The sequence below is a fragment of the Lepus europaeus genome, chromosome 18 (assembly GCF_033115175.1).
Source record: "Lepus europaeus isolate LE1 chromosome 18, mLepTim1.pri, whole genome shotgun sequence".
Lineage (NCBI taxonomy): Eukaryota > Metazoa > Chordata > Mammalia > Lagomorpha > Leporidae > Lepus > Lepus europaeus.
In genome coordinates this window covers 66,649,042-66,793,220 of record NC_084844.1, presented here as the reverse complement: position 1 = coordinate 66,793,220, position 144,179 = coordinate 66,649,042, and the positions used below count along the sequence as shown (strand labels likewise).

The 144,179-nt window shown below is 41.3% G+C and overlaps 1 protein-coding gene and 2 pseudogenes across 5 annotated transcripts; 2 read left to right on the top strand and 1 right to left on the bottom strand.

Annotated features, from left to right (window-relative positions):
• Positions 1–29,821: 29,821 nt before the first annotated feature.
• On the bottom strand, positions 29,822–30,690 carry LOC133746936 (forkhead box protein R1-like; annotated as a pseudogene).
• A 26,283-nt stretch (positions 30,691–56,973) lies between these two features.
• Positions 56,974–113,954, top strand: LOC133777050 (zinc finger protein 883-like). Of its 5 annotated transcripts, XM_062216471.1 has the most exons (7): positions 56,974–57,067; positions 58,306–58,385; positions 66,461–66,590; positions 73,607–73,739; positions 106,421–106,547; positions 106,793–106,885; positions 108,959–113,954. In XM_062216471.1, exons 5-7 carry the CDS (start codon positions 106,424–106,426, stop codon positions 110,941–110,943), a joined length of 2,202 nt encoding a protein of 733 aa, XP_062072455.1. In that variant the 5' UTR covers positions 56,974–57,067; positions 58,306–58,385; positions 66,461–66,590; positions 73,607–73,739; positions 106,421–106,423; the 3' UTR covers positions 110,944–113,954. The 5 variants fall into 5 exon arrangements, 4 of the variants coding, with proteins under 4 accessions (XP_062072455.1, XP_062072453.1, XP_062072454.1 ...); XM_062216469.1 differs by lacking the exon at positions 73,607–73,739; XM_062216470.1 differs by lacking the exon at positions 73,607–73,739 and having other exon boundaries at positions 66,409–66,590.
• Positions 113,955–131,258: 17,304 nt separating this feature from the next.
• LOC133746934 (dystrophia myotonica WD repeat-containing protein-like) overlaps positions 131,259–144,179 on the top strand; it is a 14,775-nt pseudogene continuing 1,854 nt past the window's right edge.

The window sequence follows — 144,179 nt, the reverse complement described above, 5'->3', positions numbered from 1 at the left end:
AACTGTATGTACATGAATTGTGTACTTCATTCTGCTGTCCGTAGGCATAGGACTATATGGCCCACTTTGCACAGTGTGTTCATCTATTTCTTAGTGAATTTCATATCATTCTTAAAGACCAGTCAAGATATCACTTTCTTCTAAGAAGCCTTTCCTGATCTGAGACTAGTTGGAGTACTTATCACAATATACCATAATTTTTGAAGCCTCCAAGAGGATTATTTTCTTGCTCAGTGACCTCAGCAGATGGCAGTAATTAGGCATGTTAAATAAATCATATAAAGAATTGAGATATCAAGGATTAGAACTGCAAATACATGATAAAACACTTTCAACTAAACCTTACATGGTAGACTATGAAAAATATCTGAAAGGAAATAACCTACAGAACTGTCTGAATGCTTCTATGAATTCTCTTCAAGTTTTTGTTTTCTTATGCTTGAGCATAGGTTCCTCAGGTAAAAACAAACATAAGGTGATGTTTTGAAAATGAATTAATTTAGAGATAAAACAAGAAAATATAACTATAAATTTTAATAAATAGAATACAGCATTTTGATAAAACAGAAACCATATAAATTAATGTACAATGCAATCATATTTATGCACATGACATGAAGCAAATTTCTTAAATTCCCTGCTTCTCAGATACTATTCTTCTAATCCTAACTTTTCTATGAAAGTAGCAAACAAGTAGGAAACTAGTTAGAATAGTAAAATATTACAAATATCTACACACATATACTCTGGTTTCTCTTCAGATCATATAAATCTTTCACCTTTTACAAATATCTACACACATACTATTATGAACTATGATCTTGAGCAAGAAATATTTGGTGCCAATTTTGAAAGCATTTCAGAGAATGCTTAATTTCCAGAATTAAGTACTATTAATCAGAAAGAGAAAATAAAACATCTATAAGGAATGCAACTATGTGAGTCTACCTGAAAATGGTCTCATTATAGTTGGCTATTTATACATTTCAAATGGTGAAAATACTAGGAAGGGGATTATAAAAAAGAACACCTCTGGATCTCAAGAGTACTTTTCAATAAAGTGCAGGGTTGACTAGATAAAGTAAATAAGATTAATGCCCCAATTTTCACTTTAACAGGTTATTTTCCAAGCAGAAAGAGATTCTGTAAACAGTTAAAAGTGAACACACACACACACACAAAACTGTTTATAAATTCTATGCAGGATTGTCATATGGCTAGCCTACTGTAGGGGACTACATAGAACCTGAGATCCTTTGTTGATGGATGTCCAAATGTCAGTCAGTATAGGTCACATCATCTATTGAAACCGATTCTCTGGAGAGAAATTGTTGAAAATAATATCTCATCTTTGATAGTGCAGTCCTCTATGAAGACTTTCTTTGTCTATCTCTCTTGAGAGCAAATCTCTAAATCTTCTGTTGGAATGGAGAAACAGCAATCATGTTGTTGAATAAGGTTGTTGAAAGGAATAAGAGTGTATGGCCCTTAAATCTAAGTACTCACCATAGCCTTCACAAATTTGGATTGCAAATTCTAAATTAGTTACAGAATTCTGTTTTAGGCTTGCTGCTCCTCCCAATACCCCAAACTATTAACATCTCCTGACTTCTGTTTATTCTTTTCCTCTTCTCTCTGCTCCAGCACAATATGTCTTCTTAAATGTCCTAACACCAATCTCTATAGGCATAGGGGGGTAGCTAGAGGAAATGCACTTATTTATCCCAATTCATTTAACCTAAGGTAAGTTATTTTTAGTTTTATATTTTACAATTGTTATAATTTAAAATATTAATGATATATTTAGTGTCATACCAAAGCTAATGAAATTAAGTACAGACTTCTGTTAGAAATTTCCCATTTCTTCTTCCAACATCAATAAAATGTTGTCAAGCATCAAAGATGGAGGCTGGGTGAAGAAGAGGAAAGAAAGCAGAAAAAAGAAAGAAAACAGTTTCTGAATAATTTGTTCCATATTTATTTCTTCTTTCAAAACGATACCTACATCTTCTGCTTCCAAATGGCTAATATTTGGCACAACTTGATATGGTATAATGATTTTTCTAGCTATTGCTGAAATCTTTATAATTAAATATGCCAGTTAAGAAAACTTGCAAAAATTATTTTTGTTTTCTTAGGTTTAAAGATTTATCTATTTGAAAGGTAGAGTTGCAGAGGTAGAAGGAGAAGAAGGAGAGAGAAAGAGAGAGTGAGAGAGAGAAAGAAAGAGAGAGAATTTTCTATCTGCTGATTTACTTCCTAAATGACTGTAACACCCAAGGCTGGGCCAGGCTTAAGCTAAGAGCCAGGAATTTCTCCTGGGTGCCACATGGGTGTCAGGGTCCCAAGAACTCGGGTCATCTTCTGCTACTTCCTAGATGCATTGTCAGGGATCTGGATCAGAAGTGAAGCAGCTGGGACACAAACCAGCATCCATATGGGATGCTGGCACTGCAGGTGGTAGCTTAAGTAGCTATACCAAATGCCAGTTCCTCAATTTTACTTTAAAAATAGTTAAATATCCCATTAGTTCCAATGTATGGTAATATTAAGTAGAAAGAGTATAGAATACCTAATGATTTCCAGAATTTACAAGGCTGAGAAAATTTGGATCAATGTAATTAACATTTTTTCTGTGAGACTTCCAAAAGCTCCATTTTATTACACACTAATTTTTCCATATTTTAAGTATGATAGAAGTTCATTTTTACACTTTCCTGAATTTGATAAATAATGAAATACTTTCTCTGAGGTTTTGAGTAAGGCAATTAAAATATATTATTCCATCATTAAATGCATTCAATTTAAAAAGCTGTAATAGTATACAATTATTATCATTTAGCTTGTCAAATAGTTAAATCAAAGTGATAAAACAGTGTAAATATCTTGAATATTGATTATAACTTATCTATGAGCTCTGGAAGAAATACTATTTTTTCAATTTAAAAATATCCTAATATAGTATAATTCATTGGGAAATTATTCTGTTGAGATGTCTTGCCTAATATACTGCCTAAATGGTAATACTGTGGTCACTAAAAAATCAAACCGTTATCATTATTGATAGAACACAGAAAAAGCCTTTAAAATATCAGCACTTAAAAAATTATAAGACCTAAAATATGATATAACATCTTATCTTAAAAACCAAATGAATTAGGCAGGCGCCATGGCTCACTAGGCTAATCCTCCGCCTTGCAGCGCTGGCACACTGGGTTCTAGTCCCAGTCGGGGCACCGGATTCTGTCCCGGCTGCCCCTCTTCCAGGCCAGCTCTCTGCTGTGGCCAGGGAGTGCAGTGGAGGATGGCCCAAGTGCTTGGGCCCTGCACCCCATGGGAGACCAGGAGAAGCACCTGGCTCTTGCCATTGGATCAGCGCGGTGCGTCGGTCGCAGCGCGCCAGCCGTGCCGGCCATTGGAGGGTGAACCAACGGCAAAGGAAGACCTTTCTCTCTGTCTCTCTCTCTCACTGTCCACTCTGCCTGTCAAAAAAACAAAAACAAAAACAAAAACAAAAAAAACCAAATGAATTAATACCATTCAAAAATTTCCAAATATGCAAATATTTCATACTGCCAAGTAAATAACCAAATTAATTGGCATGTATATGTGGTGCTGGCATCACAAGCAGTGGCTGAACATGTTGAATCACAGTGTCCGCTCCAAACTGCAAGTAATTTTCTTTACATTGAACCCTGGAAATGGTTAAGAATTGGTTAGTTCTCACTCTGTCTCTCCCTCTCTGCCAGCCTCCTTTCAACTAAATAAATCTCTAAGGAAAATAAGATCAGTGCTGTGGTACAATGTGGTGAGCCACTACCTCCAAGTCCCAGCTGCTCCACTTCTATTCCAGCTCCTTGTTAATGTGACTGGGAAAGCAGTGGAAAATGACTTAATACTTTGGCTCCTGTCACCCCATGGGTGACCCAGATCATTGAGTTTCTGGCTCCTGGTTTCAGCCTGGCCCAGCCTGTTGCAGCCATTTGAGGATGGATGGATGATGGATGATCAATTTATCTCTCTTCCTTCCTCCCTCCCTGTCATTCTGCTATTCAAATAGATAGAATACAACTTTTTAATTTTTTTATTATTATTATTATGAGAGAGAGAGAGACAGACAGACAAACTGACTCTATCTACTGGTTCATTCACCAAATAGCTTCAATGGACAGAGCTGGGCCTGTCTGAAGCTAGGAGCCAACAGCTTCTTCTGGGCACAGGAGACCAAGTACATTATTTAGCACATAGAATAAGTACTAGGTATTATTGTTAGTATTGAAAGAAACTACAGAAATAAACTAGGCAATAAGCTTTAAATTGCAAATTGACATTAAGAAGTCTAATATGAATTTTCTATGTTTATGAAAATAGTCTAAATTTTCTCACCACTAGCTTTATACTCAATAAAATATTTTGACCTTATATCAAAAATAAATACATAAATGTTCTCATAAAAATTAATTGCTGTATTCTAAGATCCCTCTAATTCTAAATGTCTGTGACTGTTAAATCATTAGCATTTATTGACTTCTTTTCACCTAAGAAAGCATCATAATTCACAATTACTTGACTTTTACATGTCAATACATGCTTTTGCAAGAGTCATATAATGTATGTAGGGTATATACCTTGCTTCCAGTAAAGTTGCCATGCTTAGTCCTGTAAGCCATGAACAAGACAGTTTCAATTCTTCAGCATTCCACACAGCTGTAAATTCCAGTAGCATAGCAGAGGTATTATCAGTATATACAAAAGAAGATAGAGGTTTACAAAATTTTTGAAAAGGCATTAGTATAGTAAATAAATATATTTCTAAAGTTATTTATAACATTTGAATATTTAGAACAGGAAAACTAAGCACGTCCTGGCCAATATAGAACTCATTTTCCATCCTATGATATCAAAAGAATTGGGGTTATAAGGAAAAAATAAAGTCACACATGCAGAAATTTTAAGCAAAACAGAATATAGACATTGTATTTGTGTCTTCTATAATCAAACACATAACAACATACAATATTCCAGTAAATGATTTCTGAATATTTTCACGTTTCATTGATGAATGAATTTCCTTTTCGCTGTACAGCAGTTATTCCCCTTTCCATACAAGTGAAAATGATGTTTCTTTTTTTTAAGATTTATTCTGTTTATTTGAAAGACAGAGCCACAGACAGAGGTAGAGACAGAGAGAAAGAGGTCTTCCATCTGCTGGCTCACTCCCTAGATGACTGCAATGGCCGGAGCTATGCCAATCCGAAGCCAGGAGCCAGGAGCCTCCTCCAGGTCTCCCACATGGGTACAGGGGCCCAAGGACCTGAGCCATCCTCCACTGCCATCCCAGACCACAGCAGAGAGCCAGACCAGAAGAAGAGCAGCTGGGATTAGAACCAGTGCACACATGGGATGCTGGTGCTCCAGGGCAAGGTGTCAACCCACTGAGCCACAGCGCTGGCCCCAAAAATGATGTTTCTTTAAAATAAATTGATGAAGTAATTCTGTAAAATATATGAATGTTAATTAATCTATCAGAATTTATTTACATACAGACACACAGAAAATAAGTGCTTTTACATCTTATACTGATCATGACAGTACAGAACCTGATATACTGTGCAAAGTATTCTACAGTTATTTACAATCCCTATTGGCTTACATATGGGATAATCTGCTTGGTTAGAGAACTTCCCAGCATCTTTTACCTACACAGCATTTAACATTAGCTTCTTGAACCCCTCCACTTCTCTTCTTCCTTACCCTGAGCCCCAATCAATACAGGAACATGGCTATGGAATCACTCTTTTGCTGAGTTCTGGGAAGATGAAGAAATTAATGAGGAAAGAGAATTGTAAACAAAGACCAAGACAAACCACAGGAGGTCAGGGAAGTCATCTGACCAAGTGAACTACATGCTCTGTCTTTTAATGCTTTTCTTTTCTTGCTTAAAAAGAGATCAAGGCTATTGCTATCTTTGATAACTAAGGAGAAGATATCCAAAATGCTCAAGAAAAGTGAGTCAATAAGACACCGGAGCTAAGACAAAATCCCAGAAAATGGAATACTCACAGAGGCCAGATTTCAACTACCCTCAACTCCACTCCCAACTGAGTCAAAAAAAAAAAAAAAAAGAGAGAGAGAGAGAGAGCGAGCCAGCAAGGAGCAAGTGAGTGAGCAATCTGGGAGAGTCGCTCTTTACACAGCCTTAAACCTGAAGAAGCAAGCATAGCTCTCTGGCCACACCCATCACAGCCCCTAAGGATTCAACAAAGCAGACAGCTCACTTACAGGCATAGTATAACGAGAAAAAAACACCACAGCCAAAAAAAAAAAAAAAAAAACATAAATTATCTCCAACATGCCAAACAACAAACATAGAAGCCGAGGTAACAAGAGCAAGGAAGACACTATGACGCCCCCAAGTGAACAAGACACGCCAATGCAAGATTATGAAGATGAAGAGATAGAGGAAATGCAAGAAGCAGATCTCAAAAAATTGATAAGAACATTAAGAAGTTCTCAAAAACAAATTCTTGAACTACAGAAATCCTTAATGGACAAGATAGAAAATCTCTCCCGGGAAAATGAAATATTAAGGAGGAATCAAAATGAAATGAAACAACTAGTAGAACAGGAAACTGAGATAGTGACCAAAAACCACAATGAAATGAAGAACTCAATAGATCAAATGGCAAACACAGTAGAGAGCCTTAAAAACAGAATGGGTGGAGCAGAAGAGAGAATATCGGAATTAGAAGGCAGAGAACAGGAAAGGAAACAGTCAAATCAAAGAAAAGAAGAAGAAATCAGAAATCTAAAAAATACTGTCAGGAATCTACAGGATACTCTTAAAAAAACCAACATTCGGGTTCTAGGAGTTCCTGAAGGCATGGAAAGGGAGAAAGGATTAGAAGGCCTTTTTAGTGAGATACTAGCAGAAAATTTCCCAGGTTTGGAGAAGGACAGAGACATCCTAGTACAGGAAGCTAGTAGAACCCCTAATAAACATGATCAAAAGAGATCCTCACCAAGACACATCGTAATCAAACTCACCACAGTGAAACACAAAGAAAAGATCCTAAAATGTGCAAGAGAGAAACGCCAGATTACTCTCAGAGGATCTCCAATTAGACTTACAGCTGACTTCTCATCAGAAACCCTGCAAGCCAGGAGAGAATGGCGAGATATAGCCCAGGTACTAAGAAAAACTGCCAGCCCAGAATATTATATCCTGCAAAGCTCTCATTTGTGAATGAAGGTGAAAGAAAGACCTTTCACAGCAAACAGAAACTGAAAGAATTTGTCGCCACTCGTCCAGCCCTGCAAAAGATGCTTAAAGATGTGTTACATACAGAAACACAGAAACACGGTCACCAATATGAAAGAAGGTAAAGGAAGGAAACCGCACAGCAAAAGACCACAAGAATCTCAAACCAGATATTAGAAAATATCTTTGGCAAATGGCAGGGCAAAGTTACTCCTTCTCAATAGTCACATTGAATGTTAATGGCTTTAACTGTCCAGTTAAAAGACATCGATTGGCTGATTGGGTTAAGGAACAAAACCCATCTTTTTGCTGCTTACAAGAAACTCATCTTTCCAACAATGATCCATACAGACTGAAAGTGAAAGGCTGGAAAAAGATATACCATGCCAACAGAAATGAAAAAAGAGCGGGCGTAGCCATCTTAATATCAGACAACATAAACTTTAGCACAAAAACTGTCAGGAGAGACAAAGAGGGGCACTATTTAATGATTAAGGGATCCATTCAACAGGAAGATATAACAATTATCAATGTATATGCACCTAATCACAGGGCACCAGCTTATTTAAAAGACTTGTTAAGGGACTTAAAGGGAGACTTAGACGCCAATACAATAGTACTGGGGGACTTCAATACTCCACTCTCAGAGATAGACAGATCAACAGGACAGAAGATCAACAAGGAGACAGCAAGTTTAAATGACAGTATAGCCCAAATGGATCTAACAGATATCTACAGAACATTTCATCCTACATCTAAGGACTTTACATTCTTCTCAGCAGTATATGGAACCTTCTCTAGGATTGACCACATACTAGGCCATAAAGCAAGTCTCAGCAAATTCAAAAGAATTAGAATCATACCATGCAGCTTCTCAGACCATAAAGGAATGAAATTGGAAATTAGCAACTCGGGAATCCCCAGAGCACGTGCAAACACATGGAGATTGAACAACATGCTCCTGAATGAACAATGGGTCATAGAAGAAATTAAAAGAGAAATCAAAAATTTTCTGGAAGTAAATGAGGATAACAGCACAACATACCAAAACCTATGGGATACAACAAAAGCAGTGTTAAGAGGAAAATTTATATCAAAAGGTGCCTACATCAAGAAATTGGAGAGGCACCAAATAGATGAGCTTTCAAGTCATCTCAAGGATCTAGAAAATCTGCAGCAAACCAAACCCAAACCCAAACCCAGTAGAAGAAGGGAAATAATTAAAATCAAAGAAGAAATCAACAGGATTGAATCCAAAAAAACATTACAAAAAATCAGCCAAATGAGGAGCTGGTTTTTTGAAAAAATAAACAAAATTGACACCCCATTGGCCCAATTAACTAAAAAAAGAAGAGAAAAGACCCAAATCAATAGGATCAGAGATGAAAAAGGAAACATAACAACAGACACCACAGAAATAAAAAGAATCATCAGAAATTACTACAAGGACTTGTATGCCTGCAAACAGCGAAATCTATCAGAAATGGACAGATTCTTGGACACATACAACCTACCTAAATTGAGCCAGGAAGACATAGAAAACCTAAACAGACCCATAACTGACACAGAAATTGAAACAGTAATAAAGGCCCTCCCAACAAAGAAAAGCCCAGGACCAGATAGATTCACTGCTGAGTTCTACCAGACATTTAGAGAAGAACTAACTCCAATTCTTCTCAAACTATTCAGAACAATCGAAAAAGAGGGAATCCTCCCAAATTCTTTCTATGAAGCCAGCATCACCTTAATTCCTAAGCCGGAAAAAGATGCAGCATTGAGAGAGAATTACAGACCAATATCCCTGATGAACATAGATGCAAAAATACTCAATAAAATTCTGGCCAATAGAATGCAACAACACATCAGAAAGATCATCCACCCAGACCAAGTGGGATTTATCCCTGGTATGCAGGGATGGATCAACATTCACAAAACAATCAATGTAATACACTACATTAACAGGCTGCAGAAGAAAAACCATAGGATTCTCTCAATAGACACAGAGAAAGCATTTGATAAAATACAACACCCTTTCATGATGAAAACTCTAAGCAAACTGGGTATGGAAGGAACACTCCTCAATACAATCAAAGCAATATATGAAAAACCCACGGCCAACATCCTATTGAATGGGGAAAAGTTGGAAGCATTTCTCCTGAGATCTGGTACCAGACAGGGATGCCCACTTCTCACCACTGCTCTTCAATATAGTTCTGGAAGTTCTAGCCAGAGCTATTAGGCAAGAAAAAGAAATTAAAGGGATACAAATTGGGAAGGAAGAACTCAAACTATCCCTCTTTGCAGATGATATGATTCTTTATTTAGAGGACCCAAAAAACTCTACTAAGAGACTACTGGAACTCATCGAAGAGTTTGGCAAAGTAGCAGGATATAAAATCAATCCACAAAATCAACAGCCTTTGTATACACAGGCAATGCCATGGCTGAGGAAGAACTTCTAAGATCAACCCCATTCACAATAGCTACAAAAACAATCAAATACCTTGGAATAAACTTAACCAAGGACATTAAAGATCTCTACGATGAAAACTACAAAACCTTAAAGAAAGAAATAGAAGAGGATACCAAAAAATGGAGAAATCTTCCATGCTCATGGATTGGAAGAATCAATATTATCAAAATGTCTATTCTCCCAAAAGCAATTTATACATTCAATGCAATACCAATCAAGATACCGAAGACACTCTTCTCAGATCTGGAAAAAATAATGCTGAAATTCATATGGAGACACAGAAGACCTTGAATAGCCAAAGCAATCTTGTACAACAAAAACAAAGCCGGAGGCATCACAATCCCAGATTTCAGGGCATACTACAGGGCAGTTGTTATCAAAACAGCATGGTACTGGTACAGAAACAGATGGATAGACCAATGGAACAGAATAGAAACACCAGAAATCAATCCAAACATCTACAGCCAACTTATATTTGATCAAAGATCCAAAACTAATCCCTGGAATAAGGACAGTCTATTCAATAAATGGTGCTGGGAAAATTGAATTTCCATGTGCAGAAGCTTGAAGCAAGACCCATACCTTTCACCTTACACAAAAATTCACTCAACGTGGATTAAAGACTTAAATCTATGACCCGAAACCATCAAATTATTAGAGAGCATTGGAGAAACCCTGCAAGATATAGGTACAGGCAAAGACTTCTTGGAAAAGACCCCAGGATCACAGGCAGTCAAAACCAAAATTAACATTTGGGATTGCATCAAATTGAGAAGTTTCTGTACTTCAAAAGAAACAGTCAGGAAAGTGAAGAGGCAACCGACAGAATGGGAAAAAATATTTGCAAACTATACTACAGATAAAGGGTTGATAACCAGAATCTACAAAGAAATCAAGAAAATCCACAACAAAGAACAAACAACCCACTGAAGAGATGGGCCAAGGACCTCAATAGACATTTTTCAAGAGGAAATCCAAATGGCCAACAGATACATGAAAAAATGTTCAAGATCACTAGCAATCAGAGAAATGCAAATCAAAACCACAATGAGGTTTCACCTCACCCCGGTGAGAATGGCTCACATTCAGAAATCTACCAACAATAGATGCTGGAGAGGATGTGGGGAAAAAGGGACACTAACCCACTGTTGGTGGGAATGCAAACTGGTTAAGCCACTATGGAAGTCAGTCTGGAGATTCCTCAGAAACCTGAACATAACCCTACCATACAACCCAGCCATCCCACTCCTTGGAATTTACCCAAAGGAAATTAATTTGGCTAATAAAAAAGCCATCTGCACATTAATGTTTATTGCAGCTCAATTCACAATAGCTAAGACCTGGAACCAACCCAAATGCCCATCAACAGTAGACTGGCTAAAGAAATTATGGGACATGTACTCCATAGAATACTATACAGCAGTAAGGAACAATGAAACCCAGTCATTTGCAACAAGATGGAAGGATCTGGAAAGCATCATGCTGAGTGAATTAAGCCAGTTCCAAAGAGACAAATACCATTTGTTTTCCCTGGTCGGTGACAACTGAACACCAAAGGGGAAACCTGTTGAAGTGAAATGGACACTATAAGAAACAATGACCTGATCAGCTCTTGCCCTGATTCTAGATGTACAATGTAATACTTTATCCTTTTTAGTATTTGTTGTTGTTGTTGTTGTTCTAGTACTATTGGTTGAACTCTGTAATTAACACACAATTATTCTTAGGTGTTTAAATTTTAACTGAAAAGTGATCCCTGTTAAATTTCAGAGTGGAAAAAAAGAGGGAGGAGATGCACAATTTGGGACATGCACAGTCTTGCCCCAAATGATGGAGTTAGAAATGTGCCAGGGGATTCCAATACAATCCCATCAAGGTGGCATGTACCAATGCCATCTCACTAGTCCAAGTGATCAATTTCAGTTCACATTCGATGGCTTGGATAGGTCTAAGAAACAAAGGGATCACACAAACAAGACAAGTGTCTGCTAATACTAACTGATAGAATCAAAAAGGGAGAGAAAGATCCAGCATGGGAAGTGGGATACACAGCAGACTCATAGAATGGCAGATGTCCTAAACAACACTCTGGCCTCAGAATCAGCCCTTAAGGCATTCGGACCTGGCTCAAGAGCCCATGAGAGTATTGTAGGCATGGAAAGCCAAGATACCATGGAAAAGAAAAAAAGAAGAAGACCTATATGAAAGATCTTTGTTAGTGAGATCCCAGTGGAAAGAACAGGGCCATCAAAGAAGGAGGTACCTTTCTCTGAAGGGAGGAGAGAACTTCCACTTTGACTGTGACCCTATCGGAATAAGATCAAAGTCAGTGAACCCTAAAGGCTTCCATAGCCCTGGCAACTCATGACTAGAGCCTAGGGAGATTACTGACGCCATGAACAGGAGTGTCAAATTGTTAAGCCAGCAGCAGGAGTCACTGTGTACTTACATCCCATGTGGGATCTGTCCTTAATGTGATGTCTTATGTGCAGTGATGCTATAACTAGTACTGAAACAGTATTTTTACACTTTGTTTTTCTGCGTGGGTACAAACTGATGAGATCTTTACTAATTATATACTGAATCGATCTTCTGTATATAAAGATAATTGGAAATGAAAAAAAAAACCTGGTGTTAAATTGGAAATGGCATAGAAAATTAATTAATTTTTAAAAAATATTATGTAAGATCTCTGCCTTTAATGTGCTGTACACTCTTATTTAATGCTATAACTAGTATTCCAACAGTATTTTTTTTCACTTTGTGTTGCTATATGGGGGCAAACTGTTGAAATCGTTACCTCATATATACTAAACTGATCTTTTGTATATAAAGAGAATTGAAAATGAATCATGATGTGATTGGAAGGGGAGAGGGAGCGGGAAAGGGGAGGGTTGTGGGTGGGAGGGAAGTTTTGGGAGGGGGAAGCCATTGTAACCCATAAGCTGTACTTTGGAAATTTATATTCATTAAATAAAAGTTTAATAAAAAAAAGTATGAACTGTGAGCTAAATAAACTTTTTCCTATAAAGTACAAAAGTGTGCTATATCAAAGAAATCACAGGAAAACACTTTAATCAGAAGGAAGGTGTGATGGATTGAAAGTTTGTGTCTCCACTCTAAATTCATGTGCTGAGGCCCTGATCCCAGTATGAGAGTATGAGGGAGCAGAACCTTTGGGAAGCATTTGTGTGTAGATGAGGTTATTAGAATAGTGCCCCCAATAAAAAAAAAATTCCAGAAAATAATAATTTGAAAAAAATCACCATGCACTCTTTTCACAGTTCCTGAAATAACAATGAAATAGGGCAAATATAAAATTAGAAAATAAAAAGCCTCATGGAATTTTAAGGAATTTTAACCTTTGTATAACATAAATGATTAAAATATTTAAACAGAGAAGACAATTAATTTTTTTAGACATCAGAAGAGAGAAATACTATTTAAGAATTACTGTGACAACACACAAAAGGGATGGAAAATTGTTACTACAACTAGCATAGTGACACTGAGAGTATAAAAGTGGGGGAAATATGACCTACAGAGTAAAGCTGGATCAGTGAAAAAAAATTGATCATAAAGAATAGGCATGAAACTAATGGAAACAATGAGTAGAGAAAGGTTTGGGGGAAAAAAGCATGGTTTGTTGACATATATTAATGAAAGAATTACATATGAACTCCAGCAAACAATAGAACATGGATAATTAAAACCAGAGTTATAGCCAAACTCAGAACAAGCAAAAACATTCCACTTTCAAACACTCAAGCTTAAAATCCCCATAAATGTTACATCATTCTTATTATTCAAAGTTTCATGACATTTCAATACATATTAACATTTTCCATCTAAGATGTGTACTTTTCATATATTTCTGAGATTATGATGTGCTAGCAAATGATGGCATGACATCATTGAAAGGCTCTTGATTTTTTTTGTGTTTAAAACAAGGTATATTTTGTAAATGTTTTATTAAGTTCTTATCTAAGGGTTGAAACGGTTTGCTAAGTATTCATGTAATATTGCTATTGTCAGCAAGTGATCTAGGACTTGCTCCCTCATTTCTCTATTCTAAGCCCAACTTGTTCTTTCACTTCTCTATTCTCTTCAAGGTAGGGAACTAATTCTATTATGAAGGAATCTGTAGGATGCACAATTTAATCTTTAGACCTTATAAGAGATGGCTAATATTTTTCTGCAATAGCATAGCCAAAATAAGAACTTAACTAATAATCTCATAGCTAGATTCACATCGCCATCAGCGAAGTATACAGTAAGTAGAAAAAAAAACCTCCCTTTCAGACCAAAGGGAAAGAAAGTTTTAAAGTGAGAATATAATTTTCCTCATGGGCATTGTCTACCTTAGAAAAACTACTACAGAACATGCCTGTGACTATAGACTTGTAGTTCAGGCCACCAAAGATTAGAGATGGGACACGGGCACTCCCTTGACTTGCATCCTCTGGTCTGTTTTAACACAAACCAGGAGGAAAAGAAAGCTAGGCATCAGAAGCAATGGGTGGCAGGCCTATTAATGGCTGATCTGTACGGTGATCTGCCCTCAAGGAGACCCAACAGGCCAGTCCACTGCAGTGGCTTTCAATGTGGTAAGCCTGGGCTTCAGCAGAAGTCAGCTTGTGAAGAGCCCTGGCAGCTCTGCCAAGAGTTGGATCACTGGAAATGGACCTGCCCTGGAGTCGAAGGATGCCCAGGTCAGAGCCACAGATCTTATTGGCTCCAAGCTGAAAAGCCCTTCACTCAGCCCAACTTCCAAAGTGACCACTGCAGTTGAGGGGACAGCCAAGTAGGGTCAGCAACATTGCAGGCAGAACTGTAAATTTCTTGTTAGAGATGCCCCCTGCCTTTACCTGACCAGCTCTCCTCCCAGGCCAGCCAAGTAATGAAAGTCAACGGAGTGCCTTCCCCTAGGAGGTTCACACCTCCCTTAGGATATACCCCATGTGAAGAGATAGATAGGTCTGGGCCTCTTAACTTACAAGGCCTAAAGCCCAACAGATTATTATCAAGCCCCTTCTATCAGGTTCTATTTGCCTCTCAATCAGAAAACTTAATTGTAGCTTAGACAGCACCTTTCTTAGCTCCTCCGATAATGACTCTGTCCTTTGTTCTAGACCCTGTCTAGTGCACTTGGGCCTCATTCCTTTGTAATCATAACCTCTACTCTACCACCAATGGCTCTACTCCCAACCTGTGTGTACTGATGGTCCTCTTCCCCACTTAATGCTATATAATTGTTCAGACCTGGTTAAGGCCACTCTTAGGATCATTGGTTACTATCCTCAACCTGTCTTTTATGACCTTGTCTAAATATGATCAGAGTCGGGGAACTTGGAAGGCTTCCATAGCCTTGGCAACTCATGACGACAGCCTAGGGTGGTTACTGGCGCCATAAACTAGAGTGTCAATTTGTTGGGTCAACAACAGGAGCCACTGTGCGCTTGCTCCTGATGTGGGATCTCTGTCCTTAATGTGCTGTACATTTTGATTTAATGCTATAACTAGTACTCAAACAGTATGTTTCACTTTGTGTTTCTATGTGGGTGCAAACTGTTGAAGTATTTATACTAAATTGATCTTCTGTATATAAATAGAATTGAAAATGAATCTTGATGTGAATGGAAAGGGAGAGGGAGCGGGAGAGGGGAGGGTTGCGGGTGGGAGGGAAATTATGGGAAGGGGAAGCCATTGTAATCCATAAGCTGTATACTGGAAATTTATATTCATTAAATAAAAGTGAAAAAAAAAACAAGGTATATTTTACTATGGTGACATCATGAAATCAATAAAACAGCTATCCCTGAAGCATACTAATCTTTTAGTTTAAAAATATTTGAATTTTTCAGTTAATGCCAACTCTGATATTTCTTTCAACCAAGATATAGGAAGATGATCAGCTACCGCAAGAACATGACAAGCCAAATCTACCTTTTGAAATCCTAAAAAGAATGAAAACAAGCATCATATTACTTTATAACATTATACCCAGTAAAGAAAGGTCACAGTAATGACAATATAACAGAGATTTATGATTATATTCTAAAGGCTGGAATGGCAACTTTGATAAGCAGTAATTACATGAAAATATTTCTACCTCTTAGGTAAAAAGCTGAAAAAAACTCTGAAATGCTGTGGCTCACACTGAAACTATGCAATGCCAACACTATTGGTAATCACATTAATCTGGAAGGCTACTACAGTGACTGATTTGTTTACAATTTCCCATTATTAGAGGAACACATTTCAAACTAGAATGAAAAGTCAAATGTCAGCATACATACACACACACACGCGCACAATATGTATATTTGGTGGAAGGCTTTAGCTTTCTTAAAATTCATTATCTAATAGTACTTTAAAAATTCTTAGATGATTTTTAATTTAAAATCAATATTCCTGGTTCTAAGTGTCATTAATAACCTAAAAATATGTTCCGATCCAAGCTCAAAATAATAACATAAATAGATAGGAAAATAATAAAAACAATAAAAGGCAGAAAAAAAGGGTAATAGCTTAAGATGAAACAAAAAATGAAGTGGAAAATTATTTTTTAAATGAAGGAGTGAGGAATAATTAGAAATTATGCACCATGATTATCTGAAAAATCCTTTCCTCTACAAAAGCAATATGAAGTGTCAAAAACTGTCAATATATATGTCTATAGAAATATGGAAATTACTTAAAAACTTGCAATAATCTGAAGAGTACTTAAAAATGGCATCTGAGGGGCTGGCGCCATGGCTCACTTGGTTAACCCTCCATCTGCTGCACTGGCATCCCATATGGGCACCAGGTTCTAGTCCTGGTTGTTCCTCTTCCAGTCCAGCTCTGCTGTGGCCCGGGAAGGCAGTGGAGGATGGCCCAAGTGCTTGGGCTCTGCACCCATGTAGGAGCCCAGGAGGAGGCTCCAGGCTTCTGGCTTCAGATTGGCACAGCGCTGGCCATAGTGGACATTTGGGGGGTGAACCAATGGAAGGAAGACCTTTCTCTCTGTCTCTCTTTCTTAATGTCTAACTCTGCCTGTAAAAAAAAATAAGTAATCCTCAGATATATTTAAATCTAAATAGAGTTATACCAATTCCATAAGAGATACAAAATAATCCCATTTTGAAAGATTAAATGTACCCATTTTAATTTTTAAAATTCATTTATTGAAAATATATGAACAAAATTTCTGCCATCATTCTGTTACCAAAAAGTGGTTTCAAAAAAAATCTATATCCAATTCTTGTGTAATCAATCAAAAATTTTAAGTATCTAAAATTAAATATTCTAGCAATTAAATTGCATTGATTTAATCAGATCTGAATCCATACTAGGAAGAAAGGACACATACTTTACTTCTATTAGCAGCCATACTGGATTGGTATTAGGTCAAAGTTCCCAAAGAAGGGTGGGACAACTGCCTGGACAGAGGATGTCACAGATTGTGTGCATTCTGGGAACCATAGGCCCCTCCCTTTGTGGCCTGCTCCAGACATAGCAGGTGATGGGATCAGAGTCAGACCCCATGACACTTTCCATGGCTCATGGAGGAGCCTGGATGCTGAGTGGTCTTGGAGGCCTGCAGGATGTGAGGGCTTCTCTGGGGCCCAGGACTCAGGAAAGGGACTCTGCAACTAGGCCAAGTGTGGTGATCCCTGTTTACTCTCCCAAGGGCCGCTGCCCCTGCACCCCATTCCTTACTCCCCACTCCAGGTGCTCCTCCACCTTCCTCCCTGGGATGCCTTGGCAGGGTTTCCTCCAGACAACAGCAGCCTATCTGCTTCTCCTTGGGCTCCTGCAGCTTTTCCATCAGAAAACCATTCAGTGATTCATTGATGATCATGAGCCACATTGCACGCTGGGTGATTCCCAGCTTGGGAAGTGAAGAGAGCAGCCCGCACCTCTGCTTGGGGCAGGGAAAAAGAAAATAGGACAACATGCATGAGTGTGAATGCTTTCTCCTTGAGTCTTTGGCTGACGGAGGGAAGGACACTCAGAAGCCCCACTGCTGGCGGCACCACACTCAGACTGGCAGCCCTCAGCCTCCAGAGCCTGGTGCACTCACCACCATTATCAGCCTGGAAGAGGGGTCAGGAGCTCTGGTTCTGGAACTCTCACCAGGTATTGCAGAGCTCTCTGACCAGTGGCTCCTTCAGCTGCCCCGTGGCCATGTCCAGCTCATGACCAGCAGGGTGTAGCACCACTGCTTCTTCCCTGCCTCTCATGTAGTCACGGCACCCAGGGGCTGCCTGCCCAGTTCCACTGTAGCATGGGCAGCTTGGGGGACAGCATGGCCAGCAGCGCTCAGAGGTTCCTCTCCTTGCCCTCTACCCAGCTCCAGGGCTTGAGTCAGAGTGCATTTGTGTCTCTGGTCAGGTTTGTGGTTTCTGGCCACCGCCTGTGGATCTTGGCAGCAAAGCCATGATTAGAGGTGGATCTGCAAAGTGGCTCTGAGATTTTCACCTTCTGGGTGGTGCTGGGTGCACAGAGGCCCTCTCCTCTTGGCCACATCAAAGTGAAGCCCAATGCAGGGTTGGGCTTCATTGGTGCATTGGCTTTGGGAGGTGGGTTGGCCTGGGGAACACAGGACACACCCTGGACTGTCAGCCACCTTGTGGGCCAGCCACCTCGAGGCTGGAGCTGAGGCACCAAGGTCAGCAGTGTGGTTCAGGCTCTGAGATTAGATCTGAAGACTCTTGGAGTTGGCTGAGGTATCTGGGCCTCCCAGCAGGTCCCTGCAGCTGGGGGATGCCTCATCTTGCCAGACCCTGCCTACAGATTTTCCTATGTGCTGAAGTCTGTGTTGCAAGACAGAATCCTGATGCCTCCCTGCTCCTTGCCTGGCCATTTTCTTGAATGGATTTACTGATGTGTACATGGCTGTTTAATTTTCTGGTTTTGCATTGATCTGAAACCATGTGCTATGGAATTACAGGGATTTATTATACTTGCCCAGAGTAACTGAAATGCAGTTTGTAAAAATTCACCCAAATATTTATTTTAAACACACAATTCAAGATTTTAGATGGTTTCATTTTTATATGTTTAAGAATAATTTTGGTAGCAATATTGTTTTGACAAAAATACACTTTGAAGTTTCCATCCCACATAAATCGATATAATATAAAATGGGTGTTGTGGCTGATGTTCTCATTTGTTTGCTGCTGACATTGTAAGTTCATGAAAACTGAGCATTTCAAGTGGTAAAACCACCATATTCTGTAAGAGATGGAACTCACTTGTGCTTTTCATTCCTTTCCAGCAGATGTCTCCCAGACTTGTTTCCATTACAGGAAAGATTCCTTTCATGCTTCATTTTATGTTTTCAGGTGAGAATGCAGCTTTTGCTTTACAAATACATTGCTCCTTGTAAGGGCCAATAAAGAGAGGAATGGATAAATACTGAGATCCCTTTCAGAAGGGAAATAAACAGGAAATCAATGCCAGTAAGAAATTTTTTTTCCCAATGCAATGAGGTTTTATATATATTACATAAATATACTTATATGCATATATAGCATATTTATACACATATATTTACACACATAATTTATATACATGAATTATATTTTATATATGTATATATATTATATATAATAAAAGAACAAGTAGTTGGCAGAAGCAAGTACAGTGCTGATCTCAAGTGATGGGTTCAGAGTGCTAACTTGTGCTTTATATCTCAATATATCAATTGTACCCTTTTGTATGCATCAAATGTTACATAAGTATGTAAAATTAAAGCAACAAGAGAACAGTTAGTTTATGTGTTTGGTGTTTACAAAACAGGGGTAACTATAAGAGAAGTAAGCATTACTAATATGGAGCAGTACAAATTTATTATTTATGAATGGTTCAAAGAATTATAAAGCCCACTACTAGTAGGATAACCACACATGTGAATTATCACTTAGCAACATGGAGTGAAATGGAAGTTACATACTTATATTAAAATACACATTCAAACACTTAATAGTCTCTCTCAAGTGTTCACCATACACTGCTTCAAAAGCAGGAGGCTTGAAGCTGTACTATTTTGAATACACATAACACACATAAATATCTCAAGCATAAAAACTGTATCTAATTTGCCATAATAAATTTTCTTTCTCCAAATATTTAGTTTTGAACTCAAGCAAAGCAAATATTGAACACCAATGATTTCATACTATGAAAATATAAACAGGTTAACAACAGTTGTAAAAATCCTGAAAAATGTGCAGTTTATGGAATGAAAAATTCATTTCATAGAAAAGGTCATAGCAGATCTATTTCATTATGGCTCTCAAGTTTTAAGAATTAAAATTTGCTACATACAAGCTGCAAGTTAAGCCAGAACAAACATGTGAAAACATCTAAAGACGTTTGTAGTTTGTACTATGAAGTTCACAAGTTAAAGAGGTTTAAATTGTTAAAAAAAAAAAAAAACACCATAAAGGAGAGGTCAACTTAGTGGCATAGCAAAGCCACCATCTATGATATCTGCAATGCATATGGGTGCCAGTTTGTATCCTAGCTGCCCCAGTTCTTTTTTTTTTTTTAATTTTTTGACAGGCAGAGTGGACAGTGAGAGAGAGAGACAGAGAGAAAGGTCTTCCTTTGCCGTTGGTTCACCCTCCAATGGCCGCCGCGGTAGCGCGCTGCTGCCAGCGCACCGCGCTGTTCCGATGGCAGGAGCCAGGTGCTTATCCTGGTCTCCCAGGGGGTGCAGAGCCCAAGCACTTGGGCCATCCTCCACTGCACTCCCTGGCCACAGCAGAGAGCTGGCCTGGAAGAGGGGCAACCGGGACAGGATCGGTGCCCCGACTGGGACTAGAACCCGGTGTGCCGGCGCCGCAAGGCGGAGGATTAGCCTGTTGAGCCACGGCGCCGGCCTGCCCCAGTTCTTTTTTCTACGTATTTTTAAAGATTATTTATTTAAGACGCAGAGTTACAGAGAAAGAGGTCTTTTGTTCACTGGTTCATTCCCCAAATGGCCACAATGGTCAGAATTGGAATGATCCCAAGCTAGGATCTAAGATCTTCCTCTGTGTCTCCCAAGTGTGTGCAGGGGCCCAAGCACATGGGCCATCTTTCATTGCTTTTTCTGGTCATCAGCAGAGAACTGGATAGGAAGTGAAGCAGCCAGGAATTGAACTGGTGCCCATATGAAATGCCAGTCATGCAGGCGGAGACATAACCTCTTATGCCATATCCCCTACCCCCTGACTACTCCACTTCTGATTCAGCTCCTTGATAATGGCTAAGGAAAACAGTAAAAGATGATTCCAGTGATTGGGCCCCTGCCACCCATGTGGCAGCCACTCATTCTAAAGATCTTGGCTCCTAGCTTCAGCCAGGCCCAGCTCTAACCAGTGCAGCCATCAGAGGAGTGAAAAAGTGGGTGGAAGCTCTCTCTCTCTGTCTCTCCCTCTCTCTCTCTCTGTATCTTTCAAATAAACAAATAAACTTTAATAAAAACATACAGGTGACCAAAAATTAGTTATTAATCAGTTATTTTTTTCATATTGATAATGATATTGGTCATAATGATCATGCTTTATTGCAAAACAATAACTGGGTTGACAAACATGAAGAAGTTTATTCTCATACACTGTTGGTAAATTAAATGGGTGCATTAGTAAGATATGCTCAAATTTGAAATATATCATCCTTTTTACCTTGTAACTATTTCCCTCGAATTTGATCCTAAAGAAAATAAGAAATATTATGCATTAACATTCACATCTATGTTAAAGCCATTTGTAATGTATTATATATAACATAATGGGACAATATATGTAATATAAAAAGCCTACATTGCTTAAAATATTTCTTACATATATTTCATGTGTAACTAAGAACATTAAGGACACTGCAAAATCATAAAGTTGGAGGTAGTCTAATAGCCAATCAATAAAATAATGTAGTATGCATTCATTTTCAAAATGAGGATAGATCTATAGTATACTGATTATTACACCATTACCGTATATTTAAAGCCTTTGGTTTGATGACACATCCTAATAAATTTAGTTAATATTTGAGATATCTGTTGATGTGCAAAGAAAAGCCCCATGCTATTCTGGCTTTCTGATCTGTTTGTAAAAAGTGACTAATCATGAGATTTTTGGGTTTGGCTCCCAGTACCTTAATGCTCAAATGATAGACACTCAAATTATTGTGACTGTTGTTGAGGGATTGCATACAATGTTACATAGTCTGTAACATTTCTGAATGGTGGATAAAACCTGCTAAAACATATCAAAGGATCTTTGATCTTCTAAGCCTAGTTCTGGAAAACCTTTTTGTAAAGAGCCAAAAAGTAAAACCTTATGCTTTATGAACCATAATATCTCTGTTGTTGCTTAAAATGTGTATAGGCTGTAAGTAAATAGATGTCGTTGTATTCCAACAAAACTTTATTTACAAAAGCATCGAGGAGCTGGATTTGGCCCACAGGGATTATTAATGCAGTTAATCTTCCTGTTCAGAATATTGTGCATGCCTGCCATTACCCATTTTAAAGACAACAATGTGTGAAACACAGCATTTTTCAAGAGGGAGTTGAAATAAAATTTCAAAGCTTTAATTACAAAATAAGGTTACTTTCTACATTTTCCTCTTATTTTATAACCAATTCAAAATTTGTTATGATTAAGAACTTTTATCTTTGACTAACATAGAATTATATGATGTGTACCAAGCCTTAGAGATTTTTCAGTCTTTCTGTGGTATTAGAAGTCTAAACAAAATGATAACTAGTACACATAATACATATATGGGAATTGTCAAGAGGTCCTTTTATTCTCTAACTTTAGAAATGCATCATTTAGTGCCTTGGTCTGCCTTTTAGTGCTACATATTCATTTCACAGTTTAAAAACTGTGAACTGTTGCCAGCGCCGCAGCTCACTAGGCTAATCCTCCGCCTTGCGGCACCGGCACACCAGGTTCTAGTCCCGGTCGGGGCACCGATCCTGTCCCGGTTGCCCCTCTTCCAGGCCAGCTCTCTGCTGTGGCCAGGGAGTGCAGTGGAGGATGGCCCAAGTCCTTGGGCCCTGCACCCCATGGGAGACCAGGATAAGCACCTGGCTCCTGCCATCAGATCAGCACGGTGCGCCGGCTTCAGTGCGCCTACCGCGGCGGCCATTGGAGGGTGAACCAAGGGCTAGAGGGAAGACCTTTCTCTCTGTCTCTCTCTTACTGTCCACTCTGCCTGTAAAAAAAAAACAAAAACAAAAACAAAAACAAAAAACCAAAAAAAAACTGTGAACTGTTGCAAATATAATTCATAAATATTATTTAAGGATTAGAAAACACAGATGAAGAAAAATTTGATCATGTATGACTATGTCACTCAGCAATAATACCTTTACTCACTGCGTTAAATAGCACTTCCCTTTACTCCTTAATGCATTCCAGTAATTTCCAATCCCAGGATCCTGTCAAAGCTTGTTCTCTCCAGGTTAACACTTATTTCTATAAAATTAGAGGTCATTTCTTCAATGTCATTTTATGTAACCTGTCAGTAGTATTGTTCTGAACACAACATTCTTCTCCAAAATAGATTCCTCTTTTGTTTTTCAAAATATCTTTCTGTCTAGGGAGTGATTTTATTTCCCTTGTCAAATATTAGTTGGTTGCCAATATGTGAGTTCATGTCTGGGGTTTCTATTCTGTCTCAATGGTCAACATGTCTATTTTTGTTCCAGACCAGGCTGTTTTAATAATAACAACCCTCTATTATGCCTTGAAATCTGGTATTGTGATGCCGCAAGCTTCATTTTTATTTAAGATTGCTTTAAGCATTTGGAGTCTTCTATTTTTCCATATGAATTTTAGGATCATGTTTTCTATAATTGTGAAGAATGTCCTTGGTGTCTTGATTGGGATTGTTTTGAATCTATCAATTATTTGGGGTAGTATGATATTTTGATGATATTAATTTTTCCAATCTATGAACATGTGAGATTTTCCCGATTTTTGTGTCTTTTATTTCTTTTTATTTTTTTAAGACTATATTTATTTGGGATGTAGATTTACAAATAATGAGAGGGAGAGACAGAGAGAGGTCTTTCATCTGCTGGTTCAGTCTCTAAATGGCCACAACAGCCAGAGCTGTGCTGATCTGAAGCCAGGAGCCAGAGCTTCTTCCAGGTCTACCACGTCAGTGCAGGGGCCCAAACATTTGGGCCACCTTCTACTGCTTTCCTAGGTCATAGCAAAAAGTTGGATTGGAAGTAGAGCAGCCGAGACTAGAATGGGAACCCATAAGGGATGCCGGCACTACAGGCAGAGGATTAACCTACCACATGACAGCACTGGCTCTGTCTTTCATTTCTTTAATTAAGGTTTTGTAATTTTCATTGTAAAATCTTTCACATTCTTGGTTAAATTTATCTGAATGTATTTTATTTTTTTAGTTATTGTGAATGGGCCTGAACTCACAAGTTCTTTCTCATCCAGAGCATTGTTGGTGTATAACAACAATGTCAATTTTTGTTGATTTTATATCCTGCAAATTTTCTTAACTTTATTATGAGTTCTGATGGTCTTTTTAAAAATATGTATCTCTTTATTTGAAAAGCAGAGTTAGAGAGAGGCAAAGGCGGGGAGGGGGTGTTTTCCATCCACTGGTTCCTTCCCCCAGATTGCTGCAACAGCCAGAACTGCACTGATCCTGTAGCCAGAGATTCTTCCGGACCTCCCATATGGGTACAGGGGCCCAAAGACTTGGGCTGTCTTTTACTGCTTTTCCAGGCGATAGTAGAGAGCTGGATTGGAAGTGGAACAGCCAAGACTCGAACCGGAGCCCATCTGGGATGCCAGCACTGTGGGTAGTGGCTTTACCTGCTACGCCACACTGCCAGCCCTTCTAATAGTCTTTTGGTTTCTCTATATAAAGAATTATATCAACTGCAAACAGGAATTATTGTACTTCCTCCTTATCACTTTGATTTTTTTTCTTGCCTAATGTCTCTGACTAAAACTTCCAGAAGTATATTGAAAATAATGGTGAAAATTGCTCCAGATTTAGTGGAATTTATCCCAGCTTTTCCCCATTCAATATGATGCTGCCTGTGGTTTAGTCATGTATTGCTTTGATTGTGTCAAGGTGTGTTTCTTCTATACCCAATTTTTAAAGATTTTTATCATGAAAGGATGTCATATTTTGTCAAATGTTTATCTGCATCTATTGAGATAATCATATGGCTTTATCTTTCATTTTGTTGATTTTAAATAACACATTTATTGATTTACATATGTAAATCTGCATCCCTGGAATAAATTCTATCTTGGGTAGATAATCTTGTTGATGTATTGCTGGATTCTATTTGATACTATTTTTTTTTTTCTGAGAGTCAGAGTGGATAGTGAGAGAGAGAGACAGAGAGAAAGGTCTTCCTTTTTGCCATTGGTTCACCCTCCAATGGCCTCTGCAGCCGGCACATCACACTGATCTGAAGCCAGGAGCCAGGTGCTTCTCCTGGCCTCCAATGTGGGTGCAGGGCCCAAGGACTTGGGCCATCCTCCGCTGCCTAGCTGAGAGCTGGCCTTGAAGAGGGGCAACCGGGATAGAATCCGGCACCCCAACCGGGACTAGAACCCCGTGTGCTGGCACTGCAAGGCCGAGGATTAGCCTGTTGAGCCACGGTGCTGGCCTATTTGATACTATTTTATTGAGAATTTTTGCATCAGGATCCACTAGGGATATTGGTGTATAGTTCTTTTTTATTGCATCTATCTGATTTTGTAATTAGGGTAATGCTGGTCTCAAAGAATGGATTTGGATTGATTCTATCCCTTTCAATTGTTTTGAATAAGGGTGGGGATTGTTCCTTCCTTTAAAGTTTGGTAGAATTCAGTCTCTTCAGGGCTGGCACTGCGTGTGTGGCATAGAAGGTTACGCCTTCACTTGCAGTTTATGCATCCCATATGGATGCCGATTCAAGCCCCAGCTGTTTAACTTCCAATCACCTTTGTGCTAATGCACGTTAGGCCCTTGCACCCATGTGGAAGACCGGGAAGAGCCTCCAGGCTCCTGGCTTTGATCTGTCCCAGCCCTGGCAGTTGCAGCCAAGCAATTTGGGGAGAGAATCAGTAGATATCTCTCTGTCTCTCTGTCTCTCTCTGTGTGTGTGTGTGTGTCTCTCGCTTTTTCTCTCTGTATCTCTGCCTTTTAAATAAATAAATAAATAAGAAAGTAAGTAAATAATATTTTAAAAATGAATTCAGCCTTTTCTACAAGGGTATTTGGAAAGTTGGATTTTCACATGCTGAAGTTTGAAACCAGTTTGATCCAACTCAGAATGGATCAAGCATCTAACCTGATACCCAAAACATCACATTACTAGAGAAAAACATAGAAGAAAGTCTATAACACATTGGCCTAGGCAAAGAATTCTAGGGTAAGAGCCCAGAAGCAAATGAAATTATATCACGCGAGAAGTTGTTGTACAAAAAATGAAACAACAAAATGAAGAGGTAATCAACAGAATGGGAGAAAATATTTGCAAAATATGCATCCAATAATGGATTAATATCCAGAATACATAAGGAGCTCAAGAAATTTAACAACAAAACACACTCTAGTTAAAAAATGGACAAATTGCATGAACAAGCATTTTTCAAAGGAAGAAATAAAAATGGCCAACAGACATAAAATTCAGGATCACTAGTCATTAGGAAAATAAAAATAAAAATCACAAAGACCCTGTGTGCTGGGGTAATTTATCCTTTTTGTTCAATTATAGATTATATTTTTTGTCATATCTAGGAAATCTTTGCTTAACCTAAACTCACAAAAATCTTCTATGATTTTTTTTCCTGTAAGTATTATAGTTTTCATACTGCAGTTAGATATGTCATGAATTTTTTATATGTTTGTTAGTGGAAATTTCTTTTGGAAATTAATATCATATTGTGCCAGCACCATAATTGAAAAGACTATACTTTCTCCCCTGCATTGCAATTGCGATTCTGTAGAAAACCTGTTTACTGTGTTTTGATCTTTTATGGATCTTCTTTTGTGTTCCATTTTTCTGTCACACTTTAGATTAGTATAAATTTATAATTCTTGTAGTCATCTCTCCAATTTTATTATTTTTTTCAGGGTTACTTTCCCATGAGTGTATATCAGCATGTTATTTTAAAAAATAATCAGATTGCTTGCTGGGAAGGGGATTGAGATTTTGTTGAGTCTATAAAGTAATGTTAAGATAAATCCTGAGATTTTTTTTATTAAAATGTCTCTTCCCACTTAGAAATATTTAATTTCATATGAATATTAAGTTGTTTTTGTAGGTCTGTCAATATTTCATCAGATGTATATTTTATATTTTAAATGAAATAGTGGTGATTCTAAAATTTTGATTTCTATTGCTGGTATATAGAAATGTATTTAATTTTTCTGTATTGATTTTGTATCTTCTAGTTTTACTAAACTCACTTGTTGCTCATTACAATTTTGGCTTATGCATCAGAATTTTTGTATAGACCAAAGGTTGTCAGTTGTTTCCTCTCTTAAACTACTGTCTTACTAATGATAGTAAATGTTTCTCATTTGTAACAATACAATTTTTGTGACAACTTTTTATCACTTTAGTATTAAAGCATCCATAAAAAATAAATTAATGAGCATATCTGTGTTCCAATAAAACTTTATTACTGAAGCCTAAAGCTGGCCTACAAGTGAGAGTATGAAGATGGAGAATTTGCCCCCCTATTTTGTGGTCATTGTTGTGAATAGAGATCCTCACTTCTTCCTTTCAACTTGACTGCTTTTATTTATTTTTATTGCCTCAGCATACCGACTAGAATCTTAACTACAATGTTGAATAACAGTAGTGAAAACAAATTATTATCTTGTTTCTGATATTAAAGGTAAAGTATTTTAATTTCTGTCATTAATTATGTTTTCTGGAGTTTGTTATCCATGCTCTTTCTTATGCTGATGAAGTCATTGTATTTTATGTTTCCTGAGATTTGTGAAGTCAGGAAAGATTGTTAAGTTTGTCAAAGGCCTCTATCCACTGAGGAGTTATAGGGACTGGACACCCCTACCCAGCCATGGATAGACTAGGAAAGCTGCCTCAGGCCTTGGGAAGGGCAGAAAACAGTGACAGGAACTCAGATTCCATCTTGAGACTTACCTTTACTCTGACTGAAGTTATCCCATCTCACAGACACTCACCTGCATGTTCAGGCCATGAAACAGGATGAGGTATTTAATGCTGATGGCCCACATGAGCCAAGTCCCACCTACCTTAGCCACAGAAAATTTTTTCACCAAAAAGCTCATGTGTTCAGAACCTTAAACAAAGACCCCCTGCCTAGCAACCATATGTCACAATGTGGGTCAAAGATGTTCTGCCCTTTGGAATACAGCCAAGGGTCCAGTCAAAAGTAGACTCAAGTAGGAGGTGCAGTCCTAAAACAGGAACCTCTGCCTGTCCCCCACAAAAAAACAAAACAAAACAAAACAAAAACACCCCATGAATAATGGTAAAGGCTAAAACTGAAAACTCAAAAACAGGCTCACTCCTCTGATAATGGACTCCCAGCTTTGAGCCCCTCCTCTCTCTCGGGAGTCTGTACTCCTTTCCACACAGTAAATTCACTTTTGCTTTGCACACTCCTGGACTCAGCCCTTTATTTCTATACTGAGAGAGAGTCCTGGACCAGGGTGTCCGGCATCCCCAATAGGAGTGAGATAACAGTAACCCTGCAGTTTTTCTCTTTCATATAATTAATACCATAATAAAATTAATCATGGTGTTAGTGTTAAACAAGCCCTGCATTCCTGGAATGTATCCCATTTGCTTAGTCATTTATTTAGCTTATTTATTGAATTTGATGTCCTAAATTCTTTTTCTTCATATTACCCTTTACTGATCAAAAATTCCAAACAAAGGTAGCCTCTCCCTAAAACTGCCCCCCTCTGCTGCCTTGGCACCTGCCTTTACCCCTGTCACAGCTACCAGGGCGCAGAGCAGAAACTGTCCCAGGGCCCTGAAGTCCTATGTGTTCGTTAAGTAGCAGCTTAACAATGTTAGCTGAACAAGTAGGTGGTGCTCCCAGGGCTGCCTGCCACAAGCCAGCATCTCCCAAGGTTATCTTCAAAATCCAGAAAATGGGCACTCGCTCAGGTCTGGCGAAGGGCGAGGACTCTCCTCCTCCGAGACAAGCGTGGCATCTGCATGCCAGCAGCTGCCCCACTGCCTTGGGAGCACGCGTGGGCTGCTTCCCACCCCGAGCTGGAACTGCACCTCTGCCCTTCACCCCATCTTCAGAGACTACACACACATATCCACACAAGGCTGCTGGGGGCAACTTTAATAAGGCAGGGGACTTGCTTTGCGGCATCAAAGGTCAAAGAGGAAGTAACCTCAGTTAACCATACTTTCTCTCAGTTGGTACTGTTAATACATTATTGGCTTCATCTGTTTACAGAGCCATCCCAAAGTACTGAATACAATAGAAGTGGCTGGAAAAAGTCCATAGGAACCTATAGGAGGACAGCTAAACACAGAACCAACAACGCTAAAACTAAAGTTTTATGAGCAGCACATCATATATAACTGTGGATGACAAAAGACTTTAAGTTGCCATGTTTAAAATTATAAACTCATCAACCAACAAGAGGCACTTGCTTACTTCACAGTATTTTTGAAAGCACCTGTAGGATTTTACAAGTATTTAACCCTTTAGGCCTCTGGGGCTTTCTCATTAAGATAACTATCATGTCTACAAAAAGAGTTAAAGATTTTAAAAGCTATTATTAAGATTGCTATATTGGTCTATTATGCTATGTTATATGTGTGTACATATTGTATGTCCACATGGGGAAATTTTATTAAGAGTTTTATTTTAAATGGCTTATAGAGAAGATTGTCCATAAATTTAAGCTGCTAAAATCAATCAAAGATACATTTTAATTTGTGTGACCTGAATCTGTGTATCATATGTTTTAAACGTGTTGGTAGAAAGAAACTAAAAACATTTTAGATGGTTGTGCTTAAGTTTACTGGCTAAACAAACTACACCATGTTAGATATTTAAGAGGTGTTTCCAAATACATGATTCTTAAAATTTAAAAAAAAAAAAAAGGTCAAAGAGGAAGGGCATCATATCTGATTGGCTCATGCACTGGCTGGATACTTTCCAGCTGGTTGGCAGCCAGGGCGCGGGCCTCCTCGGCAAAGCGGTGGCGTCCCTCCTCAGTCAACTTCCAGAGGCAGGAGCAGGGCCAGGCGCTGACCTCAGCCTGCTTACTGACCGGCATTTTCTCAAAGCTGTCTCGGAAACACAGATTGTGGCGGATGGTGTTCTTCCAGCCTTCCGGAGCCGTTCGGAAAAACGGAAAGTGTTGTCAAGTCAAACTGTAGATCTGCTGCACGTTGAGGCCACGAGGGGAACTGTTTCTTAACGCCAGGGCAATTAGGTGGAAGTAATTGAGAGGGGGCCGGGGCCAGAGCCTCCCCTCCTGGTTGCTGGCTTGCTGAAGCCTCGGGCTCTGGAGGGGGGCCCTTTTGTAAGGGGACAGGAGAGCCACACAGGAGCTGTCATCCTTGTCCTCGGCCTCCTCCTTTTCCGTGAGCTCCCAGCTGCTGGGGGAAGACGAAAAGTGCTTTGGCGACGGAGACTGCTCGGGGGAGGAAGGCGACAGTGCCCGGCCCCGCAGCCTCTTGGCAGCAGGCATCTTCCTGATGGCAGGGCAGCCGAGGGCGAGGGACCGCGCCCGCCGGTTCCTTCTCGCTAGCCCCTTGGGCTTCCAGCTTTCCCGGTGGGTACACGATGTTGGGGTTCCCCCACATCCACAGGTTGGGCTCAAACTCTGGACCATCTCTGTCAGCACGGGGCTTCTTCTCCAAGGGTAACCTTGGTGGTTCCACTATTTGAAGCCTGTACCTGGCAAGGTTCTGCTCAGCCATAGGCAGGTGCGATGTGAAGGCCAGAAAGGCCTTGTTCCCCATGTCCCAGTCCAGCAGTCCCAGGACCTGGCCACGGAAGCTGGCCCAGACGTCGAGCTGCTGGAGTTTGAGGTCCACCTTTAGGAGAGCGCGGCGTGCCCAGCCGCGGACAGAGGGAGCCAAGAGAGACTGATGTCCTAAATTTTTAATACATTTTATCTTTAGCGATATCTCAGGTTCATATTAAAATTAAGATGAAGGTAAAGAGATTTTCCAAAAATATCTGCTGCCACAGTGGCATAGTCACTCCTCTTATTAATATGAACCTGGCCAGTGTAGTTTAGTTGTTATGATTACATTTGTTACATCATTATCACCTCAAATCCATAATTGACACTAGGATTTTGTATTGAAAACTTTATGAATTCATGCAAAGTTATAATAATGTGTGTCCACCATTTTATTATACAGCATTTCATTACTCTAAAATTTTATCTGCCCAGTCACCCATTTCTTCCCTCTACAATCCTGTCAACAACTAATCTTTTTACTAGATTCATAATTGTGCCATTCTGAAATGTCACATAGTGATGAGCACGTATAATTGTTCACGTCAACTTCTTTTACTTGGTAATACACCAAAGATTCCTCTGTGTGTTTTCATGATTTGTTAGCTCATTTCCTTTTAGCAATAAACTATTTTCTGAATGATACAACACAGTTCACTCATACATTCACCTATATGAGAATATCTTAATTATTTCAAAATTTGGTTGGATTTTTACATTATTGCTCATGAGGAAATTTGATTTTTTTCAATCACTGTGTTTTTCAGGATAATATTCATTATAGGAGTAGTTCAGATGTATTCCTCCTCATCTTTTGAAAAGCATGCAGAATTACATAATTTCTTTCTAAAATATTGGAAGAATGTATCAGTGAGGATATCTGGGCCAGGTGATGCTTTCTAGGAAGATTTGTAACTCTGTATTTTACTTTAGAGATATTTGTTAATACAGGTGGTGAATTTCTTCTTGACTGAGTTTATCTTTCAAGGAACTTTTCTACTTTATTTATGTTAGCATGGTTCTTCATGAAAATCTGTATTAATATCTCAAGAATTTGTACTAATATCACATGCTTTTCTTCATTCATAATTTGTGCATTTTCACTTTTTCTTGATCAACCTGAGTGGATAGATGTTTATCACCTTCACTATTTCCACACATGGTTTTGTTACAGTGGCTTTTCCCATTTTTTTCCCAGTTTTACTGACATTTTTCTTCTGTCATAATGAAGTTGGTCATGAAAGCAGGCTGGTGTGCAGGCGTTGAGAGAGACAAGCACATTTAGGTTGCTTGGCTCAGGGTCAGTGGTGCGGCTTTTTGACCTTCATGACCTTGAGGCCATGCTCACTGCCATGTCCTGCACTGTGCAGTGCTGTGGGTCATACTTGGTGCTGAGATTAATTCTAGGCAGCCAAGGGGTGAGCTGAGTTATGTGTGGGCTGAGGCCTCAAGCCAGCAAGGTTCAGGAGATCACACGTGGGTAATCTTCTGATAGCAACAAGAAGTACACCAGAGGTGCACTCACTGGCCTTGGTGGACATGGTCCTTCAGGGAGCCACTTGGCCCTCACAGCCACGGGTCCCTGTATCCAGCAGTGACTACAGCCCTAGGCTCCACCTCTTTCCCTGTGGGGCTGGCCTTATTCCCCTCAGTGGTACTGGTGACCCTGCTCCTGGAACAGAGATTGGGGAGCTGTGCCAGGGTTGAGGTGGCTAAGGCCAGAGGTGCCTTGGGGTCCCTGAGGGAGGCGCTGCAGCTCCTGGGGCTAAATTTTACTGATTGTATCTTGGTTGCTGTAGTTGATTGGGATGGCTACAGGAAGTTATCATAGCCTTTGAAGCTTATAAACCAAAGAAATCACCACGGATCTTAAAGTAAGAGTCTCAGGACGCAGCCCTGACAGGGTTGAGGGTCTCTTGAGTGTCTGCTTCCTGGTTCCTAGATGGCTTTTCCCAGAATTCTCAGGTGGATAAAGGGTAAAGATACTCACTGTGTCTGTTTTATAAGCCTCTGATCCTGCCTGAGCACCTTACAGCTTTATCAGGCAATAACACCATCCATGATTATGTTTCAGCATTTAAATGGTATGTTCAGATCACAGCAGATACTTATTTTCACTCTCTATGTGGTGCTGTGACTTTAAGTTGCTCCTCTTTTTCTAGTGTCTTTAGTTGTTGGAAATCAAGTTCATTGATTTCAGACTAATATCAGGGGCTTCAAAATTTTTCATTGTGTTTTTTCTTTAAAAAAGCTTCTGAACCCCTTTCTACAGACATTTATCACTAAAATTTTTCATTAATGTGCCCTGATAGCTACATTAAACAAGTTCTCTTATGTTGTATTCAATTCAGTTAAATACTTTCTCTCTGCTTGCTCTTGGACTCAGTTTATTGCCATGTGTGCTACTTACTTTCCAAATATTTGAATATTTTCCTGATTCCTGTTTGTGTTATTTCTTTCTGATTTGATTGGTTTGTATTCATAGAGCATATCATTTGATTTTATCCTTTTATTAGTGTATGTTTTATACTCTATGACATCTACTTTGGTAAGTGTTCTATGGTTACTTGAGAGTAGTGTTTTGAATTGGATATTCTTACTGAATTTCTTGTTTCTTGTTCTGTCATTTGCTGAATGACAAGTACTGGAATCTCAAATGATGTTTCTAAATTTTTAAACTATCTTATTGTATAGCATGCATTTGACTTTATTAGATGCATAAATATTTAGAATCATATCTTCTTGGGTAATTGAACTCATAATTTTGAGATGAATTTTTAATTGCTTATGGGAGTATGGCTATGAAATTAACCTTGGTAAGGCTTGTGTTCCTCACTTTTCAGTTTTTAAGTGTTATTGTACTTACATATTATTGTAGTTCACCTTATCTGTCATCAAACTGGTTTAATTTCACAGTTTATTATTCGATTCTGCTTTATTTTAGATTAATAAATTATTTTATGATTTAGTTGTATATATATTTCAGGAGGAATTATTAACTGCAACTCTTTGTTTTGCTATGATACAGCTGCTTTACCAATGATAGTATATGATTTTAATTCATTAGAGTCCATCTGGAAGTAACTATACTACATTATATGTGATACAATAAAAATACAATATACTTTAAGTCTAGGAAAAATTGCCATTTTTCCTTCATAACTTTCCTATGTCTCCATTTGGCGGGCTATCTGTTATTCACTTGAAGTGTTATCAAAGATCGACACAGTCACAAACTTATGCATTTTTTGTGATATATAATTTACATTAATGCCTATCCAGTACAGTGACAATTTCTGACACTTTAATTTATGTATTTATGAGTGTTAAGATAGTTTTAAAAAATATCTTCCACACTTCTACTTATCATTTTTGAGATTTACTTTTTGATCAGTTAAGCACCTTAAATACAGCTTGATCTTTTATAGCCTTGCTTTCATGATTTGTTGTGTGGATCAGAACCATGCTCAGCCTATGTCTAAATTCCTAGTCCTAAGGCAAAAACTTTTCTCATTACTCTAATCATTGTCCCATGACTTGGGAGTTTTTCAGTCTGGCTGCTGAGAATGGATGTTTAATCTCAGCTCTCTATGGGCACAAGGAAGAATTTCCTCTAATCTTTGTAGATGTCACGCACACAGTCTTAATTTTTTTTTTGGTGGGCATGCACTGTTTATTACTTCACCAAACATCCAAACAAGGCCCTCCAAATGTCTCCAGTGTTCTTTCTCATTACTCTGTTCCTCTCCAGATTTCCCTATGACAGCTCACTGACATGATGTTCCAGAATACTCAGCTTCATCACATCAATGCAGGGAGTCTGTACACTCTACCTCAGTTCCCTCTCCCTGTGACAGGCCATGGGATCTCTCTGCTAGGAGCTGCAGAATTTGAGAGTTTACTTTATTTTTCTTTTATCTTTCATATATTGTGTTCTTTGCCACAGGCCTTTTAGTATGAAAATCGGTGATAAATGCTGGTTTTCTCTTTAGTGTCTGATTGTCTCATGTAAGGAGTTAAAGAACAATTTTTACTTCATCTTGGCTACAAGTAAATTTAAGCTGAGCTTCAGCATGTGGTATACACTGGTTGGAATACTCTTCATTCTTTTCTTAACTGCTATGTTTTAATCCTTTATGTCTCAGTGTACTCATGTTATTGTCAAGAAAATGTTCCTTAGACCCAGTGTGGATTGAATTTTATTATGTGATCATTAAATTGTTATCTTACTAAATCCATCTAAATTCAGAGTTTAATTTTATTTTAATTTCCTCTCCACTAGACTCTAATCCAAATAAGAACAGAAAATTTGTTTTATTTGCAGAGCCTAGTACAATAATGTCTTACACAGTGTGGGTTTTCAATATGTATTTGTACACTGCATGAATTAGTGGGAAAAAGAACATGTTTATATAAAATATTCATATATATTTCTCTCACTTTATTCTTCATATTATTTCAGAATATTGAAAATCCAGGCTGCATTTTTTCATATGCAATATTATTATAACTTTCTTAAAAATTGCTATAGAGTGCTGACTGAGAAACTTAAATTTATGAAAAATTAGAGAAATACAAAAATCTCTACAATAAGATAAATGAAATTACTTAGGCCATCAATAGTTAGGTGGGATCAAGAATGCTATATTTTGAGGTATTATCTCTTTACATTTCCTAAAATATCCTGGAACAGAGTGACAGAAATGTAGACACACACACACACACACACAGAGACAGAGAGAAAGAGAGAGAGAGAGGGAGAGAGAGAGCACTTATCCACTGATAAACTCCCCTAAATACCTGATGCCTACAAAATGTTGGGGAAAAGCAGTAGGAGATGGCCTAAGGGTATGGACCCCTGCCACCAATGTGGGAGATCCAGGTGAAACTCCTGGCTTCATCCCAGCCCAGTCCTGGCCACTGCTGCCATTTGCAAAGTAAATCAGCAGATAGAAGATCTCTCTCTCTCTCTTTTTCTGTATCTCCCTCTCTCTCTCTGTAACTGCCTTTCAAATTCATAAGAAAATCTTTTAAAAAATACAGTGTAACTAGATTTTCCTCCTTCAGTGTAATTCTGAAACAAAATGGACTTATAAATTACATTTAAGCAAAGTGAGAAATATGGCCCTTTTGATGGCACCAAAACAAAGAAGCTCCTGCCTCTCCCTAAGTGGATGTTAAGACAAGTGTTTAGAAGAACAAGAAAACAGCACTGAAAGGTATCCACAGCCACCCGTGATGGAGAGACAAGGAGAGAGGGAGAGAGAAGGGGAGAGAGAGGGGGAGAGAGAGAGAGGGAGGGAGGAAGGGAGAAGGAGAAATAGTAGTAGTGGTGGTGGTGGTGGTAGAAGTAGAAGAGGACAAAGAGGAAGTGGAGGAAAAGGGAGAGGAGGAAAAGAAAAAAAGTAGGGAGAGAAGAAGGAAGGAAGGGATGAAGAAAAACAAACAAAACAGTGTAACTCCAGAGGAAGCTCAGAGATCCCTGAAAGTGCACCTCCAGGAGAAACAAGTTTGATCAGCATGCCTACATTCCCCCTGACAACAGAGCCTGCCATGAGGAAGACAGAAGGCCACACACAGTTATGTTTGTCGAGATGTCAAGGCCAGCTATCACCAGATCAGACAAGCTGTGAAGCAACTCTGACTTAGAGGTGGCCAAGGTGAATATCCTGATCAGGCTGATGGAGAGAAGAAAGCCTGTAATTAAACGGCTCTGGATTATGATTCTCGGATGTTGACAGCAAAATTGGGATCATCTAAACTTGGGCCAGAGGACTAATTGGAAATACCCAATTTCATCATTAACCAAAAGCAATAAAAATACAGCAAAGAGTAAGTTTGAGAATGTCTTCTAGATCATGGTAAAGGATTTAAATTTAGTTCTGAGATAATGACAATCAGAAGATTCTTTTTTTTTTTTTTTTTTTTTTTTTTGGACAGGCAGAGTAGATAGTGAGAGAGAGAGACAGAGAGAAAGGTCTTCCTTTTTTCTGTTGGTTCACGCTCCAATGGCCACTGCAGCTGGTGCATCTCGCTGATCCGAAGCTGGGAGCCAGGTGCTTCTCCTGGTCTCCCATGTGGGTGCAGGGCCCAAGCACTTGGGCCATCCTCCACTGCCTTCCCGGGCCATAGCAGAGAGCTGGCCTGGAAGAGGGGCAACTGGGATAGAATCTGGCACCCCGACCGGGACTAGAACCTGGTGTGCTGGCACCGCAAGGCGGAGGATTAGCCTGTTAAGCCACGGAGCCGGCCCAATCAGAAGATTCTGTAAGTAGAATGATGGGTTTTAATTTCATCTGAAAGTAAACTATTCTATTTTCTATAATGATAATAAAACCAGATAGAGATAATTGAAAGAACAGAAAACTATGCAATTGAAGTAAAGACAATAACCAATAATAAAAAAGGTGATTACACAGACCAGAGTGTTAGGAAAGGAGAGGGTCAAAAATTGTCATATATGGGAAGTATTTCAAAGACAGCAACAAGGAGGCATTATGTATTAATTAGTTTATGTGAAAGGAAGAGAGAGAGAAGGTGGTTGATGAGTTGATGAGGATCGCTATGATTGTTTTGAAATGAACAATTGAAAATTGAAATTCTCAGCTATTGAGATGAATGTCAGATTAGAGAATGTTCTTATTAAACATTGAAATGGGTTATTGTACAGCAGATTAATAGAGGTGAGTAAAAAGAAGAGGTCCAGATAAATATATAAATTTAGGATTTATTGGTACATAGCTAATTTTTGTTTAATTTTATTATTTTAAGTATTTATTTATATATTTACTTATTTGAAATGTAGAGTGACAGAGAAAGAGACAGAAAATGAGTGAGTGAGAGAGAGCTATTTTTTTAAAAAAAAAAAGATTTATTTATTTATTTGAAAGTCAGAGTTACCCAGAGAGAGAGGAGATAGATACAGAGAGATAAAGAGGTTTTCCATCTGCTGGTTCACTCCCCAATTGGCTGCAATGGCCAGAGCAGTGCTGATCTGAAGCCAGGAGCCAGGAGATTCTTCCGGTCTCCCAAATGGGTGCAGGGGTCCAAGGACTTGGGCCATCTTCTACTGCTTTCCCTGGTCATAGCAGAGAGCTGGATCAGAAGTGGAGCAGCTGGGACTTGAACCAGTGCCCATATGGCAAGCCAGCACTGCAGGCAGCAGCTTTACCTGCTACACCATAGTGCTGGCCCTGAGAAAGGTCTTTAATCTGCTGATTTACTCCCCAAATAGCCATAAGAGTTAGGTCTGGGCTAGGCTGAAGCCAGGAGCCAGGAATTCCATTGTCCCACATGCTTAGTGGGGGCCCAAGCATTTGGGCCATTTTCCATTGTCTACACAGGTGCATTAGAAGGGAGATGTATTCGAAGCAGAGCAGCAGGGATTCAGATCAGCACTCCAACATAGGCTGATGGCATTGCCAGTAGCAGCTTACCATATTGTGTCACAACACAACACTGGCCCCTATTTTCATTATTGAAAAAAAAATAAGCTTAAATAAAAATTGTAAGTATGTATCAGATATCACATTTATTTCAACATATGCATATATTATTTACTGTCCAATCAGGGTAAATGTATCTGTCTTTTTAAGCATTGTCATTTACTTATGATAGAAACATTTAAAATAATTTCTTATAGTGTTTTTATAGAAAAACGTACAGTATATAATCATTACCTATGGTGACCTTGCTGTGCAATAGAATACCAGAACTTATTCATCCTATCTCTGTCATTGCATCCATTAAATAACCTTTCCTCACCCATAGATATTATTTTAAAAATGTGTTTATTTGAAAGAGACATAAAGAGAGCACATGAGAGAGTGTGTCTATCTCTTGGTTCACTCACAAATGCCCACAATAGCATTGTTAGGCCAGGAAAAAGTCAGAAATCAAGAGCTTCTGCCTGGGCTGGACGTGCAGTGGGAGGGGGCTCAGGGCACGAGTGCCCAACTTTCCACAGAGGCTGGTCCTGCAGGGAAACAGGATGGAGCCTGGGGCACAGGTGCCAGCACTGAGCCCCTTCCCAGAGAGGAGCCCGCCTGTGAGATGGCCGGTCACACACAGCACCCCACGGGGCCGGCCATGGGCTGCAGCCCTTGGCCTCAGGAGGGGCGTCCTGCCTCACTGCATCCCCTGAGGCCACACTCTCCTATCAAGAGCTCGTGTTCCACCCAGCAGGGGTCAGCCTTGCCGCCACCGCCAGCAGGAGGAGGCTGTCCACCATCAGGGCATCCGGGCAGTCTTCAGCTCTCTCGTGCCCCGGGGAGGAACCGCACACATTGGCCCCAGAGCCTCATCAGCAACAAGGAGTGGGCTGGGGACCACTGGACTGCCTGGGATTCCTGACCCAGCCCCAAGGAAGAGACGAGACCCCCAGGCCCGGGCTGCTGCGATGCCAGTGAGGCAGTGGGAGATCCACCTGCTGCTGGACAGTGAGGAGGCCATGCAGCACGAGCTGGCTGTCCAGGAGAAGTGAGTGCCTGGCCCCAGGCCAGGGGTGGGGCCCCACTCGGCTGTGCCCTCCTTGGCCTGGCCCCAGGCCCACGCCCCCTCACCAGTGAGGTGTGGGAGGTGAGGCAGGGCCCTGCGTGTCGTCCTGTGCTCCAGGATGAGGCTGCAGGCCTGGATGGGGCCTGGTGCTCACCTCGGGGATGTCTCTGCCGTCACAGCCCGGGTTTCCTTCCCTGAAGACAGATGCGACCCCTGCAGGAGGGCGGCCAGCTGTCTGGCTCCCGGGGTCCTCTGAGAGGGCGGGGAGCTGGAGCCATGGGCTGCTCTGGGCTCCGTTCCTTCAAACCCTCAGATCCTCGGGACCAGAGGGGAGGCTGTTGCAGTGAACAAACACAAACCCCAGGGCACCGGAGCTGACCGGGCCTGGGACAGACGTGGCACCCTGGGCTTTGTGCTGAGGGAGGGGCATGCAGGGCCCAGCTGCTGTGCCCAGCATGGACTTGGAGCCGGGGCCTGGCTCCGTGACGGATGTGAGGAAGAGGAGACAGCCCCCTGGAGCCCTAGCATCGCCTCCCACTTGTTCTTGTGAGGATCCACGACTCCCCTGCTCACTGAAAGGGCTGCCATTTGCTTTCTGCAGATGAGAGAGAGAGGTTCCAGGCCGGGCTGGCTGCTTCCTGCAACCCCGCTCCGTGTGTCTGCACGTGGGCTGGCTCCTCTGGGGCACAGGGTCAAGGCCGATGGCATAGTGGAGTCATAGGGCAACCCCACGGGAAACCTTAGCCTGGACTGAGAAACAGGCACCAAATCCCTCTGCGCAGGTCCCAGCCCAAGAGCCCCTCTCTGGGGAAATTCCCACCCCCTCCACACAGTGCCAGCTAGGGGCAGTGGCGAGCGAGGCCGCACCCCTAGGGCTGAGTCCCTCTCTGGTTGGCGGCTCCAGAGGCCATGGATGTCCCTCCAGTGCCTGGGCTGTCTGCTGTGTCGTGGGAACCCTCACAGCTCCAAGTTCTCCCTGCACAACTGTTCACTTTCTTTTCTTTTGTAACAGTTATGAATTGTCAAGTTACAAAACTGATGTATTAAAACGGTAAATTTGCTTTTCAAATGAGATTTAAAGTATCAAGTAGCAGAAAAACTGTAAGTGCATAGCAGAGGTGCAGACGTCAAAGTAATTCTTCCCAATCCTTGTTAAAAATAAAACTTCTCATGAGAACTGTTTAAAAAAAAAAAAAAGTCAGAAATCAAGAATTCCATCAAGGTTCCCACATGTGTAGCAGGAGCCCAAATACTGGGTTGTTACCTGCAACTTCACAGGCACAAAGCCAGAAAGCTGAGTCAAACGTGTGAAATAGCCTGAATTTAAACCAGGCACTTCAATATTGGGTGCAGGCATCCCAAGTGATGGCATAATCCACTTTACCACAATGTCTACCCTTATAGATGACATATAAAACCACGAGAATTGAAGATAGTATTCATGCACTGAATTAAGTACAAAGAAAAAAAATGAAAATAAACGCAGGAATATTTCAAGGGAAACAGAAATTAGAAGATGAGATTGGAGATAACTAAAGATAGAGAAAAATTAAGTAAATATGGATATTCCAGATGTTAGGTTTAGAGTATATTTGGGGGAGGCTATAATTACTAGCTCATTTCACTGCTAGTAACAGGCTGAAAAAGGAGAGCTGATAATTGCCAATTTGACTCTGCAATGGTTATGTAGATCATTGGTGACCTGGAATAGAACAATTTTGGTAGGATGACTGAGAAGCACATGACGTGAGTACATGCAAAGAAAGTGGTGAGAGGGAAAATCAAATCCAGCAAGTTAAAACATTTCCAGCTACTCTGTTGTTAAGGAATTAGAGAAATGCGATTAGTAAAAGAAGGTGTTAATGAATGTTGTGGACAAATTTTTAAAGAGACCCTCATGACACACAGTTCCTGGTATTTATGCCACTATATAAACCTCTCCTAATGCTTGTGAATTGCTTCAAACTTATAGTTATGATAAAAGTGAAGGGTTGTCGCTCACCTTATTACCTAATATTATAAAAGATTCTATTGCTTACAGATTCTTTTTAAAGTTACCTAAATACCCGAGTAGGCTTTTAAACAGGCTGATCCAAGGTGAGCACTTAGATGAGAACCCTGCCATGGCTAGCTTCTTGATTGCTGCTTTGCAAATGGCCAGCTCCCTCATACCCTGATCTGCTGACACAAAGAGTTTGTGAAATAACAAATTTATAGAACGTAAGCTTCTGAGTTTGTGATAATTTGTGTATTTCATAGAAAAATGAAAAAATAAGGTTGAGAGTTTTTTCATTTTCCCTTTTAGCATGAGATGAATTACTAGAAAATCACATCTATCAAAATAACAATATTATTATGAAAGAAAGGAAATCCAGGAGTATAGTGAAAAGTCAGATCAACTGCAAAAATCTACTCAGTTAATCTATAGAAACTAGGAGAGGAAATCAGAGTATATATTTTGATATTTTGTTAGATGTGATGACAGGAGTCTGAATTTTTCTTTTCTTTTTTTTTTTTTTTGGTCAGTGTCTCCATGAAGTCTCATGTTTTCTCAAAGCATCATATAGGTGCAATGGGTGCCTCATCTATTCTGTCCCCATATGTTGCGCCTCCAAAATTCACATGGCCCTTTATTCTATACCCTTTATACTTTCTATCCCAAGTCATCCAACTGCCTGGATCCTCCTGCTAAACAGCATTAAAAAAACAGTAAAAATGCTCTGAAATAGCAGACATAATAGAGAAAAATATTGAACTTCTTCAAGTAGAACACCAGAGGACAGGAAAAGGAGTCTAGGACTTTTCAGGTATGATGAGATGCTATTGAAGAGTTTTGAATATCTTTTTTTGAATATCAGGATACGTTTATATTAAATAATGTCAGGCTGCTTGCTATTATTGAACAGGATAGATGTGTTGGACAACAATTCTACTGATTATGGTCTTTATGGCCTCTGTATTTGCTTGGAACAACAGAGAAATTATGCACCCATAATGTAGAAAAGAGTAGATAATGTCCAAAAATATAGGAACATGGGAGAACTGAGTGTATTGAGGACAAATAGACAAAAACCTGAAACTTTGAGGCAAGACAAATAATAAAAAAATCTGGGTTTGCATCTGACTTTATTTATTTTGATTTTGAAGAAGGAAAAGGAGGAGAAAGTTATGAAAATTTCTGATAAAGCAGTAAAGAATATATTAAGTATGAGTGGTTGTAACTGATCATAATATAATGAAGAAAAATTAATGAAATATCTGCACATTCTAAAGTATAAATTATATAGAATAAAGAACAGCATTGACAAGAATAGATAGAATTAGTATCAAAATGGCATGTATTGGCTGTTTTTTATTATATTCTGTAAGACTAAAAGGTGACATTATTGCTGTACATTTCATGACTTTTAAAGGCATTAATTACTGTGCTGGCTAGTTTTTCATAAGGAGATGCACCTTACTAATTAATGTTTTTCAGCAAATATAGTATCGAAATTTAAGCTTTTAAAAAATGTGACAGCATAGGAAAGAAGATAGAATCCTTGTTTTGGCTATGACATGTATGAGCTTAAAAATTGACATTCCATGGGGCCAGTGCTGTGGTGCAGTGGGTTAATGCCCTGGCCTGAAGCACTAGCACCCCATATGGGTGCAGGTTCTAGTCCCAGCTGCTCCTTTTCCAATCCAGCTTTCTGCTATGGCCTGGTAAAGCAGTAGAAGATGGTCCAGGTCCTTGGCCCCTTCACCCATGTGGGAGACCCAGAGGAAGCTCCTGGCTCCTGGCTTCGGATTGGCACAGCTCCAGCCATTGCAACCAATTGGAGTGTGAACCAGTGGATGAAAGACCTCTCTCTTTCTCTCTGTCTCTCTCTCTGCCTCTCCTTGCTCTGTAACTCCTTCAAATAAATAAATTATCTTTTTAAAAAATTGACATTCTTGATTTCCTGAGAAGAGAGATTTGGAATAAATTGAAAACCAACAACTTTTCTCATAACCATCAGAGAACAGAGATCACAGGACAAATGTGCTTCTCGAAATCTAAAGAGACAGAGCATACTGAAAACAACCACTGAGATCAGTTTATCTGTGGAAGAAGATACTGGAGGTTTACACTGATAAGGACACGTTATGACAGTTTTGGTGAATTGATGGAAGCTAAGTGTAGATTGGCTTGAGACTGAAAACTCCTTTGAGCCACAGTCTTGGGGTACTCCCCATTTTTGTGAATTTCAGTTCCAGGAACCACATCAGTTTCTCACAGTAAAGAGATGGGAAAGGTCTTATTCAAGCAGCAGGAAGGGGGAAACAACCATTTTGAAATATGCTACAAAGTTTCTTCATGACAAGCTCCTCCTTCCCAAGAGAAAATAAGTTTATCAGGACCTCACGAACCTGGAGGATGGCAATGAATTAATTCCAAATCGCTTTAGTCTTATTGTGTCACCCATAAAAATAAACCAAAAAATCCAACAATTGCAAAGATCAAATCCCCAGAATTCAATAACATCATGGAAAACTTTGCTCAGCCATATTTTATGTCACATCAACAGGACTCCTCTGGTAGAGCAATAATGAGTAAAAATGAAAAGAACTATGAAACAGAGACAGTATTTAAGAAAAAATTCTTGGGATGAAAAAAAAGGATTAATCAGAAAAAAGGCTAATGAAACCAATGAATAATATAAAGTAGAACAAACAAATTTACACATTAGTTCCACATATTAAAAAAAATACTATAAGTCATATTAAAAGCCAAGAGAAATCTTAGTTTAAAAAGATAAAGTAAGAAATAGGACCAGATCTAGACAGGATATGTTTTTGGAAATTATTAGATAAGAAATACGTAATAAATAAAACTACATGTTAAGGACTGAAATGAAAACATGTTTGCAAATGCAAACATGTAACGTAAGCAGAGACATGATGATGTTAACAAAGAATCAGCAGAAAATACTGGACATCTAAATCACTGTACACAAATTTTTAAAAAATGCCTTGTTTTAGGCTTATAAGTAGACTGCACTCAGTCAAGTGGTGAAAAATATCAGTGAGTTTGAGACATGCCAACAGAAATATCCAAAAGACTGAAAATGGGTGAAGTTTTCCCAAATTAAAGACAGATTCTGAACTATGGATCCAGGAAGCTTACAGAACACCAATCAGGATAAAAGGTCTGCAAATTGACACAAGGTCAAATCATATTAAACTGTAGAAAACCTTAAATAAAGTGAAAATCTTTAAATAAATTGGAAGAAATGATTACATTAACCTTAAAGGAGGCCGGGGGGAACGGAATGTATTGGATTTCTCTTCAGAAGCCATGTAAGCAAGGAGTGAAATATTTAAACTATTGAAAGAAAAAGACTTAGAAATTTATGGATAATGAAATTATTCTTCAGAAAGTAGAAAAAAAGACATTATATGGCAAGAAAGTAGAGGAGGTTTATCATTAAATAAGTTATCCATAGAAAAGAAAAATAGTATAGGCATAAAACAAAGATTTACATAAATGAACAGTCAAGGAGGAAATGAATGAAAGTAAAAACAAATTTTTATTTCTTCTATCCTTAATTGACCTAAATGATAACACTTCAAATTATAATAGAAGAAACAGGTGATTTTAGTATATACAGAAATGAAATGAATGACATTAATATTCTCAGAGATATGAGAGATGATAATATTGATAATATCTTGATATGTGGCATTTAGACTATCCAGGATATAGCATAGTGTTATTTAAAAGTGCACTTAGACTAGGCATTTTTGCATATCAAAAATTCTAGGGCAATCCCTAAAAATAATTTTTAAAGAAGTATATTTGTTAAAATAGAAGAAAGAAAATATACTCACAAAATAAACAAAACCTGAGAAAGCAGAAATGAGATAAAATGAGATAAAGACAGAAAAGGGAAACAGCGAACAATAATAATGAATAGAAAAGAATCACAAACAGACAGGAATTAAACAATGCCAATAATCACTATAAATGTGACTATTCTATCAGCTTAAAGACATGGACAACCACAGGATAAGGAGACAGAAAAACAAGGTCCTCCTACATGTTGTCTCTAACAAAAGCCCTTTAAATATAAGGACACAGATGAAGAGAAAGAGCACAATAACACTAACCTAAAAACCACAACACTGGAATATCTATGCTAATTTCAAACAAAGGATATTTCAAGGCCAGGTAAATTATCAGACATGTTAAATAATAATAAAGGGATTATGTCCTATAAGACAAAAGTCTCTTTAGTATGTTGGTAGCTTATGTCAGAGCATTAAAATACATGAGGCCAAAACTGAGAGAACTGCAAGGAAGAATAGACATCATATTATATTTGGAGACTTCCAAACATGTATTTTAGTAATTTATAGATCCCGCAGGTTCAAACTCAGAAAGTATATTTGAAATGAACAGGATAATTAATCAAAAAGATTGAATTGACATTCATATAATATTTCATCCACCGACAGCAGAACATTCATTCTCAACTTCACATGAATAATGGAAAAAGATAAACCAAATTTTGTTGAATAAAATATACCTTAATAAATTAATGAAACAGAAATTATTCAGTTTACAGTTGATGGTGATTTAAACTTGTAATCAACATTTGAAATACAGTCTGAAAAATCTCAGTATATGTGGAGATTAACAACACATTTCTAAATAATACTTCTACATGGGTTAAAAAGTATTAGGGACAGGCCAGCACTGTGGCATAATGGATAAAAACCACCGCCTGCAACACTGGCATCCCATTTATGTGCCAGTTTAACTCCTGACTACTTCACTTCCGATCCAGATTCCTGCTAATGTGCCTTGGAAATGAGCAAAAAATAGCCCAGTCCTTGGGCCCCTCCACCCACATGGGAATCCCAAATGAAGCCCCCAGCTCCTGGCCCAGTTCTGGCCATTGCAGCCATTAACAGACTGAACCAGAGGATGGATGGTCTCTCTCTCTCTCTCTCTTTCTCCCCCTGTCTCCCTCTCTCTCTGCCTCTCCCTCTCTATAACTCTTTTTTTTATTTTTGACAGGCAGAGTGGACAGTGAGAGAGAGAGACAGAGAGAAAGGTCTTCCTTTGCTGTTGGTTCACCCTCCAATGGCCACCGTGGCTGGTGCACTGCACTGATCCAAAGGCAGGAGCCAGGTACTTATCCAAGCACTTGGGCCATCCTCCACTACACTCCCGGGCCATAGCAGAGAGCTGGCCTGGAAGAGGAACAACCGGGACTCTATAACTTTCAAATACAAATAAAAAAAAAAAAGAATTAAGGAAACAAAAAAGCAGTCACAAAAGTAACAAATATAATAAAATACTCAGTAATATTATTAACCAAATAGGTGAAACATTTTTATACTGACAATTTCAAAATATTAATGATAAAATTAGATACACAAATAGGAGATCATCCTCTGATCATGATTTGGAAGAATTATTATTATTAAAAGCAAAATGCCATATAAACTGATCTATGCAATCCCTACAAGATTCATATCCTTTATATAAATACAGAAAACAATTCTAAAATTCGTATGGAACCACAATATGATATAATAAGCACACAAACTTGAGTAAACACTGGAGGGAGATATAATTCTTCTTGATTTAAAAATGAATTACAAGGGTGGGCACTGTGATGTAGTGGGGTAAGCCTGTGGTGCCAACACCTGATCTCATCCCTGCTGATCCTCTTCAAATCCAGCTCTGTGCTGTTGCCTCAGAAAGCAGCGGAAGATGGCCCAAGTGCTTGGGGCCCTGCACCCACATGGGAGACTCAAAAAAATGGAATGTCTCCTGGCTGTGGATCAACACATATATGGCCATTATGGCCACAGTGCCAGCCCCAGGACTAAGATTTAAACAGCAGTTTTCCACCCACCCCTCCCCTACTCCTGTTCATTCTGCAAGTGCCAGAGGGAACTTCAGATTCAACATTGTGCACACAAGCCAGATCTGGCAGTAGGAGGTCATGTGATCCAGGCAGACTCCAGAGGTAAGCAGAGCAGCTGGGGTCTGAGCAGGGATGCTATCTGCTTCTGTCTGTCCCCTGGGGGGCTGTGACTGCACAGAGCTGGGAGCACAGGGATGGGGGTACCAGCCAGAGGAAGCTACAGGGACAGGATGTGTCTGGGACACTGGCTGAGAGGCTACAGGCAACTTTCACCAAAACAGGGTTGGGTGGGGGCTGGGTGCCATTCTGTGTTTCCACATGGATCTGGGTATGAGCTTCTCCCATCTACACCACAGCCTCTGGCCCAGAGCTGGCTTGGGGACCCAGGCTTTTGGGAGGGGCATTCAGCTTTGTGAGGCAGCGTCCTTCCCTGACTGCCCTCTGGTGAGACCCTGGCTGCAGTGAGGTCGGAAAATCAAGGCAGGCCTCTCTCAATGATCTGATTTTCCAGCTGTCTGAATGACAGGTCCTGGCCCTGGATAACTGCACAGCCCTCATTGCTCCCACTTCTCAGGAGCTTCCTTGGATGTTCTGACACACCCTGTTAAGGCAGCTCGTGTGGATTCTGGCTAAGCCTGACCTTCCTCTGAACCAGCTTGCCCGAAAAAAGCCCCACCCAGCCTCATTTGGGCCCAAGTGGCTTTCTCTGAAGAGCCCTGCTCTCACAACAGGAATTGCTGGCTGTCCTGGCAGTAAACAGGAAACATCATTCTGTTGGGGAAAAATAACCCTCTCAGCACATAGTAATAAATAAGTGGCTAGCTTATATCCCGTGCTAAACTGACCCGAGGCTGACTCTGCCATGTGTGAGCAGAGCCTCAGGGGTGGACTGGCCAGGACCCTCCAGTGAGTGTCCCTGGTGTTTGGGAGGCAGGAGCAGCCCAGTGGGGAAGGGGAAGAGGGCAGAGGACACCTGTGTGGTCACATGGCAGGGGAAGGAGGAGATGCAGTGACGTTTCTGGTCACAGCCAGAGTGGTGTCAGACACTGGGCCACCTCACTAAATGAAATGCAGCTTTCCACTCACATCAGGACCTGGGTCTCTGTGTCCAGCAGGTACAGTCCCATGAGTCCCCCTCAGATGGTTGCAGTGGAGGCCTGCAGGATGGGGAAGCCTTGGTGATGCCCTCTAGGAGCTGGAGACCAGGTTCCCTGGCACAGCTGCCCCCTGGCAGAGTGTGTTCAGGGAGACGAAGCCTGTTGCCCTGCAAGGAAAGAGACACGGACAAGGTTGAGAGGACACGATCAGCAGGGTCAGTCATGGTCACTGTCACTGACCCTCGCATAGGTCTTGTTGCACACACGGTTTTTCATAACACATTTCCATGGATGGTTTGAAGTCCTCTAAGCTTGGATTTCAAACATTTTCTGTGCCCAGGTAAACCCATCTTTTGATTCCATTTTCTATAGACTTGCTGCCATCTCCTCGGGTGTCGCTGCAGCAAACAGAAATGGCTGTCAGAAAAGATGGCAGGGAAGCCAGGCTGCCAGAACCGCTCCCTCATCCTCTGCTGTTTTTCTCACTACCTCTGCCAGTTCATGTTCTGCCCAAAGCTTCAGATCTATCATGACTGGAGAAGAAAGGGAATTTTAGGAGTAAAAAGTCTTGGGGCTAGTGTTGTAGACAGCGGGTTGAGCCACCACCTGAAACACTGGTATCCCATATGGGAGTGCCAGTTGGAGTCCAGGCCGCTGTACTGCTGAGCCAGTTCCCAGCTTGTGCACATGGGAAGGCAGTAGAAGATGGCCCAAGTATTTAGGCCCCTGGAACTGACATAGGAGACCCAGATGGAGTTCCAGGTTCCTGGCTTCCTTTGGCCTGGCCATTTGGAGAGTGAATCGTGGATGGAAGAGCTCTTTCTCTCTGTTACTCTGCCTTTCAAACAAATAAAACAGAATCTTAAAGAAAAAATAATCCTTTGGCACACTGATGTTGGAAGAAAGGGATCTTTCTTGAAGTTGGCGAACCCTAAAGGCTTCCATAGCCTTGGCAACTCATGACTAGAGCCTAGGGAGATTCCATAATCAAGAGTGTCAAATTGTTAAATCAACAATAAGAGTCACTGTGTACTTATGTCTCATGTGGGATCTGTCCTTAATGTGTTGTCCAATGTGAAGTAATGCTATAACTAGTACTGAAACAGTATTTTTACATTTTGTGTTTCTGTGTGGGTGCAAACTGATGAAATCTTTATTTTGTATATACTGAATCGATATAAAGATAATTGAAAATGAAAAAAAAACTTGGTTTTAAATTGGAAATTGCATAGAATCAATTTTTAAAATAATCAATTTTTAAAAAAATATCATGTAGGATCTCTGTCCTTAATGTATAGTACATTGTGATTTAATGCTATAACTTGTACACCTACAGTATTTTTCACTTTGTGTTGCTATGTGGGGGCAAACTGTTGAAATCTTTATTTAATATATACTAAACTGATCTTCTGTACATAAAGAGAATTGAAAATGAGTCTTGATGTGAATGGAAGGGGAGAGGGAGCAGGAGAGGGGAGGGTTGTGGATGGGAGGGAAGTTATGGGGTGGGGGGAAGCCATTGTAATCCATAAGCTGTACTTTGGGAATTTATATTCATTAAATAAAAGTTTAAAAAAAAGAAATGGATCTTTCAATTAAAACTAATTGTAACTGACCCAGAATCTCCTCTCAGGACAGAGGCAGGCATGGAGCAGGGCTCAGGCTGGAGAGGCTGGTCAGTCCCTGCTCAGATGCAGGTGTTGGGCCACCTCCCTCTGAAACAATTAGGACACCTCCCTCTGACCCAGGCCAGGGAGGGGGGCATGTGGAGCAGCTTCCTATCCTGGTCTCCTTACACGAGTGACCTGTGATTTTCCATTGTCAGTTTCCACAATTTCAGAAACATCTATGCATAAAAGGAGACTTAACTTTCACCCACAGTTAAAAAAAAAAGATGTACAATGGTGACAATAATGTTAAAGCTTCTCTTGCTTTATTCCTCTTATTAGAGGAATTGATGTGCTAGGCTTCAAGTAATTAGGGCCCATGAAATTTTTTGAGAAACTGGCAGGCATGGAGTCTCAGCTCTCATCTCCAGGGGGCCCTGCCTTCCTCAAATGTTTTCAGCAGCAGGGACTGAGCACTGGGCAGAGATTCCCCACTGAGTTCTGGTGCTGTTACCGGAGAAATTGCAGGGTTCTTCCCGCAAGAAAGAATTCAGGCGTGAGACAGAGAGTAGTGGGAGGTAAAACAGCAAGGTTTATTAGGAAGGAACATCTGTAAGGACGGATGGGCACCTCTCCAGAGAGAGCCTGAGAGAGAGAGTGCCCAGTCGCTCAGACTGGGGGAGAGTGGGGCTGCATGGGTGAGTGGAGAGTACACCTGGCCAGGCCAGGCCAGGCCAGGCGGGCGGCTCAGCAAAGATGCAGAGAGCTGAGCGTGCAGTCCAGTTGAGGCTGGGGGTTTTAAGGAGATGGGTCTTGCTTCCCCACCTCTGCTCCTCTTGGAACAAAGGGCTTTTTGGATGTAAATAGAAAAACTTCTCTTGAAGGTCTGAAACAAAGGACTTTATGGATGAAAATGTTATCAGACCTGAGGAAGGGAGCAGGGTGTTTGAGATGCAGATACTGGGCTGCACCTGGGAGATTGTGGAAGATTTATCAGGCAGGAAGCAGGAGGGGTGAGGGCCTCCACCTGGCAGGTTATCAGGTAGAGGGGGGCAGGGCAGGCAGGATGTGAAATCTGGGCTTCCCCTGAAACATTGTTAGGATGACTTTGAGATGCAGATGCATATAGATGTCTTCTCTTTAGGCCTGTCACACACACATAAGCTCATAACTGACTTCCTACCTAACAGTGCCAGGTCTCAGCCTCCCCCCCCCCCCCCCAGAGCTCCCTGTCATGGTGAGGGGCATGGAGCCCAAGAACACCTTACAGGGAGACCAGACTGGGGCCTCTGTGCTGGAATGACAGTGAGACAGCCTTCGCTTATGGCAAAGGAAAGGGAAGGAAAGCTCATCCAGTCTTCAGCGGATGTGGATTGCGTGATTTTATCGATGATTTTGAGTCAGTAAAGTAAGCTTTGTGTGTGAGAGCACACAGACCACCACACCCATGGAGTGTGAGATCCCCTAACTCAATGCCAGTCACAGGGTGTCCATGTGTTAAAGGCACAATGAGCACAGGTAACCTGTGGACACCTAAATCCCAAGCAGAAAGTGTCTTGCATGCTGCACCAGGGAGCATTTGGTTCTCGTCTGTCTTTGATCTGTAAATGCACTGGTGTCCTGAGACCTGCTCCACACTGCCTATGCTGTCCCCAGCTGCCTTGCCCACAGGAGTCATCCCCGTATTCAGTGATGTCCGCTGTCTGCTGCGGTCATCACTCAGCCTCCCCACCACCACACACACACACACACACACACAACACAGGGAAGGACACAGTCTCCTCTAATGACATGATCTTGTTCAAGTGTGGCTGCTGGCCTAGACCACACCCAAAGCAGGACAGTGAGCCATGCTGTCCTCTGACTGAGACACCTGCAGAGAACAGGGAGTCTGTGGAGTGGTGAGGCTGCCACAATTGGGCATGGTGCAGAGGGAAATGGACGCTCTGAATGGAGGAAATTTGAGCTCCATGGGGTGAGCTGGCCACATGGAGAGCCCTGGAACAGCAGCCCCGCTGGCTGCTTCCATAGGAACTGCTGGAGGCTATGTTTCACTCCTGAAGGAGCTCATGTAGAATGGCAGCATCACCAGCAATGTGCACCTGACACCCTGGGCTCAACAGACTCAACAGGCTTCATTATGTTGTTCTTTGAAATTAACAAACTTCCCCAGCAACTTCCAGAGGCTTAAAAATTGAGTAAAAAGGGGTGTTTGCACCTGCCCAGTTTCCCAGTTGTCTTGATTAAGAGTGTACGCTTGCTGCTGCTGCTGCTGCTAAGCCAGCACCCAGACCTGATAATGGCCATCTCCATGGTCCATCTGCACATCCTGCTTGGTGCTGCATGCCCTATCAGCTTTGAAAAGCAAGCAGCAACAGGTGTACTCATACAGGACCACAGAGGAGGATGGCATCACTGATCTGGGCACCCCCTGGGCTCTGCCAGTGCAACCCTGGAAACTCCTGGTCTTTTCCAGTCTCCATGACTTCACCTGTTCCACATGTGCTATGGTGGACATTATGTAGAGGGTACCCTTACACACCAGCTTCTCTCACCTTTTAAAAATTAGACTCTAGGGTTTGGCACTAGGCCTGAGGTGCCAGCATCCTGTATGGGTACAAGTTCGAGTCCCAGCTGCTCCAATTCCAACCCAGCTCCCTGCTGATGGCCTGGTAAAGCAGTAGAAGATGGCCCAAGTGCTTGGGCTCCTGCACCCACATAGGAGTCCTGGAAGAAGCTCCTGGTTCCTGGCTTTGAATCAGCTCAACCCAGCCATTGCGGTCATTTGGGGAGTAAACCTGTGGATGGAAGACCTTTATCTCTGTCACTCCCTCTCATGGTCTGCAACTCTACCTCTCAAATAAATAAATAAAATCTTTCAAAAAAAGAAAATTTACAGAATTTTCATCCAGTTGATGAAGACACAATGAAAAAGTTAACCATATTGGGCTTTTGTTCTCTGTACTAAGATTGGCTTACACTACAACATCATTGATGTATATATGACATAGAAATAAAAGATAAACAATGGAGGGCTGGCACTGTGGCATAGCAGGTAAAGCTGCATTCTGCAATGGCTGTGGCTGGGCCAGGCAAGCTTCTTGCAGGTCTGCTACTTGGGTGGCAGTGGCCCAAGGACTTGGGCCATCAGCTGCCTTCTCAGGCACATTATCAAGGAGTGGATCAGAAGTGAAGCAGCCAGGTCATGAATCAGCACTCATTAGGGATGCTCACACTTCAAGTGGCAGTGAAGCCTTTTATGCCACAGTACTGGTCCTGGTTTTCTTTATTTAGAATTGTTTAATTTTATAATTATTTTATCAATCGTTTCTTTTTTCAATTTTTGATATATATTGTTCTCATTTTCAATTCATTTTTATCTAGTATGTATTCCCATTTAGTTTCATAAAATTTAACATGAGAATGATTTAGCAGTGTGCATTGTTTCTGTAACTTTTAAATTTTCATGAAACTTTAAGAAATTATAAGAATAGTATCAAGTGTTCTTGGTTACCCATTACCTAGATTTACAAGTTAATCCCTGAAATTGCTTGTTCTCTCTACAGGCGCATCACACACAAACACACACTATACTTGTTTTATCTCTATTGTTTGGAAGTGAATTGCAAAGTTTTTGCCACTTTCCCCTTCAACTGTTCACTATATAATATTTTCTAAGAATGAGAGTATTCTCAATTCATAATACAGTAATTAAGAAACTATAACAGTTTGATAATAGTGTTACTTATCCCCAAACTCTATATCTGAGTTTTCCACTCATTCCAGTAATGTCCTTTACAGCAGTTTACTCTCTTCTATGTACCACTCCTGTTCCCATTTAGCATCACACATTGAATTTAGTTACCAAGAATTGTTGTCTTTCTTTTTCTTTCATTAACTGGATAAGCCAGTTAACTTGGATTTGCCTTATGATTCTCCACACCACATTCAGGTTGTGATTTTGTGTCAGAACTACCCCATAAGTGATATTGTGTCCTTCTCAGCACATTGGATCAGGAGATACATGATGTTGACTTGCTCTTTCTTTGGAGATGTTAATTTCATAATTTCTTAAGGTGATACCTATCATGTTTCTCTACTGTGGAATTGGTAGTTGTCTATTTGTAATAAATAGTGGTGAAATACTTTGAAACTGTAATTAAATTATTAGGAAAATTTCAGCCGTCCATTTTAGTATTTATTGATAATTATTGTCTGGCTCTGTTATTACTAGCATGTTTTCTAACTGGCTGTTTTTACAGTTCCCATTATTTTGTTAGTATTAATTGGTTGTTATTATAATTTATTTTTTTAAAGATTGATTTACCTTATCTAAAAGTAAGTGGAGTCTTCCAACTGCTGCTTCACTCTTCAAATGGCCACAAAAGCCAGGGCTGAGTGAGGCCATAACCAGAAGCTTCATCTGGGTCTGTCACATGAGTGCAGAGGCCCATGTAGATGGCCATTCCACTGCATTCCCAGGCACACCATTAGGGAGCTTGATTAGAAGTGGAGCAGCCAAGATTTCCATCTGTATTCATATGGGATGCTGCATTGCAGGCAGCAGTTTAACCTGATAACAGTGGTAGTCTTACTTTAATAAAAGTGTTCCCTTCTCCTCCAACTATTTATTCACTTTTATAACAATAGAAGCTAATAGCATTTTATTTTACTCAACAAATTAAAATGTGCTACTATTTAAATACTTGACTCCTGTATTTGACCATTGGTAGCCATTCAAGCTGGTTTCTGTATCCTTTTGAATTCTCTCCATTAATCTAATCATTTCCGTATTTATGGCATGATTAAATGTTCCAATGTCATTTCTAAATACTAGCTTCTTTCTTCAGTCTGGAAGAAATCATTGCACTATAAACCTGTTTCCTTGCAATGAAGAATCCAGAAAATAAGATGTAGGTGAAAGGATCACAGCATTTATTTTAGTCTAAATCATATTTAATCTTAATCCTATAATTCCTTCAATTCTAGAATATATAAGCATGTAGATTTAGGATGCAACATAAAACAGTGACGGGAGGTCACAGTTATATGAAGAGTGACACTGGAGCAAACACATGGGGTTTCCGGCACAGGAAAGAAGATATATGAAGCCTGGTATGGTTGCAGGCTCATGGGGATGGAGACACTGGGGCAGACAGGGTCTGAACTTACAGGGTTTGCAAATATATGAAAAAATTAAGGGGATGTGGATACAGTGCTTAGAGAAAATTCAAATCCTTAAGTGAATATGTTAGGACACTGAAATCTCAGCTACCTTCTCAAGAATTAAAGAGGAAAAATGCTGAAAGAATATTTAAATAAAGGCAGGACACAGATGCAACAGACATCAATGAAATGTTTCTAGTCACAAAAGTACTACAGAAACATGTAAGGAAAACCATATTTTAAAAGTTAAGAAAATTATTAAGCCAATAACCAATTTCAGGAAATTAACACAGGGCCATTCTTTATAGAACATACAGAACTTAGCAAGACACTAAGAGGATATTGTTAAATTCTTAGAAGTAAAAATTTTACTCCAGAGTTCAAAATCTGTTACATTTTGAAAATCAGTCTCCCAAATCACAAATATAGCATGAAACAGAAAAACTTCTACATACTTAAATAAGATGATCAAATTTTTGAAAAGCCAACCAACCAAAAGTCCCACAAGTAAAATTTTGGGCCCAAACATACGGAATATTCTAAACCTTTAAGAAAGAAAAAAAAATTAAATTTCCCAAATTCTTTCCAAGTAGAAAAAAACAGAGAATATATTTGAATTACTTTTGGGAAGTCAGTGTTTTATATATATATATAATGCCAACAACATCAGGTTATGAAATTAATGAGCTTCTGTTTCATAAACAGGTGATATCTTGAGCAAAAAATTATATGAATTCAACCATATAGAACAATATTGTAGGTCAATAACAAGTGAGACACATTAAAAAGTAAAGGGCATTCAACACTGTCAAACAAACCTTGTAAATCATCCAGGTAGGTTGAAAATGTGAGATAATTACATGATCATTTAGATTAAGTGTTAAAGCATTTAACAAAATTCAGTATCCAGATGGAAAAAAAAAATCAACTTCTGGCAAAACTTCAAAAAAGAGAGACTTCCTGTATGAGATCAAGATAGTTTAAAATGGACCTACAGCAGACTACTTAACACAAGATCAGTGAAAGCTTTCCCCCTGGGAACAGACCTAGCCATGCCTGCCTTCTCCCCCATCTCTCTTAACAGGGAAATCCAACAACAAAAAAGAGCAAGCACCAACCCTAAATAAACCAGGAACTCTGTCAATGTACCCAGATGACACCATTACATACAACAATACAATGTCATCCCGAACTGCATACAACTGACAAGTGAGGGTATCGAGATGACTGGGTAAAATGTCATGACCGGGGCATCCCATATGGGCGCCGGTTCGAGTCCCAGCTGCTCCACTCTGACCCAGCTCTCTGCTGTGGCCTGGGAAAGCAGTGGAGGATGGCCCAAGTCCTTGGGCCCCTGCTCCTGCGTGGGAGACCTGGAAGAAGCTGCTGGCTTCTGGCTTCAGATTGGTGCAGCTCTGACCTTTGTGGCCATCTGGAGTGTGAACCAGCGGACGGAAGACCGTTCTCTTTTTCCCTATCTCTCTCTCTGTAACTCTGCCTTTCAAATATAAGCCTTTTTAAAATATTATTAACAGCAAGAAACACATAGGAAATATTAAAAAGACAAAAGACAGACTAGAAAACACGTTATCTACAAGAGAAATGGACCAAGAGGATTAACCACGCAATATCTTTAAACATTGTTCAAAGAAACATCACAGAAACTTCCCAAAGGAGAAATCGTTCGGGATATGAAGAAACACAGGATCAGAAGTCGATGAGTTAGCAGTGACTCACCTTGAGCAGCTTCTGCAGCTCAGGAACTCTGCAAGTCCTGAGAGCCCTGAGGCCACAGTGACCCCGCCTGGAAATCAGGCACCCAAACCAGTCCAGCACTCCGGTTGCTTGGCAACAACCTCCCCACGCCCACTGAGCCAGCGAGCGTGCTGATTGGCTATGGTCTTTGTGACGCCCCTCATGCCCGTTGGCTTTGCAGCTGTCCAATCAGGGGCCCCCCGGTGAGGGCGGTGGAGCACTTCATCATCTCGCGAGATCCCTGTGTCCTAGTGATGTCCAGACTACAGTGGGAAGAGCGTCCCTGCGGTGGCTCGGCCTTCTCTGCTCTGAGAAGAGGAAGCCCCGGACCTGGGGAGCGGGAAGTGGTGAGTGTGTGGGGCCAGGTTTCCCAGAAGGGGCGGTGGGCGGATGGATCCTGTCAGAACCAGCTACAGAGGGACCTGGACTTCCCCCCAGTGAGCTCTTCCATCCGCGGACCCCACCGCTGAGGGCTGGCCCGGATCCGGACACGGGCGACAGGCCCGGTCCCTGCACTAGCGACCTCGGCTCCCTCCAGAGCCTCCTCTCCGTCTGTGTGCGCGCAGTCCGCCTCTCCCCAGGTCGTGTGGAGAGGACGGAGGGAGATCGGGGAGCGTGGACTGCGCTGTGGCCTTTTGTTGAGGCGAGGCCGGCTCCGGCCTTCAGGCCCTGTTTGCCTGTCTTACCAGTTAGCTAAATGTGGGCTGGAACACGTGCAATGTACTGCACACTGCTTTCCATTAGGTACTCCAGTTAAAGTAAATTCTCATTCTTCTTAGAAATTATGTAACATTTCACTAAAAATCACCTACATATTCAAGTAAGGCCAAACATTTGAGTAAATAAATTGTCAGAATGCAAATCCAGGAAAAAAAAAAAAGAAAACAATGAAAAGAAACACGATCATTATTCCAGTCAAATCTTTCTGATTTAGAAAATATTTGGGGGCTGGTGCTGTGGTGCAGCGGGTCAAAGCCCTGGCCTGAAGCGCTGGCATCCCATATGGGTGCCGGTTCTAGTCCTGGCTTCTCCTCTTCCAATCCAGCTCTCTGCTATGGCCTGAGATAGCAGTAGAAGATGATCCAAGTCCTTGGGCCCCTGCACCCATGTGGGAGACCCGCAGGAAGCTCTTTGCTCCTGGCTTCGGATCAGTGCAGCTCTGGCTGTTGCAGTCATCTGGGGGAGTGAACCAGTGGATGGAAGACCTCGCTCTCTGTCTGTACCTTCTCTGTAACTCTGTCTTTCAAATAAATAAAATAAACCTTAAAAAAAAGATAGTATGTTGTTGATGCTAATTTGGCAACATTTCCCATACACCAGAACTGTAAACTCAATTTGCATGGAATTGAGCAAAAATAACCCAGGCGCTGAGGACTCTAGGTATAGACTTATAAAACAAAATCTTGAAATCTGGGGCCTCTTTTTTTGACAAAAGAATAGGAAACAAATGCTGTCAGTTGTGTCTGGGGAAGACAAGTACTTTGAGGGGAAGAAAATGATGGCTTCTGTGCTCATAAGGAAGGCGGGGGTGTCAGAAATATGGCATTGATCACATATTTCCCTTTCTAAAACATCTTCCCTATAGGTCCAGAAACTGCTCAGGTGTGGATGTAGGTGGTTGAGCAACAGACAGTCCTTCCTTCTTGATTCTACACAAAGATACAGGTACAGTTCATCTTCCTGTTTGCATTGGTAAAGAGTTTCAGGGTATACAGTGCAAGATCTTGATTTTGAATGTGTTTTCTGTGTTTCTGTATGCATGCAAAAAGTTTTCGAAGTTCTCTTTTTTTCTGGTGTTAACATTTCAGCCATTTGAAATAAGTTTGCTGTTATTTCTACACAAAAGCTTCATTGCCAACTGTAATGAATTCAGAACACTTTCCCCAGGCCTTTCGTTTACTGCTAACATCTTGGGTCTTGTAAAACCTTTTGGGTTCTAGACTCTGGATGTATAAATTCTGTTCTCCCTGAGCTGTTCTTTGTGAAATTCCAATCTTATATTGCTAATGCTTGCATGTTACTGTAAGACTCCATTTACCTGGGCCACAATAACAAATGAGGAACAGAATGTTAGAGCTGTGACAAGGGAATGAGATATGCTCTTTTGATCAGGGGGCCCTTGCATAGGATTGTGTACTTAGACGTCTGAGTAACTTTACAAGCTTGGATTTACTGGACACTTTTTTGTGAGTACTTTGTTGTTATTCCTACTTAGGTTTTGATTAATGCTTAGATAACTTGCTGGCAATGCATGTTGTAGGGAAAATTGCATCTCCCAAAGGAGAGCACCTACTCACCACATTGCTAATTAGTCTTCACCTGATGAGCCATTAATCATGGAAAGGGGCAAGGAGCAACTTTGATAACTTCAGAGCAAACTCTAGAAGACAATCAGATATGTTCTAATTGCACTCAGCTTCCTCTCCCATGGGTTGAATGGAGGACATGGGAGAGGGAAATGCACCTTCCTCTACAACACCAAGACTGGACTCTCACTCCTTCACTGGAGCTGTGATTCCCAAGCTTCCTACAAATACAGACACTATTTCTTTCTCCTTCCCCTCTCTCCCTTCCATTCTCATTCTAACAAAAGCAGACGTGATTTTATGGAAACATTGATCTATCCTTAAACTTTTCATTATAAAAAATGAATTGACTGAACCCATTCAATCATATCTTATTCATACTTAGATTGGATTACCATATAACTATGCATACAATAACAAACAAATTATCAGTCTACCATCTTCTCTATTTCATGTTACATGGATTTGGCCTTTTATGAAAAAGTTATTTTTATGTTTCCAAGCCATATGATCATAAAAGTTAGCTCCCTTACCTCTCCAAGGAAGATGAGCACATTTAGATTAAGCTGTTTTGCATATTTTCTAGGCTGTTTGTTATTTTATCTGAGCATCCCTCTGGTTTATTGGAGCCTCAACTACTTGCTGAGACATGTTCTTTGTATCAGAACACAAAAGAATAAGGTTGAGAAACATTTTCTCAGGTAGTGACAAGAACATCACAGTGCTGTGACCTACAAGGCTTGTTACAGAAAAGTCAAATTTATAAACAAATGTTGAGTTTAGAAAGGAATGCCTGAAGCAACTAGCTAAATGCAGCTCTCAAACACATAAGCAGGGCTGCTACATAGAGTGGTTTAAGGACTTGTCAAGGGTCACACAGCTGATAACTGGTACAGGAGGAATTCAAGCTCCATTCCTCCTGATCCTGATAAACTAGTTCATTTTTTTTTTTTTAAGATTTATTTCATTTGTTTCAAAGGCAGAGGCAGAGAGAGAGGTATTACATTTAATGGTTCATTCCTCACATGGCCACAATGTCCAGAGCTTCATCTAGGTCTCCCACATTGGTGCAGGGACCCAAGGACTTGGGCTGTCTTCTACTGCTTTCTCAGGCCATAGCAGAGAGCTGGATTGGAAGTGGAGCAGACAGGACTCAAACTGGTGCTCTTATGGGATGCCGGCACTGCAGGCGGTGGTTTTACCCACTATGCCACAGTGCTAGCCTGAAACTAGTTCTTTAACTACAAGGATAGTAATTTCAAAGATTCGCTGAGTGCTTCCTGTGAACCAGGTGCAGCTTCATAGGCAGTGACTTGGCAACCATGGCTTCATAGTGAAATTACTCAGATTTTGTGTGTCTATACAGTATGTTAGCTCAGTTACAGCATAAATGGATGCTTGATGAGCCTAAAGGACATGATGAGATTTTGACAGAGGACTGGGGACTGAGCGTTGGGCTGAGTGGAGATTTTTAAAGAGAACACCTGCCCTGTATGGATACTACCTCCATTCCACATCACTGGGCTCATCCTCTGCAGGGGCAGCAGAAGCTAGATACTTCCTCCCCATCTCCCATAACAGATTCCTTGATTTTTTTCTGTTGGGCACATCTGCTGCCATGATGTGTGACTCCCAGGAAATGTATTTTAAAAATTTTATTTATTTGAGAGGCAAAGAGAAGGAGACAGGTAGACATGGAGAAAGCTCCCATCTGCTGGTTCACTTTTCAAGTGTCTACAAGGGCTGGGATGGGACTAGTCCTAAATCAGGAGCAAATAACCCAATCCATTTCTCCCATGGGGATGAAAAGGACCCAATGACTTGAATCATCACTGCCAACTCCCTTGGGTGAACATTACCAGGAAGGTGGAATTGGCAGCTGCAGCCAGGAGTCAAAGCTAGCCACTCTGATATGGGAAAGGGGCATCTTATCTGCGAGGTGAAATGCCTGACCCAAGGAAATATTCTATTGTCCTTCTGGATGGGATGGAGAGCAGGTGACTGGAGCTGCAGGAACCATTTGGTCCCATGAGGGAACCTTATGGATGAGGCAACAAGGCAAAGGAGCCCCTCCTGGAATGAATATCTTTGAATCCTTATATGTGAGAGAAGTGTTAAGCTACAGGTGGTTTTATTTTTTAGACATAATTTATTTAAAAGGCAGAGTTACAGAGAAAGAAAAGTCAGAGAGAGGTATCCTCCATCTGCTGGTTCACTCCTCAAATAGCTGCAGCCACTAGGACTTAGGCTGAAACCGTGAGCTAGCAGCTTCATCCAGGCCTCCCACCTGGGTGCAGGGACCTGAGTACTTGGATTCTGCACTGCTTTCCCAGGTGTATTAGCAGGGAGCTCCAGCAGAAGTGGAGCAGCCAAGACTAGAACTGTCACCCTATGGGATGCCTATCATAGGCTGTGATTTAACCCACTATACCACAATGCTGGCCCCTAAGCTACACTTTTAAATATTTACTTTGTGTGCTACTCATAGCTGGAATAAACTCTAAAACACATGAGTCATTTTATTCCTTTGATACCGACAATAACCCTCTAAACAAGCACTGTGATACTCTCCATGGGCAGGTGAGAAAGTGGAGCCCATAGAATCTAAATACCTTTCTCAGGGCCACACAGCTGAGTGGGAAAACTGAGGTTCCTGCACCCCTTTTTAGGCACTGTAATAAATTCCTCAAATGTAAGACGAATCAAACAGAGGAAATCCTGGTGGCTTTGTCCTCAGTTAGGACACCTTGTACTAAGACAAAATTATGAGTCCAACTCTTTAGTGGCCCACTAGGTGACCATGGATAGTTTAGTTCAAAATCCTTCTCACAAACATCTTGTAGAGAGTACATGGTGTTTTCACTGGGATGTTTTTGAGTTCAGGTCACTAAAAGCCCATCTCCAGCCAGCTTGAACAATGAGGAGGGAGAGTCAGACACAATGGTCCTGGGCTCGACAAATTCCATGGCTGGAGATGTCAGTGAGAACATGGGCTCTTTTCACCTCCACTCTGTGACTCACAGCACTATCATTATCTGAAGTTGATTCTCTTTGTGGCAAAAGGAATTAGGCTTGGAGCAAGCAATTGAGATTATCCATACTCTTATTTATGGGTAATAGAAAGAGAATGGAATCCCTTGTCTTTCTTTAAAAACTGAGGTGGGGGGTGAGTGCTTGGCCCAGTGGTTAAGACGGCTCTTGAGAAACTTTCATCCCAAATTAAAGTGCCTGGTACAAGTTTTGCAATTCCAACTTCCTGCTAATGTGCAACCTGGGAGGCAGCAGATGTGGGGAGACCAGATTGAGTTCTCTGATCGCAGCCTCAGTGTGGCCCAGCCCTAAATATTTCAGGCCTTTGGAGAGTGAAATGGCAGATAGAAGGTCTCTTTCTGTGTCTCAAATAAATAAGCATATAAATATGTAAATAAATAAATAATATCAAAGTAGAGGGTGTTATGGTACAGTGGGTTAAGCTGCCACTTGGGATGCCCATGGCCCATATTGGAGGACCTGAAATCAGGTCCCACCTCTGCTTCCAGTTGAGCTTCTTGGTAACGCACCTGGGAAGCAATGGTGATAACCTAAGTATGTGAGCTCCTGACACCCGTGTCAGGGAACAGGATGGAATTCCTAGCTTCAGCCTAGCCCAGCCCTGGCTTTGCAGACATTTGGGGAATGAGCCAGTGATTGGAAGTCCTCTCTAATACATAAATCTTTTAAAACTGTAGGTTGAATTTTCTTGCCAATCACCTCCTGTCCAATAGCAAAGGTTGGAGGTATCATCTGAAGTGGGACATTAATAGACAAATGGCCATCAAGGCCAGGGGAGTGGGTGCAGACAGGACTGTAATGTTTTAAGAGGAATGCTCCCTCTGGACCAACTACTCAGAGATCTTCCCTGCAACCTTCCCTCCCTGCCCCAAGACACTGCTTTCAGAGCTGTCTGTGGCCACAGAGAAGAGGTGTTCTGGAGAGTGGTCACTGAGGAGAGAGGAAGGGCGGGGAACCCCAGGGTCCCCTTTCTCCTGGTCTGGAGCCCCTTCCCCACATCACAGCTCTGCAGCAGAGCATGCCTGTCACCTCCCTCAGCCTGTGACACAATCTATTAGCATTTCCCATGGTTATGTTAGACTTGGGGACCACAGTGTGCTGTCCACTATGTCAACTTGAACTTCTAGGTTGGGGCTGGCACTGTGGGGTCATGGATAAAGCCACTGCCTGCAGTGCCAGCATCACATATGGGTGGCAGTTCTAGTCCTGGCTGTTCCACTTCTGATCCAGCTCTCTGCTGTGGCCTGGGAAAGCAGTAGAAGATGGCCCAAGTCCTTGGGCCCCTGGACCCATGTGGGAAGGCCCAGAGGAAGCTTCTGGCTCCTGGCTTTGGATTGGCACAGCTCCAGCCATTGCAACCAACTGGGGAGTGAAACAGCAGATGGAAGGCCTCTCCCTCTCTCCCTCTCCCTCTCCCTGCCTTTCCTTCTCTCTCTGTGTAACTCTTTAAAAGAAATAAATAAATCTTAAAAAAAATAACTCCTAGGTTTTCCATGAAAGTGACATCTGAGTGTATCTCTCCCAGGCAGCAAGGTTGGGAAGAGCTTGTCAGCTACAAAGACTAGGGAGGTGAGACCAGAGAGCTGCTAGCTGGTGAGAGCCTTATGACCTAACCTGTGTTTGGTGGGGGGGTGTAGCCTGTCCCCATTCCCTCCATCTGAGTGGGAACTGTTCCCCCAGCACAGTTCTAGAGGAAGTTGCTGTGTTTAGCTCCTGGCCCAATCACTGTTGTCTGGAAGGATTCACCAATTAAGCCTCTGCAGTGTATGTGTGTTGGGGGGGATGGTAAGGGTTTTGCTGTCCCCATTAAAATGCAGTAGTGGGGAAACTGCCCCCAGGCACTGCCAGGTGAGCTCCGTACCTGCTCTGCCCTCTCTTCCAGAGATTCAGCCTCCCAAGATGCACCACTTCCATAGGCCCCTCCAACTCTTCCTTTCTGTGGGGAGAGGGTGGGTGGCAGAAGGCTGCAGGCTCTGCCTGTTGCTAAGGGGAAGTAATGGCAGAGGACCAAAAGGACCATTCCCAGGAACATCAGGGTTCTGTGCCTGTTCCTATTACTATGCTACTCAGGCAGTTTTTCTCTGTTTCCATTTGTGCACCATGTGTCTATCATCTAAAGACTGGGAGTCCTACATCAGCTTCACAATACTTTGCTCAGGGCTCACTGGTTCAGGTGTTCTGCATTCCCCCGCAGCCTCCATGCTGCCCCAGGGAGTCCTACACATGTTATTTTGATAAGTATATCTCTAAAGCCATTTAAAATAATTTCTGTGTTTAGAAATGAAACAAGGTCATCATTACTGGCTGACTAGATGCCTGTCTAAATGACTAACTGTACCTTGACTTAATTACTGATCTCCCAGTTAGAAGTTAATACATAATTAGTTTAAGTTTTTTTTTTTTATGGATTTATTTTATTTGAAAGGCAGAGTTACAGAGAAGCAGAGAGAAAAAGACAGAGGTCTTCTGTCCACTAGCTCATTTCCTAAATGGTCACAATGGTTAGAGCTGGGCTGATCCAAAGCTAGGAGCCAGGAGATTTTTCCAGGTCTCCCATTTGGGTGCAGGTGCCCAAAGACTTGGGCCATCTTCTACTGCCTTCCTAGGCCTCAGTAGAGAGCTGGATTGGAAGCAGAGCAGCCAGGCCTCAAACCAGTGCTTATATGGGATGCTGGCACTGCTGGCCTTACTTACCCTCTAGGCCACAGCACCAGCCCCAATATGTAATTTTTAAACCAAAACTATCTATTAAACTCTAACACACCACTGCCTGCATTCTACATAAAAGCCTCTTAAGTGACCTTTCCAAACCACTACTTCTTTACCAAGGCATCCCTGATACCAGCACTTCTTGCACCTGAATCAGCATTTGCTGAACAAGTAACCATGCACTTGGATTGCAAGAGGTCTTTTAAGTGCACAAGGATGTTTTTTAAAGATTTATTTATTTGAAAGTCACAGTTACAGAGAGATTTCCATTTGCTGATTCAGTCCCCAAATGGCCATGCTGAAGCCAGGAGCTTCTTCTGAGTTTCCCACATGGTATAGGGGCCCAAGCGCTTGGACTGTCTTCCACTGCTTTCCCAGGCACATTAACAGGGAGCTGGATCAAAAGTGGAGCCAGGACTCAAACTGCTACCCATATAGGATGCTGGCACTGCAAAAGGTGGCTTAACCCTCAAGAATTTATTTTGAATGACCATCTTTGTGACACAGCAGGGTAAGCTGCCACATGTGAGGCCAACATCCCTTATTTGAGTGCCAGTTGCAGTCCTGGATGTTTTGCTTCCTACTAATGCTCCTGGCAGAAGAGCTCCTACCACCCCTATGGGAGACTCAGATGGACTTCTGGTTCCCATCTTCAGCCTGGGCAGTCCTGGCTCTTGTGGTCATTTTGGGAGAACCAGAAAATGAAAGATCTGTGTCTCCCCTTTCCACCCCCCTATAACTGTCTTTCATAAAAATAAACAAATAGTTAATTCTTCACCTGCAGCGTTGGCATCCCATATGGGTGCCAGTTCTAGTCCCAGCTGCCCCTCTTCCAATCCAGCTCTCTTCTATGGCCTGGGAAAGCAGTAGAAAATGGTCCAAGTACTTGGGCGCCAGCACCCACATGGAAAACTGGGAAGAAGCACCTGGCTCCTGGCTTCAATTTGGCACAGCTACAGCCATTGCGGCCATCTGGGGAGTGAAACAGCAGAAGGAAGACCTTTCTCTCTGTCTCTCCCTCTCACTCTGTAACTCTACCTCTCAAATAAATAAAAAATTAAATTTATTTTCTTTAAAAATTATTTTGAAATCATGTACCATTTTTTATAATAGGCATTTTCCATGAACTTTTTGAAGACCATTCACATGCATAGATTTCAAAATTTGTTGAATAAGCTAATCTTTTAATTTCATTTTCCACAAACTTTTTGAAACTCTCTCATATTTGCTTTTATTTCTATTTTTCTATAAACAGTACATATATTTGATTTGAGGTCTTGCAAAACATGGATTACAATTCCTTCCTCATGCTATCATTCCAGTTTTTGTTTCCTCTTTTCTGTACTTGTAATCTGTCTTGCAGTTTCTCCTAATCTCTGTCTATCCTATGTGAGGTGATCAGATCAGACTCCTTGGAGAACAGTTTTCATCTTGGTACTCTCTTGTACAAAAGTGGTTAAAAAAAAAAAACACATTCTCACACTTAAGAATGATATATGCCTCCTAATAGTGGTTTAACCTGCTGACCACGATGCTCATCCCTGACATTTTATTTGATGTTTCCCTGGCATTTTGAATTTTTTTACCTAATTTTTTTACCTAATTTCATTTGTTGGAGCCAGTGTTGTGATGCATTAGGATAATCCATTGCCCGTGATGCTACTTCCCATCCAGCTCTCTGCAGTGCATCTGAGAAGCAGCAGACAACCCAAATTCTTGAGTCCCTGCCACCATGAGGGAGACTTGGATGGAGTTCCAGATCCGAGCTTTGATCTGACCCAGTCCCAGCCATTGTGACCATATGGTGAGTGAATCTGCAGATGGGAGATCTCTCCCTCTCCCTCCCTGTGTTTTTTTATAACTCTGTCTTCCAAATAAATAAACAAATCTTTTTAACATATTTGTTTTTCAACCTTTTTTCTCCCTACATTCTAGCATACTCCTTGGTGCTGCTGCTCTCTGTGGACTCGTCCTCCTCAGCCTCTGACTAGAGCACAGCCACCTCTCCAGTGCTGACATCCTCTGACACACGTTTCACTCTTCTGTTCTCTCTAAACTGCAGACTCTGCTTGGGCAACCTAACTAACTCTCATGCATAGACATACACACCTGAGGACTCCAGAGCCTTAGATTTCAGTTCCAAACTAACTTTCATTTTCAGATGACTGGTGAAAAAACAAGTCTGGAAGCCAGGGTGTAGCCTTGTGGTTTAGATACCTGTGTCCCACATTGGAGTTTCTGGGTTTGATTCCCAGTTCCAGCCCCTGACTCCAACTCCCTGGAAATGCAAACCCTGAGAGCTAGCAAGTGATGGCTCAGATGATGGAGTTCCCTGCTCCTGGGCCAGCCCGGGCCACTGGCATTTGAGCAGTGAACTAGAGGGTGAATACCACTTCTCTGTCTACTTGTTTGTCTCTTTGCATCTCCAATTAAAAAAACAAAACAAAAAAGTATGTCTATATCTTTCATTAAAATAAATTCCTCAATGGCTAAAAATAGTTTCATTGTTAAAGTTAGCAAAAAATAATGCTTCTTGGTTGTAAATGATATTAGAATAATTTACAACTGTAAATCAGACTTCCATAGTGGATAAGGAAGAGAAAGGTGAGAGCAATAATTTTTACTTCTGGCTTTGGTGCTTCTTTGTCATGTAACCTTGGAAAATTCATTTAAACTCAAGGAGCCCAAGTTGAGTGTCTTTAAAATTGCAGGCTCATCTAGTTGAGGCAAGTGGCATAAAGCTGAGACCCTTCCTTGTTTCTGTACCAAAAGAGCTAAGTGACATTAGCAAGTCATTTTACCCCTCTGGTTCTTCCTCCGCTGTGAAATAAGATTGTCTTTATATTTACAGGATTTATTCTACACAGTACTAGGTTGTGGTAAGGTTTGCATGACTGTCAGGTCTTCTACAACTCTACTGTATTATTAGCAGTTGGCACTGAAGACGAAATGCTAAACAACATAGAACTGCTAGGACTGGGGCCCACACTGTGGCACAGTAGTTAACACCCTGGCCTGAAGTGCCAGCATCCATATGAGTGCCGGTTCGAGACCTGGCTGCTCCACTTCCAATCCAGCTCTCAGCTACGGCCTGGGAAAGCAGTAGAAGATGGTCCAAGTCCTTGGGCCCTGCACCTGCATGGGAGACCAGGAGGAAACACCCAGCTCTTGGCTTTGGATTGGTATAGTGCTGGCCATAGCGGCCATTTGGGGGTGAACCAATGGAAGGAAGATCTTTCTCTTTGTCTCTCTCACTGTCTACCTCTCCCTGTCAAAAAAAAAAAAGAATCAATATAGTTATTAAAATTTTTAATTATAATCACTGAGTATTGGTAATTACTTTTAAAAAAGATTTTATTTATTTATTTGGCAGGTAGAGTTAGAGAAAGGTCTTCCTTCCATTGGTTCACTCCCCAAATGGCCACAATGGCTGGAGCTGCACTGATCCAAAGCCAGAAGCCAGGTGCTTCTTCCCGGTCTCCCATGCGGATGCAGGGGCCCAAGCACTTGGGCCATCCTCCACTGCCCTCCTAGGCCACAGCAGAGAGCTGGACCAGAAGAGGAGCAACCAGGACTAGAACCTGGCACCCATAAGGGATGCCAGCACTGCAGGTAGAGGATTAACCTGTGCACTGCAGCCCCCACCTCAGTAGTATAATTACTGATAGTATACTCCTAGTATTGTATATTTTAGTTTACACAATACTTAGATTAGATAAAAATATAGGTAGTGATAGTTATTGCTTCTCTTACTTTTACTGGATTGGATCATAGCACATGTCAATAAACTTTATTTTTTTAAAGGCTTATTTTTGAAGGAGTTACAGAGAGACACACATCAAGAGATATTCCATCTGCTGGTTTACTCCCAAGTGCCTGCAAAAAGCTAGAGCTGGGCTGATCCAAAGCCAGGAGCTTCTTTCAGGTCTCCCACATGGATTCAGGAGCCAAGTATTTGGGCCATCTTCTGCTGCTTTCCAAGGCACATTAGCAGGGAGCTAGATTAGAAGCGGAGCAGCTAGGACATGCACCAGTACCCATATGGGATGCCAGCACTGCAGGTGGTGACTTTACCCAATATGCCATGGCACCAGCTTCAGCCTTTTCAATTTAATACTTAGAGATTATGCACTGTTCAACATCCTGGCTTTGGCTGGGCCCAGCCTCCACTGTTGTGGACATTTGGGGAGTGAACCAGAGGTTGAAAGATCTCTCTTCTTCTGCCTCTCCCTCTCTAACTCTGCCTTTCAAATAAATGAGTCTTTGAAATATATACATATATGGGTCCCACACTGTACCTAGCACAGTGGGTGAAGCCACTGCCATATAGACACTGATTCAAGTCCTGGCTGATCCACTTCAATCCAGCTCCCTGCTAATGTGCCTGGGAAAGCATCAGAGGACTGCCCAAGTGCTTGAGCCCCTGCATTCCTGTGGGAGACCTGAAAGAAGCTCCTGGCTCCTGGCTTTGGATCGGCTCAGCTCAGGCCATTGTGATCATTTGGGGAGTGAACCAGTATATGGAAGGTCTGTCTCTACACCCTCTCTGTTACTCTGCCTTTCAAATAAATGTTATAAATATGAGGGAGAAAAGTGCACTTCTGTTGCCTTCCTCATTACCTAAAGTAACATAATCAAAATCTGTTAGGCAAGTGAAGGCAAATGAATAAGGGAAATTCTGAGATGTATGTTGACCACGAAGAGAACAGTTTCCATGTATGTCTTCTGGAAGCCCATGTGAGTTGGAACCAAAGAAAAGAGGACAAAAAAGGGGGAGGCCCATATTCCCCATTTGTCTTCTTCCTTCATTGGTGCAGTGGAGAGTTGAGTAATGTAACATTGGTGTTTGTCTCCATACAGTTCACTTCTATTTAGTTGTTTCTTAATCCTCAAAAAGGGATTTAGGTCAATGTTCTATTCTCATCAAAGACCCTGATGTTTAATAAAAGATTCTGTTAGTAATTTTTACCCTGGGTAAAATTTTTACCCTGGGTGGGTCTAAGGATGTGCTGTGACTTAGGTTTAGAAAAGAGCATCTTCCTTGCCACCCTCTTCTCAGCTCTGGGGCTGTCAGTTCTCCCTGCACAGACACAGTAATGCACACTTCTTCTCTACTACAAAGATCTTCCCCTTATGTTGGTCATAATTCTAGTTATCAACATCAAATCAGCTCACACCTGGACTGTAAGTATTCAATGACAGTATTTATCGAAATAAATGTATTCAAATATTCAAAGACCACTTCAAAGCTTAACTGCCTTCAAGAGTTTTTGGCACTTGTAATAGACACTGTGGTCTTCTACACACAAGCACTCACTATTTTATATACCATTTAACAATTCAAACATCATTTCAGGTTCAGCAATACACAAGAATAGCATGCATGAGATGGAGTCACAAGAACTTTAGTACTCTTCTACATAGTCAACATGTTACATTAGTTGGGACTCAAAACCACTATGTGGTAACATGAACTGATTTAGTGGAAGATATACAGCTAGGTAGTTAAGGCCACAGAATCCCAGACCTATTGATTTTAAATGAGTTTAGATCAACAGCATTCCATTGCATTATCTTCTATCTCACAGTCCTGCTTTTCCAGCAAGACCCACCCCCTCAGACCACATATTTCCTGCCTGTGTCTGTACAGTGGTGGAAGCTGTTCTGATACAAGCATCTCCTGGACAGTCACCAGCTTCCTGACTCACTACCTAGCTTGGAATCAATAGTTCTGAGAGAACTCAATTGAATGGCAGTCTCTTTGGCAGTCACAGACTTCTGCCTTAGGAAACAGAACATGTCCTCTACTCTGGGGCTCCCTTTTTCTCATCAACCATGGTGTCTGTGGTGATCTGTGGTTTTTCACTCAAGCCCTAGTAGAACTCTGATTCCAAAAAACAGGGATAAGTGTTCTACCTGGGGCTGGTGCTGTGGCATAGCAAGTTACACTGATGCCTGCAGCACTAGCATCCCATATGGATGCCAGTTTGAGTCCCAGCTACTCCAGTTCTTACCCACTCCCTGCTGGGAAAAGCAGCATAAGATGGCCCAAGTGCTTGGTCCTCTGCCCCTACATGGGAGACCTGGAGGAAGCTCCTGGCTTCAGCCTGACCCAGCCCTGACCACTGTGGCCATTTAGGGAGTGAACTAGCAGATGGAAGACCTCTCTCTGCAACTCTACTTTTCAAATAAGTAAAACATCATGTTGTACACCCTTTTCCAGGCAGTTGTACAGCTGGGAGTTGTAGCTTCTTGTATATTTTGGATAATAAGAGTTTTGGTTTGAAAGCAAGCTCATCTGAAACAAAGATCACTCATTATCCTTCGTTAGAGAAGGGAGCTCTGCTCTTTGAAAGTGAAAATCAGAAGCTGTAACGTGTGATGAGCTCCACCTGCCAGGTCTGGGGATACTTAGTTGAAAGCCAGGACACCAGGAAAGGAAGCTTTTCAGATTCCCTGGCCCTTGCTTTAGTCTTATATCTTTACTTCCTTTGTTGCTTCTTGGTGCCAAGGGTGTACACTTTATACTGAAATGAGGAATTTGGTCTTACCTCTTTGGGGGTTTTTTCTATGAAGACTGTATATATTTACCTTGGTTTTAAGGATAGCTTCTGGGGTGGGTGGATTTTTCAGAAGTTTTCACAAGACAGCCAAAAGCCTATATTTCCCTCACAGAATTCAGTTTTTAAAAAAGCCTTCAATACAGCCAGAATATCTGTAGGAAGGGAAAAGTAGAAAAAAAAAAGCATGTGAAATATGAAGAACCGAATGATCAAATAATCCCTTGTGCTTTTCTAGTACTAGGATTAGCTATTTTCCAGTTTTTACTCAATCCTGTAGTCCTGAGGATTTAGCTCTTTAAAGACAAAGATGCCAGTAGGCAAAATACTTAAGTTGGTGCCATACTACTAAAACATAAATACTTCAGTTTGTTTTTAATGCCAAAATGTATTTGTAGGAGAGGCACAAATCGTCAGGGAACTAAGTCTCTTGCAAACACTGCCTGCAATGAAAAGCATCCTCAGCCTCCACCAAGAGCACTGCCATTGCAGAACTGAAGGGTGATTTATCTCCCCCACCTGGGGTGAATATGCTGAGATAAAGGGAGATAAACAGACCTTCTAGGTTAAGTCTCATTCCCCTTGGGGAGCTGCTCATGTGTGTTTGAGGACACAGCCTTTCTGCATTCTTGTCAAGATACTTGCAATGGATTAAATTCAAGACTAATTCACATTTGCAGGCCAGCAGCTCCTGGAATGCTTCTGACCACAGCAGTGCTTCCTTTGGGGAAGGTCTGCAAGAGCAGTTCTGTAGTGAGTTGTGCTCAGAGCAGTTCCCCTCCCGGCTCAGCAGTGAGCTGTTCAGAATGCAAACACAGGAATCTCAACTTACTTGATGAAAGTTTGCTACGTGCTTTTCTTGCCAACTGTGGCCTTCCCAGGAGTGGTGGAGTTTTGAGGTAGCTCAATCGTGTCTTCCAATCTTTTACTCGTAAAAAAAAGTACATTTCCCTAAATGACCATCCTTGAGTACACTACTGACCTGAATGCATTTTTACCAAATAAAGTCATCCAATAGCTACAAACAAACCAAAAGCCAATAGCAGGCTTACCAACCTAATATTAAACTCAGCACCGAATTACTGAGCAGTTTCATGTGTTCCTCATAAAGTAAGTGCTGCTGTGAGGACTAAAGATAGGACTGCCCCAATTTTAATTTTCAATATACTGCACAGCTAATAAAGCAGATGCTGTCTCTGGCCCACAAAAGGGGACAGTTTCCCTGCAAGGTTAACCACAATCGGGAGACATTTCACACCTGATGGAACCCGCAGCGGGACTACCTTGAGCCAGCTCCTCTGCTTCCCTTTCCACCTTCGGTCCTGGACGGGCCAGAGACCACACGCAGGAGGTGCCACCGGCTCACCTGTGCCCCCCTGTAACCCACAACGCTCCTGGGAGGCAGATGCCACAGAATAGTGATTTGTTCCATGGTTGTCACTGCGTGAGATCAGCCCATCATGAGAAAACGTCCGAAATTGAGCTCAATGGCCAAGAACGTGACACCACCCACGTCACCTGCACACACCGCAACTACCAGCTGCCCGCCAATGACCTTTATAGCCGGCCAGGCGTGGGGCAAGTCTGGCAGCGCCGGTCCTGTCCCAGGACAGGGAGGATTGGTCCGAGGCCCCTGGCTGGGCCGAGCCTGAGCCGCCCTGCAGCAGATTCTGGAAGCAAGGGAGCTGCTGATAGCTGAGGCCAGGCTCAGAGCGCACTCAGGGAGACGCCACGCCCGGCAGGGGCGCTGGGGCCCTGGACTTTCCCAGGCTGCAGTCCTGGGGCGGAGGCTGGCTTACCCTTCTTCCCCAGCCCTGCCCTCAAGTGGAGCAGGGTTCCCATGGGGGCAGCTTCCTTCACGGGAGGGCCTCGATTCAGGGTGCTGGCCTGCAGCCTTCCGGGAGGGAGTAGGAGACAGCGACTTTGTCAGGAGGCGACACCCGAGCTGGGCCTGCTTTTTGGGACAGCTCTGGATGCATGTCCGCGTGTGCCTGGACCTGCGGGGCTGCCTCTCGCCTCCTGGAGGATCTGGGAGCCGGGTGTCCTGGTGGCGGGGGCGGGAGGGCGATGAACTGAGCTCACCCTGGGTGCACCAGGCTCTTTGGAGCCTTTGAGAGTCGAGGTCACCTCCTGAGTCACTCCTGGTCCGTTTGGGATTTGCCAGAACCCTGAATTAGGGGTGTGGTGGAGGTGGTAGTAGTTGACTTCAATGCACTTTATTTGCGAATTCTTCAAACACAGTTTCTCCCTACTCGTGCAGACTTTCAGGTGATTGACGAGGACAGAGTCCCTAAGCTGCGAAGAGACTGAATTTTGGAAACTACGTCCAGAACTCCACAGTGTGTATTTAGGTGCTCTTCCCTCAGGCCTGCAGGCGGACAGCAAGAGCAACAGTAAGATATTAATTACTGTAGATACTCCCCGTTCTTTACAGTAGACCCGCCAAAAGAGAATGGGAGATGTGTGCTTGAACAGTGGAACCAGTCAGCATGCTAGTGAGCTGCCCAAGCGCTTGTACCCATGCACCCACATGGGAGACCCAGAGGAAGCTCCTGATTTCCTGGCTTCAGATCGGCCCAATCTCTGGCCATTGCAGCCATTTAGGGAATGAACCAGCAGATGGAAGACCCCTTTTCTCTCTCTGCCTCTCTCTCTGTAACTCTACCTCTCAAATAAATAAATAAAATCTTTTAAAACATGTAATTGAATGTTAAGTAATGTGAGGATAGGGCAATACAGAGATTCCCAAATTTTAGTTTAATACTTTTGACAAATACTCCCCAGTTACTTAAAGGAAGAGCAACTCCTTGTGTGCCTGCTGCAACCTTGCCAGCATTTGAAGGGGAAGAGCTCATTGCCTGCCCTGAGGGGCAGTGCTGCATCCCCCTCAGGTGTGTTCACATGACTGTCGGACTGTCACTTCCCTAATGAGAGGATTAGAGCTGGCAGAGGGCCCAAGACAATTCTTTATATTTATTTCCTACAGTCAGATTCTTTATACCTATTTAAGTGCTATAGTAGTTACTATGCATAACCAGAGCAGCCATTCTCCCAGCCTCTTATTTGTGACAAGTTCAATAGTTTGTAGTGATTCCCCCCACCATGGAAATCAGTTTGTATTTATTTCTGTGAAGGATATCAAAACCAGGGTGCACTGTCCTCAAGGGACTTATGGATCTACAAATCTTCAAAATGGGTTTATAAATAATAAAATAGCAAAAAATTTGAGGACAGTTTTTACAGCATCAATCTTCAATTGTTAAACAAAGATATTTTTGTGTAAACAGAACAAAATTATATGGACATTCACAGTTACATTTTTTTTTTGACAGGCAGAGTTAGTGAGAGAGGGAGAGACAGAGAAAGGTCTTCCCTCCATTGGTTCACCCCCAAATGGCTGCTATGGCTGGCACCTGTGCCGATCTGAAGCCAGGAGCCAGGTACTTCCTCCTGGTCTCCCATGCAGGTGCAGGGCCCAAGCACCTGGGCCATCATCCACTGCCTTCCTGGACCACAGCAGAGAGCTGAACTGGAAAAGGAGCAACCGGGATGGAATCGGTGCCCCAACTGGTACTAGAACCCAGTGTGCCAGCACCGCAGGCAGAGGATTAGCCTAGTGAGCCACAGCACTGGCCACATTCACAGTTACATTAACAACAAAGATGTATGGGATTTGCTCACCCTATCACCATCTGCCTACTTGTTGGCCCCCAAGGACTGCTGAGGCTCTCTTCTGTACTGGGAGATGGCATTCCAGAGTCTGCCGCTATGAAAGCAACAAGAGAGGTGTCAGGAACCTTTTGGCAAAAGTGACTTCAAAAAGTTTGTGGAAAAATAAAAAAATGTAGGGGCATCTGTTCATAGTGGGTCAGGCTTGTGCACCTGGGAGGCAGCAGATGATGGCTTAAAGGCTTGGAGTTCCTGGCTGGGCCAGCCCCAGCTGTTATGGACATCTGGAAAATAAAGCAGTGGATGGAGGATCTCAGTTGCTGTCTTTCAAGTTTTTTTTTTAAGGTGTTAAGTTCAAAAATAACTAAATAAATTGTGAGAGCTACACATAATTCATACTATGTATATTCCATATGTATGGCTTTCAGTTTCTTTGTACCTTTTTTTTTAAGATGGCAGAGAGAGGTAGGGAGATAGATCTTCTATCTGATGGCTCACTCGCCAGGTGCATGCAATAGCTGGGGCAGGGCTGGTCCAGGTAGAAGTCATAAGACAAGAATGCCCTCTGAGTCTCCCACATGGGTGGCAGGGCCCAAGCACATAAGTCAACATCTGCTGCATTAGCAGGAAGCTGAAGCAGAGCAACCAGGACTGAACTGGAGCTCCCCTATGGGATGTCCACATCGCAAAAAGTGGCTAAACCTGCTGCTTGACAATGCTGGCCCTTACACCTATCTTTGAATTCCGTGTTCCACAAACTCTTTGTATAATAGAAATGTTCTCTGCATGTTTGGAGGTGGCTCTTGGGGGCCAGTGGTGGAGGAAGTGGTCTAGAGGAAGGTAGCACAGTGCTGCAGGAGAACAAGGGTGCAGGTACTGCCTGCTGGCATCTCATGCTTTGCCTCCCTTAGAGCAAGGTGTGGATGGCAGGAGGCTGAACCATTTACCTTCCTGCTTCAGACTTTGCCCATCTGTCCTGCAATTCCAGCCACATCTTGGCAAACCTGGCAAAATGCCTGACTGGTGGGGAGGTGGAGGAGCTCATCTTCTGACCAAGCTCCAGCAAAGGGAATTAATTTAGAAAGTTATCAGTGTGCTTTCTACAGCTTTAAGGCATATTCACATGGACAAAGTAACATTCTATTGTACAAACCATTCTGAGGCTCTTAGCAGAGTAAAGATATCTTAGATCCTCATCAGTGAAATCTTTAGGAATGTCAGAAAGCCTGTAACCTTCTTCAGTGATCTGAAACAGATGAGATCTGTAAGGGCAGAACTGCTCAGCAGCCACACTGCAGGGATAGGTATCTTTCCGATGATATCTTCATCTGCTCCTTGTGGTTGAAGCCATTGTATGAGCTCTTGATCTGTTTTCTGCCCTGGGAGGGCCTAGGGTGCTCTATATCATCTGTAAAGATTCAAAATTTGTTGTATATTAATGTCTAATCATAAAATTTCCAAAGTGACAAGCTGGATGTAATAAACTATGCCAGACTGCAAAAAAAAAAAAAAAAAAATACAAACATGGTATATTGTCTATAAAGTACAGAGGTAAATCTGTATTATAGAGATACACATCTCTACACATATCTCTATTTCTTTCACCTCTGAAAGTCTACATTAAGCTCTCGATGGAATGATTAATTAGGAATAGATTTCATATACTTAATTTTGTAATCAGTGAACTAGATATAATTATTGTAGTATTGAGGATTGTACTGACTAAAACAGTATGTTTATTCCATGTTAAATACCATCATCGTATCTTTGGATTCCTTTTGTCCTACTACTTAGATATTCACAGGAGAGGGGAGGTGGGAGGAAAACCCAAGATCCATCAGGGTGGAGGGGGTATGTCAGAGGCTGTGGTTCTATTGTACTGCAGCATTGGTTCTGGAAGAACACATTAATGGACCCAGATTTTTCTAAGGTAACTGAGTGCCTATTTTCTCCTGTACACTTGTCTGTAGTATTACATTTTCATTTATGTAAAAGTTTATTTTCTTCAAGTAATCTATTAATTTGGATGAAAATGAAGATATTAAGGAATTTTCAGAATGGGTCTGTGGCAGCCCTCCTTGGCTTTGTTTTTAGGCACTTATATCAGAAAAGAAAAGATAGAAAAGTACATTTTGGGTTCTTTTCCTCTCTACCATGACAGTCTTTGGTTAAGATTTGTCATTTTGTCATATTTGATTCTCTAGACTCCCTGAAAAATCCCCTACTTCATTAGATGGAGTCCTTGTCTCACCATGGCATTGAAAAGTTTAAAATGTTCCAGCTTTGCATTTAGCTAGGTCATGGACACATGCCATGGCTCTTGCCAGCCAAGTGTATCAGGGACATCATCTCAATCGGACTTACTCGCATTAAAAAAAAGGAGCTGCAGATCCTTCCAGTGAAAGTGGAGAGGAGCAGGAGCTGCAGAACATTGCCAGGAGTGGGTGTGCCGTGGGATGTCATGTGGTGGCTGGTGTCTGGGGTACTGGTTCTGCAGAAGACAGGGTTTATGGGGGCCAGTGCTGTGGCGTAGCGGGTAAGGCTGCCGCCTGCAGTGCCAGCATCCCATATGGGCACCAGTTCGAGCCCCGGCTGCTCCACTTCCGATTCAGCTGTGCTATGGTCTGAGAAAGCAGTAGAAGATGGCCCAAGTCCTTGGACCCCTGAACCCATGTGGGAGACCTGAAAGAAGCTCCTGGCTCCTGGCTTTGGTTCAGCTCAGCTCCAGCCATTGTGGCCAATTGGGGAGTAAAGCAGCAGATGGAAGATCTTTCTCTCTCTCTCTCTCTCTCTCTCTCTCTGCCTCTCCTCTCTCTGTGCCTCTCCTCTCTCTGTGCAACTCTGACTTTCAAATAAATAAATAAATCTTTAAAAAAAAAGAGTTTATGCTTACTGGTAGTGGTCATGGAAAATATATGGGATATTTTGCAGCAAGATTTGGGATTAATTTTCCAAACCCTGAACCTCCTAGAGATTAGAATACATTTCTAATGCATAACTTCCTCTTATGCTTAATTAGGTTTTTGTTTTGAATTGTTTTTGATGAAACAGCAAGGAATTCTGAGTTATAGACTTCCTATTTCAGAGACAGGAAAACATTAAATGCCTGCATTATAATTAAATAATGCCTATCACCCTTTCTTAAGCAACAAATGATCATAGATTCTCTCTTTGCTAATAATTAATGAGCATGGAGATTCTTTCCACTGTAACCACTCTCCCACCTACACTCCCTCCCCTCTTCCTCCTTCCTCTCCTATTGACATGGAATGCCTTACATAGCTAGGGTGAACATTTAACCCGCTTGGCCCTAGATGTTTATACACTTCAACTCTGTGTCATTATTAATATGCCCTTTTTATGACCAAGCTTATGTCAGAACAACAAATTATATATTCACCTAATACTGACAGTCATCAAATCAAATTTTATTTTCTTCTCTAGTAGGCAGTTCTTGAGGGGCAGAAATATTTATTTTGTATATCATTTATTCATTCAACTAAAAGACTGACTGTCAAGATGCTGAGTTTTAGTGTCAAAGCAAGTGTTTCTAGACCCCATGAAGTTTACAGTCTGGCAAGAAAGAGCAATCTACCCAAAGAATATTGTCTTTCATAGTGAATGGTGGTGTGAAGTCAGTGGATAAAGATTTAAGCATTCTTAATCCAGCACCAACTCTAATCCCATGATCTCTAATTGAGAGAAGTAATCAGAGATATAGAACCCCATGTTACCCAGTTATCTCTTTGAATTTCTGCTTAAAAATAAAACATATCAAACAACACACAAATACCTAGCACTGCAAATTTACATACTATCTTGATATTAAAAATAAGAAAAAATTACCATGAAATAATAGAAACTTTGAATCTCCTTTGTTTTCTTTTTTTATTTATTTATTTTTTGACAGGCAGAGTGGACAGTGAGAAAGAGAGAGACAGAGAGAAAGGTCTTCCTTTTTGCCGTTGGTTCATGCTCCAATGGCCGCCGCGGCCGGCGCACTGCACCAATCAGATGGCAGGAGCCAGGTGCCTATCCTGGTCTCCCATGGGGTGCAGGGCCCAAGGACCTGGGCCATCCTCCACTGCACTCCCTGGCCACACCAGAGAGCTGGCCTGGAAGAGGGGCAACCGGGACAGAATCCGGCATCCCGACCGGGACTAGAACCTGGTGTGCTAGCGCCGCAATGCGGAGGATTAGCCTGTTGAGCCACGGCGCTGGCCAAATCTCCTTTGTTTTCTAGACAAGTTATAATCCTCTGTGGTTCTTTACAGTGTAAATTATTTTTGTAGGTACTCTTTGTATCTCTCACATTTTTTCCCTATGAGAAATCAGATTTTAAAAACTGAGACCCAAGACAAAAGAAAGATTTTTAAAACTAGTATTATATGTTGATCAGCTCTTTAAAAAAGATTTATTTATTTATTTGAAAGTCGGAGTTACACAGAGTAGAAGGGGAGAGAGAGAGAGAGAGACATCTTCCATCTTTTGGTTCACTCACCAATTGGTCACAATGGCTGGAGCTGTACTGATCTGATGCCAGCAGCCAGGAGCTTCTTCTGGGTCTCCCACACAGGTGCAGCTGCCCAAGGATTTGGGCCATCTTCCACCACTTTCCCTGGCCATAGTAGAGAGCTGGATTGAAAGCAGAGTAGCCGGGACTCAACCTCCACCCATATGGAATGTCAATGCTGGTGGCAGCTTTACCTGCTATGCCACAGCGCTGGCCCCTTGATTGGCCTTTAACTTAGACTTTTTAATGATATTAAAAAACACCATGTTTTTCCAAGCTCTTTCCATTCAGTTTCTCCTTTGTAAACTCCAGATAATACTGTCCCCAGAATTAATCGAAGGTATATAAATGATATAAGGCATTTAACCCCTTAACCTGTCTTCTTGAATATTCAGCTATGTTAGCTCTGTGTCCATTCCTCTGTTTGTCTCCATACTAGATGAATAAAAAGACAGTGTAAAATGATTTGAAAAGAACTATAAGGGGTCAGTGCTGTGGCACTGCTGCCAATTGGGGAGTGAACTAGCCGACGGAAATCCTCTCTCTCTCTCGCTGCCTCTCCTCTGTAACTCTGGCTTCCAAATAAATAAATAAATCTTAAAAGAACTGTAAACACAAATAAAAATTGTATTCTCAAAACTGGATGTTAAACCATGCCTGCTACACCTCTCTTAAAAGTTACATTCTACCATAGTCATTTATGATTTCTAGGGCCAAAGCGGTAAATAAGATTTTTCTGGAAGAGACAGAGGTTATGAGGGAGCCAGGATTTGGGGTCAGTAGCAGCAGTGGGTGTCACTCTTTAAGATTTTGATTCAGGAAAGGAAGAACAGCAACTGATCCTTGAGATGTTGGGGTGGGAAGGAAAGGAAGGAGGGACTTAACAAAAGCAAATGCCCTCTGGTTGTGGGCACCCACCCCAGCCTGCACCCCTTGGGGAGGGCCAGCTGGTGTCTGTAGGGATGCTGTGGCCTGGACTCCATTTCCCAGAGTCCCCAGGAGCTCCGATGTAATCTGCCTTCCGAATGCCTGTGGGCATGCGCGTGCTAGTGCCCGCCCAAGGGTTGGACCAGAGGGAGTTCATTCCCTGGTCGAGGTCTGCCCTGGGGGCTGTGTTACTCCTCCTGCATTTACTGCATCTCCTGCTCTGCACGTGGGATCCCAGGCAGTTTCCGAGTGCTCACCCAGAGCCTGCCTCCTGCTGCTGCTTCCCTCTTCATTGTCCGCCTGTGGGTCCCTCGTGCCAGGGACTCTTTCTGCCCCACTCTCCCCGCTTCACTCCCTGTGGTTCCGGAAGAAAGGGTACCTACTCCTGGGACTTTCTGAAGCAGGTTTGGGGTACAGGAATGGGCAGGGAGGCGTGTGGGACAAGGGTGGGTGCCAGGGTGGCTGGAGGCCCCCAGTGAGGCTCACTTACTTCTCAGCGATCATGGCAGCTTTCCCGAGGTCAAGGGCTGGGACCCGGGCTGTTCTGTCTCCCACCTAGGCTTCCCAGGCTCCCAGCGCCTGGCCTGTCCCTAATGTGCTTTATTTAGTGGTTACAGGAGAGGGCAGCGTTCTGGGAAACTGCACACGCAGGGCAGCTGAGAGCACAGGGAAGGAAGGCGGGGAGACTCCTGCTCTCCAGTTAAATAAGCCGGGTTCCCACTGTGGGTGGTCTCAGAATGCAGTCTGGCAGGGCCTCCTGCTGTTTCCTGGGCTGGTTCCTGCAGGGTGGGGCTGGATGGTCTTCAGCAGAGAGCCTGGGGCACAGAGGGGTGGGAAGGAGGATCTGACTAGGATCTGCCCCACTGCTCTCATCCTGCACCTCATCTTCCTGGTGGGGTCCCCACGGACACACCTGCTGGGTGTGGCCCTGAGTGTTCAGCTTTTTCCCAGAGGGAGCAGTGTGCAGCCTGTGTAGCAGCTTTGTGCATTGATCCCTTTCCCATATTGGATTATCAGATTTTTCCAATCTGGAATTTGAAGCTGTTACAAAAACCTGGTGTGGGAAAACTCCCTTCTTTCAAACAGGCAGAGAGACAGGGGAGGATCCAAGGAGTTTATATTAATGGCCCTAGGCTCAGCTGGAATGATTTCCTGAGAATTGAGCATTAAATTCAAGTTTCTTAGAATATGTATAGGATCACCAGCATCATACCTCAGCTGTTATAGTACTGGTGGGTTTAAATGCAGCCTACATGACTTAGGACCACATTTCCAACTATCGGTGGGTCCAGTATGTTTGTAAAAGAGATGCCAGGGACAGATTTACGAGGACAGATTTATGACTGGAGTTTTCAGAAGCAGAACTTAGGGCATCTTCACTCCCTAGACAAGATATCAGTGGGCAGCTGCTTCACTCATTAATTGTGAGCATCCACTTTTCAAGGTTTGTGTTGGATGGGGTCCATTTCTCTTTCTTTGTCTCAGGTTGTAGCTGTATTTCTTCTACAAGGCCATGGAATCATAGCTGATGATTTATTTGGCTGCTTTTCATTTTCTGTCTTCAGCTATTTCTTCTCCGGTTAGCAAGGTTGTCAACTGTTTTTACCTGCCGCTGATCCCTTTGCAAAGTGAAAAGTGAACTAAAATTAATGCAAGTCTACTGTGTTGTCAATAACTGGAGTTTTTTTTTTTTTTTTTTTTTTTTTTTTTTTTAAGATTTATTTATTGGCCGGCGCCACATCTCAATAGGCTAATCCTCCACCTGTGGTGCCAACACACCTGGTTCTAGCCCCGGTCGGGGTGCCAAATTCTGTCCCGGTTGCCCCTCTCCAGGCCAGCTCTTTGCTATGGCCTGGGCATGCAGTGGAGGATGTCCCAAGTGCTTGGGCCTTGCACCCACATTGGAAAGCAGGAGAAGCACCTGGCTCCTGGTTTCAGATCAGTGCAGTGTGCTGGCTGCAGCATGCTGGCCACGGCAGCCATTGGAAGGTGAACCAATGGTAAAGGGAGACCTTTCTCTCTGTCTCTCTCTCACTATCCACTCTGCCTGTCAAAAAGAAAAAAAAAAGATTTATTTATTCATTTGAAACTCAGAGATACAAAGAGAGAGGCAGGCAGAGAGAGAGAGAGAGAGAGAGAGATATCTTCCATCCAATGGTTCACTCCCCAATTGGCAGCAGCAGCTGGAGCTGTGCTGATCTGAAGCCAGTAGCCAGGAGCTTCTTCTGCATTGAAGCTGTTTGTTAAAATAATTATTTGTTTATTTGAAAGGCAGAGTTACAGAGTGGCATAAGCAGAGATAGATGGCCTAAGCTGTTTTGATACAAAACCAGGAGCCAGGAGCTTTGTCCAGGTCTCCTAGGTGGGTGCAGGAGATGAGGGATTTGGGCCATCTTCTACTGTTTTCCCAGGCCACAGCAGAGAGCTGGATGGGAAGTGGAGCAGCCAGGATCCCAACTGGCACCCATATGGGATGCTGACACTGCAGGAAGTAGCTTAACCCACTATGCAACAGTGCTGCCCACTAACTGGAGCTCTTTTTATCTGAGTTTGCATAAAGTGGAGAATTACAGCATCATAAATACAGATAAGTAACAGTTTTTCTCTGCCTAGTACTTTACAGTTACCCAGTGATCCACTGAGACTCTTTATATTCCACACTGTGTAATTAAGAAGGGCAGTTATTTGTCTTATTTTGGGTTCTGTGTTTAAACCCGTTTCATTTTTGACATGGGAGGAAATTAGTTCTACATTTTCATAGAGACTGGTCTGTGGAAGCATCTATAGAAGTTATAACTGTGAGAGTGGTAAGAAAGAAGAGGGGAAGAAATAAGTGCCCCTTGCCCCCCACAGAGATGTGCACATAGTGGAGTAGAAGATGTGCCCTGGAAAACTATGGCTGACTTTCCGTGACAAACTGTGTTTGAGTGCTTCACATGTTCTGATAGAAAGGTGTTGCCACCAGGTTACTACTATATTTATTTATTTAGTTAGTTTTTAAAGATTATTTATTTGGAAATCAGAGTTACACAGACAGAGAAGGAGAGGCAGAGAGAGGAAGAAAGAGAGGTCTTCCATTGGGTTCATTCCCTCAATGGCTTCATCATTGTGAACCTTGCTCAGTTCCTGGCCTATACCTTTCCTTTAACCTAGTACTTTGCCATGTAGTAGCCCATGCAAACTGCAGACTGCATAAATGAATGAATACGTTGATGGTTGTGATTTCTTAGAGGAATATCATAAGGGACAGAAGGAATAAAAACAAAAAAAAGTATCCTCAGTTTATAGAAGGTATACTATTTTTGCAAGCGACAGAGAGAGGAAGAAGAAGGAAAGTGGTGAGACTGGAAAGTTGTGGCAAATATAGTAGGCACTGGTCAAATTTAACAGGCCCATTAGAAAACATTAAGGTTTCCTTACTTCCATGTAGACTCTGCCCTCTAGAGGTGAACAGGGTCCTCTAAAGCCACTTGTTGCACAAATGAAAACCCAAGCATTGTGTTCTCCCACATATGGAGTCTGCTATTGGTTTTGATTTACGTTTCCCTAATGGTGAGTGATATTGGGCATGTTCATATATGTCTTGAGCATTTAGATTTCTTCTTCTGAGAAACATCTATTCTGATCAATGCCCATTTCTTTCTTTCTTTTTTTTTTTTTTTTTTCTGACAGGCAGCGTGGACAGTGAGAGAGAGAGACAAAGGTCTTCCTTGTGCCGTTGGTTCACCCTCCAATGGCCGCCGCGGCCGGTGCACTGTGGCTGGTGCACCACGCTGTTCCAAAGGCAGGAGCCAGGTGCTTCTCCTGGTCTCCCATGGGGTGCAGGGCCCAAGCACTTGGGCAATCCTCCACTGCACTCCCGGGCCATAGCAGAGAGCTGGCCTGGAAGAGGGGCAGCCGGGGCAGAATCTGGTGCCCCAACTGGGACTAGAACCCAGTGTGCCGGCACCGCAAGGCAGAGGATTAGCTTGTTGAGCCACGGCACTGGCCTTGCCCATTTCTTAACTGTACATTTTGCTTCTTGTTTAGAGTTTTTCCAGTTCTATATATGTATGTTCTGGCTATCAATCTTTTGTCATATGTAGAGTTTTCAATGTTTTCTGCCATTCTGTTTGTTAATCTTCACTCTGATGATTACTTTGTTGTGAAGATGTATCTTAATTTGATACACTCAAATTCATATGTTTTATTTTTGTTACTTGTGCTTTTGGAATCTTACCCAAAACTGTTCTCTAGCTAATGTTTCATAGTTTCCTCTATCTTTACTTAGTTTTTGGTTTTGTATTTAGATTTTTAATTCATCTTGAGTTACTTTTACATAGTGTATGAGGTGTTGGGGTATATTTTCAGGCTTCTACATATGGATAATCACTTTCCTCTAGACCATTTGCTAAAAGGAATCTTCTTTCTCCTGTTTGTTTTAGTTTCTTTGTTAAATATGAGTTGCCTGTAGAAAAGTCGGTTTATTTCAGCTGCCTATTCTTTTCCATTGAACTATGTGTCTGCTTTTCCAACAGTGCTAACACTGCCTCTATTTTTTTAGGTTTTTTTTTTTGAAAGGCCAGACACTTCTTCCAAGTCTTTCATGTGGGTGCTAGCACCCAGGAACATGGGCCATCTTCCACCGATTTCCCAGGTGCATTAGTAGGCAGCTGGATTGGAAGTAGAGAGGTGGTCTCATAGCAGCAACATATGGGATGCAAGGTCAAGGCTCTAACCCATTGCACCACAGCACCAGCCCTTTATTTATTTATTTCTGCAGTGATCTTTCATTATTCACTTTTTCTACTGCCCTGCAACTTGATTCATTCTTGTTTTTCTCTGGGTACTGGAGGATGGTAGTAAGTTGCTTCTGGGATATCTTTTTTGTGTTTGTAGATAGTTGGTCATCTATAGTCATAGTTTTAATTTTTATATTTCTCTGCCAATCATGAGAACCTTCTAGATGACTGCATGAAATGTTGGCAGAAATGAGGATGTATTAATTTGCTAAGAAAATACCACAGAGAATATGGTTTAAATCATGGGATTTTACTTCTCAGAGTTGTGGAGGTTTAAAATATAAGATCAAGGTCCTAAAAGGCTCAGTTTTTCAGACAGACACATATATCATTTGACCTGCTTAAAAGCACTTTCTTCAGGTAGAGTCATGTTGGTGGTTAGCACTTCAGTGTTTGAGCTTTAGGGAGGCACATTTCAGTCCATAACATCAAAAGGGGCCCTGTGGTCTGCTTCAATGACAGCCATTTCTAGGGAGGACAGAAAGTTTGAAATCAGTGTTAGGATTTCTCACAGTATTACTGTCAGTGCTATCTCCATACAATGTGCATTCATGTACACACAAACAAAAATACCTGTACATATAAACGCATTCTACAGTGGAAATGTCTGTTGGTTGTGTACAGGTAACATCAATATAATAATCCATAAGATGGCCTGTAAGCAGACATTAAAAAGAGGATTAGAAAGAATGACAACAAAATCTGCAGTTACCTACATTTATGTATATATGTATGATATTCAATACTTATAGTTGCTAAAAGATGAATGCTGATGTGTGAGAAATAAAAGCTAAACCTTACCTTACAATATTGCAGCCTATTCTACATCAAAGGTGTCTTCCTAAAACCAATCACTGGGCCCACTCTGTGGCATAGTAGGTTAAGCTTCCACCTGCAGTACCAGCATCCCATATGGGCACTAGTTTGAGTCCCTGCTTCTGCACTTCCAATCCAGCTCTTTGCTAATGGCCTAGGAAAGCAGTGGAATATGATATCAATGCTTGGGCCCCTGCACTCATGTGGGAGACATGGAGGAAGCTGCTGATTCCTGGCTTCTGGCACCTGGCTTCAGATTGGCCCAGCTCCAGCCCTTCTGGCCATTTGGGGGTGAACCAGTGGATAGAAGATCTCTCTTTCACTTCCTCTCTATATCTGTAACTCTGCCTCACAATAAATAAATACATTTTTTAAAAACCTTTCACATTTTACATTTCTTAATTTTTAAAGATTTATTTATTTGAAAGTCAGAGTTACAAAGAGGGAGGAGAGCCAGAGAGAGAGGTCTTCCATCTTATGTTTACTCCCTAATTGGTTGCAACTGCTGGAGCTGTGCTGTTCTGAAGCCAGGAGCCAGGAGCTAGTTCTGGATCTCCCAGATGGGTGCAGGGGCACAAGGACTTGGGCCGTCTTCTACTACTTTCCTAGGCCATAGCAGAGAGCAGGATCAGAAGTGGAGTAGCTGGGTATTGAATTGGCCCCCATATGGGATACTGGCACTTCAGGCCATGGTGTTAACCTGCTCCACCACAGCACCAGTCCATCATTTAAAATTTCTGATACTCTAAAGTACCACAGGACTACATTACATATAAGAAAGATGCATTCAAATATTATAAATCTAGTGCATTTTAGCAGACATTTTAACAAATACTTCTGCTTTTCTCAGCATTATGTATTAAATTAATGACATAATGAGTCATTGTCAGGTTTTTAGCTCTTTGACAGCCACTTATAATACTTAACAGCTTTTTCAAATTTATTGCTAGTGTATTTTTTTCAACACATGCACTGGATTTTACCAGTTTAGTGAACATGGCGTTGCCTATTCTAGGATTTGCATTTTATGCATTTTCATGGCTCACATAATCAACATCTGCAAAGCCTCTAAAAGACATAAATAATAACATGAATCAGGTTTTTTTTTTTTTTAAAAAAGATTTATTTATTTGAAAGTCAGAGTTGCACAAATAGAGGAGAGGTACAGAGAGACAGAGACAGAGAGGTCTTCCATCTGCTGATTGTGGCCCAGCTGGCCACAATGGCTGGTCTGCATCAATCCAAAGCCAGGACCCAGGAGCTTCTTCTGGGTCTCCCATGTGTGTGCTGGGCCCCAAGGACTTGAGACATCTTCTACTGCTTTTGCAGGCAATTGCAGAGAGCTGGTTCAGAAATGGAGCAGCCGGGACTTGAACAGGCACCCATATGGGTTGCCAGCACTGTAGGCAGCAGCTTTACCTGCTATGCCACAGCACCAGCCCCACATTACATCTTTTTAAGATGATATGGATTTAAGTTCATGAGAAATTATTAGCATAGTGGGAACTGATAGATATGGATGATTCAGGATGGGCTTGTTAGGGATGGTAATGTTAATTTTCTTATAAAATAAAAATAAAATATGATCAGACATAAATGAAGACTAAATTTTATTAGTGGTGATCCAGAAAACACTGATCTCAGGTCTTTTTCTTCTAGTGTTAAGTTTATGTTTTAAAACTCATATTAAGTGAACAAGTTTCATATAATTTATATATACAGATTTAAGAGCAAACTGATACATCCTACCCTATCTTCCCTTTGTCTCATTCTTCCAACTCCCTCCTTCTTGTTTTATTTTCTTTCAACTTTTACAACTCCATGCTTTGATTTAATTTTAGAATCACAAGCTTTAACCCTCTACAAAATAAAGAATTCAAGTAGTAGCAGAAATATCGATGAGTATATTTTCTATACTCTATCAAAGAGTACAAAAAAGCGCTGTGAACAATAATCAAATCTCAAAATGTCAATTTAACTCATGCTACATTTTGTTGTCTATATATTAATTACGTCAATCAGAGAAAACATATGGTATTTGTCTTGTGGGGACTGGCTTTTTTCACAAAGCATAATTGTTTCCAGTTGCATCCATTTGGTTACAAAAGATAGGATTTCATTCTCAATTATGGCTGAATAGTATTTTAGACTGTATATATAGCTCATATTCTTTTTCCAGTCACCAGTTGATGGACATCTGGGTTGATTCCATGTTAACTATTGTGAATTGAGCTGTTATAAACATGAGGGTACAGATAACTCGTGCATATGCATATTCTATTTCATTTCATTTGGATAAATTCCCAGGAGTGGGATGGCAGGATCATATGGTATATCTGTTTTCAGATGTCTGAGGAACTTTTATACTGCCTTCCATAATGGCTGTACTAGCTTCATTCCCACCAACAGTGGGTTAGGGTACCTTTTTCTCTACCTCTCCACCAGCCTTTATTTTTTGTTGACTTTTTCAAAAGAATTCTTTATTTGAAAGGTGGAGTTACAGAGAGGGAGAGGCAGAGGCATAGAGACATAGATATTTTATCTGCTAGTTTATTCTCCATATGACCCAACAGGTGGTGCTGGTCCAATCTGAAGCCAGAGTTAGAAGCATCTCCCTGGTCACCCAAGTGGGTGCAGGGGCCCAGGTACTTGGGCCATCTTCTGCTGCCTTCCCAAGCACATTAGCAGGGAGCTGGATCAGAAGTGGAGCAGCCTGAACTCAAAATCGCAATCATGTGGGGTTCTAGCACTGCAGGCAGCAGCTTAACCTGCTACACAAAACCTCCATCTCCTGACTTTTGGTTTCTGTATGAGAGCCATTCTAACTGGGTGAGGCAAAAGGTCATTGTGGCTTTTATTTGCAGTTCTCTGATGGCTATTGTTCCTGAGCATGTTTTCATGTGTCTGCTTGCTAATTGAAATCCATCCTTGGAAAAATGCCGATTTATATCCTGTGCCCATTTCTTGACTGGATTGTTTGTTTTTTGTTGTTGAGTTTTTTGAGCTCTTTCTAGATTCTGGATATTTTACTTTTTCAGTTGCCTAGTTTGCAAATATTTTCTTCCATTCTGTCAGGTGCTTCATCTTGTTGAATGTTTGCTTTGCAGTTCAGAAGGTTCTTAGCTTGATGTAATCCCATTTGAGTATTTATACCTTCATTGATTGTGCTTCTTGAAGCCTTTTCTAAGAAGGCTTTGCCGATGCCAGTATCTTGCAGAGTTTCTCTGATGTTTCCCTCTAGGAATTTGATGGTATCACATCATAGATTTAGATCATCGATCCATTTGTACTGTATTTTTGTATAAGTTGTAAGGTAGAGATCTTGTTTCATTTTTCTGCATGAGAAGGTCAAATTTTTCCAGCACCATTTTTGAAGACTGTTCTTTGTCCAGGGATTTCTTTTAGATCATTTGTCACAAATTAGTTGGTTGTAGATTTGTGGATTAATTTTTGGGGATTCTACTCTGCTTCATTCATCCACATGACTTTTTGGTGCCAGTACCAGACTGTTTTGATTATAACTGTCTTGTAATAGGTCTTGAATTTTGGTATTATGAGGCTTCCAACTTTGTTTTTGTTTTTAAGATTCCTTTAACTATTTGGGGTCTCTTGCATTTCCATGCAAATTTTAATATTATTTTCTCTAGATCTCAGAAGGATGTTGTTGGTATTTTGATTGGGATCATATTGAATCTGTGATTGCTTTTGGGGGGCTAGTGCTGTGGTATACTAGATTGAGCCTCTGCCACCCACACTGGCATATCACATGGGCATCAGTTTGTATCCTGGCTGCTGCTCTAATGATCCAGCTCTCTGCGAATGGGCAGGGAAGTCAGTGGAAAATGGTTCAAGTACTTTGGCCCCTGCGCTCATGTGGGAAACCCTGGAGAAACTCCTGGCTCCTTGCTTCAGATCAGCCCAGCTCCAGGCATTGTGGTCATTTGGACTCAATTACGTATTTCTTTTATGAGGATTTTTGCATCTATATTCATCACAGATATGTTTCTTTCTTTTTTAAAAATTTTTAACTCTACTTACAGGTAGAGTTACAGAAAGTGAAAAAGAAACAGGGAGAAAGATCCTCTCTTCACTGCCTCACTCACCAAATGGCCGCAATGGCCGGATCTGTTCTGACCTGAAGTCAGGAGCCAGATGCCTCTTCCTGGTCTCTCATGCAGGTGTAGGAGCCCAGGCACTTGGGCCATCCTCCACTGCCCTCTCAGGCCAGAGCAGAGAGCTGGACTGGAAGAGGAGTAACTGGGACCAGAACCAGCACCCACATGGGATGCCAGATCTGCAGGTGGAGGATCAACCCAGTGTGCCATGGCACCGGCCCTCATCAGGGATATTTTTCTATAGTTTTCTTTTTCCACTGTGTCTTTTTCTAGTTTAAGAATCAAGGTGATGCAGGCTTAATAGAAGGAGTCTGAGAGGATTGTCTCTCTTTCAATTGTTTTGAATAGTTTGAGAAGAAATGGAATTAGTTCTTCTTTAAAAGTCCGGAAGAATTCAATAATGAGGCTGTCTGATCCTGGACTTTTCTTTGTTGGGAGGGTCTTTATTACTCATCCAATTTCTGTCTTGGTTTTTGATTTATTTAGCTTTTCTATGTGTCTTTATGACTAAATTTTGGTATATTGTGTATGTCCAGGAATCTGTTCATTTTTTTCCTCTAGGTTTTCCAATTTGTTAGCCATCACAATAGATGCCCACATCCTATATTGCAGTGCTAATCTGAGTTTTGGGTATTCCACTTCCAAATCTGTTTCATGTTAATATCCCCAGGAAGCAATGGATGATGGCTCAAATTCTTTGATTCCTGTCATCTAATTTGGAGAACTGTAACCTAAATGGGGACTTGAGAACCTGGTCTTTTTTTTTTTTTTAATTTTTGACAGGCAGAGTGGACAGTAAGAGAGAGAGACAGAGAGAAAGGTCTTCCTTTGCCATTGGTTCACCCTCTAATGGCCGCCGCGGTAGCGCGCTGCGGCCGGCGCACCACGCCAATCCGATGGCAGGAGCCAGGTGCTTATCCTGGTCTCCCATGGGGTGCAGAGCCCAAACACTTGGGCCATCCTCCACTGCACTCCCTGGCCACAGCAGAGAGCTGGCCTGGAAGAGGGGCAACCGGGACAGGATCGGTGCCCCGACCGGGACTAGAACCCGGTGTGCCGGTGCCGCAAGGCGGAGGATTAGCCTGTTGAGCCACGGCGCCGGCCTGAGAACCTGGTCTTGCATAGTTGTTGTAGCCATGTAGAAAGTGAACCAGCAGATGGGAGATCTCTATGTTTCTCTTTCCCTCTTTCTTTGTCTCTGTGTCTCTGCCTTTTTTATCATATTAAAATATTTAATTATTTATTTGAAAGAGTTACAGAGAGAGGGAGAGACAGAAATCTTCCATCACCTGATTCATTTTTGAGATGACTTCAATAACCAGAGTGTGGCCAGGTTGAAGCCAGGAGCTTCTCCTCCAATGTGTGTGGCAGCAGCCCGGCACTTAGCCCATCTTCCACTGTTTTTTCAGTCCATTGGCAGGGAGCTGGATCAGGAGTGGAATAGCTGGTACTTGAACTGGTGCACATACAGGATTGCCAGTGTAACAGATAGCAGCTTTGTCCACTGCACTACACCACCAGCTCCTCTTTCTGCCTTTTGAATAAATAAATCTTTTGAAAAAGAACTTCGGGTAGTAAAAGTCATCATGACTGAGCAATGGCAAATTGATTGAAGTGATCTACTTTTTTAAAGATGTATTTATATATTTGAAAGGCAGCACTACAAAGAGAGAGTGGGAGAGATTGATCTTCCTCCTCAAATGACTGCAATGACTGTGGCTAGGCCAGACTGATGTCAGGAGCCAGGGGCTTCTTTCAGTCTCTTACATGGGTACAGGAGCCCCAATATTTGAGTCATCCTGTGCTGCTTTTCCAGACACATTAGCAGGGAACTGGATCAGTTTGGAGCATTAATGTCTATGATACTCTCCTTGCAGTTAAAGAATTTGGAATCCATTTTGATTATGGGTGGGCCAAGTACAACAGCTTCCAATCGTCCAAGGTTTGGACTAGATGGGTTCTGAGAAATTTTGTTAAAAGAGTTATTAATCATAACTCTCAGTTTAAGCTTTTCTTACCAAATTTTCATGTTTGCTGATGTTAACATCTATGGGAAAATTGGGTCTCTGGATTGCAACCAATGAAAGCATCCAGACTAACAGTAAATAAGGTCAATAGTCAGCAGAATGGTGTCCAGCTGAACTTAAATAGCTTTTCTTGTTTGGTAGAGGGGTAACCTCCTGCATTATACTGACATACTGACATAGAGAGTAGATATTGGAGCCTGTCCCTTTTGCCAAATGGAGAATGCCATGTTTTGGTTCATTATATATATATATATATATATATATATATATACACACACACATAGACATATATACATATACGTATATATATACACACACACACATACATACACACAGATTTTATTTATTTATTTGACAAGTGTAGTTATAGATAGTGAGAGAAAGAGACAGAGAGAAAGGTCTTCCATATGCTCGTTTACTCCCCTAATGACTGCAATGGCTAGAGTTGGGCCAATCCACGCTAGGAGCTTCCAGGTCTCCCACATTTTTGCAGGGACCGAAGCACTTGGACCATCTTCTACTGCTTTCCCAGGCTATTGCAGAGAGCTGCATGGGAAGAGGAGAAATGGGGACTAGAACTGGTGCACATATTGGGTGCTGGCACTGCAGGTAAAGGATTACACCACTGCACCACAGTGCTGGCCCCAGTCTATCCTTAATTAAGGACACCTCAGTAACCATACTCAGGTTTTACTGTCCTATATTCATGGCCAAAGTCCTAGCAGACAACACAGTTTGGAGAATCATAAGCACAACTTGTGTAGGAGACTTCATTTCTCATACAGCACAGTTAATAACAAGGTTCCAAGAGGCGAAATTACTTGCATCATAGTCTTTGACAACTAATGGACATCACAGGTGATCTAGAGAATTTAGGTTTGTGAGCCCCTAGAGTGAAAAAGTCACTGAGAACACAAGGACAGTGCCTAGAGTTTATTTTGATGGATTTTAGCCCCTTTCATTGGAGGGAGGCCCAAAGAAGCTGGACTGATTTGTATACCTCAGAAGTGTCTTTTCTTTCTTTTTTTTTTATTATTAAACTTTTATTTAATGAATATAAATTTCCAAAGTACAGCTCATGGGTTACAATGGCTTCCCCCTCACAAAAATTCCCTCCCACCCACAACCCTCCCCTTTCCCGCTCCCTCTCCCCTTCCAATCACAAAATGATTAATTTTCAATTCTCTTTATATACAAAAGATCAGTTTAGTATAAATTAGGTAACAATTTCAACAGTTTGCCCCCATATAGCAACACAAAGTGAAAAAAAAAAAATACTGTTGGAGTACTAGTTATAGCATTAAATAAGAGTGCACAGCACATTAAAGACAGAGATCCTACATAATATTTTTTTAATTAATTAATTTTCTATGCCATTTCCAATTTAACACCAGGTTTTTTTTTTTTTTCATTTCCAAATATCTTTATATACAGAAGATCGATTCAGTATATAATTAGTAAAGATCTCATCAGTTTGTACCCACGCATAAACACAAAGTGTAAAAATACTGTTTCAGTACTAGTTATAGCATCACTGCACATTAGACAACACATTAAGGACAGATCCCACATAGGATGTAAGTACACAGTGACTCCTGTTGCTGACTTAACAATTTGACACTCCTGTTCATGGCGTCAGTAATCTCCCTAGGCTCTAGTCGTGAGTTTCCAGGGCTATGGAAGCCTTTAGAGTTCGTTGACTTTGATCTTATTCCGATAGGGTCACAGTCAAAGTGGAAGTTCTCTCCTCCCTTCAGAGAAAGGTACCTCCTTCTTTGATGGCCCCGTTCTTTCCACTGGGATCTCACTCACAGAGATCTTTCATTTAGGTCTTCTTTTTTTTTTCTTTTCCATGGTATCTTGGCTTTCCATGCCTACAATACTCTCATGGGCTCTTGAGCCAGGTCCGAATGCCTTAAGGGCTGATTCTGAGGCCAGAGTGTTGTTTAGGACATCTGCCATTCTATGAGTCTGCTGTGTATCCCACTTCCCATGCTGGATCTTTCTCTCCCTTTTTGATTCTATCAGTTAGTATTAGCAGACACTTGTTTGTGTGATCCCTTTGTTTCTTAGACCTATCCAAGCCATCGAATGTGAACTGAAATTGATCACTTGGAGTAGTGAGATGGCATTGGTACATGCCACCTTGATGGGATTATAATGGAATCCCCTGGCACATTTCTAACTCCATCATTTGGGGCAAGACTGATTGTGCATGTCCCAAACTGTGCATCTCCCCCCTCTCTTTTTCCACTCTTAAATTTAACAGGGGTCACTTTTCAGTTAAAATTTAAACACCTAAGAATAATTGTGTGTTAATTACAGAGTTCAACAACTAGTACTAGAACAACAACAACAACAAAAACCACAAATACTAAAAAGGATAAAGTATTACATTGTACATCTAGAGTCAGGACAAAAGCTGATCAGGTCATTGTTTCTTATAGTGTCCATTTCACTTCAACAGGTTTCCCCTTTGGTGCTCAGTTGTCACCGATCAGGGAAAACAAATGATATTTGTCTCTTTGGAACTGGCTTAATTCACTCAGCATGATGCTTTCCAGATCCCTCCATCTTGTTGCAAATGACTGGGTTTCATTGTTCCTTACTGCTGTATAGTATTCTATGGAGTACATGTCCCATAATTTCTTTATCCAGTCTACTGTTGATGGGCATTTGGGTTGGTTCCAGGTCTTAGCTATTGTGAATTGAGCTGCAATAAACATTAATGTGCAGATGGCTTTTTTATTAGCCAAATTAATTTCCTTTGGGTAAATTCCAAGGAATGGGATGGCTGGGTTGTATGGTAGGGTTATGTTCAGGTTTCTGAGGAATCTCCAGACTGACTTCCATAGTGGCTTAACCAGTTTGCATTCCCACCAACAGTGGGCTAGTGTCCCTTTTTCCCCACATCCTCTCCAGCATCTATTGTTGGTAGATTTCTGGATGTGAGCCATTCTCACCGGGGTGAGGTGAAACCTCATTGTGGTTTTGATTTGCATTTCTCTAATTGCTAGTGATCTTGAACATTTTTTCATGTGTCTGTTGGCCATTTGGATTTCCTCTTTTGAAAAATGTCTATTGAGGTCCTTGGCCCAGCTCTTCAGTGGGTTGTTTGTTCTGTTGTTGTGGATTTTCTAGATTTCTTTGTAGATTCTGGTTATCAACCCTTTATCTGTAGTATAGTTTGCAAATCTTTTTTCCCATTCTGTCGGTTGCCTCTTCACTTTCCTGACTGTTTCTTTTGAAGTACAGAAACTTCTCAATTTGATGCAATCCCAAATGTTAATTTTGGTTTTGACTGCCTGTGCTCCTGGGGTCTTTTCCAAGAAATCTTTGCCTGTACCTATATCTTGCAGAGTTTCTCCAATGCTCTCTAATAATTTGATGGTTTCGGGTCGTAGATTTAAGTCTTTAATCCATGTTGAGTGAATTTTTGTATAAGGTGAAAGGTATGGGTCTTGCTTCAAGCTTCTGCACATGGAAATCCAATTTTCCCAGCACCATTTATTGAATAGGCTGTCCTTATTCCAGGGATTAGTTTTGGATCTTTGATCAAATATAAGTTGGCTGTAGATGTTTGGATTGATTTCTGGTGTTTCTATTCTGTTCCATTGGTCTATCCATCTGTTTCTGTACCAGTACCATGCTGTTTTGATAACAACTGCCCTGTAGTATGCCCTGAAATCTGGGATTGTGATGCCTCCGGCTTTGTTTTTGTTGTACAAGATTGCTTTGGCTATTCAAGGTCTTCTGTGTCTCCATATGAATTTCAGCATTATTTTTTCCAGATCTGAGAAGAATGTCTTCGGTATCTTGATTGGTATTGCATTGAATGTATAAATTGCTTTTGGGAGAATAGACATTTTGATGATATTGATTCTTCCAATTCATGAGCATGGAAGATTTCTCCATTTTTTGGTATCCTCTTCTATTTCTTTCTTTAAGGTTTTGTAGTTTTCATCGTAGAGATCTTTAACGTCTTTGGTTAAGTTTATTCCAAGGTATTTGATTGTTTTTGTAGCTATTGCGAATGGGATTGATCTTAGGAGTTCTTCCTCAGCCGTGGCATTGCCTGTGTATACAAAGGCTGTTGATTTTTGTGGATTAATTTTATATCCTGCTACTTTGCCAAACTCTTCGATGAGTTCCAGTAGTCTCTTAGTAGAGTTCTTTGGGTCTCCTAAATAAAGAATCATATCATCTGCAAAGAGGGATAGTTTGAGTTCGTCCTTCCCGATTTGTATCCCTTTAATTTCTTTTTCTTGCCTAATAGCTCTGGCTAAAACTTCCAGAACTATATTGAAGAGCAGTGGTGAGAGTGGGCATCCCTGTCTGGTACCAGATCGCATTGGAAATGCTTCCAACTTTTCCCCATTCAATATGATGTTGGCTGTGGGTTTTTCATATATTGCTTTGATTGTGTTGAGGAATGTTCCTTCCATACCCAGTTTGCTTATAGTTTTCATCATGAAAGGGTGTTGTATTTTATCAAATGCTTTCTCTGCGTCTATTGAGAGAATCATATGGTTTTTCTTCTGCAGTCTGTTAATGTAGTGTATTACGTTGATTGTTTTGCGGACGTTGAACCATCCCTGCATACCAGGGATAAATCCCACTTGGTCTGGGTGGATGATCTTTCTGATGTGTTGTTGCATTCTATTGGCCAGAATTTTATTGAGTATTTTTGCGTCTATGTTCATCAGGGATATTGGTCTGTAATTCTCTCTCAATGCTGCATCTTTTTCCAGCTTAGGAATTAAGGTGATGCTGGCTTCATAGAAAGAATTTGGGAGGATTCCCTCTTTTTCGATTGTTCTGAATAGTTTGAGAAGAATTGGAGTTAGTTCTTCTCTAAATGTCTGGTAGAACTCAGCAGTGAATCCATCTGGTCCTGGGCTTTTCTTTGTTGGGAGGCCCTTTATTACTGTTTCAATCTCTGTCTCAGTTATGGGTCTGTTTAGGTTTTCTATGTCTTCCTGGCTCAATTTAGGTAGGTTGTATGTGTCCAAGAATCTGTCCATTTCCGATATATTTCCCTGTTTGCTGGCATACAAGTCCTTGTAGTAATTTCTGATGATTCTTTTTATTTCTGTGGTGTCTGTTGTTATGTTTCCTTTTTCATCTCTGATCCTATTGATTTGGGTCTTTTCTCTTCTTTTTTTAGTTAGTTGGGCCAATGGGGTGTCAATTTTGTTTATTTTTTCAAAAAACCAGCTCCTTGTTTGGCTGATTTTTTGTAATGTTTTTTTGGATTCAATCCTGTTGATTTCTTCTTTGATTTTAATTATTTCCCTTCTTCTACTGGGTTTGGGTTTGGTTTGCTGCAGAATTTCTAGATCCTTGAGATGACTTGAAAGCTCATCTATTTGGTGCCTTTCCAATTTCTTGATGTAGGCACCTATTGATATAAACCTTCCTCTTAATACTGTTTTTGTTGTATCCCATAGGTTTTGGTATGTTGTGCTGTTATCCTCATTTACTTCCAGAAAATTTTTGATTTCTCTTTTAATTTCTTCTATGACCCATTGTTCGTTCAGGAGCATGTTGTTCAATCTCCATGTGTTTGCACGTGCTCTGGGGATTCCCGAGTTGCTAATTTCCAATTTCATTCCTTTGTGGTCTGAGAAGTTGCATGGTATGATTCTAATTCTCTTGAATTTGCTGAGACTTGCTTTATGGCCTAGGATGTGGTCAATCCTAGAGAAGGTTCCATGTACTGCTGAGGAGAATGTAAAGTCCTTAGATGTAGGATGAAATGTTCTGTAGATGTCTGTTAGATCCATTTGGGCTATAGTGTCATTTAAATCTACTGTCTCCTTGTTGATCTTCTGTCCTGTTGATCTGTCTACCTCTGAGAGTGGAGTATTGAAGTCCCCCAGTACTATTGTATTGGGGTCTAAGTCTCCCTTTAAGTCCCTTAACAAGTCTTTTAAATAAGCTTGTGCCCTGTAATTAGGTGCATATACATTGAGAATCGTTATATCTTCCTGTTGAATGGATCCCTTAATCATTATATAGTGCCCCTCTTTGTCTCTCCTGACAGTTTTTGTGGTAAAGTTTATGTTGTCCGATATTAAGATGGCTACGCCCGCTCTCTTTTCATTTCTGTTGGCATGGTATATCTTTTTCCAGCCTTTCACTTTCAGTCTGTATGGATCATTGTTGGAAAGATGAGTTTCTTGTAAGCAGCAAAAAGATGGGTTTTTTTCCTTAACCCCATCAGCCAATCGGTGTCTTTTAACTGGACAGTTCAAGCCATTAACATTCAATGTGACTATTGAGAAGGAATAACTTTGCCCTGCCATTTGCCAAAGATATTTTCTAATATCTGGTTTGAGATTCCTGTGATCTTTTGTTGTGAGGTTTCCTTCCTTTACCTTCTTTCATATTGGTGACCGTGTTTCTGTGTTTCTGTATGTAACACATCTTTAAGCATCTTTTGCAGGGCTGGACGAGTGGCAACAAATTCTTTCAATTTCTGTTTGCTGTGAAAGGTCTTTATTTCACCTTCATTCACAAATGAGAGCTTGGCAGGATATAATATTCTGGGCTGGCAGTTTTTCTCTCTTAGCACCTGGGCTGTATCTCGCCATTCTCTCCTGGCTTGTAGGGTTTCTGATGAGAAGTCAGCTGTGAGTCTAATTGGAGATCCTCTGAGAGTAATCTGGCGTTTCTCTCTTGCACATTTTAGGATCTTTTCTTTGTGTTTCACTGTGGTGAGTTTGATTACGACATGTCGTGGTGAGGATCTCTTTTGATCATGTTTATTAGGGGTTCTATGAGCTTCCTGTACTAGGATGTCTCTGTCCTTCTCCAAACCTGGGAAATTTTCTGCTAGGATCTCACTAAAAAGGCCTTCTAATCCTTTCTCCCTTTCCATGCCTTCAGGAACTCCTAGAACCCGAATGTTGGGTTTTTTAATAGTATCCTGTAGATTCCTGACAGTATTTTTTAGATTTCTGATTTCTTCTTTTCTTTGATTTGATTGTTTCCTTTCCTGTTCTCTGTCTTCTAAGTCTGATATTCTCTCATAGTGTCTTCCTTGCTCTTGTTACCTCGGCTTCTATGTTTTTTGTTTGGCATGTTGGAGATGATTTGTGGTGTTTTTTTTTTTTTTTTTTTATTGCTGTGGTGTTTTTTTTTTTCTCGTTATGTTATGCCTCTACGTGAGCTGTCTGCTTTGTTGGAGCCTTAAGGGCTGTGATGGGTGTGGCCAGAGAGCTATGCTTGTTTCTTCAGGTTTAAGGCTGTGTAAAGAGCGACTCTCCCAGATTGCTCACTCACTTGCTCCTTGCTGGCTCGCTCTCTCTCTCTCTCTCTTTTTTTTTTTTTTTTTTGACTCAGTTGGGAGTGGAGTTGAGGGTAGTTGAAATCTGGCCTCTGTGAGTATTCGTTTTATCTACCCCTGGGACCATACACAGAGTTTATGCAGCCCTCAATGTGTTCTCCAGTTTCGCTAAAGATACTGAGTTTGGCTGAGCTTTACATATGTAAAATCACGGTGCTCTTTGTTTTGCTTGGTGAGTGAAGAGAGAGGCCTCTGTTCCCCCTCCCCCCAATGTCTTGGGCTTCTGAGGTCTTTGTCTTACCCTCCTGGGTTCCCGCGCTGGCGAGATTCTGTGGCTCTGGCTCCTCTCCTGCCCCTCGGGTCGTCTCGGTTGGTTTTCCACGCGGTCGGCTCCCTGCAAGTCCTCTGTGTCTCATCCACAATATCCGGAAGCGTTTCCTCTGCAGTTTTTTTCTTGAGTCTTTTCCTGAGGCTACAGTAATTCCACTTTTATGAAAGTTTATTTTCCCAAACTAAGGCGCATGTCCTCACTATCCGCCATCTTGGCTCCGCCCCCCCAGAAGTGTCTTTTCAAGGTGAAGGCAAACTGAGACTGAGGGGCTTTTGGAAAAACTTTGAACAAAACACATTTGCCATACTTGGTAAAGACACAGCATTTATCTATTGAGATGCATCAGATGTGTTAACATTAGCTATAAGGTACAGTGGACATGGTGGATGGCATATAGCAATATGATTTTAGTAATCTATCATGAGGTGCTATTTTTTACTGGATTTAGCAGGTATAATTGGGCTACCTAATGGGGTATAGCTTGAATAATCACCTTTCTGTTAAATAAATCTGAGGTAGTAAATGTTAGTATAGGAAGACATTGAGTTTTCTTTTATTGGTCCTTCTTGGTTATTTTAATCTGGGATCTGCAAATTCTCATTTTCTCTAGCCAAGTTGTAACTTAAAAACTTTATTTTATTACGCATCATGTTGGACTAACTTTGCCACTTCTGGGATTTTTTTTAGTACATCTGACAACTGGAAATTTAGACAATAGTATAGTACCAAGTAAAGTACTTATTTTTCTTCTGATACATATTTTGAAATTCTTCTAAAATTCCTATTGAGTACTCTTGTTAAATTTAGTTGCACCCCTGGTTAAGACTTATTGGAGCCACTCTACTGATTACATCTATGAAACTTTGTTAATAAATGCATATAGAACCTGGGAAAGTTGATTTATATCTTATGCTGTAGAGACATAAGACAGAACATCTTTTTTATCTTTTTCAATTATATAATTTAAAAATGAATTTTAGATTTTCAATAGGATCAAATTGTGTACTTTTCAGAAATGTATACATGCAGACAACTATAATTTATGCATTTTACATTTTCCTTCTTTAGATTTTTAAAAAGCTTTACTGAGATTGCTGCTGTGATATAGCAGGTCAAGCCCAGCTCTGGCCATTGCGGCCAGTTGGGAGTGAACCAGTGGGTGGAAGGCATCTCTGTCAATGCTTCTCCCTATCTATAACTCTTACTCTCAGATAAATAAAGAAATCCTGTAAATATTTAAAAATAAAAAATAAGGAAGACTGACCTCCCTCGAGTTGCAGAATAAAGTCACTGAAAGGTAATTACCAGCTCAGAGATGATACAGGAATTTGAACAGCACAATTCAGACATTATATCTCATAAAAATTGACCAATAGCTGTGGGCCAACAGTCAGTGCCCAATGACACTACCACTCAAATCATAATTTCATGTCCATTCTCACTTATACAGGAAAAGGAGTAAAAGCAGGAAGTCCATGGCATCCCTGTATCTGTCTCTGGGCCTAATTTGTGGGAGAAACCACAAATTAAGTTCAGATCTCAAAAAAATAAAGTTTTGTTAAATACTTAACTAAATGGAGTGATTCATAGATGAATTTCAGGAACTTTTGGGTAAAGAATTACCAGGTAGTGCAATTTCAATTATTCATGAACATTTTAGAAGGCACTCACCCCAATTTCCAGCCATTTTAATACACTGAATAGATTCAAATAATTTTCCTCACTGCAAAATATGATGCATTGATGGGTGAAAAAATGTTTTAGTAGGTAAGATCAAGCATCATTTTAAAAGATTAAAAATGGGTTGTTGAGGAACATTAGTTTCTTCGAATATTTTAAGTTAAAAAAATTCTTGGAGTCTTTTCCTGAGTATCTGTAAGAAGTATATATTTAGGGGGCTGGTGCTTTGGTGCAGCAGGTAAAAGCCCTGGCCTGCAGTGCTGGCATCCCATATCAGCCCTGATTCCAATCCCAGCTGCTCCACTTCTGAACCAGCTCTCTGGTATGGCCTGGGAAAGCAGTGGAAGATGGCTCATGTCCATGGGCCCCTGCAGCTGCACAGGAGACCAAGTAGAAGTTTCCATTCCTGGCTTTGGATAGCTCAGCTCTGGTTGTTGCAGCCATTTGGGGGGTGAATTAGCAGGTGGAAGACCTCTCTCTCTTGCTCTACCTCTCTCTGTATCTCTGTCTTTCAAATAGATAAAATAAGTCATAAAAAATATGTGAGGTTTTTAGAACCATATTTTAATTATGAGATTTAAAAATAACAATAAATTTAATGATAATTGCCAAGAATTCTTTCCATATTTGAATTTCTCCACTTATACTATGTTTCTTTCAGATGTAAATATGTCAAACCAAGAATTACTGAGGAATTGGATAATTATGTGGGTATCTCATGTGGTCAGGAAAGTTCTGATATATCCCCTCTGTGTCCCAGGAGGCTGATTTTCCAGCTGATATATGGATCATCTTCATTTCTTCCTAATGCAGGCATGCATTGGTATCTGGGAATCTAGCCTCATCTGCCCATGATGTCAGCAGGTCAGGACCATGGGAAATCTCCTCTGGCCTCCTTCTCAGCATGTGCCATTCCAACCACTCCCACCATCTTCACAGAATTCCTGACCCCTGGGGCTTTCCTCATATGCTCAAGAGCTGTGTGGTTGGTTTCTGTGTCTGTGGGTGTTAGTGTGAGGGTGAAAGGAACCTTGGAGAGCAGGACAGGTGTCTGTCTCTTGGTGGCATAGGTGACAGCCATAGATCTGAGGTGTTAAGTCAGGTATTCAGGTGCACCCTGTAGATCTTGGCTGGTCGAGGAAGAGACACCAGTGGTACAGCCTCAGTTCTGGAGCTGGAGAAAGGGTGAATTTTTATTAACATATTTTAGAAAGTTGAAATTTTAAGGAATTTTTTGTCAGAAAATGCTGCACTGAAAGAAGACTGGAGAAAAGGTGAATAAGGTTGAGATTTTAAGGATTTTTTTGGTCAGAAATTGGTGCACTGAAAGAAGACCAATGCGTCTCCAGGTGTACAGAGTACAGTTCTAAAAATTCTGTAGAAAGTCTGTCTCATCCAAGACGGCAATGGGATGGAGCTGGGGGTTCAGGCCATTTGGGATGAAATGTGTGTGGGTGAATGTCTATTGCACCTCTGTCACTATTTACCTATCTGTAAGATTAGTGCTACTAGTGAAATGTCCCTGCATTCCCTGAGAAATCCTCGTGAGGTGTGTGCAGGCTGACTTACACTATGTGGCAATTGCAATTTTGGGGTTTCATGGTATATCATCTTCTAGAAAAATTTCTGTTTTCCTGCATTGTGTAGCCTGCCTTGCACTACTCTTTCAAGGTTACAGAACTTTATACAAGACCTAGTTTGCAAAAATGTGGAAGTCTGGATACTCTGTGACAATCCCGTTTGCAGAGAGAGAGATGTCTTCCATTTGCTGATTTACTCTCCAACTGGCCACAATGGCCAGAGCTGCACCAATCCAAAGCCAGGATCCAAGAGCTTCTTCCAGGTCTCCCAAGCAGGTGCAGAGGCCAAAGGACTTGGGCCAACTTTTACTGTTTACACAGGCCATAGCAGAGAACTGGAACTGAAGTAGAACAGCTGGGATTTGAACTTGCACCCATATGGGATACAGGCAGCTGCTTTACCTTTTAAGCCACAGTGCCAGTCCCCAAAATAACTTTCATTAGTGTAAATTTTACTGAACATAGTTTATTTGAACAATAACTAAGTTTTATTGTTTTTTGTTGTTACATTGTCATTTAATAAAAGTTTGGCAATGCTTTCATTAAAGCAATGATAACTTCTGGTTAATCTCTGCCACTTAATAGAGGTGGGGGCACTTGCCTATATATTTCCATGTTTAAATGTTTATTCCTCCATGGTGAAGTTGACATTTTCTCTATTTATATATTCAAGATTCTTTATTCATTTTACCATTCCTTTTTCTACAGTGTAATGTAGAAGGAAAGATGAGACATTTTCTTTTAAATCCTTGCATTCATGTTTTCTTCCAGGTATGGTTCAGGGCACCTCCTGATATTTCAAAAAGCAAAGAAAATTAATACATCACCTGCAAATTGTGTACTTTTTAAAACATATTTATTTTATACATTTGAAAGACAGAGTCACAGAGAGTGATAGAGAAAGAGAGCAAGAGAGAGACAGAGAGAATCTTTTATCTGCTGGTTCATTCCCCAAAAGGCCACAATGGTCAGAGCTGAGACAATCTAAACCCAAGAGGCAGGAGATTCTTCTGTGTTTCCCACATAGTTGCAGGGGTCCATGCACTTGAGTCATCCTCCAGTACTTTCCAAGTCATATTAGCAGGAGCTGTATCTGAGGTAGAGAAGCTGTTTCTCAAACTGGCACTCACATGGGATGCTGGCTCTGCGGGCTGGGGCTTTAACCCACTGGGTGATCACACTGGCCCCTGTAAGTGGTTTTTTTATTCCCCAACTTGCTGTCAGTTTTCTTTTTAGATTAATAATAATTTATTAATGGAAATGGATAAAGGAAGATGAATTTTATTCTCAGGGAATATATAAAAACAAGATGAATGGTGAATATGTCATGGCTATGAAGCATTGCAGTTATCCAAGATAAGGCAGTTTTGTCGCTCACCTTTCTGTTGCCATAGCAAAATATATATTTGTTATATGATTTCAGTTGAAGCTTCAAGGACAATATTCTAAATTTTGGGGTCATGATGTCCAATAGAGTCTTTAGTGTTATACAGATGATGTAGTGGGCAGTGTTTTAGTGCCACCCTGGAAGTAAACACTTAACATTCTGCAAGGGAAAGAGTTACCTAGGGCTAAAACACAAATCAGTTGCATTTATTTTTAATTGTTAGAGCAATGCAGTCCTTAATAGTTTGAGGAGATGAACTTGATCCTGAGCTAGGACGATGTCGGGAAAATAATCTACTGCAGGTTCTTTTATGTTTTAAGATTTTTAAAAAAGATTTATTTATTTATTTATTTGAAAATCAGAGTTACACAGAGAGAGGAGAGGCAGAGAGAAAGAGGGAGAAGAGAGATCTTTCATTCAACAGTTCACTCTCCAATTGGTTGCAATGGCTGGGCTGCACTGATCTAAAGCCAGGAGCCAGGAGCTTCTTCTGGGTCTCCCACATGGGTTCAAGGGCCCAAGGATTTGGGCCTTCTTCTACTGCTTTCCCAGGTCATAGCAGAGAGCTGGATCAGAAGTAGAACAGCTGGGTCTCACAACGGTGCTCATATGGGATGCCGGTTTTTTAAGCCAGGGCATTAACCTACTGTGCCACAGTGCCAGCCCCAAGATTTATTTATTAACTTATTTGAAAGGCAGAGTAATAGAGATAGGGAGATATGGGTAGTGAGAAAGATATCTTCCATCTACTGGTTCATTCAACAAATGGACACAATGGTTGGCCAGGCCAAAGCCAGGAGTCTGGAACTCTATCTGGGTCTCCCATAACCATGGAAGTGGCCCAAATACTCAGGCCATCTTTCACTGCTCTTTCAGGCACTTTAGCAGGGAACTCAATTGGAAGTGGAGCACCAAGGACTCAAATTGTTTGTTCACATGGGATGCCTGAATTGCAGGTGGAGACTTACCTGCTGCACCACAATGCTGGTGCCTACTGCAGGTTCTCAAACAAATCTCTCTGTATTCCCCTCAGTCACAAATGCAGATTATACTGCAGAATTTCTCAGGTTCTGTTCTTGGGTAAATAACTCCACTGCTTTTACTTTAATTTGTTATAATGTTATTTCAGTTCTTTAAATGTTTATGAGTAGAATAATTATAGAAAAAGCCAAAGCTGCTTTCTATTCTTTCTTGAATCTCCTCCCTTATTTTCAAATATTTATGAGCTTGGTAGAGAAAGAAGTTGATGGTGTGAGAGAAAGCTAGAGAGCTCCCATGTACTTTCTTCACTGCCTAAATAATCATATCAAGCAGGGATGGGGCACAACTGAAGCCAAGAGTCAGGAATGGAATCTAGGCCTCCTTCTTGGTTGGCATCACCATTGCTTCCCCTGTTCTGCATTAGCCGGGAGCTGGAAACCAGAGCTGGCACTGAAATCCAACTTTGGAAATTTGATGTAGAGAGAATATCTGAGCTGGCATCATAAACACTAAGTTAAAGTCCTACTGTCTCTTTTAAAATATTTTTTTCTCTGCCATAATTGCATTGACTGTGTACAGTATTTTCCTGGAAATTCTTCACTGTTCAATCCCTTCATAACTTCCCTGATGGTTTCTTGTCTTTTTCCCTGAATACTTCTACATTCTTCTGAACATTGCTCATTCCAGAGTGACTTTTGTCCCCCTTTCAGCCTACTGTGCAAATACCCTTGACATAGTCTGGCCTTTGTGAACAGAAATTCCTGTTTCCCTCCAGCTTGGGCATTGTTCACAGCCTTTATACCATAGGTTTGATCCCCTGCTGAATGCTTCTGTGAGGCTGTCCAAATGCTCAACCAATCTAAAATGAAATGGCATTCTTGCTTCTTCTTCCTCCATACCCATGTAGAAGATATACAACTGCCATTGATTGTTATGTGACAGAGTTGACATGTTGACCAGGAGTGTTCTATCCCAGGTGATGATAGCATTTGAAGACCTGGCTGTGTTCTTTACTTGGGAGGAATGGCAGAACATGAACCAAGCTCAGAAAATCCTGTACAGGGATGTGATGCTGGAGACCTACAGCAGCCTGTTCTCCCTGGGTAAGTGTCACACTTCACATGCCCAATGGTAACATTTTCTCGCTATTTGACAAAGAAGTGAGCACTATTCATAAAGTTTAATGAGGGACAGGTATAGAATTTGAGTCCATGAAGAATCTGAATATCTACCACCTGGGAAGGACTTCAAATTGGAACATTTGTTGCATAGCTTCTGGACCAAGCTGTACTTCTTTAATTAACCCAAGATAGTGATTTCACAAAGTCTACATTGTTTCCATTAATAGGGTACTGCATGACCAAACCTGACTTGATCTTCAAGTTGGAGCAAGGAGCAGAGCCCTGGATGGGGGAAGAATGCCCACATCAGAGCCTTCCAGGTCAGTCTGCACATAACGGGCAGGGAGGCCAAAGTAGAAGCAGTGCAGCAGATATTGACTGGTGTTCTTTCCATGATTTTTTCCCAAGTCTTACTCCTGAAGACAGCTGGTCTTGTGATTCAGACACAGACATTCTACAGTATCTATGGAGATCAGTATCTCTGGTAAAGGCAAGGAAATGAAGTTTTATGTGAAAATCAACAACTGATGAAAAACCTCCAGAAACTCAAATTATCACAGAGGATTGTTTATAGAAAGAAACAAGAGGAGGTAACCAGGGCTGACGTCTGCACAATGAGTTAGAAATCAATTTTCAATAATTGAGCAGACTCTGGATTGCAGAAACAAATTATTTAAACTGGTGGGAATGTATAGCCAAGGTGGTATATTGGGACTTTCTGTAACTGTTGCAGTTCAAAGAAGCTGAGGATGTCAGGTTTCCTTAGAAATATGGGGAAACTGTAAGAGTGCAGATAAAACAGAGAATTTCATTAGAAAAATTTCACAAATGCTGTTTCCCTGGGAAGACAGAACATGAGACAACCACATATTCAAATCTTGTCCCATGAATGTGATCCTTCTTAGAGTATAGACACATTTCACTCTTTACCTTCAAGGAAATGATCTAGTAAAACGTCCCCATATTTATGGTTGAAATATCACAGAAGTACAAAACCCACAATTTTTCTAAAATTTAAAAAGGGGCTCGCGCTGTGGCTCACTTGGATAATCCTCCCCCTGCAGTGCCGGCATCCCATATGGGCCTTGGGTTCTAGTCCCAGTTGCACCTCTTCCAGTCCGGCTCTCTGCTGTAGCCCAGGAGGGCACTGGAGGATGGCCCAAATGCTTGGGCCCCTGCACGTACAAAGGAGATAAGGAGGAAGCAACTGGCTCCTGACTTTGGATTGGCATAGTTCCAACCGTATTTGCCATTTGAGGGGTGAGCCAATGGAAGGAAGATCTTTGTCTCTGTCTCTGTCTAACTCTGACAAATAAATAAATAAATAAAAATACATTAAAAAATGGACAGGGAAAAATTGGTTTCTAGATTACAGATGAATATATTTATTAAATATTAGTCCATTCTGCGAAGTCTTATTCATTTTTGTGAAAGTAGAAAGTGAGAGAGAAACAGTGAGAAATATATTTTCTATTAACTCTCTCCCCAAATACTAGCAACAGTTATGACTAATCTGAAGCCAGAAGCCTGGAATTTCACCTACTCATCTCTATCACAGGGTCCCAAGCACATAAACCATTATCTGCTGCTTTCCAGTATCTATTATCCCAGAACTGTATTGGAAGCAGAGTAGTCTCGGCTTAAACTGGCACTGTTTTGAGATACAGGCATCTCAAGCAGTGACTTAAGACATCTTACCACAAAAACCACTCAATCATACTTGAAAAAATTCTGGTAGTAAACAGGATCATGGATGAACATTGGAAAATCTATGGATACAATTTAATATATTAATGTATTATGGAGAAAACCTGTATATTCATAAATATGTATTTTCTAATCATTTTGTTAAAATTTTATGATGGAACGAGCACCAAGCCTGAGTCATTCTCCTTCATTGCCCAAAGGATATAAACTTTGGAATGTATTCCTTGCCCTTGAAACTCAGTTGGGTCTCACAGCCTATTGTCTTCATACCCCACCCTGCATTATTTTCCAGGTTCCCAAGGCCCCCCCACCCAGTTCCTGGAATTCCCCTCCACTGCTGCCCCCTACCCCCATGCCCAGCCTTAGCCCTCCTTATAAAGGTCTAGCCCCTGGGAGTTGGGGCCTTCTGCCACCTGCTCCATCTTGTACACACAGCCAGTTAGTCACCCACCTCTGTGGATTAATTTTCTCTGAATAAATTCTGTCTGGCTGTAAATTGATACACTGTCTCCTCTATTCTACAACTCTTTTCCTAACATTTTGGTGCCCTGTGTGAGGAGGCACCAATGCAGAACTTTTCCTAACATCTTATCCCTCTTAAATACAAGTAACTTCATTCCTTTTACATGAGTATGCTAGGAGAAACAATTATATTTGATTCAGTGACATTTTTTTTCTCACTTCAGTTGCCATGAAACTGGATGAACTGATTAAGACCAACCAGAAAAGTCTGGAGGAAAATCTGAATCAGGATGTTATGAAAAATAATAAGACATTAACTTCCAAGGGAGTTGAATTCAGAAAAACACTTAATTTAAGTATAAGCCATATTCCAAAACTGAGTATCAAAAAGAGAAACTATTCAGGAATAAAACCTGAAGAATGCAGTGTATGTCACAATGTGTATCCCCATTGTGGGCCTGATCAGCTACAAGCTGGAGAGAAATTTGATGCTACTACGGTACCTGGGAACACTCTCCAGTTCTGTGAGCCTCTTAATCAACAGCACAAAATTCAGACCATGGAGCAGGCACTTGAACAAATTGGACAAGGGAAAGTCTTCAAAAGGAAGAATATATTCTATGAATCTGAGAAGCTTTTTATGGTAGAAACCTGTAATAAGCCAACTGCCACTATTGGCAAGACAACTGAAATACTACAAGATTTCCATAAAAAGTCTAACCTCAGTATACATCAACAAAGTCCCAAAAGAGAGAACGTTTATAAGAATATTGGGCCTGTGGAACCTGTCATTTACCAATCACATGTTAGAATGAATCATAGACCAAATATAGAGAAGAAATCCTATGCATGTAAAACTTGTGGGAAGTCATTCAGTAATAAATTCTGCCATCCCCTCCATCACAGCACTCATATAGTGGAAAACCCTCATGTGTGTAATGATTGTGGAGAAACCACTCACCAGAAGTCAGGTGTCATTAGACATCAGAGAATTCACACAGGGTTGAAATCTTATAAATGTAATGACTGTGGGAAGTTATTTGACCAGAAGAAACACCTCATAAATCATCAGAGAATTCACACAGGGAAGAAACCTTATGAATGCAATGACTGTGGAAAAGCCTTTGGCCAGAAGTCACACCTCATAAATCATCAGAGAATTCATACAGGTGATAAGCCTTATGAATGCAGTGACTGCGGAAAAGCCTTTGGCCAGGAGTCACACCTCAGAACGCATCAGAGAATTCACACAGGGGAGAAACCTTATGAATGCAGTGACTGTGGAAAAACCTTTGGCCAGAAGTCAAGCCTCAGAAAGCATCAGAGAATTCACACAGGGGATAAGCCTTATGAATGTGGTGACTGCGGAAAAACCTTTGGCCAGAAGTCATCCCTCATAAATCATCAGAGAATTCACACAGGGGAGAAACCTTATGAACGCAATGACTGTGGAAATGCCTTTAGCCAGAAATCAACACTCACAAATCATCAGAGAAGTCACACAGGGGAGAAACCTTATGAATGCAGTGACTGTGGAAAAACCTTTGGCCTGAATTCAAACCTCAGAAAGCATCAGAGAATTCACACAGGGGATAAGCCTTATGAATGCAATGGCTGTGGAAAAACCTTTGCCCAGAAGCCACACCTCATAAATCATCAGAGAATTCACACAGGGGATAAGCCTTATGAATGTGGTGACTGCGGAAAAACCTTTGGCCAGAAGTCATCCCTCATAAATCATCAGAGAATTCATACAGGTGATAAGCCTTATGAATGCAATGACTGTGGAAATGCCTTTAGCCAGAAATCAACACTCACAAATCATCAGAGAAGTCACACAGGGGAGAAACCTTATGAATGCAGTGACTGTGGAAAAACCTTTGGCCAGAAGTCAAACCTCAGAAAGCATCAGAGAAGTCACACACGGGATAAGCGTTGTGAATGCAATGGCTGTGGAAAAACCTTTGCCCAGAAGCCACACCTCATAAATCATCAGAGAATTCACACAGGGGATAAGCCTTATGAATGCAATGACTGTGGAAAAACCTTTGGCCAGAAGTCACAACTCAAAATGCATCAGAGAATTCACACCATGGAAAAGCTTATAAATGAAATGACTGTGGAAAAGCCTTTGGTCCCATCCTTGCATACCGAGGATAAATCCCACTTGGTCTGGGTGGATGATCTTTCTGATGCATTGTTAGATTAAATTGGCCAGAATTTTGTTGCAGATCTTTGCATGTATGTTCATCAGGGAAATTGGTCTATAATTACTTTCTCTGTTGTAGTTTTTTCAGGTTTAGGAATGAAGGTGATGCTGGCTTCATAGAAAGAATTTGGGAGAATCACCTCTCTCTCAATTGTTTTGAATAACTTGAGAAAAATTGAAGTTAGTTCTTCTTTAAATGTCTGTCAGAATTCAACAGTGAAGCCATCCAATCCTGGGATTTTCTTTGTGGCAAGGGTATTTATTACTGATATCATTTCCATCTGGTTGTGGGTGTGTTTAGTTTTCCTATATCTGTGTTGCTCAATTTACGTAGGTTTTATGGATGTCAGGATGGTGGAAAGCCTTTTTGCTGTAATTCATAACTCATAAGATATCCGAGAATTCACACAGGGAATTTTCTATATGACCTTTTTGTACAAGTTATATCTCATGAAATATTAGAGAATTCACCAAGGGGAGAAATGCATGAATGTAATAAATGTGAATAAGCCTTTGTGGTGCAAATCAGACCTCATCAAACATAAAAGAATTCTCATGGGGAGAAATTTTATGAATGTAATGACTCAGAGCCTTTTACCATAATTCAGCCCTCACTGTACATCATCAAATTCATATAGGGAAAAACCCCTTTGAAAGAAAAATCCCTTTAATTAGAAGCCATACCTCATAAGACAACAGGGAATTCACATGGGAGAGAAACATTATGGGTGTAATGAGTGTTGGAAAGCTCCTTATATCAGAATGCACAACATATATATCTAATGAATGAAATACATGTGAGAAAGCCATTTCACATAAGTAATGCCTCATAATCCATCATGGAGTTTGAACAAGGGAGAGACCTTAACAATATAATGAAGGTGGAAGAGCTTTTCCCCAAAATTCATGTACGTATTGTGATAAAACCTTTTGCTGGAAATCACATCCTATCTAACAGACTCATGTAATGGAGAAAGCTTATAAATATTATTAGTGTGAAAAGATTGTCAGAAGTCAATGGTACATCAGAGAATTGACACAGGTGGTTTCTTAGGAGTATAATGATTGTGTAAAAACATTTTCTTTATTTCAGGCTTGTATAGATATAGAATTCCCAAAAGGTAATATTCTTTGCATGCTGTGAATTTGATAAAACTGTTAGCCAGAAATTAGACATCAACAGACTTCAGAGGATTCATAAGGAACAAAATTCCATGCAATGACTTTGGAAAAATATTTCTGCTATAAATCAGTCTTCAATTCCCATGAACAGACTCACAAATGAGAAAACATGCATGCATAGAAAAGTTTTGTACCATAAATTATCTCTAGATGGTAAACTAATAATTCACACAAAAGAAAAATCATGAGTGTAATGGAATTGGGAAACCCTTTGCCGTAAGGCAGATTTCCAGGAAGCTTAGCAAGATTACAGAAAAGTCTCTGAAAATGTAACATGTCTGAAAGAATTGTTGGCATCACAGAGTGGAGGATAGCTCAAGTGCATGTGTTTTTGTGACCTGGCATATAAATTGGTATCTCTTTTTCTTTGATGAATTCCTTGTTTATTTATTGAACAGATTTAGAGACAAAGTGTTCCTGTCCATTGATTTACTATCATATGCCCACAATTGCCATGGTAAGGTCTATGGCAAAATCTGAGTGCTGAGGGCTGTGAATCTGATTCATCACTGATAATGCTGAAGACATTGGTTCCTGGTTTTTACACTGCTATGCATGGAAATGTTTTTCTAATTTCTTTTTCAAAGAGTTCATTGTTAATATAAAGAAATGCTTCTGATTTTTAAAATTTTATTTAAATAATTTGTGATCAGTGTGTACTAGTCAGACACTATTACAGGGTGTAGTGCAGTATTTGTACACATTTACACAGTAGAAACTGATCAAGCTAAGCAACTACAGTTTTATCAATTTGTTTAAAGATTTATTTATTTGAAAGACAGAGTTACAGAGAGAAGTAGCAGCAGAGAGAGGGAGAGGTCTTCCTCTGCTGGTTCACTCCCCAGATGGCTGCAATGGCCGGAGCTGTGCCAATCTGATGCCAGGAACCAGGAGCTTCTTCCAGATCTCCCACTTGGGTTCAGGGACACAAGGACTTGGGCCATCTTCTACTGCTTTCCCAGGCCATAGCAGAGAGTTGGATTGGAAGAGGAGCAGCCTGGACTAGAACTGGTGCCCACGTGGGATGCTGGTGCTTCAGGCCAGGGTGTTAGCCCACTGTGCCACAATGCTGGCCCCCAAGCAACTACAGTTTAATTCTTCTCCATGATTTGAGACTACCAGCTCCTCTCTTCCAGTTCTTTGCACAGAACCTAATATGGTTGAATGTAGTCATCTCATTATATTATGGAACACCAGAAGTTCCTTCTGCCTCTTTGTATTTTGTTACCTATTATCCAATCCCCTTCTATCCCTAGCTGCTTCCCTTCTCAGCCTCTAATAATCACAGTTCTGTGTTCAGATCCATTATTTTCTTTCACTTCCACATGTGACAAGGACTATGTGACATTTATGTTCCTGTTTCTGGCTTATTTCAATTCATTTAATAATATTTTGTTCTTTTTCGTATCTAAATGATGTTCCTCTGTCCATTTTTTTCATTGATGGACAGCTAGATTGGTTTCAAATCATGGCTGCAGTGAACTCTGTTATGGGAAAATTGCTGTATCTTTGATATGCTCTTCTCATTTCCTTCGAATAAAATTTCCTTCTTATATATAGCCAAGAGCAAGATAACTGTCAAACAGTACGTCAATTTTTATCTTTATTTTAAATTTTTGTTATTTATTTGAAAGAGTTACAGACAGAGGTAGAGACACAGAGAGGTCCTCCATTAGCTGGTTCACTCTACAGATGACTACAAAGGCTGGAGCTGTGCCTTTCTGAAGCCTGGAAACAGGAGCTTCCTCTGGGTCTCCCACGTGGGTGGGTGGGCCCAAGGACTTGGGCCATCTTCTTCTGCTATCCCAGGACATAGCAGAGAGCTGGACTGGAAGAAGAGCAGCTGGAACTAGAACTGGCACCCAAATGGGATGCTGGCCCTTCAGGCCAGGGTTTTAACCCACTGCACCACAGTGCTGGCCCAAATTTTTATCTTTTTTAAGGAGTGACCATACTGTTCTCCATAACAACTGTACTAATTTGTATTTTCACCCACCATATATGAAGGTTTTCTTTTCCCATATGCTCTCTAGCATCTGTTATTTTTTATCATTTTGGCATAAAGATGATATAATATTGTTCATGTTTTTGTGTATTTTGAAATCAGTTATTTTGTTTATTAAATATTTGTTTATTTGAAAGGTGGATTTAGAGAGAGAGAGGGATAGACAGAGATAGCTTTCATCTGCTGGCTCACACTCCAGAGAGTTTCAATAGTTGAGCCTGGGGCATGCTGAAGTCAAGAGCTTCATCCAAGTCTCCCACGTGAGTGGCAGGGACCCAAGTCCTTCATCCATCTTCTGCTGGTTTCCCAGGTGCTTTAGCAGTGAGCTAAATTGGAAGTGGAGAATCCTAAACTCAAAGTGAAACTCACATGATATGCTGGCCTCACAGATTGCAGCTTACCCCACTTAGCCACAATGTCAGCCTCTCTATCAATTTAATTCCTCAAAAATAGGTCAGTAATGTTGGCATCTATCTCATTTTGTTTTCTCTCTGTTATTATTCAACTTATTGATGTCTTATTTTTGTTCCCATTATTCCTCTCAATTGCTCTACCCGTGGTCAGTAGCAGCTGCTGTGTTGCTTAAATGCAGTGTATGCTTTAGATTCCTCATTTACTGAGTGCATGTCATTCTCATAGCACTTCACTGAAGTTCTACTATGTCCCAAATCCTCTTCTAGGCACAGAATTCAGACCACTTTTCTGTTAGGCCTAGATCTTGCCTTTAACATACTACTTGGAATTCAGTAGCTCATGAAATCTGCAGACTGCATAAATGAATGAATATTTTGAGGGCTGTGATTTTGTGGGGAAACTTCATAAGAGACCGAAGGAATAAAATAAATCAAAAGTATCTATAGTATATAAAATGTATACTATTTTACAAGTCACAGAGAAGAGGAAGAAGAAGGAAAGTAGTGAGACTAGAAAGTTTGTGGCAAGACTAACAGGCACTGGTTGAGAACTTAATAAGCCCGTTAGGAAAGCAGTAAGGTTTCTCTATCTCCCTGTAGACTCTGCTCTCCAGAGGTGAACAGGGTCCTCTAAAACCCACTTGCTGCACACACAAAAACCTGAGCGTTGTATTCTCCCACAGATGTTGGAGACTGATATTGTGTTCTGATTTATATTTACATAATGGCCAGTGACATTGGGCATAGTCACATGTTTTGACCATTTACGTTTCTTCTGAGAAATGTCTATTCAGATCCTTGCCTGTTTCTTCACTGTAGTTTTTGGAGTTTTTCCAATATATATATGTTATGGAAATCTGTAAACATTCAGAGTTTTAATTTTTCCTGCCATTCTGTTCATTGTATCTACACTCTGATGTTTACTTTGTTTTGTAGAAGTATCTTAGTTTGATATACTCAAATGTCTGTTTTTATTTTTGTTACTATTGCTATTGGAATCGTACCCAAAACTATTGTCTGTTGACAATATTTAGAGTTTCCCTATGTTTACTTAGGTTTTGGTCTTATGATTAGATTTTTAGTTCACTGTGAGTTCACTTTCACATAGTGTGGAGTCACATAGTTGGAGTCTATTTTCAGGCTTCTACATATGGATAATCAGGTTCCTCTGCACCACTTGTGAAAGAGATTCTTCTTTCTCCGGTTCATTTTAGTTCCTTTGTTAAATATGAGTTGCCAGTAGAAATTTGGGTTATTTCTGTGCTACCTATTCTTTTCCATTGAACTATGTGTCTGTTATTATGTCAGTGCTAACACTTCTTCTTTTTGTTTTTTACAGTTTATTTATTTATTTGAAAGGCAGAGTTACAGAGAGGTAGAGGCAGAGAGAGAGAGGTCTTCCACCCACTGGTTTACTCCCCAAATGGCCACAATGGCCGGAACTGTGTTGATCTGAATCCAAAGTGTTAGGAGCTTCTTCCAGGTCTCTATGCAGGTTCAGGGGCCCAAAGACTGGCCATTTTCTACTTTTTTCTCAGGCTATAACAGAGAGGGGTATAAGAAGTGGAGCAGCTGGAAAACATACTGGCATCCACATGAGATGGTGGCACTGCAGACGGTGACTTTACCTGCTTTGTCATAGTGCTGACCCCTGTAATATGTCTTAAAATATGGTATGATGTCTCTAGCTTTTTTTGTTTTATAATATTGCTTTAGATGTTAAGCATCTCTCATGTTTCTATATGAATTTTAGCATCATTTTTTCTAGCTCTGAGAAGAATATCATTGGTATGTTGATTGGGATTGCATTGAATCTGTAAATTGCTTTTGGTAGTATTGACATTTTGATATTATTCTTCCCATTCACAAACATAAGTTTTCTGTGAGACTGTCAAAAAGCCTTGACAAAAATTGGACTTTATTACACAAAAATTAATCACTTTTTGTGATCATTTAAGTCCATATTTTTGCACTAATATTTGATAAATAATGAGACTGAGCATTTTAGTAGGAGAAATTAAAAATATTTATTTTACCAATTTCTTCAAATATTGTTTAGATTTGATATTCAAATATTGTTTAGAGCCATTGTCAGTAGTCCCTCTAAATTAGGATCTTTTTGCTTTTTGCCTGTTAAACTTGTCCCTTGATTCAACAACCCTTTTTAATGTAATGTAAACTTAAAATTGTCGGAGGCCACCCAACAAACCACACGGAGACACGCACACTCAGTCAATTCATCACCACGTTTATTGCCTCATCGCATTCCAGGCCAAAGTAGGGAGCCCGGCGATGAGGGACTGGAGGCAGTCTCCCTGGGGAAACCCTTCAGTCTCCAGCCCCGAGCACCAAGAAACACAAGGATATATACCCCAGGCCCCATACAGATAACATTCATTGTGTGCAATCATGCATAGCACAGGAACGAAACAAGTTTACAAGGTAGCAAAGATCAGGGTACAAGCTCTGCTGATAGAGCAAAGAACATCATACACCTTCATCAGAAGTCACATCCTGCCTGCAGGAATGTGTCTTGTGCCTTCAGAACAATAAGCACAGGAAACAGGATTAGATAAGGGACAGTCTCAGCCTGCTGCATCTCATGTCAGGCCAGGGCACTAGCCCCGACATCTCCCCCTTCTTGTTTGTACAAGAATGGCCTGGTGTTTATGTTAACCGGTGTCTACACTGTCCAGAGGGCTGCAGGGGAGGATCCATCCCCTACAAGTCCCTCGCATTAAACGCTGAATGGTGTGGACTCGTGCCTGTCTTAGGTGCCCTGCAGCGCTTACTCTGCTTACCCATCATCAAGGATACAGGAAGCATGTCCTGTCCTCTGTCTTAGGTCGCTAGAGAAGCCTGCGAGTGCTTACCCGTCATTGACTACCGGTCCACCCTAAGAACAGTGTAGGAGCAAGCGGTCAATGAAGCAGTTAGGAAGAGAGAGACTGAGGCTTCCACGGCATATCACATACCACAGCCCCCTGTTTTAGAGAGTGTCCTTGAAGGTATGTACTGTCCTTTTGATAGTCTCTCTGTTTGCACACATTGGAATGGTGGGAACGTTTGGTTGTTTTACTTCACATCAGTCTACAGGCAGGTCTAGGCAGGCAGGCAAGCAGAAGACAGAGGCTGTGGGGGCCGGCTCCCCACAGCTCCCCCTTTTATTACTTTAGGACCAGCACCTGTCTTAGGCACCCCTGAGCGAAGTGGCAGCTTACCCGTCTTTGCCAGAGGGTCAACTTGCATGAGCAGTTTCAGCCCTCTGCTGTCTTAGGTTGCATGCCATCCCTCAAGGCACTTATCCGTCTCTGGCTACTGGTCCAAGAAACCAAGCAACACCTGCTGTATTGCAGGGGATGGGGGTTTTGTAACGATGACTTCAAATGGGGACCAAATATCTGTGTCCAGTTGTGTTAAGAACCCAAATCTCTTGCCGTAGTTCACGCAGAAAATGAGTGAAATTACTATCCCAGGTATGGTTCAAGGTGGCACCTAAAGAGCGAGACAAATTAGCAAGACGAGTATAGTTATGCCAGGGAAACGGAGTAACGCAAAGCGACAGATTGAACCAAGCAGGGGGTTCCCCACATCCCCGTCTAAGATTCAGTTCTTCCTGGAGAACGTCGACCCGTTGGTTTAGTAATGAGATTCCTGAATGGATATGCTGATCCACTGCCACTCGGAGTGTTCTTGTTTGATCATTCTTCTGGAGCATGGGAATAGGTGACCTTTTTTTTTTTTTTTTTTCAGGAGTTTCACAAACCAAGACTGACCTTGACTTGTCTATGACTTGTTTATGGGCTGCCTACATCTCCCCCTTTTTTATTTAATTGAGAATGGCCTCTGTCTTAGGTTGCCCTCAGTCATCTCTGTCCTTACCCATCATCGGTAACTCTGGCAGCTTGGCCTAGAGCCCTGTCTTAGGTTGGTACAGGATGCTGAGTGTCTTACCCGTCTCTGAGTACCATTCCAGCCCAACATTAGGTGAGAGATGAAACATACAGCCAAATATTAATTATTTGTGATTACAAATAATGATGAATGTCAGTTCATACAGACTGTAGCGAAGTCAGCATAAAATGCAGAACACATGGAAAACATCCCATACCAAGTAGGAAAAGCAGTAGTGGTCCAGTCAACATTAGTAACCAATGAATCCATTGAAACCCTCCAAATGTTAGGGGGTTAGTAATAGACATATGTTGCATTTCATTTTTAAGTTTATCAACAACAGACTCTATATATGGCACATTGTTAGTAATGTTAAAACAATATTTTCCTGTTACAGATTTACAACTTATATGATCTTTTAACATCAAGTAATTGTTAGCTGCATGGTTTAAAAGTACTCCTGAGTGAACTTGATCCAATTCTTTGGCTATATTGGACAGTCCAGTAGCAGTAAGATTAATTGTTTTGGTCACTAAACATGTAAGCCTTCGCAGTCCATGGTGATTTCCAAAGGCCAGTCCAGGAACACTTACTACTGGTACAGCCATGGCCGGGGCAGTGTCCTCTCCTATTAGGATGATGTTGCCATTACAGTCTTTAGGTAAAGCATGCTGCCGATGCACTCTATCCGCCGCTGTAAATACAGATGTCAGCATCGGGGCCACACAGTCCAGGGAGCAATTGCGGAAGTTATCAGAGGCTAACGATGTGAAGGCATATTTACTACATAAAAAAAACCATCCCTTAGGAGTCCATGTCCCATACCAGTATTGGATTAGGTGTATTTCATTGATTGGTGATAGGATCCCTTTATTTTACCGATTGTAAAACCTTAATAACTTGTGGAGGCTATGCACTCCGTAACTTGTCATTCCAATTTTTACTCAATCCTGAGCAGAGAGCCCATTCCTTTCTTTCCAGCCAGGAACATCACAGGTTACACATGTGACTTTAGTTTTCCTTTTAAAGAAAGGCATTGCTTTGTATACTTGTAGATTCTGTTGACTATACCAATTTGTGACAGCAAATTATTTTTTAGCTGTCTGCTGTGCACAGACTTAGTTACTTTTAGTTTAATCTGCAAGAAATATGCTGCAAGCCTTATAGTGCACACTAAAATTATTTAGAGGAAAGATGGTAAAGGAGTATAGATTAACAGAATGTTGCAATAAACATGGCTCCATTGCTTTAATGATACTATAGCAAGACAGTCCACTGATTCCTGTTGGGAGGGCCTGAGGCTGGCCCCGCTTCCAGTTTTTTGAACTCTGTTTTTTAATGAATTACCTTTTTTATCAGTTTTGGAGTGATAGTTATTGGCCCAATGCCTTCCCCTTTAGCACTGGGGAAAATACCAGGAGGAGCCTTATTTTGATTTTTGACTTTTGGACAATTTGTGTACGTGTCCCTGCTGTCCACATTTATAGCACCCTTATTTATTGGGCATAGGCCCCCTTGATAATTTTTGCAATGACATACCATGTAGAGTGGCAGGTCCTGAATGTCTTGTTTTTAAGTGAATTTATTTTGTTAATTTTTTATGAAAGGGACTGCCACAGAATACCTCAGCCACAGTAGCAAATTGATCCATGTTTACATTGTACTTACGTTTAGTAGAATTTATAGTGTTGTGGGCATCACTAGGCAATCTTTACAAAGCACCAGAAAAGAATCCATACTGAGAATCAGACATTATTAGTAATCATTACAGGCATGTTTAACATTTAGCTTGACTGTGTGTTCCCCTGGGATGAAGCAGCAGTAGCAGAGACTTGTTCTGGCTCCCTCTTAAAGCCTCCAAGGACAAGGGTGGCTCATTGCCAAGATTTTAGTCAAGCAGTGTGTCCCATCCCGGATCTTGGCCAGAGAGCCAAGACACGAAGCATGCCCACCTGTTTATCAGAAACATTCCTTTATCCTCCTCCCCGGGAACTGGCCAGGCTCCCAAGGAGCAGGAGAAGGTCATTTGGCAACAAAGTTACTTGTCCACCAGAGCTGAACCTAGATACAAGCCTCTTCATTTCAAAAATTTGTCCTTACATTTGGCCCTAGGGCTGCATTGAGAGGTAGACATAATTAACACATTATAAGAATACAATACAAATTTTTCATACAAGTATATATCCAGCAATCAAACACAATAATACTCAATGTGTTTTAAGGGTAAATTGAAACATAACTGAGGGAGAATTAGCTTCTTGGGCACCCATGTCAGGGACATAAAAAAAAAAAAAGTACCATTTCAATACAACAACTCAAGTTGCTGCAGACAGCCTGAGAACTGGCTAGACAATCCCATGGCATGGAGATCTGAGGCATTGTTACTTGTTAAACAGACATGTTGAGGCACACACAGTCCAATTAACAAATGCGCTAACATTTTCCATTACTCTGAAATTAGTGATTTGTGTTTTATTAAATATTTGTAACATCTCTTTTAGATAAGACAACAAATTTTTCAGCGGATGGAACACGGTGGGTAACCATTTAGCCATAATGATAGTAGCCTCTTATTATCTGTAATTGTTACATTTTTGTAGGTTTGTGCAATCTTAACTATTTGTGGCATATTTTGATTTACATTTTTTTAAAGCCAACCACGCATAATCTGCCCAAGCATTCCTATCAATAATAAGGGTAGAGTTAGTACATAATACAAAAATAGAATGGGTAGTCCGGACACTTTGACACTGCTTGCTTTGTTTCTTTAAATGCGCATTTTCCATAGTTATGGCTTAGAGGGGCTCCTGAGAAATTTTTTAACTTTCAAGTCCTACACGTGTTAATTGCTCCCTCCTTTCTCCTGCAACTGGCGTCCCAGCACTTTTTAACAAGGCCTTTATTATCCTTTTCACATTTAGATGTGACTATATTCCCCATGGAATTGGAGAGGCTCCCCGGGCAAGCCCTAGTCTGCCACGCCCTACTCATGCTTATCTGCCTCCCTTTTAATACCTACGGCCTAAGGCCTACTACCGCCACAGCCTTCCCTCTTACAGGGGCTTACCTGTGGATGAGATGAATCTGAGTCACGGCACCAGCTGTCGGAGGCCACCCGACAAACCACACGGAGACACGCACACTCAGTCAATTCATCACCACGTTTATTGCCTCATCGCATTCCAGGCCAAAGTAGGGAGCCCGGCGATGAGGGACTGGAGGCAGTCTCCCTGGGGAAACCCTTCAGTCTCCAGCCCCGAGCACCAAGAAACACAAGGATATATACCCCAGGCCCCATACAGATAACATTCATTGTGTGCAATCATGCATAGCACAGGAACGAAACAAGTTTACAAGGTAGCAAAGATCAGGGTACAAGCTCTGCTGATAGAGCAAAGAACATCATACACCTTCATCAGAAGTCACATCCTGCCTGCAGGAATGTGTCTTGTGCCTTCAGAACAATAAGCACAGGAAACAGGATTAGATAAGGGACAGCCTCAGCCTGCTGCATCTCATGTCAGGCCAGGGCACTAGCCCTGACAAAAATGTCATTTCATAAGCTAAAAAAATGACAAAGAAGGAAAAAGAAGGGAGGGAGGTTGAGTATATAATTATGTTCTTTGATTTGTTTCTATAAACCATATTGAATCTCTTAAAAGCTAATTAAAATTAAAACTCTAAATTGGACCATTATGACCAATATTTAAAACAAGTGATTAAAACCTGTAGATGTCTTCAATTTTGATTATTTCTTATTTAGAATATCTGAAAGAAATCTGGTTTCTCACTTTAAAGTAAACCAATGTACTAGAATTCAGTATTAAATGACTTTGTTTAAAAGTGTTATTTAATCTATTGCTTTAAGTGGTAATACTATGGCCATTGAAAAACAAAATCCTTATCATTTTTCATAAAACAGAAAGGGCCTTTAAAACATCATCACTAAAAATATTAAGAGACCTAAAATATAACATTCTTAAAACCCAAGTGATACCACTCAAAATTTTCAAATATGCAGGGATAGTTCATGTCAAGTAACTAAATAATTGTTAAGTGTATATATGTAGTAGCTTCTATAAATTCTTTTGGCAAGGGTTGGTACTGTGGCATAGTGGGTGAGGCTGCCAACTGCAGTGCTGGTATTCCATAGGGGCATCAGTTCAAGACCTGGCTGCTCCACTTCCTATCCAACTCTCTGCTATGGCCTGGGAAAGCACTACAAGATGGTCCAAGTCCTTGGGCCCCTGCACCTGCATAGGAGACCAGGAAGAGGCTCCTGGCTCCTGGCTCCTGGCTTCTGGTTGGCACAGCTCCAGCCATGGAGGCCAACTGTGGAGTGAACCAGTGAATAGAAGACCACTCTCTCTGCCTCTCCTTCTCTCTGTAATTCTAACTTTCAAATAATATAAATAAATCTTTAAAAAATTCTTTTGGCAAATAGATGAAGCTATTTGTTATACATTTCAAATAGCAAACATTCTAGAAAAATATATTGAATAACATTTAAGCAACTCATAAGTATACACAGAAATTTCTCACCATAACAACATAGCAACCACTAAATTTCCAAACTTAATTTTCCACAACTTATAATCTTTAACTCCAGAAGGAGTACTAAATTGACAGAACAGTGGCCTATGTATCAGGATACCTAATTCTAATACAGAATTATCCCTGCTACAACTTACCTATGTGACCTTGATCAATTCACTTTACTTCTCTGGGCCTTGGCATTGAGCATCCTCATGTGATAAAGGAGGTTTGGGTAAGATCAGTTGTACTCAAGATCGACTTCAATGATCTCTGTTTCCAAACAGGCACCTTAAGGGAAAGTAAAGCTTTAGATCAAAGCTTACATTTTTAAATATAAATATGCTTTAAACTCTTTCTACAACTAGTACAAAACAACACATTCAAATGTGTACCATGCCACTTTTCAATATTTGGGACTAATTAATACATCATTTTAGAGCATTGTCTTGAGGCCAGCACTGTGGTGTAGCCAGTAAAGCCACTGTATGCAGTGTGGGCATCCCATATGGAAGCTGGTTCAAGTTCCAGCTGCTCCACTTTCCATCCAGCTCTCTGCTATAGCCTGGGAGAGCAGTAGAAGTTGGCCAAAGTCCTTGGGCCCCTGAATCTGCATGGGAGACCCTGAAGAGGTCCTGGCTCCTGGCTTCAGATTGGCATATCTCTGACCTTTTAGGCCATCTGGGGAGTGAACCAGCACATGGAGGACCTCTCTCTCCCTCTCTCTTCCTCTTGTTCATTATCTGTGTAACTCTGACTTCCAAATAAATAAATAAATCTTTTTAAAAAATCAAAAGAATATTGTCTTGCACACAGTGAACCACTAAGTACAAGACATTGTTAGTAATATTAGATTGAAATATTGAAATAAACTAGGCAATAAGCCTTAAGATGCAAATTAATACCAAGAAATATAATCTCAAATTTCTGTGTTCAACAAGGTAGTCTCTTTTTCACTACTAACTTTATACTGAATAAGATATTTTGATATTTTCTTAAGAGTAAATTTATCGGGGGCCAACACCGTGGCTCACTTGGTTAATTCTCCACCTGTGGTGCTGGTATCCCATATGGACACTGGGTTTTAGTCATGGTTGCTCCTTTTTCAGTCCAGCTCTCTGCTATGGCCCAGGAAGGCAGTGGAGGATGGCCCAAGTGCTTGGGCCCTGCACCTGCATGGGAGACCAGGAGAAAGCACCTGATTCCTGGATTCCGATGGGTGCAACTCCAACTGTGGCGGCCATTTGGGGAGTGAACCAATGGAAGGAAGACCTTTCTCTCTGTCTCTCTCACTGTCTATAACTCTGCCTGTCAAATAAAAAAAATTACTAGTTTTTCATAAAATCTGCAGTTTTGAAAAGGTTCTAAAATCCTTCCAATTCTAAATGTCTATGACTCCTAACTCATTAGCATGTATTGCATTCTTTACATCTCAGTAATCATGATAATTCACTTTTAAATGATTAACAGATCTGCTGTTATATATAAATACATGCTTTTCCAAAAATCATACAATAAGCAGGCTACATATCTTACTTCAAGTAAAACTGCCATATCCAGTCCTATAAATTGTAAATAAGACAGTTTCAATTGTTCAGCATTATCAATTATAAATTCCAATAGCATAGCAATAGTCATAAGAATAAAGGGGCCGATGCTGGGGCACAGCAAGTAAAGCTGTGGCTTGCAGTGCTGACATCCCACATGGGTGCCAGTTCAAGTCCTGGCTACTCAAATTACTATCCAGCAGTAGAAGATGGCCCAGGCCCTTGGGCTCCTGCACCTGTGTAGGAGACCAAAAAGAAGCTGCTGGCTCCTGGCTTTGGATAGGCACACAGCCACTGTGGCCAAATGGGGAGTGAACCAGCAGTTGGAAGATGTCTCTCTCTCTCCTTCTCTCTGTGTGTAACTCTGACTTTCAAGTAAAATAAATCTTTTTTACAAAGGAATAAATGAAAAGGAAGATGAAGATTACAAAATTGTTTAACTTTTATTTAATAAATATAAATTTCCAAAGTACAGCCTTTGGATTACAGTGGCTTCCCCCCCCCATAATTTCCCTCCAACCCATAACCCTCCTATTTCTTGCTCCCTCTCCCATCCCAGAATATTACAAAATTGTATGAAGGACATTTGTACAGTAAACAAATATATTGATTTCTAATGTAATATTTGAATACTTGAAGCAGGAAAGCTAAGTACTTCTTTGCCAAAATAACATTATTTGTCCAGTGTAAAACCCATTTTCCATCCCAATACACAAAGGGATTTGTGGCAATAAGGAAAAAAGAAGCCCACACATGCAGAAATTTTAAGCAAAACAAAATAGAGAATGTGTATTTAGTTTCATGTAAATCACATGAGAATTAATAGTATTCCACCAATTTCTAACAAATATTTTTAACTTTAATGAATGAATAAATTTTCAGTTACATAGCAGAAAACTTCTACCTTCTCCCATAAAATTGAAACAGAAACTTTTTAAAAGTAAAAACTGATGAAAGAATTCTGCAATACATGTTAATGTTAAGTAGCCCAGCAGAGTTTATTTGGAAATACAAACACACACACAGAAAATAAATACATTAAAATCTTACTGAATAGTTCGTGATAATACAGGATCCAATATAGTGTGCAAAAGATTCTGGATTTCCCAGTCACTTTGTATAGGAAATGATTTGCTTTGCTATGTAGCATGTAACTTTAGATTCCTGAACACCTCCACCTTGCTTCTTACTTACCCTGAGTCCCAGCAAATACAGGAACACAGCTGCTGAATCATTCATTTTCCAGGTCTGGGAGTATCAAAGAGTTAATGAGTATAGAAAGTTGTACGGCAGAGACCAAGAATATCCAAGGGAGGTCAGGAAAATCAATTGAGCAAGTCAAAATACTATGAATGTATACTGAATGCTCTGTTTTTAATATGTCTTACTTGCCTAAAAAGACATGAGGGCTATTGCTCTCTCTCTTAATACAACTAAGGAGAAGATATCACCAATGCTGGAGAAAAATGAATAGACAGCAGAGCTAATACAAAATCCCCAAAATCCAAAAGAGAAAAACTGGATATGCACTTACACACATCCTGAAGTGGCAATGAAGTAGAACAAATCTAAAATTGGAAAAAATTCTTTTTTAAAGATTTATTTATTTATTTGAAAGCAGAGTTACACAGAGAGAGGCAGAGAAGAGAGAGGGGTCTTCCATCCACTGGTTCACTCCCCAGTTGGCTGCAATGGCCAGAGTTGCGCTGACCCAAAGCCATGAGCCAGGAGCTTCTTCCAGGTCTCCCACATGGGTGCAGGGGCCCAGGACTTGGGCCATCTTCTACTGCTTTCCCAGGCTATAGCAGAGATCTGGAAAGGAAGTGGATCAGCCGTGACTCCAACCAGCATCCATATGAGATGCCAACACTGCAGGTGGTGGCTCTACCCACTACGCCACAGCGCTGGCCCCAAAAATTCTTGTCAAATTAAGAACATTTAACCTTTGTTTTAGAATGAATTATTGAAATATCTAAACTGGGAGAATGCATAATTTCTTTCTTTAGTAATCAGAAGAGAAAAAGAACACTTAAAGGCTACTGTGACACCACACAGAAGGAATGGAGAATCATGACCTCAATTAGCCTAGGGACAGAATAAAAGGGAGGGAAATAGGAACAACAGGATTAAAATGAATAAGCTTTGACAGCTGAGAGAAGGCATGCAGTTAACTGAAACAATAGAGAAAAGTCTGAGAGGAAAAAACATCGTTAAGACATATTAATGGGGCCAGTGCTGTAGCTTAGTAAAGTCAGCACCTGCAGTTCTGGTATTCCGCATGGTCACTGTTTTGAGTCCCTGCTGCTCTACTTCTGATCCAGATCTCTGCTGATGGCCTGGGGAAAGAGTAGAATATGGCCCAAGTGCTTGGACCCCTTCACCTGGGTGTGAGTGCTTAGAGGAGGCTCCTGGCCCCTGGCTTTGGATCAGCACAGCTCTGGCCACTGTGGCCATTTGGGGAGTGAACCAGCAGATGGAGGAACTCTGCCTCTTCCTCTCTCTGTGCTTCTGCCTCTCTGTAACTCTGCCTTTCAAATAAATAAATCTTTTTTTGAAAAAGACATATTAATGAAATAATTACATAGAAACTCCAGCAAGCAATAGAAAAATGGTATTTAAAACCATAATTATAGCCATATCAGGACAAGGATAACAACCTTCTACCTTCACACTCTCACCCTTGAAATTCCCATATGTTTGACATAATTCTTATTATTTAAGATTTCACAGCATTTCCTTTTTTGTTTTTAAGATTTATTTATTCAAAAGTCAGAGTTAACAGAGAGAGGAGAGGCATAGAGAGACAGGTCTTCCATCTGATGGTTCGCTCTCCAAATGGCTGCAATGGCTGGAGCTGCACCGATCTGAAGCCAGGAGCCAGGAGCTTCCTCTGGGTCTCCCATATGGATGCAGAGTCTCAAGGTCTTGGGCCATCTTCTACTTCCTTCCCAGGCCACAGATGGGAAGTGGAGCAACCGGGTTTCGAACCGGCACCCATATGGTATGAGGGCGCTTCAAGCCAGGGCGTTAACCCACTGTGCCACAGCGCCAGCCCCCACGACATTTCAGTGCAAATTAATGGTATTTCCAGTGCTGGCGCTGTGGCATCACAGGTAAAGCCATGCAGAAGTGAGACGCATGCGCACCAATCTGGGCCATGCCTCCCACCCTGCTCATGCACTCCTGGGCCTGGCACGTGGCAGCTCCCCCTGCGCGCGTCACAGTGCCCGAGTTTCTCTCTCTGCTGGGATTGGCTGTGGCCCCAGAAGACCCGCCCATCGTTACCAGGCCTCTTGTGGGCCGGGTGAGCCATTGCCGCCCGCTGGGCGTCCAGGTGGAGCTCTGGGTCCATCCCAGGCTGGCAGCTGCTCCCTGGAGCCAGCCGCAGTCAGCAGCTCTGTGGGCGCTGGAATGAGCTCACTCAAAGGCCAGTCCCAGATGCTCCTGGGCTTCCCACAGGCGGGCTGCAGGGCTGGAGGGCCTGGCTGTTGCTGTGCTCACCTTGGGTGCACAGCAGGGTGCGGATTCAGGGTCCGCTCCCGAGTCCTTCAACAGTTGGAAAGAACACAGACGTCCGATCAAGAGTCCACGCTTGCTCCGGTTGAGCACTGATTTCAGCTCGAGGCTCCAGGAACCTGTGCGGCCCAGGTGGCTCAGCCGTTTACTCAGCCGCTCCATCACCAGGTTCACACGTGGTGCAGTTCTGAGAGGACAGCGGACAGGAGCAGCCCGAGTGCCCAGACTTGAGAAGTATAGATGCAGTGAGGAACCTGGAGAGCTTGATGTTGAGGGGTTCCTGTGTCAGATGGTGAGGGGCTGGGGAGAAACCGCTGCTCTAATCCTCGAGATCGCCTCGTGTGTGGGAGCATCTGGGAACTCATGCGGAATATTCGGGATTTTATTCATACTATTTTATCATTCTTGTCTTGGTTTTAATGGTGAAGATTTTCTGGACTCACAAAATGTAAAATTGATGATTTCTTGAAAATGACAATGGCAGCACTCACATGTCAGCGAATCCTGTACATTTATTTGTGTTTTAAGTGATTTTGTTGTGATAGTAGTAGAGATATTTATTTTTTATCCCTAAGTATGAACAAATCCCTATGTTAATTTTTCTGCGTTATGCTATATGTAATTCCAGGGACCACCAGTCATCCCTCAGCTTACTTCAGTAAGTGCAGTTAGGTCAGTTCAAGTTGAGGTGCCTCAGCTGCCTACCTCCGCTTCCCAAACCAAAGGCTTCACTTCCCACACAATTCACTGAAGTCCCACATCCTCCAAGAAGCTTTTTCTGTTGTTATTCTCACTGTTTGAATCAAATGAACCCTCTCTTCCTCAGGTAAGGGCAGCAAATACATTTATACTGTAATTGAAAAAATATTTCAGGTGGTGTGATAGTACAAAGGGAAAACAATAAAAGCTATCCAAGACATATTAACAAGAGGAGTGGGCATTCAGCCTAGCAGTTAAGTGAATGCTTGGGATGTGCACACTTCACATCTGAGTGCCAGAGTGTTTTTTAGGGGTCAAAGTAGGTCCAGGCTGCTCACCACTAGACAGGCCATTCACCAGTAATGAGTCAGTGAAGGGAAACAGGTTTCTTGAAGAAGCCAGCATTCTTGGGATAGAGAGCGTTTGGGATCAAAGAGGTCTGCTCTTACTCCAAGAATACTGGCTTAAATAAACCTGTCTAGTTGCATCAACTCTTTTCTCTGGTGAATTGGCTGTTCAGGGCTGACCTGCTTAGGCCTGATTTTGACTGGCAACAAATGGCAGCCAGGAGTGGGCTTCTAGTCCTCACATGTTACTGGGGAGAGGCATGCACTGCTTGTGTCCACCAGGTTGCTCTTGGTGAGCTGACCCCGAGGCTGGGATTTCAGGGCTACCCTCCTTAGCTGCTGAGTCCATTTTCATGGACGCCTTAGCTCTTGTCCTTACTGTGACATCAGCCCCTGTAAACACTTTGTTGGTACAGGGAAACAGTACTTTTGAAGTCCTGGAGCTCCAAGACTGGGTAGGTTAAACTCAGTGCACACTGGAAATCCTGTTTCTGTGCCATTTGCTTGGGCTCCTGCAAGTCAAACCTCATGTCATTGGTTCTAATTCTGGTTGGTGTGAGACAAGAATCTAAGACTCTAATCCCAATCCCTCTGCAAGGAGGGTTTGGTTTGGGTGAGTACACTGTGTGAGAATTAATCTTTGGTAAAATATTGGCAACTCAATTCCATCCAAAAGCCCTCTAAGCCCTATCCTAGCTGATTAGGGTAACGTCTAGTTGTGGTTCAATGACAGAGAACAAAATTGGAAATACTGCATGGCTTTATTGTATGTATTAGATTCCAAAGAATGAGGTCTAGGGACTCCCCTTGTTCTCTCAAAGCCAGTTGGAGCTTTCCCCAGAAGCCCCTGGTACAGTTGCCAGTGGGGAACAAGAATCATAAGAATAATGCCATTATCTGCTGCCTTCCAGTCACATTAGCAGGGAGCTGGATCAGAAGCAGAGTAGGGACCACCATTATGGTGGCAGGGATGAAGCTAATACCTATCATAGCCACATGCAGTATGGGTGTCAGCTTGAGTCTCAGCTACTCCACTTCCAATTCAGCTCCCTGTTGATATGCTTGGAAAAGCAGCAGAAGATGACCCAAGTCCTTGGGCTCCTGTGCCCACATGGGAGACCTGGAGGAAGCTCCTGGCCTTGGCTTCAGCCTGGCATAGAGCTGGCTGTTTTGGCCATTTGGGGAGTGAACCAGTGAATGAAAGAGTCTTCTCTCTCTCTAACTGATGCTTTCAAATACATGGTTTTTTGGTGTTTTTTCTTTTTGAAAGCAGTACATCCAGGACACCATCCAGGCAATTCTTTATGTGATGCTGGCATTGCAAGTGTTGGCTTGACCTGCTGTACCACAGCATCAATCCCCGTTTTATACTTTTGATGCTACTGTGAATGGATTTTCTTAATTTATTTTTCAGTTTGTTTTCAATGTATAGAAATACAAATGACTTTTGTGTGTTGATTTTGTATCCTACAAGTTTACTGAACTTATTTATAAGTTCTAATTTTTTTGATAGAGTCCTTTGAATTTTCTACACACTAAATGGATATACCTGTACAAAGAAACAATTTTACTTTACACATGGAAAGGCTGTATATGGGCTGTACCATGAAATTATAAAACAACCAAGATGCAGAAGGGCAAATAATTGGGCAAGGATACCCAATATTGTAAGATTATCAATTTTGTCTGAATTAGTCTATGAATGGAATATAGTCCCCATTTAAGTCCCAATAATTTACACTTTAATAAAAATGTTTAAATATCCTAATAATACTTCAAAAATTTAAAACACAGCATTCAAAAACATGGGATAATACACCTGCAGAATATTCATAACTATTAAAAGGAAACAGAATAGTGATTCATAATCATCCTGCCTATGTATGAGATCATCTAGAACTACAAAAGCTACAACAGTAAATTGTCACCACAGGAAAGAACAAGCAAATCATGTCATTTGCCGAATACCCTGAGAAGGGTGCCGCAGGAATTGTTTACACTGTGATGGTTTCATGTTAAAGGTGATGGGTTAAGGATGGAGACTAATCCAATTGTGGTCAATAGGAGGAGGGGCCAGTCTTTGGGTCATTGTGGGAGCACACTTTGAGGGTGGTTCTCAAGAGAGGTTTGATCATTTGAGTTCAGGTTCTGCCTAATTGTTGTTGCCTCCACATCAACCATGAGCAACATCCATCTCTGTGAGAGTATGGGACCGCCAAAACCTGTTACCTCCAACTATGAGCTGCATCCAACATTTTCTTTCCCAAAGAAGCATCTCAGGTATTGTAGTTAAAGTAATGGAAAGTACAGTAATACATATCCTTAATTATTTGGATTTATTTTTAGAACAGAATTAAACTCTAAAAGGGATAGAATCCCCACAACTACATGAGAGAAACAGATATATAAAAAGGGTTATATGACATATCAGTTAAAATCAATTTTTCAACAAAAGATACTGAAGTAACTGGCTGTTTGAGAGTATTTGGTTGGTTCTTTCAGATTTCCACCCACAAAATTAGATTTCCTCCCATAAAATATTAGGGATTTCCCAAAGGGAAAGTGCCCAACATTTGGAATAGTTCAGGTAATACACATTAAAACAATTCTGCACTTTCCATTCATGATATTAGAAAGACTGGAACACAACAAAATTGTATGTAGTGCAAATGAGAGTATTAAATTGAAAAACTCTGACCAACAATTTGGGAATGTCTTGTGAAGTTGCTAACATGCACAGTTAAGCCCTAACAACTTTACCATTTTACAGATTTTAGAAAACTGCTGTTTTGACATCATAGATCATAGAGTATCCACATTAAGTGTTATTTCTTGGCGTGTCTGTGAGGTTGTTCCTGGATGAGATTAGACTAAAGCAGCAGAATTCAAAGTACATTGCTCAGAGTGGTTGGGCATGATCCAACCCATGGAGGTTCTGAATAGATAAAATGCAGAGGAAGGAGAAATTCATCCCTTTTGCTTCTTGCCTTCTTGTCTGAGCTGAGAGGTAATTTCTCTCTCCCTTTGGGCTGGGATTAACACCACTGGCCCTCTGGTTCTCAGCCTTTGATTTCAGATTATCAGCTGTCTTGGATCTCCAGCTTCTGATAGCAGATGTGGGATGTTTCGGATTCCATAGTTGTATGAGTCAATTCCTTATAACAAATCTTTCTATATGTATCCTATTCATAGTGTTTCTCCAGAGAACTCTAATACTCCCTCACATATATATGCACTATCAGGCACACAGAAATATATTTTAAAAAAGATTTGTTGGAGCCAGCATTGTGGTGTAGTGGGTAAAGCCACCACCTGCAGTCCCAGCATCCCATATGGGCATTGGTGAAAGTTCTGGCTGCTCTAGCTCTCTGCTACAGCTGGAGTAGCTCTGTTACAAGGGTAGACTCTAGGATTTTTTTTTATTCTGAACATCAGTTGCCTTTGGATCGTTTTGCTTCTGTAATTCCAGGTCTTGATCCCAGCAGGTGGCTTCCAATTCTGATCTCTTGGGGTGATCACTTCTCATTTGCCCTGTGTTGGGATACTGCTAGAATATGACAGGTGTTGGGGTGACTCTCACATGCTTGCACTTCACAGATATTTAGTCAGTGGGAAGCTTTTGCCAGACATTCTCCTGTGAGGGGGGAGGCTAGTTATAGTCGAGAGGCCTTTCCAGCACAGAACTTATATTTTGGTGGGTGAGCATTAACATTTACCTTACTGAATACTGGGTAATGTGAATGCATGAATGGTTAATGTGGTTTAAAGTAGGTAGATTTCACAATAGCCCTTTGAAGGTATGTGCTGTTATATTAAGGTGCTCAGTAAGTTCTTTAATATTATTTTGATTTGTGTGTGCTGTTTGTTTCCAGATGTGAATAAAGTTGCATTGCTTAAAGCATAAGGAGTAGGCCATCATTGTATTCATAGTTACCTATTCATGTTCTAAACCAATTAATGGCCCTGTGACATTGGTGGTATTGTGTAAATAAGATTTTTCTAACTACTTAACCTTCAGAACACTTTCAGGTACTTTAAAAAGTTTAAAAGTCAGACCTGGATTGATAAGCATCCCTCTTTTGGTTGCTGTCACTAAGATATCTTTGCTTGCTCTTTAGAGAATTCATTTTAATAACATTGGTTTCTCAGAAATCATAATGCTGATTCCTAATTTCTTTTTTTTTAAGTTTTTTTTTTACTTACTTGGGAGGCATAGTTATAGATGACAGCGAGAGGGGTCTTCCATCCACTGGTTCACTCAGAAAATAGCCCCAATTGCCAGAGCCAGGACAATCTGAAGCCAGGAGCCAGGAGCTTCTTCCAGCTCTGCTCCATGGGTACATGGGCCCAAGCACTTAGGTCATCTGCTGCTTTCCCAGGTCTTCAGCAGGGAGACAGATTGAAAGTGAAGCAGCCAGAACTTAGACTGGCACCCATATGGGATGCTGATGCTTAACCTACTACACCACAGTGAAGTCCTTGTTACTAATTTTTAAAGTGGTACGATACACATCAAGATTTAAAAGTGTTCTTGTAGTGCAGTGTCATTACATAGCAGGTTAAACTTCTCCTTGTGATGCCAGCATCCCATATCTGATCACCAAGTTCAGTCTTGGCCACTCTTTTTAGATCTAGCTACCTACTAATGTTTATGGGAAGGCAGCATTGGAAGTGTCTGAGGCCCTGCCACCCATGTAGGACACACAGTGATAGAGTTCTTGGCTCCTGTCTTCATCATGGCCCAACATTGGATGTCACAGGTATTTCAGAAGTAAGCAAGTGAATTGAAGAGCTGTCTCTCTGATGCTCTGCATTTGTGATAAATGAAAATAAATATTAAAAAATCATGACAGTCATTCTGTATAAGCCAATATTTGCATTTTTGTTTTTATTTTCCTTTTTATTCTTTTTTATTATTTTTTGACAGAGTGGACAGTGAGAAAGAGACAGAGAGAAAGGTCTTCCTTTTTCCATTGGTTCACCCCGCCAGTGGCCACAGTGGCCAGTGCGCTGCAGCTGGCACACTGTCTTGATCCGAAGCCAGGAGCCAGGTGCTTCTGGTATTCTATGCGGGTGCAGGGCCCAAGTCCTTGGGCCATCCTCCACTGCACTCCCGGGCCACAGCAGAGAGCTGTACTGGAAGAGGAGCAACCAGGACAGAATCCAGCACCCTGACCGGGACTAGAACCCAGGGTGCCAGCACCACAGGTGGAGGATTAGCCTATTGAGCTGCTTTACCAGTCCTTTTTATTCTTTTTTAGAAATTTTATGCAACCCTGTTCCATTCTTTCTGTGTGGATAGCCCTTTCCAAATGGATACTTCCACCAGAAGCACTAGTGCCTTAGCACCATGGTTACCTGGCAGATCCTGCCAACTTTCCTAAAGCAAGACTTGAACTCACCAGGAAGTATCTATGTATTTTAATGGATATCACTAAAGATGAACTCTCCTAATGTTCAGCACTCCAAATGATTCAAGGATTCAAGATTTTATTTCATTGTGCCCTTGGATTGGTGGTAAATATCCGATGTAAAAAAAAATCCTGAAACCTCCAGATGAAAATGTCCTTAATTATTATAATTTGTCAATTCCATTCCAAAAAAAAAAAAAAAACAGAATGAGGAAACAGTCCCAGAAAAGGAACCAAATCATACAGTTTCTCAATGCATTATCCAAATGTATTATTCTCCAGAGGTCAATGTCAGTTTTCAGTGCAATAATCTTCTCTTTTTCATCCAAAAATAAACCTGCAGGAAGCAAGGACTGTATGGAGGAACTGAGGCTATGTGTTCTAGCTCTGTTGAAGGCAGACTGTAACCATTTTAGGCCATAAGACTGTATGACCATTACCCCCTGACCTCCTCTTGTTATTGTTGCAAGTCAGGATGAAGCTGCAGTAGAATGGGGCTGATCTGTAACCTCAGCCAACATTGGAGCAGATGCTCATGAGCTGATCAGCAGCCTTGGGGAAACTCTGTTTCCTGGTGTCAGGCTGGGAAACCCTCAACCATGAGAGGAAGCTTTCGGGCTGTGAGTAGCTTCCATGTACCACAACTACAAGAAAGATGGGGGTTAGAGAAGCGAATTCCATATGAATTCATTTTCTTATCTTTGATTAGACAATAATGATCAAATCAGTGAATTTTTTATTGGAAAAAGATGGAGATGGATTCAAACTGATCTAAGTTTGCTTGTGTCAGATGTTTTAGACCTTTGCATTCCAGTCATTTCAAATGATTTTGGAAAATTTTTTCACAATTATAAAATAACAATTATATGAGAACAATTATATAAGAAAACTGGTAATGTGAAAATTAAGTTTAGTTAATATAAAAGATGCAGCAGTTATTAATCTTAATTAAAGTTTGTTCTTGAATAAATCATAATTCTACCACAGTAGAAATAAAATGATTCTTGTTTTTTTTTAATTTTCTAAAAATAAAAATATCAAAACCCTACAAAGGAGTAAGTATTTAGCCTAGCTTTTAAGATGTCTGCATTTCATATGGGATTCGCTGGGATTGACACCCAGCAAAAGCTCTTGATTCCAGCTTCCTGTGACTTATGCATTTAGGTCTCTGCCACCTAGCTGTGAGACCTTGCTTGAGTTTGTGGCTCCTGGTTTTGGCCCAGCCAGTCATGGCAATTGTGAGGATTTGGTGAGAGAACCAATGGAAAGGAGTTTCTCTCTCTCTCTTTGATCTCAAGTAAATAGAAAGTCTATGTATTGGTGAATTGTTTTGAGGCTAAGTCTACCATTCTGGAGTGCTACATTCAACAAGTTAAATACTAGCCCATAATTTAGATAAGTTTCACCCTTGATACGCAAAATGTTCTTATACCAGTGTGGTGACATAGCACCAGAAACTGAAAGAATCATGGCTAGCCTCCTGTTCCCCACCTCCCCAATCTGGAGATGAGTCTGAGGATGTGAGAAAAGTCAAGAAGGATGAGGACCACTATTGTGGCAAAGCAAATAAACCTGCCACCTGCCACACCAGCACCTGGCTTGTGGCTTGGGCCTGGCTCAGGCTTGACCATTTTGGCCATCTTGGGCTTGAACTAGCAGATGGATATTTCTTTCTTTCTGTCTCTCCCTCTTTTTCTAACTCTTTCAAATAAGTAAGTAATTTTTAAAAAGCTCAGAACAACTATTTTTTTAAAGTCAATAGCTGGGTGCTGTGAAGGATGTTGATGTCATGTACTAGTTCTTGTAATCAAGGTGTTTCTGTGCTGTTGTGACTGATTTAGATAATGAGAATTTTACACATCTTGTGGAAAGTTTCATGCATTTTCCATTGTGTCTGTTGAGTCTCCATTGCAACTTTTTCACAACCAATGAAAGCTGTCCCTCCCTCTTGCCCAGTCAAGAATTTCCCCTTTACAGCATATAGAAACCCTAGACAACCACCCATAAATGGATCTCTTCTTCATGAAGATTTTTTGTTTTGCTCTCTCTCTCTCTCTCTCTCTCTCTCTTTCTCTCTCACTCTGTCTCTCATTCTCTATTATTCTCTCTTTTTTACAATAACTTAACTTATGGTTTACACATTCTTTGTCCATATTCCTAATTCTTTGTGATCCAAAGACATAAACCTAAGTAATTACAACTATAGACTCCTGAAAGAAAACCCCCTGACAACAGACAAGTATTTTTTTTCCTGTGGTTGATTTCTTTTTTACTATTTTTAAAAAGATTCTCTTTATTATTTGAAATGCAGAGTTACAGAAAGAGAAGGGAGAGAGAGGGAAAGAGTGAGAAATCTTCCATTCACTGGTTCATTCCACAAATGGCCACAAAAGCCCGGGCTGACCAGGGTGAAGCCCGGGCTGACCAGGGTAAAGCCAGCATCCTGAATCTACTTCTGGTTCTCCCACATGGGTGCAGGGGCACAAGCACTTAAGACATACCCTTCTGCTTTTTCAGGTGCATTCATAGGGAGCTAGGTCTTAAGTGAAGCAGCCAGGTCTGGAACCAGTGTCCATTTGGCATGCCAGAATTGCAAGTGGGGGTTACCTAGTACACCAAAATGTTGGCCCCTGTGCTTGCTTTTTCTAAATATTTTGACCCTAAAAGTAGCTTAGACTTTCTCTGTTAAAAAGTGATCTTTGAATACAGTATGGAGGAAGAGAGATGATAACATGCAAAGATGGTTGCAAAGAAAAATGGCAACATATAACAAAATGTGTTTTTCAATTGCTCACCCCGGGCCAGGAGTAGAATATATTTCTTTAGGGGACAATGCTGTGGTGCAGATCAATATCCTGGTCTAAGCACCGGCATCCCATATGGGCGTTGGTTCAAGGCCAGGCTGTTCCTTTTCTGAGCCAGCACTCTGCTATGGCCTGAAAAAGGAAAGCAGTAGAAGATGGCCCAGGTGCTTGAGCCCCTGCACCTGTGTGGGATACCCAGAGGAAGCTCCTGGCCCTGGCTTCAGATAGGCACAGCTCTGGCTATTGCAGCCAACTGGGGAGTGAACCATCGGAAGGAAGACCTCTCTCTCTTTCTCTCCCTGCCTCTCCTCTCTCTGTGTAACTTTGACTTTCAGATAAACAAATAAATCTTTAAAAAAAAAAGAATGCAGGGCCGGCACTGTGGCTCACTTGGTTAATCCTCCACCTGCAGTGCCAGCATCCCATATGGGCACCAGGTTCTAGTCCCAGTTGCTCCTCTTCCAATCCAGCTCTCTGCTGTGGCCCAGGAGTGCAGTGGAGGATGGCCCAAGTGCTTGGGCCCCTGTACCTGCATGGGAGACTGGAAGGAAGCACCCAGCTCCTGGCTTTGGATCAGCATAGCTCTGGCTGTAGTGGCCATTTTGGGGGTAAACCAACAGAAGGAAGAAGGAAGACCTTTTTCCTGGTTTCTCTCTCTCACTAACTCTATCTGTCAAATTGAAAAAAGAAAAAAAATAAATAAAAAAGAATGCATTTCTTATAAAATCACTACTAAACAGTGTCACCCAAAACTTGCTATCAATACAAAAGGAGTCATGATTTTTTTGGACAATTATGTGATCTTGAAATACTAATATAGCTAGTAGTAAGTAATGATGATTGTAAAAAGTAAAACAACAGTTCAAAGAAGACAGACTATATATATTGTTCTGATGTGGAAAATTTTATCAAAAATATTTCAATGACTATTTTTTGACTAGTTTCTATTAGCATGTTTGAACTATTCTCCCTCTTTCTAAGCCCTTTGAAATGGAAGGCACTCCATCGTTCTTAAACAGTAAAAAGTTCAGTGGCAATCTCTGTCGCCTACAAGGCTACCTAAGTTGACCTCTGAATTCTCTTCCAGACAATGGTAATGTCTTGATGATAAAGATGTTTTCTTGAACAGAAGAACACTTCTTTGGCCTAAGCTTATGTGCACAGAAATGAGCTTCCTTAAATGTGAACAATCTTGTTCTGGGTATGGATCTGCAGTAGTGGAACAATCTATAGAGGGAAAGTTTCTGTGTGCCACCATTATCCTTATGTTACTGTGCTGCCTTATCTGTGCTCCCCTTTGTAAGTCAGTACTTTTAGAGGAGCTTCTACTTCTACTTCTACTTCTATAGCAAAGTTACTTCATGAGAATTTAGAGATCCTGCTTATGCATCCAGGAAAGCAGTGGCAGATGGTCCATGTACTTGGATCCCTGTCGCCCTGTAGGAGACCAGTCCTGGCCATTTTGGGTATTAGAGGAGTAAATCAGAAAATGGAAGATCTGTCTGTTGCTCTGTCTCTGTAATTCAATTTACATACAGGAAATCATTTTGTCATGATTACAAGTAAACATACTCATAAAAATGTTCTAAGAGAGGTTCATCCACTGTAGCTTTTACAAGATAACATATGAAGTATAAATGGCCAATGTCTTCACTCTCCACCCTCCCCCTACACATTCAGTGCTTAGCACAATGATGTTGATATGGAAGACTCTGAGTTGTGTTTCTTGGCTGTTTAATTCTAACTTCTTTTGAAAAATAATTCAACTTTGAATGTCCACCTATATCTGTTATACATTTCTTTCCTGTTTCTAAGAAAAAGAGAGGTGATTACCTAAAATCATTCATGTAGGTAAAAATACCCCCTTTTGGAGAGCGAGTGGGAAAGGGGAGGGTTGCGGGTGGGAGGGAAGTTGGGGGGGGGAAGCCATTGTAATCCATAAGCTGTACTTTGGAAATTTATATCCATTAAATAAAAAAGAAAGAAAAAAATACCCCCTTTCTGTATCATATTTGACCTTTTATTTTCATGGGTAGAAGCTAATTTGATTGGTTTCAAACTTATCAACATTTGATGCCTCAATAAAGTCACAAGAATGTTGTTTTGATAAAACCAAAAGGTACAGAAATCTTGGGAGATTATCAAAGGTTTACTGTAACAGTATATTGGGTACATTGGATGAAACTGAAATGACTTTAGTGACATACATACTAGAAACAATAGGTTTATCTAGAATGGATACTGGAAAAGGCAGAAAGAACCAATCGATTGAGGATGTCTTCAGGTGAGAGAGACATGGGAGACATTTTAAAGAAATTCTATAGAGGCAAACTTTGTATAAGAATCAGAACCAAAGGTCCCCAAGTAATCCAGAATCCACCCAGTGATGATTAGAAAAAGGAGGCAAGAAGCTGAGTCAATAAACAGAGCATTCTTAATCCAAGAAGATATTTGCTCTCCAGTTAGAAGTTTCAGATACTAACAAACCCTCTGGGAGAGGGGAGAATGTTCTGGAAGGCAGATATTAAGTGAGCTAAAAAATTGTGTCATCTAGGCCTGCGCCGCGGCTCACTAGGCTAATCCTCCACCTTGCGGTGCCAGCACACTGGGTTCTAGTCCCGGTCGGGGCACCGATCCTGTCCCAGTTGCCCCTCTTCCAGGCCAGCTCTCTGCTGTGGTCAGGGAGTGCAGTGGAGGATGGCCCAAGTGCTTGGGCCCTGCACCCCATGGGAGACCAGGAGAAGCACCTGGCTCCTGCCATCGGAACAGCGCAGCGAGCCAGCCAAAGCACGTCTACCATGGCGGCCATTGGAGGGTGAACCAACGGCAAAAGGAAGACCTTTCTCTCTGTCTCCCTCTACTGTCCACTCCGCCTGTCAAAAATAAAAAAATAAAAAAAAAATTGTGTCATCTGATATTAACAATTTTCATTCATGATTCACTATTCCACAAAATAATCAACTCAATCTATAAGTTTTATTGTATGGTTTTGCAACTCTGCTCAATCATCCACAATAAAATGACACTTGTCATTAAGCAAATGAATTGGAGTGAATCTAATTAAATTTATTAGAATATTAAAAAAATTTGGGGCTTACATTTGGTTTCTATAGAAGAACAATATGTACTTTTCAATTTTTTAACTTACCAGTTAAAATACGAAGAAATTGTATAGGATCAAAATGGACATCTTATGATTTGATTGTAGTTTTTAGCTCTTGTTTATACTCCTGTGGAACTGTGATCTTTATACTTTTGACTTCTTCAATATTATGGTTAGTGGTGCCTTAGCCCTACAATTATAGAGTGCACTGAAATTATGTTTTTGTGAAAGTTAAAGGAGAAGAAGTAATGGAGGAGGGAGAATGATGGAGTAAAAAGAGGGAGGGAGGGAAGTATGGTTATCTTCTTAGAATTATACCTATGATGATCACTGATGTCATAAATAAGAGTGTCAGTTGTTAAATCAACAACGGGAATCACTGTGCACTTGCTCCCCATGTAGGACCTCTGTCCTTAATGTGTTGTACTATGAGAATTAATGGTAAAACTAGTCTTCAAAGGGTTCCTTATACTTCGTGTGTCTGTGTGAGTGCAAACTGTTGAAATCTTTACTTAGTATTGAGTTGAACTTCTATATATAATGATCATTTAAAAATGAATTTTTTTTTTTATTTTTTGACAGGCAGAGTGGACAGTGAGAGAGATAGAGAGAAAGGTCTTCCTTTTTGCCATTGATTCACCCTCCAATGGCCGCCGCGGTAGGGGCGCTGCTGCCGGCGCACCGTGCTGATCCGGAGGCAGGAGCCAGGTGCTTCTCCTGGTCTCCCATGGGGTGCAGGGCCCAAGCACTTGGACCATCCTCCACTGCACCCCCTGGCCACAGCAGAGAGCTGGCCTGGAAGAGGGGCAACCGGGACAGGATCAGTGCCCTGACCGGGACTAGAACCCAGTGTGCTGGCGCTGCAAGGCGGAGGATTAGCCTATTGAGCTGCAGCGCTGGCAAAAAATGAATCTTAATGAAGAATGGGATGGGAGAGGTGGTAGGAGGTGGGATGGTTTGTGGGTGGGAAAGTGGGTATTGGGGAAAGAACTGCTATAATTCCAAAGTTGTACTTATGAAATTTATATTGACTAAATAAAAGCTTTCTATAAAAAGAATTATACCTATGAAAAACATGAAATATACCCTCTTCATATTAATAATAATTAAAAAGAAATAAAAAATTAAAAATCATTTTAAGGTCTCAATAGGATATATGCCCAGAACTGACAAGTAAAGTTGCAGAGAATGGCTAATACAGCCTTATCAGTTTCATTTGTCATCCTAATCCCTTCCCCTATGGTCACATTACTTCATTTCTACCACTTCTATTTCTTATATGAAATATATCTTAATGCATTTATTCTTAAACTGAAATAATAGGCTTTTACTCTGTTTTTTAGAAGAGCATAATTGAGGAGCCATGTTGATCTATGTTTTACTTGGAATATTTAGTAATTCTGAAGTATATATGATCTTTTTTGTTTTGACTAAATTGAAACACCAATAAAAACACAGGGTCTCTGTGATGTTGAGGGGGCATACTTTATGGTGTAACACATGATAGGGATTTGTAAAGGTTTGAGGAGTGCTGGAGAAGAATGTGAGTATTACCAAATGGTTCAAGTGCTGTGTATTTTATGTGTATGTACACAGTAATTATGTGAATTTATTTGTTTTTATTTGGTTCTAAGTTGTGCATAAGGCTTATCAGTAGAGATCTGCAATAAAGTTTCCCATTATAGATTTACTTATTTCTTGCAGTAGCTTAGTTCTTAATTGATTTAAATATTTTCAGGTAACTTGGAGCATAAATTTGAGATCCTATCTTCCTAGTGACGAAAAGTTTTGTCATTATGCATTGATTATTTTTCCCCAAAAATATTTGTCTTCCTTAAAGTCTGTTTTGTCTGATATAGTGATTGTGAGATTCTTTTAAAAATATTTTCCTGAAATATATGTTCAGTCCTTTACTTCACTATTTTCACACCATTTTTGTTTTCACTTTGTATTTTAATGGCTTTTTAAAAAAAACTGTTCAGTTTTGTCTAATGAACGCATTTGGGTGATTTTGAGAAAATTTTACCTACTTATATTTAGTATGATCATTAATATATTTAGATTTATTCCCACTTAATTAAGAATTTTAGTTTTCTTAGCCTGAGACCATTTTTCCTATTGTTATTTTAGCAATTATTTTGTTACTTAGTGTATGGAATTTTTCTCCTTTCCTTTTTGGGGATGCATATTTGCTGTTTCTATTACTAGTCATTATCATGGAACATTTACCATACAGATTTTTCTAAATAAAGTAAAAGTTTAAATTATTTGTACTTCTTTCCTCAGGACTGTAGGGATTGTTAGAACACTTAAAATGTAATCACTGCTTTTCTGATTTGGAGTTGCTTTTATTCAGAATTTTAGTTCTTTTTTTTTTCAGCCCCTCAAATTAGCCATAAGGTTTATTATTTCAAACAGATGATGATGCAATTTGCAGTTTATTTACTACTCACCATTCATTTTTGCCTCTCATTCTTCTGAAATCATGACCTGCCTCTTAGGAAGATATCTTGGTTTCATTTCACTGTCAATAATGACAGCTCATCTTTCTGGATAAGTGCAGGGTAGTAGTGACTGTGTTCAGTACTTCAAAGATGGTATTCAAGGCTCTCTGTTTTCTCTTTTTCATCTATTAGTCCAGTTATTCATTATTAAATCATCTTTTTCCCATGGAAGTTTTATAATCATATCTGTTTTCCATTAAGAAGTCATACCTTATACTCTGTATGTAGATTTCTTGTCACTCACTCTTCTTGGCACACATTGTACATGCTGTTTCTTGCATTGGGCTAGAGGGATTGGAGAAGCAGAGTCACTATACTTTCATATAAAGTATCTCCTACATGCTCCTAAGACGTGCGGTTTGATAGGTTTTCTCATTCTGTGCTCCATATCTCTTAATTTTTTATTTATTTATTTTTTTTATTTTTGACAGGCAGAGTGGACAGTGAGAGAGAGACAGAGAGAAAGGTCTTCCTTTTGCCGTTGGTTCACCCTCCAATGGCCGCCACGGCCAGAGCGCTGCGGCCGGCGCACCGCGCTGATCTGATGGCAGGAGCCAGGTGCTTCTCCTGGTCTCCCATGGGGTGCAGGGCCCAAGCACTTGGGCCATCCTCCACTGCACTCCCTGGCCACAGCAGAGAGCTGGCCTGCGACAGAATCCGGAGCCCCAATGGGGACTAGAACCCGGTGTGCCGGCCCCGCAAGGCGGAGGATTAGCCTGTCGAACCACGGTGCGGGCCACATATCTCTTAATTTTAAAAATATTTCAACTTCGAATGGAAGAGGCATCGCCGGGGCGACGACCCCAACTCCTCCAGCGCGGTCCCGCAGCTTCCGGCAGGGCCGGGGGGCTGCGGGCCGGGGACGCCTTGGGTGGCCGGCAGCGCAGAGGGGGCGCAGCTCGCGGTTCGGCCCTGCTTCTGCCCAGACCCTGGCGCCACCCCAGCCGCTGCAACGCCCTTCCGGCCCTGCCTCCGCCTCCAGCCTGGGCGCCGCGCCCCGCGTCGTCCCCGCCGCCCCCAGGCCCTGGGCCCGCACCCGCGCTGCCGGCTGAGCGCCTCAGCCTCGTTCGCCTCGGGGAGCCGCCGGCCACGCCCGCGGGGCTGGTGCCGGGGCGACCGCGTCTGCTTCAACCTGGGCGGCGAGCTGAACTTCTACCCGGGCCGCCGCCGCGGGAGTCAGCGGTCTATCGACCTCAAGAAGCCCACCGACAAGTGGATCTACAAGGGCACGCAGCCCACCTGCCAGGACTTCAGCCAGTTCGCCGCCGCCACGGAGAC

Bases quoted from the DNA above. Each gene is read 5' to 3' on its own strand.
- LOC133777050 (XM_062216469.1), top strand. The intron at 106,548-106,792 runs GTAAGTGTCACA...TTCCATTAATAG, and splicing joins CAGCAGCCTGTTCTCCCTGG to GGTACTGCATGACCAAACCT. The intron at 106,886-108,958 runs GTCAGTCTGCAC...TTCTCACTTCAG, and splicing joins CCCACATCAGAGCCTTCCAG to TTGCCATGAAACTGGATGAA.